This window comes from Geotrypetes seraphini, chromosome 10 (genome assembly GCF_902459505.1).
Source record: "Geotrypetes seraphini chromosome 10, aGeoSer1.1, whole genome shotgun sequence".
NCBI classification, from domain to species: domain Eukaryota; kingdom Metazoa; phylum Chordata; class Amphibia; order Gymnophiona; family Dermophiidae; genus Geotrypetes; species Geotrypetes seraphini.
In genome coordinates, this window is record NC_047093.1 from 28363633 (window position 1) to 28475244 (window position 111612).

The 111612-nt window shown below is 44.0% G+C and overlaps 3 protein-coding genes and 1 long non-coding RNA gene across 7 annotated transcripts; 3 read left to right on the top strand and 1 right to left on the bottom strand.

The window, feature by feature from the left end:
* Window positions 1–15484: 15484 nt before the first annotated feature.
* On the top strand, window positions 15485–34242 carry LOC117367907 (E3 ubiquitin/ISG15 ligase TRIM25-like). The gene is made up of 6 exons (XM_033960989.1): window positions 15485–16081; window positions 22528–22620; window positions 25167–25400; window positions 26051–26213; window positions 31924–31986; window positions 33701–34242. Exons 1-6 carry the CDS (start codon window positions 15485–15487, stop codon window positions 34240–34242), a joined length of 1692 nt encoding a protein of 563 aa, XP_033816880.1.
* Window positions 34243–39357: 5115 nt separating this feature from the next.
* On the top strand, window positions 39358–87829 carry SLC16A5 (solute carrier family 16 member 5). Of its 2 annotated transcripts, XM_033962450.1 has the most exons (5): window positions 39358–39615; window positions 64221–64448; window positions 75753–75896; window positions 78128–79033; window positions 85294–87829. In XM_033962450.1, the coding sequence occupies exons 2-5, from the start codon at window positions 64238–64240 to the stop codon at window positions 85500–85502; spliced, it is 1470 nt and encodes a 489-aa protein (XP_033818341.1). In that variant the 5' UTR covers window positions 39358–39615; window positions 64221–64237; the 3' UTR covers window positions 85503–87829. The 2 variants fall into 2 exon arrangements, with proteins under 2 accessions (XP_033818341.1, XP_033818342.1); XM_033962451.1 differs by lacking the exons at window positions 39358–39615; window positions 64221–64448 and adding an exon at window positions 69307–69367.
* Window positions 87830–95433: 7604 nt separating this feature from the next.
* On the bottom strand, window positions 95434–97999 carry LOC117368032. The gene is made up of 2 exons (XR_004540895.1): window positions 97676–97999; window positions 95434–95900 (listed from the first exon to the last, which is right to left on the bottom strand). It is a non-coding gene; the product is annotated as an uncharacterized LOC117368032 (long non-coding RNA).
* Window positions 97598–108182, top strand: ARMC7 (armadillo repeat containing 7). 3 transcript variants are annotated; one of them, XM_033961272.1, is made up of 4 exons: window positions 97598–97780; window positions 104424–104543; window positions 105433–105576; window positions 107484–108182. In XM_033961272.1, the coding sequence occupies exons 2-4, from the start codon at window positions 104453–104455 to the stop codon at window positions 107819–107821; spliced, it is 573 nt and encodes a 190-aa protein (XP_033817163.1). In that variant the 5' UTR covers window positions 97598–97780; window positions 104424–104452; the 3' UTR covers window positions 107822–108182. The 3 variants fall into 3 exon arrangements, with proteins under 3 accessions (XP_033817163.1, XP_033817162.1, XP_033817164.1); XM_033961271.1 differs by lacking the exon at window positions 97598–97780 and adding an exon at window positions 98025–98168; XM_033961273.1 differs by lacking the exon at window positions 97598–97780 and adding an exon at window positions 98025–98093.
* The last annotated feature ends 3430 nt before the right edge of the window (window positions 108183–111612 follow it).

Genomic DNA, 111612 nt, shown 5'->3' on the forward strand with positions numbered 1-111612 from the left:
GGCTCAGGTGCTACAAGTGGTTGGATTTGTTTGGTACTTTCTGAGGAGCTCGGACATTTTTTTTACATTTACAAAACTTCTTTCTTAAATTGAAATGCATAGTGTTCAAAACATGTTTCCTTTGTTTGTTCTGGACCCTTATCTTACAGATGGTTCTTCAGTTTTTCTCACAATGAAAACATTGTGGGGTGATCAGGATAGATATAGGGAGTGCTGCTTAATTTTAATAAACCTGAAATTTTCTGTATATCATGATCTCGGACAAAACTACAAGTTTCAAGTTTATTATAAATTTGATTGATCGCTTATTCAAAATTCTAAGCGATGTACACATCAATAAAAGTACAAAAATTGGGGGGGGGGGGGCAACAAAACAAATGAAGAACTAAACCTTACAAAACATATTAAAGATTAACCTTACAAACATATTTAAAACAAGAGGAAAGAATGGAAAAAGAAATACAAATTGTTGATAGTAGATAAGACAATTATGGGAACAAAACAATAGGAAGGGAGAGAGCAATGTACTACAGGGAAGTTATAGAATGGAATTGGAATGAGACTCCTAGTCAGGCTTTCTAATTATCAAATGCATCCCTAAAAAAGCTTTTTAATTTGCTCTTAAATTTATCAAAATTGTGTTCAAGCGGTGTGCCCCAGGCTTCGGTTCTTGGGCCCATCTTGTTCAATATCTTCATAAACGACCTAGAAGAAGAAACAACAAGTAATTTAATCAAGTTTGCAGACGACACAAAACTATGTAGGGCAGTTGGGTCACAAAAGGATAGAGAAGAACTCCAGAGAGATTTGAACCAGCTAGAGAAATGGGCAGAAAAGTGGCAGATGAAGTTTAATATAGAAAAATGCAAAGTGATGCACCTGGGTAAGAAAAACAAGGAACATGAATATAAAATGTTAGGTGTAACATTGGGCAAGAGCAAACAAGAAAGGGACCTAGGGGTACTGATAGACAAGACCCTGAAGCCGTCGGCTCAGTGTGCAGCGGCGGCAAAGAAAGCAAACAGGATGTTGGGCATGATAAGGGAATCACGAGTAGATCGGCGGACATCATAATGCCGCTTTATAGAGCAATGGTCAGGCCACACTTGGAATACTGTATCCAACACTGGTCTCCCTACCTAAAGAAGGATGTAATCCTGCTGGAGAGGGTGCAGAGGCGAGCCACGAAGCTAGTAAAAGATATCGAGAATTTGAGCTACAAAGAACGCCTCGGAAAACTGGGATTGTTCACCCTCGAGAAGAGAAGACTGCGAGGGGATATGATAGAGATTTTCAAAATACTAAAATGATTCGACAAAATAGAGCAAGAAACATCGTAATTCACATTGTCAAATGTGACTCAGACAAGAGGTCATGGACTGAAACTGAGGGGCAACAGGCCCAGGACAAATATCAGGAAATTCTGTTTCACACAACGAGTGGTGGACGCTTGGAATGCTCTCCCGGAGGAGGTTGTGACGCAGACCACCATTCTGGGATTCAAGGGCAAGTTGGATGCACACTTTCTTGCAAATCACATTGAGGGATACGGGTAAACAAGGTCTTCAGCAGGGAACACCTGGATTGGCCTCCGCGTGTGCGGGTTGCCGGACTAGATGGGCCTAGGGTCTGATCCGGTGAAGGCATTTCTTATGTTCTTAAATAAATAGGGAGGGAATTCCATGTTTGAGGGGCCATGACAGAAAAGATGACTTGCTGCCTTGTGCTAATAATTTTAAGTGAGGGAATAACTAGTAAATGTTGATTGTAGACCTCAGTATTCTAGTTGAGGTATAAGGAATCAGTAATTTATGAATAAAAGCCAGTTTTGTATAGCAAATATTTGAAAGTAAGCAGACAGTTTATACATTATACGGTGCATGACTGGCAGCCAATGTGCTTTCTTAAGAAGAGGAGTCACATGATCGAATTTATTAGCTTTCATTATAAGTTTAATTGAGGCATTTTGGATGATTTGTAGATGTCTGATTTCATTTTGGGTTATTCCCTTGAATAGGGCATTATTACAATAATCAATTTTTGAAATAACCAAGGAATGAATGAATATGTTAAGAGACTTACATAGAAATTTTGAAACTGAATGGATTTGAGAAACTCAAACAAATCTGTAACACTGGATGACGTAATGGATCAGTTTGATAAATTAGATTGAAAAGTAGCAAATTGCCTGGACTGGACAGTATACATCCCAGAGTGCTGACAGAATTGAAGCATGAACGTGCAGAGCTATTAGTAATTTTTCTCTAAAATCCAGCATAGTCCAGAAGACTAGAGGGTGGCCAATGTGACGCTGATTTTTAAAAAGGGTTCCAGATGGGATCTGGGAAATTATAGACTGGTGGGTCTGACATCAGTGCTAGGCAAAATGGTAGAAACTACTATAAAGAACAAAATGATGGAACATATAAATAAGCATGGATTAATGATAGAAAACCAACATGGGTTTAGTCAAGGGAAATCATGCCTCACCAATGTACTGCATTTTTTTGAAGGGGTGAATGAACATGTGGATAAAGGTGAGCCAGTTGATATTGTATACAGTAGAACACTCGATTATCCAAACTCCAATTATCCAGATTGTTTTGGGAGGTCTCAGTTTATATTTGAATTTTTCCTGAAGTACTATTCCTATCACTCTCCCTCCCACTAGTGCTTCTTCTCTGCTTCTGCCGCCATTGCCATCAGCCCAGCACCCCCAAACCAGGAGACTCCCCCATCGTCAGCATGCCCCCTGCAATAATTGGATGTTAATTTTTTCATTTGTAATTTAAAAATTATCTTCAGCCCACCCACCCCTTCCCTCTAGACAAGGAAAGGTAGCATTCTCCCTCCCAGACCCACAGAAAAGACCCCCAGGCCTACCTTGTTTCCCTGGAAGTCTCTCCAGCTATTTTTGTCGCTGATAAAACATGGGTAGGAGCAAGTAGATTGCTCTTGTCTCAGCGCTGCTGCTAGACCACCAGGGAAACAAGGTAGGGCCTTGGAGGAGGGTTGGTGCCTGTTCAGGAAGGGAGGGAGGAGGAATGCTGCCTTTCCGGGGGGTGGAGGTTGCACTGAAGGTTTTTTATTATTTGGACTATCCTCTGCCGAGGGTAGTCCAGATAATCGACGTTCCACTGTATTTGGATTTTCAAAAGGCATTTGACAAAATATCTCCATGAAACACTTCTGAGGAAATTTAGTTTAGTTTCTCTCCTCTGGACCCCCTCAAGGACATGGCAGTACTTGAGGGGGTCCAGAGGAGAGCAACTAAACTGGTAAGTGGTATGGAAAACTTTTCATATGCTGACAGATTGAAAATGCTGGGGCTGTTCTCCTTGGAAAAGCGGAGACTTAGAGGAGACATGATAGAAACCTTCAAAATCCTGAGGGGCATAGAAAAGGTGGACAGGGACAGATTCTTCAGACTGTGGGGAACCACAAGTACAAGGGGTCACTCGGAGAAATTGAGAGGGGACAGGTTTAGAACAAATGCGAGGAAGTTCTTTTTTACCCAGAGGGTGGTGGACACATAGAACACGCTTCCGGAGGTTGTGATAGGCCAGAGCACACTACAGGGTTTCAAGGAAGGTTTAGATAGGTTCCTAAAGGATGAGGGTTACAGATAGATGTAGAGGTAGGTTACAGAAATGGTCAGGAACCACTTCACAGGTCACAGACCTGATGGGCCGCCGCGGGAGCGGACCGCTGGCCGCGATGGACCTCTGGTCTGACCCAGTGGTGGCAACTTCTTATCTTAAATTAGAAAGTCATGGGATCAGAGGTAATATCCTATTATGGATTAAGAACTGGTTGAAAGAAAACAGTAGGTTTAAATGATCACTATTCTCAATGAAGAAGGGTAAATAATGGGATTCCCTAGGGGTCTGTGCTGGGACCACTGCTTTTTAACATTTATCAATGATCTAGAGATGGGAATTAGTAATGAGATAATTAAATTTGTTGATGACACAAAGCTGTTAAATTGCAAGAGGACCTTGGGAGACTGGGAGTCTAAATAGCAGATGATATTCAATGTGAGCAAGTGCAAAGTGATGCATTTGGGAAAGAGGAACCCAAACTATTGCTATGTGATGCTGGGTTCTATGTTAGGAGTCACTGCCTAGGAAAGGGATCTAGGTTGAGGATATGTTGAAACCCTCAACTCAATGTGCATAGGCAGCTAAGAAAGCAAATGGAATATTAGGAATGATCTGGAAAGGAATGGAAAACAAAAATGAAAAGGTTATAATGCCCTTGTATCATTGGTACGGTTGCACCTCAGTTCTGTTTGCCTTATCTCATAAAAGGGTGACAAAAATGATAACAGGGATACGGTAATTTAAGGACTTCATCAGGGAACACCTAGGTCTTAAACAGGGAACACCTGGATTGGCCTCCGCGTGTGCGGGTCACCGGATTAGATGGACCAGAGGTCTGATTCGGTGAAGGCATTTCTTATGTTCTTATGACTTCCCTATGAGGAAAGGCTAAAGTGGCTAGGTCTCCAGCTTGGAGAAGAGATGGCTCAGGGGGGGGGGGATAAGATAGAGGTTTATAAAATAATAAGTGGAGTAGAAAGGGTAGATGTGAAGCACTTGTTCACTCTCTCCAAAAATACTAGGACTAGGGGGCATGCGATGAAACTACTAAGTAGATTTAGAATAAACCGGAGAAAATATTTCTTCACACAACATGTAATTAAACTCTGAATTTGTTGCTGGAGAAAGTGGTGAAATCAGCGGGGTTTTAAAAAGGTTTGGATAATATCCCAGAAGTCCATAGGCCATTATAGCTTGGAGAAATCCACTGCTTATTCCTAGGATAAGCAGCATAAAATCTGTTTTACTACTTGGGCTCTAGCTAAGTTCTTGGGACCTGGGTTGGCTACTGTTAGAAACAGGATACTGGTCTTGATGGACCTTTGGTCTATCCCAGAATGGCAATTCTTATGTGAGCCAAGTATAGGACTATCAGGCCATTGTGACATCACTGATGAGGTTGGCTCTTAGGCACTGGTGGAATGAGGATTTATGACAACACAATCTCAGCTCTGGAATGTTGCTACTCTTTGGGTTTCTGCCAGGTACTTGGGACCAGGGTTGGCCACTGTTGGAAACGGGATACTGGGCTTGATGGACCTTCGGTTTGTCCCAGTATGGCAATTCTTATGTTCTTAAGTGATACAATAAAATAAGCCAGAGGCTGCTGTTATGTGCATGAAGGGGCATAACCAATATAAAGAAAGAGGATAATGCTGCTGTACAGATAATTGGTGAGACTTCAACTAGAATAACCAGTGCTGCTCTATTATGCCCTGGTGCCTTCAGCTATCTGGTCAGGTATGAGGATGGGATGGATGATCAGGTCCCCAACTTCTCAGAGCCAAACACTGCCATCATCTTTGCCATTCAGATAATGAAAAGACTTATGTGGAGTAAAATGAATACAGCTATAGGAAAACTACAGCTCCCAAATTATCTCCAGGTACTAGCTATCCATGTATCTCAGGAATTTTGCTCAATGATGCTCTTTCTAACCATGAACTTATAGACTGATATTAGTTTCGATTTCCTCCTCTGAGGTGGTATGTGTGTACATGTACAGATTTACAAGTAGAAAATAAAATATGACAATTACATTTTAATTAAGTTTTCAAAATGCAGTTTTTATTATGTTTCCTGTCAAAAGTTTTTAGAACTCTCCTTTGAGATCATTCATTAGTTGTTTATATGGTTCTCCTACAGTAGTTGTTACAACCTTAATAGCTGTGGTATTAATTGCACTGACCACTGAAGAAAGCACTAACTGGAGCAGTGGTTCAACAGGATCAGATTCCATTGTAAGCTGGGGTTTTGGTTGGGGGTTTTTTTGTAGGTGGGTAGTATTTGTTGGGGGGGGGGTTAACAGCCTCTCCAACTAATGGTGGCTTTTGGGGTTACTTCAAAATTTGGCAATGATGTAGGTGTAGAAGCTCAAGATGTTGACTTTATTATTCTAAGAAGCAAAATTGAACATGGTAAGTAAGACCTGAAATGGATTAGTAGCAAAAGTTGCAGAGCTGACTTTGGAACAGATGGAGTGTGGTGGTGGATGTGGGTTGAAAGATCAGGAAACAGACATGTCCCCAAAGCAGATGAATCTCACATGGGTAGACTGGTGGTGGTCATTTTGCTCTTTATTCATTATCACTAAGTACGTCAATGTGTTACACTCCTACCTCCTTTCTGTGCCCTATGTTATAAGAACCTAAGAATACCTGTACTGGGTCAGACCAATGGTCAATCTAGCCCAGTATCCCATCTTCACGGAGACCAATCCAAGTCACAAATACCTGGCAAAAACCCAAATGGTAGCAGTATTCCAGAGTAGCAACATTCCATGCCACTGATCCAGGGCAAGCAGTGGCTTTACCCATAACTTTCTCAATAATAGACTATGGACTTTTCCTCCAGGAAATTGTCCAAACCTTTCTTAAAACCAGCTACACTATCCACGCTCACCACAACCTCTGGCAATGCGTTCCAGAGCGAGAGGCATTTATCGATTTGAACTTTCTCTTCCTTCTAGGAAAAGAATTGAAGGAGTTAAGAATTTTAGCAGCTCCCCAACTATGGAATGTACTTCCCCTAATTTTGAGTTGTCCCAGTTCCTTCCAACTCTTCTGTAAACTTCTAAAAACTTTTTTATTCGCTAAACATTTTGAAAATTAACTCTTGTATTTCAGTTTACTTTATTTTTTTAATTTATTGTTAACCGCGTCGAGCTTCCTTTGGTTGAAAACCCGGTATATAAGGTTAAGTTTTAGTTTAGTTTAACTATTCTCTGAAAAAATATTTCCTCCTATTGGTTTTAAAAGTATTTCCCTGTAACTTCAAGTGTCCCCTAGTCTTTGTAATTTTTGACGGAGTGAAAAAATCGATCCACTTGTTGGATTTTTATATCTAGTTCCCCTGTGCAATGTCTTCAGTCCGTCCCATCCCGTCCCCCCCCCCCCCCTGCCACTTAAGAAATTCAAAGCCAGCCTTCCTATCGCTTTTGGTCTGAGCTAGCTGGAAAGTGTATTGTAAACTGCTTTCATAATCTGATTGAAGAGTGGCTCAGCAAAACAGAAATAAAAATTGTAATGGTCAACGCAGCAGCACACCCAATTAACTAGGGGGATGTAGCAAATCAGAAGCAAAGGATTTTAAATGATTTGTTTAGTTATTGCACATCAAAGGGTCCTATTCACATATGTTATGTTGCTAATATATATTTGGAAAAAAGGAAAGAAAGAACCAAGCCTCGAACTACAATCGAACACACAACAAAAAGAGGCAATGGAGATGTCAAAATCAACTGATTGTCAGGTGTCCTTTCATGAAATTAAAATATCTAAAAAACATTAGATAAAGCCCCGACAAGGATCTAAGTTTCGGCGACAACCGTCACCTTCCTCAGGGGACAATAATAAACCTTTCGGTGTCTCTACTTCACGAAAGAGGCACCAAAACACAAGCACCATATAGTTTAAATGTATCAACACCACTAATTCTTTGAATTTCTTCTAAATTGATTAGAACAGAGTTACTATAGCAGAATCAATGACAACCCATTCCTTTCATTTCTCATAAACTTGTTACAAAATTACCATTTCAAAATCAAAGTCATCCCTCATTTATTACAAGGAGGAATCCACAAATAATTGAGTTTTCAACAGTCTCTTAAAGGTTAGATGATCCTTACACAATCTCAAAGTTCCAGGAAGAGAATTCCATAGTTTCACTGCAGCTATGGAAAACAGACCCTTTTGTATAGTGAACTCTATCCTTCTTATCAGTAATCAATTTCATTCCTCTCTCAGACCTCAACCTTCTACCCGGCTGATAAAATTTCCAAAGATTTTGAAAATACAATGGAACAGACCAATATAGAACTTGGTGGACCATCGAAAGCACCTTGTAATATATCCGCTGTTGCAATGGGAGTCTTGTCAGTGAAGAACGTCTCACTACAGGCCATGTATTGATTGCATGAACATATTTCTATAGGGCAAAACTTAAATCCAGATGCAAGTGTTCTGCAGCTCCTTGGAAAAGAATGACCTGGAGCAAGGAAGTGACCATTTCCCACTGAAAGGTCAATCTGTGCAATAGCATTATTTTTGTATGGAAGGAGATAAAACACATTTTAAGTACCATGACTTGCTCTCCAGACCTGTAGTAAAGGAGAGGATTTCTCATCTCATTTTGGTTTTATCACTTTTGCTGCTTTTCAATTCAAGTGTAAAAGAACTTAAGGGCTGGTTCAACTATAGTTCATTAGACTTGTTGAGGGAGGTTGGCACAAGGGGCTGCCAGATTTCTTGATATAGAAATTTACAAAATTACACTGTTTGACCTTGTACATATGGCAGTTTAGATTTGTCCAAAATCATACCCAAATGTTTGCAAAATCTAGAAGCTTTACCAGAATATACCAGGAATGTGGCCTACTAGGCTGCACAATCTGAGAACAGAGGCGACATGCTACCAAAGAGTAAGTGCATTTGAAAACTAAATAAATAGTTGGGGAGACCATCAAGCGAGTTGATTTTTAAGAAAACACCACTTGACTGGGTTCTTGAGAGGAGCTTTACGTGAAGATTCTATTTCTTCTAGCTCAGTACACTACCTGATCTCATGGATGGCGAGAAGCATCTGACAGAAGAAATATGATCTCCTAACAAAAAGTAATTCCTACTTTGCAACCTTTGGCCTGTGAGTAGGTTTGTCCATTGGGGGGGGGGGGTTATAAAGAAGGAAAATGCAGAGTCTTAGATGGTAGGGAGCAATGTTCCCAATCCCTTGCTGCTTGATTGGAATATTATTTCTTGATATGGTACTGTGACATAAGTCATAATGTTGCCATAGAAACTGGTGGCATCATTCCTAGAGTCAATATAACTACAGGCTTCCAACTTAACCTATGAGGGGCTGTTGAAAAGTTCTCAGCCCACCCAAGAAGAGAAAGAGGTGGAGCCACAAAATTTACATGTTGTTCCACACTTTTCTTGACACTTTTCTTTTTGTTTCATATCACTGAAATGAAAAGTGTGGAATAACTTGTAGGTTTCATGGCCCTACATCATTCTCTTCTTGGCTGGATTGAGAATGTTTCAGCGTCCCCTCGTATATTCTATCCTGCAATTCATACATGACTGCACTCACTCCTAGCCTTTTGTTTCATATATGCAAAACAAATGTGAAAATTTCTATTAGTTTGGAGACCCCCAAGGAGGAGAAAAGTGGATTTTTTTTCTGTGTTCCTATCATATAGAGCAGGGCTGCCCAAGTCCGGTCCTCGAGATCTACTGGCAGGCCAGGATTTCAGGATATCCACAATGAATATGCATGAGAGAGATTTGCATATCAAGAAGGCAGTGCAGGCAAATCTCTCTCATGCATATTCATTGTGGATATCCTGAAAACCTGGCCTGTCAGTAGATCTCGAGGACCGGACTTGGGCATCCCTGATATAGAGGCTTTGATCTTAGTCTGAATTTGAATCACAGGTTACAAACAGGTCCTTCATTCAACTGCTTTTGAAAGTGGAGGTGGTATATGAATGACATCATAAATCCCTGATGACATAAGCAGACTTTTGACTTGGGTACTTTCTGGTGGGGAGTGAGTTGTCCTCTGTTAAGCCAGCTGTCCATGTTCGCAATGATATGTAATTTGTTCCAGGTTTTATAGAAGTCCAGATTTTGTTACTTAGCTGCAGTGGTGTATGACATGGAGAATCAGTGGTGAGTAATGTTAAAATTATCCTAAAAAGCACAGGGTTGTGATTGGTTGAGAATTAATTATCTTAGTATGGACAATACTCAAGGTCTTATCCCTGGCACCATCCTACTCCTAAAGCTTTTTTAAAAAATGCTTTGATTGCTTTCTTACAAAAGTGGATCCCTAGTGACAAGAGCATGGAAGTGAAGAACAGAGGTAACGTACATAGAGTGGCCATTGCATATCTTGCATGGCACTCTTCCTGCTCTAATTCCACTATCTTGGAATTCTGCGAGACCTGATGCTACTAGATCCATCCAAAAACTTAAACTATCTTTTCCCTCGTCAAAAGGTGTTATCTACACTGGAAAATGAGGGAAATCTATTTTCTTCAAAATCACTGAGCTTTGGAATAACCTTCCTACCCAGCTGCGGAATCTGGGCTCTTTCCAATTATTCCGAAACATCTGAAACTTGGCTATTTTCAAAAATGTAAATTTCACTGCTCTCTTCATATTCACTAATTCTTATTATGTATTTTTCCTTATTTTAATGTTCATGTAAACCATTCCGAGTTCTATCTTTATAGAGAGGATGCGGTATATAAGCGTGGAGGGGCATAATAAAAAAAAAAAGTCTAAGTCCCCTTTTGGCCTAAGGCCATAAACATTGAAAGTAGAAGCAGGGAATATGTCCATTCTCCAAAATAACGTCCAAAAGGAGGTTTTTTTAAAATAATGGCCTGCCTCTACGTTCAGCTGTTTAAACGCCCAGATCACCACTACGTCTACACTTAAGACATATAATAAACCAAAAAAAAAACCTAAGTCCCAAACGCCCAAAGCCAGGCCTTTTAGGCGAAGGAGGATCCAGTCCTTTGCCTAAAAGCTGGTTTCTGTAACCGGTGTCTGTCAAAAACAACACCGGTTACAGAATCCACCCCCCAGCAACGATTGTGGCAGGAGAGTTGGCTCATCTCCCCTGACACAATAGCGATACCACCAAGTGCCAACAAACGCGGCACTTGGGATCGCTATCAAGGCAGGAGAGATAGCCAATCTCTCCTGCCATGATCCACTCCCTCCCCCCCCCCCGACAAGATCGGGCAAGAGGGAGCTCAACCCCTCCTGCCCCGCTGAAACCCCCTAACCCCCACCTCCACTAAAATATGGGCAGGTGGGATCCCAGGCCCTCCTGCCCTCGATGCACCCCCCCCACACACACAATTGCCCTACTGAACTCCTGATCGGCCCGCTGAACCTCCCACCTGTCAAACTGCAAGACCTCCCCTCCGTCGATCCTGCAACACCACCCATACCCCGACACCCCCCCCCCCTTTACCTTAACACAAGTTGGATGGATGGACGGGTCTGAAGCCTGTCTGGCCAGTAGGCCCGCCATCCTCAGAATGGCGGGCCTTAGGGCCTGATTGGCCTAGGCGCCTCATAGCAACTCTATGAGGTCGGGAGCAGCGTGGGCCATTCAGCGTGGCTCTCTGCATTAAAAACCACCAGCGCGGTTTTGTAGAAGAGGGGGGTAAGGGCTCCTTTTACAAATGGGCCGGAGAGATAAATGTTCCGATGCTCATAGGAATTCTATGAGCATCTGAGCATTTATTTTGCTGACCCCCAGTAGAAAACTCTACCGCAGCTTTGCAAAAGACAGCATACATTTATTTCTGGTAAGGTAGCAGCTTCCTCAAGTATTCCTCTAAGACCACTGCCACAATGAGTAAATTAAAGTCCAACCTCAGGTTCTGTCTGTCTTCCTTGATTTGAAAATATGTTTAAAATATATTTCTCCCTCCGTATTTGTTGTGATAGGGAATTAACATTCAGATTTTTACGTCTGTACGTTGCACGTTGCAACGTGGGGGGGATCAGCTGAAATAAAGTCTGCTAAAAATTTCAAACCACGGCCATGTTAGACCACAGATCTCAGCAACTAAGTTGGTAAGCGCTTATTTTACCACTCTGGCTGCTATTTTACCATTTGGGCTGTTTTTTACGATTGTTTATTGGACATTCCTTCCATGCTGTCTTAAGGATCTTTTTTAATGGATTACTTTTGGCTTCTTTGTGGATGTAAGTACGTCCTGGCATCCGCTTCCAATATAACCCTGTTTCATCCACATTAAAAATTTGCTCTGTGAGATAATCCTCAACCTTAATTATTTTGTCTAAACTATCAACAAACTTACTAGCTCCTTCCTCATCGCTGCTTCTCCAGTCACCCGAACATTATGCAACTGGAATCTATTCTTAAACCAACCAGTACTTGCCACAAATTCTTGACTGTAGTCTTCGGCGCATTCCTTTAAAGTCCCAAACAGACTTCTAGCCTTCGACTGTACTGTAAAGAGGCTTAACAGCGTCCGCTTTTGAATCTGATCTTCCATCCAAATGTTTAACAATTTCTCCATTTCATGGATGGGTCCAGTACGTTGCTTCGTAATCACTGTTGACGACAAAGGTGCAGAACCTATCACAGCTTCATGAATTCTATTTTTGTCCTTTATAATAGTCAACATAGTGGAGTGTGATAACTTTATATCACATGTGATCGCATTCACTTTCTTTCCTCCTTCATACTGTTTTATTATCATCATCATTTTGGTGTCTAGATCTATGGCCTTTCTTTCCTTTTTGGAAGGCTGAAGAGTGAACAGAGACAATTTCCTCTTGGTAGTCATGTTAAGGGCACTAAATCGTCAAAAAAACAAGATACAAACTCACGTGGGGCAACACTTGGGAGAGCAGAAGACACGTCGTAAAGTTGAACAGTCGTAACTTGCATAGGTCGTAAGTCGACGAGTACCTGTACCATGTTTCCCTGAAAATAAGCCCTAGCATGATTTTTGGGGTAGGTCTTAATGTAAGCCCTACCCCAAAAATAAGCCCTAGTTAGTTTGCCCCTGAAGCCCCTCCCGAATGTCCCTGACACCCCCGACTCCATCCCTGGATTCACCGGCAGCAGCATTCCCCCCCCCCCGCACAGCCAAACCTTGCTGATCCTCCCACCCATCCCCCTGCACAGCATCTTTCCATCTCTCCCTCCCATCCGAACCCCGCCGACCCTCCCACCACGAGACTGACATCAGCGACGCAGCACAGGGAAGGCCCCGGCGGGAGAAGACCACGAAGCAGCTTGTTTAAAGTGCTGCCGACGCTGCTGTTTGGCAGGAGGTATGTCGGTCTTGCGGTGGGAGAGTAGGTGTGGTTCTGCGCAGGGGGATGGATGGGAGGGATAGAAAGATGCTGTGTAAGGGTTCTGCTGCACAGGGGGATGGGTGGGAGGGATAGAAAGATGCTGCAGAGGGAAGGCACAAGGGGATGGGTGAGAGGGGAGGAAAAATGCTGCACATGTAGGGGAAAGAAAGGAAAGAGGAAGAATTGGGGTGGAGGAGAGGAAGGGAGAGATGATCATTGTACATGAAAAAAAATAAGACATCCCCCCAAAATAAGCCCTAGCGCATTTTTTGGACCTAAAATTAATATGACACTGTCCTATTTTCGGGGAAACAAGGTAGTATTCAAGACGTAATCTCACCATGGAGCAAAACTGAGGCATCATGATATTCTTCATTCAATTCTCTTTTCCTTTCTTAATAATTCCTAACATTTTATTTGCTTTTTTTGGCCTGTGCCACACACAGAAAATTTCATCATATCATCCATGGTGATATCTAGGTATTTTTCTTGTGTAATCTAGCGTCATGTAGCAATGAAAAGAGATTAGGTTCTTACCTTGCTAATATCTTTAAAGATGCCTTTACCTTTAGTACCAGCTTCAGCTTCTCAAACCTCTAATTTCTGTGAAGCCCTGAAACATCAAACGCTTCTTCTGAAGCGATCCCCATCCTAATGTTTTGCCACTCCCCTTTTACTTTCCTTTTTTAATTAATTTTACTTTGATGTGTTTTAAACAACTTTTCCCTCCCCAACTTCCCTTTTTTCCATGTACGTTAATGTGAATTCGTCTAGTATTTTTAATATATGATAAAATATTGCTTTTATTTACCTTTTTTAATTGTTTTCTACAATCTTTTTATATTGTACACCGTTTAGACGGTATATCAAAAATAAAGAAACTTGAAACTTGATGCTCAAAGTTAAGATGTATTGGAAGCATCAAAGTGGTGTACAATAATTAAATTTATGGTATAGGAAAGTTAAAAACAAGTGGAAAGAAACTTTAACTAGGACTTTAGCAGAACGAGATTTAGGAGTAATCATCAGTGCAGATATAAAAACTGCCAATCAAGTGGAGAAGGCTTTATCTAAGGCAAGGCAGATATTGGGTTGTATCAATAGAAGTTTCGTCAGCCGAAAGCCTGAAGTCATAATGCCGTTGTACAGGGCCATGGTGAGACCTCATCTGGAGTACTGTGTGCAATTCTGGAGGCCACATTACAGTAAAGATGTGCGCAGAATTGAATTGGTTCAGCGGACAGCCACCAGGATGATCTCGGGGCTCAAGTGTCTCTCGTACGAAGAGAGACTGAACAAATTGCAGCTCTACACTCTCGAGGAACGTAGGGAGAGGGGAGACATGATCGAAACATTTAAGTACCTCACAGGACGTGTCGAAGTGGAAGATGATATTTTCTTTCTCAAGGGACCCTCGGCCACAAGAGGGCACCCGCTCAAGCTCAGGGGCGTAAAATTTCATGGCGACACCAGAAAGTATTTCTTCACAGAGAGAGTGGTTGATCATTGGAACAAGCTTCCAGTGCAGGTGATCGAGGCAGACAGCGTGCCAGACTTTAAGAATAAATGGGATACCCAAGTGGGATCCCTACGAGGGTCAAGATAAGGAAATTGGGTCATTAGGGCATAGACAGGGGGTGGGTAAGCAGAGTGGGCAGACTTGATGAGCTGTAGCCCTTTTCTGCCGTCATCTTCTATGTTTCTATGTAAAGGCATCTCATCTGACCAGTTTCAAGGCTGTCAGTTTTGTGATTTCTCATACTGTACAAAGGTGATTTCAACATATGAGATGATGTCACCGAAGACTGCAAAATGAACACCATGTTTCTGACCACACACACACTTCATCCCTGTGAATGCAATTTAAGACATATGCCTGGATGTCTCGTATAAGACATTGCTAACTTTAGTTAACATAGATGAGAGGAGGAGGAGGTATCTCTTTCCATTTTGATAACTGGCTTTGGTTTCTGACAACTCCTATGACGTTGTCCCAGGGCTTTTGTGGTCCAAGCAGGATAGATCTGCGAGGTTCAGACTGAGAGAGCCAAAACAGCCCTAATTTAATGAGAAACTTAGGTTTTCTGTCTCTCTCTCTCTCTTTTTTTTTTTTTTTTTTTAATATTCTTTATTCATTTTCAAAATTACATTAAGTGTTAAATATATTCATTCAGATTAACATTAACTACATCACTTACAAACAATCATCGATATATTACATAAAAACATATCCCTTCCCTTTTCCCACCCCACCCACCCTTATATTCCATTATCATATAAAACATGTAATAATAAAATTCCCCCCTCCCTACCCCTTGAATCGATAAGTATAAGGGAAACAATTTCAAATTAATCTTTACAATACTTTGTTAATGCTTTCCACACATCCTGAAACTTTCTGTCTCTTATTATTTTGCAGAATCTCCTTGAAGAAGAGATTCACCTGTTTATGGTTTGCTATGCTTGCCGATCCCAGACTTCCCAGCTCCAATACTGAGTCCTCCTCTGCTGTTCTGTCAGGCAGCCATGGGGAACATCCATTCGTATTGCCTAGAAGAGAATATCTTGTGTGCGATATGCCTGGAGGTGTTCAGGAATCCAGTCACAATAGGCTGTGGACACACATTTTGCATCGAGTGTCTTCAGGTTTACTGGGACTACCAAGCTGACTATGCGTTGACACCATGCTGCCCCCAGTGCCGCGAGCTTCATACTTCCCGGCCACGACTCTGCAAAAATACCGTCCTGGCAGACCTTGTGGAGTCTTTAATGCAGTATAAAGAGGGAACAACCGGTCTAGCAATACCAGATCTAGCAGGACCAGGTGATATACCCTGCGATGTCTGTACTTCTGACAAGCAGAAATCAGCCAAGTTTTGCCTGCAGTGTATGGCCTATTTCTGTGAGCCCCATCTCAGACCCCACTATGAGAACCCAGTGTTTAAAAGGCACAAATTACTGGAGGCAGTAAAAGATTTTCAGGTCAGCCTGTGTCGGAAGCACAACAGAATGCAGGAGCTGTTCTGCAGAAAGGATGGCCTTTGCATCTGCTATGCCTGTGCCCTGGAGGACCATCGAGACCACGAGGTTGTGCCTCTTGAAGAGGAGAGAATTCAAAAAGAGGTAACTGGCTTCTCACTTTACTAAGGGGATCATAATCAAAACTTCCCGACATCCAAAATCCCGCTGAAGTCGGCACTTGAACGTCCTAATAGACAGGTTGTCCAAGTGCCGATAATCAAAAACAATTTTCTGGACATCCAGCGGGACTTCTGTGCCACTGTGCATCCAGAGCTGAAAGGGGTGTATCAGGAAGAGTGGTCAGTGCAGTATTTGGGGGGTCTGTGAGCCGGCTTAGACTTAGACGTCCTGGAGGGATAATCGAATGTTTTACTAGACATCCTGGACGAAACATAGACGCTGTTAGACAATTTGAAAACTGGTATAAGTGCCATAAAGGTACCCAAAGTGACCATATAACCACTACAGAGACAAAGTAAAGACCTGCACCCACTCCCCCAGTGTTCACTGACCCCCCTCATACCCCCACAAAGATCAGAATAAAAAAGTACAAAACCTGTCTCCATAACAGCACCACCTGGTATGGGAAAGCCTAGTAGGCCTTCACACAGGTGTCATAAGTGCCCAGGTGGGAGGGTTAGTGAACCATAGAGAGGAGTAGCAAGTCCCATAAGCCTCTCTAACCACTACATTCATGGTGAAATGTTTGAGGCCACCAGAATCCCCCAGAACCTTACTCTACTGTCATGTAGGTGCCACCTGCAGCTATAAGGTCTATTGGGATGGTAGAGAAGTGAATATAGTGGGTTTGGGGGGGGTTGAGGGACTCACCATAACCTATAAGGGGTTAGTGGTGAGATGTACATGTGATACATTTATGTGAAATTCACACAGTGTCCGCTCAGGTGCCCCATAGCTCTGATGCTATGTAGATTACATGAATGGCCCCTCCCATGTCCAAGTGGCTTTGTTCTAGGTGCTTTGGACTTGGATGATATTTTGGTCAAAAATGGGGTTTAAATTTAGACATCCTGGATGCCGGTGGCCAGAACATCCAGATAGATGATTTTTTGAAAACAAAATGATGGTTGGATGTCTAGCGGGTCATCTTTCGAAAATGGCTATTTTTCCATTGATGACTTTGGACGTCTAGTGCTCCATGTCCAAAATCAGACCTAGGCGCACTATTGATTATGCCCCTCCACTTCTTCTAAGTACAGAACAGGAGATCAGTAGATGAAGAAGTGTTGAACCTGGGTTCGGTTCTTATGCTAGAACTCTTCAGCCAGCTACAACTGTGAGTGAAGTAGACATTTAATTCATGGCCTTTGAGTGGGAAGGAATATTACCTCTCTCACAGTGGCAACACTTTATGCTGGCTAGGAAAGTGTGTGCTAGTTTAAGCAAATAGTCCATTGACCATTAGTTGCTATTCTAGAGTGATGAATGCCCAAGGTTTATTGTTCCTGGAAGATGATCAAAAGTTGGATATATTCTAGTCGAGAACAGAATCTGTGCTGTGGCCATTTCAAATTCTACTTGAGGTCATATAGACAAAGGAGAACGGATTTTGCTTGTGATGTCTGACTTTACTTTTGCTTTTGAACTTGTGTTATCATGAACTTCTGATGGAAAAGTTTGCAAATTTGAGGGTTAAAGAGATAAGTGCTACATCATTTTTGAGTAGATGAGGTTATTTGGTGAAGGTGAATGGGAAATTTCCAGGTCTAGACTTCTTTGGGAGGTATTCCAACGGTAGCAGGTGGAGAAAAAAGCCTCGGAATAAATAATAATAATAACTTTATTTTTGTATACCGCCATACCCCGAAGAGTTCTAGGCGGTTCACATTAGTTAGACAGAGATTACAAGTGGTTACATATCAAATTGATCATAGAGTTGCAAACAGCAAGGAGAGAGTAGGTACAAGTGGTTACATATCAATTAGATCATGGAGTTGCGAACAGCAAGGAGAGAAGTAGGGGGGAGAGGAGGGAGACGGGGGGGAGTAGGTCAGAAGGCAGGGGGGAGGAGGATTGAAAAGGGGCATTAGGGGTCTTGGTCTCGGAATAGGTGAATTTTGAGTAGTTTTCTAAAGTCAAGGTAGTTGTAGGCCTTGAGGACCATTTGGGCTAGCCAGGGGTTTAGTTTGGCGGCTTGGAAGGTGTAGGTTTTGTCCAGGAATTTGAATTTGAATTTGTCCAGGAAAGTGACAGTCATAAACATAGGTAGTTTAGTGCTGTCATGAAATCAGTCATTGGCATAAAAAAAACTCCAACCTGTATGACCAAACCTTGCAGCATAGTCGAAACACTCACAACTGGGTTAAAGGCCCGGATTTACAGAACCGTACCAGATAAGTGACCTCTAGTGCAGTGGTTCCCAACTCTATCCTGGAGGACCACCTGGCCAATCAGGTTTTCAGGATAGCCCTAATGAATATGCATGAAACTCCGGAACTTGGAGGCGAGGAGGATGGCAGTTTGAGTGCAGAGCTCCTCTCCCTGGACAATCTGCCTGCTTTTAAATATCAGCAGCAGTGGGAGATCAATTGCTTTTACACCTAAGCAGCAACGGGACCAACCCACCAACCTCTGCAGTCCATTGGAGAGATCAATCTACCTGCTTTTAAATATCAGCAACAGTGGGAAATCAACTGCTTTTTACACCTCAGCAGCAGCGGAACTATCCGCAACTACCAAGAGCACACAGACCCGATCCAACCAAGAGTGTGAGCTCCACCTCCCTCTGCAGTCCACTAGAAAGATCAACTGTTTTTTACACCTAAGCAGCAACAGGACCAGCCACCACTACCGAGAGCCCTTTGCCCTGATCCAGCCAGACAAGTAAGCTCTTCCCCCAGCATTCCGTTGGAAAAATCAATATGCTTGCTTTTAAATATTATCAGAAGTAGGAGATCAACTGCTTTTACACCTAAGCAGCACCAAGACCAGCCGCCACTATCGAGAGCCTTTGTCCCAATCCAGCCAGACGTGTGTGCTCTTCACCATACAATTTGTTGGAGAGATCAATCTGCCTGCTTTTAAATATCAGCAGCATTGGGAAAACAATTGCTTTTACACCTAAGAAGCAGCGGGTACATCCACAACCACCAAGATCCCACAAACCCGATCCTGCCAGGAGCGTGAACTCCTCCCCCTGCAGTCCATTGGAGAGATCAATCTGCCTGCTTTTAAATATCAGCAGCAGTGGAGATCAACTGCTTTTACACCTAAGCAGCAACGAGACCAGCCACAACCACCGAGAGCACACAGACCCGATCCTACCAAGAGTGTGAACTCTTCCCCCCATGCAATCCGCTAAGAAGATCGACTGTCGGCTCCGGGCGGCTTTCCCGCAGAGGAGAGAATCCTGCATTCACCGTGGGCCTCATCTGGGGCAGCCTCCTTGGAGCGGCTGGGGCACGGGCAGTGTGTCTGGGAGGGAATGCATGGATGGGAGAACATCGCAGGGGAGGAGACATAGGCATCCTGGGACTGTCGGCCAGAAGAAGCCCTTTCTGGATACGTCAATCGCTCCTCCTAAACTTACTTGCTCCACTTCATCACTGACGCTGACCCATTCTGCTTCTATTCCTTTCTCTCCTCTCTTCTACCTTCCAAAGTATTTAGATCAATGCTGTCTTTTTAAAATGTTTATTTTATTTTTATTTTTCCTCTAACTCTACTTTTCACTTCACTATTACCCTCCAGGTACTTTAGTTAGATTGTGAGCCTTCGGGACAGTAAGGGAATTTTCCAAGTACCTTTCTTATTTCTAATCTTAATGTATATTTTCTGTAAACCGCTTAGAACCTAACGGATGTAGCGGTATATAAGAAATAAATTACATTACATTACATTACATTACAATTACATTACATGAAGCAGATTTGCATGCCTGTCACTTCCATTGTATGCAAATCTCTCTCATGCATATTCATTAGGGCTAGCCTGAAAACCTGACTGGCCCGGTGGTCCTCCAGGACAGGGTTGGGAACCACTGCTCTAGTGCACCTTAAACTAGGGTTACCAGACGTCCGGATTTCCTCTGACATGTTCTCCTTTTGAGGACATGTCGGGTGATCCGGAGGCTTTTTAAAACCTGGTACTTTGTCCAGGTTTTGAAAAGCTTCTTGCAATGAGCGACATCGGGACGGTATTCGCCCATGCGCAGATTCAACACAGTGACATCATGCGCATGCATATGATGTCATCGTGTCAGACCAGCGCATGCATGAATGCCGCCCGACATCGCTCGTTGCTCATGCCGGTCGAGAGGGCGGGGTGTAGGGCAGACCTGGGGGGAGCAACAGGGCAAGGCTGACTGGAACAGGGTGGGCCTGGGGGCGGGGCTATGGGTCCAGATTTTTCGCTTGGAAAATCTGGTAACCCTACTTTTAACCCAGCTGTGAGTGTTTTTCAACTATGCTGCAAGGTTTGGTCATTCAGGTTGGAGATTTTTTTATGCCAGTGACTGATTTCATGACAGCCACTATATTCTGAGGCTTTTTTCTCCACCTGCTACCGTTGCAGATAGACTGTTATTCGTTCTCTGTGGTTTCAATCCTTATCAACAATAAAGTAGAGTTAGTATTACATTTTAGATGCCACAAAGGAGTGCACAGCATCAATTCTATTACAGCTTAAAGCAGTGGTCTCAAACTCGCGGCCCAGGAGCCACATGCGGCCCACCAGGTACTATTTTGAGGCCCTCGATATGTTTATCATAATCACAAAAGTAAAATAAAACAGTTTCTTGATCATGTGTCTGTTTAGCTATAAATTATAATATTATTATTAAGACTTAGCTAAAAGGAAAGATTTATTAATTATAAAGAGTTTTTACCTCATGCAAAATTGTCATTTCTATAATAAGACATTAACTATTTTTTCTGAGCCCTCCAAGTACCTACAAATCCAAAATGTGGCCCTGCAAAGGGTTTGAGTTTGAGACCACTGGCTTAAAGGCACTGATGCAATGATCAACAGATGAGCTATTGCAAGTGCATTATGATAGCACAAGAGCATCAGTAATTTCGGTAGCCGGTATATATTATAATTGCTGCATTTCTAAGATTCTGTATACTGTAATTTCTCTATCTGCATATTGTAAATCGCTGATTGTCCAGCTCTCTTCAGTTGTAAACCGCCTAGAAGTCGCAAGATTATGGCGGTATAGAAGAATAAAGTTATTATTATTATTATTATTATTATCATGGAACAATCTGGCAGGACCATTGTGGTCACTTTCTGATAATTCAGAAATTTAAAAAGTTATTGAAAACCACCTTGTGTATGGAGGCTTTTGAGTGGGCTGTGATATTTATTATGATTACGTTATATGATTCTATTTTTTTTTTTTTTTAATTTGCATGTCATTTGATGATTATGTTTATATTTTGTAAACTGGGTAGGTTTAAGCGGGTTAGAAAAATTTAAATAAATAAATAAAATGTAAGTTCAGCCGCTCATGTCATCTCAATAGCAGGAGTAAGTGGGCACACCTAAGTGTATCATGCAACACACATAACTGATAGCGTGTCGCTAAGCAAAGCGCCCGTGACATTCCTAGGCTCCACCTACATTAACACTCCACTTGCAGTTGCATGCTATAGGGTAAATTCTATATATGTCTCCTAAAAAAATCGGTGCTGGAAAAATTGTCGCTTGGAGGACCACTAGCTAGTCGGGTTATCGGGATAGCCCTAATGAATATGCATGAGAAAGATTTGCATATAATGGAGGTGACAGGCATGCAAATCTGCCTCATGCATATTCATTAGGGCTATCCAGAAAACCCGAGGTTGAAAATGCTAGAATTTATGTGCACCACTTTATAGAATACGCTTAGAAAGTTGTGAAAGCAAATTATAATTAGTGCCAATGTATTGTCAATAATTGATTGTTAGTTGGCAATTATCAACACTGATTGATTTGTTAGCCAATTAAGATGCAGTATATAGAATCGGGGAGGTATATGATTTGGGTGCACTGTTTATAGAATAACGTCTGGCTGTAACTTCAAACATTGACACCTTTCACACGTGCAACTGCTAGTGGGTTCATAGACAAAATCGCGCAAGACAACGGCGCGCAGACAACTGAGCGCAAGGTTGATGGCACGTCGAAGAAAAGCACTATTTTAAAGGGTTCCGAAGGGGGGTGTTGGTGGGGAACCCCCCTATTTTACTTAACAGACATCGCGCTGGCTTTGTGGGGGGTTTGGGGGGTTGTAACCCCCCTCATTATACTTGAAACCGAACTTTTTGCCAGCGCAATGTCTGTTAAGTAAAGTGGGGGGGTTCCTCCCCCACACCCCTTTCGGAGTCCTTTAAAATAGTGCTTTTCTTTGGCGCACCGTCAACCTTGCGCTCAGTTGTCGGCACACCATTGTCTCGCACGATTTAGTCCCGTCACCCTGCTAGTGTTCTTTAAATGTACCTGCGTTACTGGTGCCCTTCACCACCCTGCCAGGATGCAGAAATAACTCGATGCAGCCAAACTCTCTATTCATGTTAAAGGCCCTGTGGTCACTTTCTCTTTGCAAGGCGGAGGTCAGAAGGTTGCAAGCAAGCGTTCAGAACCAGCTCATGCTAATATCAGACGAACAGGACATCAGACACAGCATGGCCAGCATCAAGGTAAAGCCCTCTACGTATAGATGGTAGGACAGTTGGCTATAGCAGCGTCACCTCATACTGAGATTTTTCTTCACAGATGAGCTGGGAGATTTCCCTGCTTCTTTTTATTTTAAGGTCCTCAAGCTTGATTGCTGCCTAATTTTCCTGATCATTTATCAAACTGTAGGTGGTCTCTACAAACCCCTCTATATAATAACCTCCTGCCTCTATTATCCTTGCCTCCCCATGCTAATATTCAACCCCAAAGTCTCTAACATTTCTGTACCAACATCCATCCCCAGGAGATCCATGGTATTTTAATTGTCCTATAATAACTCTACCAGTATCTTGCCCAGGGAAATCACTGCTCTGACACCATGTGTGTTCACCCGTAGGCAGCCCTTCAGGTGCTCCTATCTTCCTTATGCCAATGTCCAGATACGGAGCGATGTTGCTTGTATCAAATTTTATTTTATTCTTATTTATTTATATTCTGCACTATTCTAATCTAATCTAATCTTCCGTTTGTGAGTCGCACATACCTATACAGGCTCAATGCGACAGATCAAAGAGGAAGGGGAAGGGCATGGAGAAGTGATGGGGTATTTTGAGGATGGCAGGTTTAGTAGTAGAAGTAAGAAGAGGGACCTAGAAGTAGGGGGTGTTATATATACACTAAGACAGTTAATTGTCAAAGAGGTGAGTCTTCAGGATTTTTCTGAATGTGGTGTAGTTTGTCTCTTTCCTGATAGTGTCTGGTAGGTCTATTCTCACAATAGATTCTAGGCAGATAGCAATAATTAAAAAATAAAAAAAAGGTTTTAACAATTTTCTAAAGATATATTAAAAAGAAACGTTTTTTCTTAGTGCAGTTGGAAGATCAATCCAAAGCTTTGTTCCTATAAACTCAAAAGATTTGTTCATCAAAGATTTCAAACGACCCTATGAACTTATAGAATAGCCAAGTCTCACTGACTATTTATACCAGGAGATGGCAGTATTAGCTCCAACGCTCATAATGGGGGGTAAACCTTCTGGTCCCTATCCCTGCAACAATTTATATATAAGTATAACCAATTTAAAATTTACTCAATCTTCAACCTATGTAATTGTTTCAGAAGAGTAGCCCAGTCATTGTTTTTCCTCTAAAAATTAAACGCAGGGCCATATTTTGAAGTAATTAGAGCCTGTATTTTTTTAATTCTGTGTAACACCACAGTATAAAGAATTAGGTAATACAACTGAGACAGTACGATATAGCTCTTACCACCATTTGAAAACTCAATGTCAAACCACAAACCAAAATAATTCCCAGAACCGTAGATTTTTCGTCTAGTGTAAGAATTTCTCCAGTACTCAGTACTATTTTCTGACCAATAAACCCATCTGGTTTACCAAAACAAACTACTTTAATTTTTTGTTTATTGGCTGCCCAATTATCCACTAATGTACCCCCCTCCCTTTTACTAAACCGCTATAGCGGTTATTAGCACAGGGAGCCGCGCTGAATGCTCCACGCTGCTCCTGACGCTCATAGGAACTCTTTGAGCGTTGGGAGCATCGCAGAGCATTCAGCATGGCTCCCTTCGCTAATAACTGCCATTGCGGTTTAGCAAAAAGGGGAGGATAATTAATTACCTTTTGAACAAATCTTAAAGCTTCCTCCATTCTTCATATGTTTCCCCACACTGAGGATAATTCTATGAAACCGATGTTCACTTTATGTGTATACAATAAGGGCCTCTTCTATCAAACTGCGCTAGCAGTTTGTAGCGTGGTGAGCCATGCTGAATGGCCCGCGCTGCTCCCGATGCTCATAGAGTTCCTAGATAGAAGAGGCCCTAAGTTACATGTATATTTCCGGTATGTAGGCACAAGCACTTATACTTTCTCTATGGCTGCTGTAAGTGGTCATGCCTAAATTCAACATATGAATCTGTCCTACATAGCACCCTCCAGGCACCTAAATATGGGCATTCAGTAATAGAACTGCCCTCCACGTGACACGTTTCCTACAGAGACCTTAAATCTACCTACGCTGCTGGGTTTGGAAAATATTTATAGACAATACATGAACAGCCTTCAGAGTCTTGATGCTCGACTCTTGGGAGAAATGGGGCTGATATTCTTCCTATCTATGACAGACTTTTGTAATATGTGTTAACATGAGAACACAGTAGATGATGACGAAAAAAAAGGACCAACGGATCCACACAGTCTTCCCAGTGACTCAGAGGGGAACCAGGCTGGTGTGAGCAACAGGCAGAAGAAGTTGCTCATGCTAGCAAAGATCTACAGAGGTACAGGGGGGGAGGGGACGGCACCCCCACTGACACGGCGGTCTGCACCCCCCACCCCCCTTACTATGCCACAGATGCACATTATAATCTAGCTGGCAGTACGCTTAGATGTGTGAGATCTTAGAGAAGCCTCACAGGAGTCTCCCCAGTGTGTAGATCTATAGGCAGCTGAAAATGCCTGTAAGCTAGGTCCTCAGGCTCATCTTTGTGTTGTTACTCACTTGTTATATAGCTCAGTCCCTGCACTGTGTCCTTCTTCCTGTCCAGAGGCTGGTGCACAATGTTAAAAATGAGGTCAGATGCAGTTTTGAGGAGCTGATGCAAGATCTGGTTCAGCTGCAGGAGAAGGTGATGGACTTCCTGGAGCATGAAGAGTGGGCCGCCGTTGCCAGGTTGGGAGACTGCTGTCAGCAGAGAGAGTTCAAGATAATCGAGCTCCAGCAGAGGCATATGCAGCTCAACAGCTGCATAGGGGAAAGCAGTGATCTGCGATTCCTGCAGGTACAGTGTATGTATCTTTATTATTGATAGCTTAGTGGGGGTCCTATCCTGGCCATGACATAACGGGCCACACCCAGTTGTGGAACAGAGAGAAGTTCTGCTGTTTTCTTGCTGGGATGAATTACATGCTGACCTTGCCTGTCTTCAAATTTATTCACCTTTGTCCCAGTAATCCCCTTCTCATCCTAGATCAGTAGTTCCCAACCCTGTCCTGGAGGACCCCCAGGCCAATCGGGTTTTCAGGCTAGCCCTAATGAATATGCATGAGAGAGATTTGCATATAATGGAAGTTACAGGCAAGCAAATTTGTTCCATGTATATTCATTAGGGCTAGCCTGAAAACCCGATTGGCCTGGGGGTCCTCCAGGACAGGGTTGGGAACCACTGCCCTAGATCCTCAAAGGCTGCCAACAAGTCAGGTAGTTTGTAGGATGTCCATAATGAATGTACATGAGATAGCTTTGCGTACAATAGAGATAATAGGTATTCAAATCTCTCTCATGCACATGCATTAGGGATAACCTGAAAACCTGACCAGTTGGTATCCCTTGAGGACTGAAAGTCAAGGCCGAGGTCACGGATATATGTCCAGAGTTCAGATAACTCCTGGAGTTATTACAATGACTCTAACAAGATATCTTTTCCCACAGGATTTCCAAGCCCTGAAGAGACAAGTGCTCTCTGCCCAGCCCTTGGTCAGCCTGAGGTGCGATGAAAGCGCAAGTTTTATTGGTTTCAGTGAGACGCTGACAGTTATGAAGTCACAGATCGCGAGGACAAGCAACTTCTATTCCAAGGAGCTTCTGAAGGAAGGCAAGTGCAAAACTGGTGCTTTGCCCAAAAGAGAAAACTGCTAGTTTCTATACAGTGTTCACACTCAGAGATACAGTCCGGGGAGGCATTTAAGGAAGGGTCTGAAAAGCAATAGAGAAATTAAATGCGTCTAGCAGGACCTGTGGCCTAGTTAGGGGGAGAGTGTCAGCCCACCCCAGGCATCCTCCTCTCTGCCCCCCCCCTCACTACCGCACGTGCACCCCCCTTAACTTCCCTCTACCTCTAACGTTCACGGCGCGAGCAGCAATCCGAACCAGCCACTTGCGCCAGCTTCGGCTCTTCCTCTGACATCACTTCCTGGACATGTGCCTAGGAAGTGGGGTTGATGCCGGCGCTGCGAATGTTAACGAGGTACGAAGGAAGGGAAAGAGCACGCAGGCGTGGCAGGAGAGTGCGGGGATGGAGCAGGCAGGGGGGGGCAGAGAAGAGAGCAGGGGAGGGGCACCACCAGGCGCCTCTCACCCTCGTTACGCCACTGAGCAGGGCCTTGAATTTATTTTCAGAACATTTACGTCTAAGATAAGAGGAAGACAATCACTCCAAAGCGTGAGGTTCTCTAACGGTACCTAAACAAATGCGATGAAAAGTGGGAATAGTCAAAAAGTGCTGAGTGAATGAATGGAGTGATCTCTAGGAGGGGGGGGATAAGTTGTGACTAAAGAGGTGAAAAAGGAAGGGAGCCCAGAAGACTGGATGTGGTGAGTGCCCTTTTACGAATGCTTAGCGTGTAGACATTTTGGGCCTGATTCTGTAAACAGCGCCTAAACGGGCAGCCACCTACACAAACAGCGCCAGCCACATGTTAGTCACATGTAGGTGCCGTTTAAAGAATCGCAGCTAACTCTATGAGAGTCGGGAGCAGCGCAGAGCATTCAGCGCGCCAGCCGTTGCTTAAAACCACTTTCGCGGTTTTGTAAAAGAAGGAGGGGGGGGGGTCGTCGGTGACTGAGTCATAGCCCGTTTGAAGCGACATTCCTTTCCTAACTCTGGGCTTCCTGACATTGAAGCAGAAAGAAAAAAGTACTTTTAGCTATCAACCACACCAATATACGAGGTACTTCTGAATATTTTAAGTCACAACTTGTAAATATTTTATCAATGACTACTGTTGGTTTACTGCTCTAAGAACATAAGAATTGCCACTGCTGGGTCAGGCCAGTGGTCCATCGTGCCCAGCAGCCCGCTCCCGCGGCGGCCCTTAGGTCAAAGACCAGTGCCCTAACTGAGTCTAGCCTTACCTGCGTACGCTCTGGTTCAGTAGGAACTTGTCTAACTTTGTCTTGAATCCCTGTGGAGTGTTTTCCCCTATAACAGCTTCCGGAAGAGCGTTCCAGTTTTCTACCACTCTCTGGGTGAAGAAGAACTTCCTTAAGTTTGTACGGAATCTATCCCCTTCTAACTTTAGAGAGTGCCCTCTCGTTCTCTCTACCTCTCTAAGACTTTATCTGCTTTGTTGAAGAATGTAGTTCTTTTCCATACCCCATCTAATATAATAAAATGCTAGGCCGCGCATGCGCACTCAAAAGTCGTGTTCCCTGATCCGTCGCGGACATGAGAGTGCGCATGCGCGGCCCCGGCTGCGGCGGCGGCTTTCAAATTTAAAAAAAAAGTTACACAGCTGCGGCGGCCTTCCTCGCCCCCGGCTCTCACTGTGCATGGTACCGGCTCCTCTCTCAAACTGCACCAGGATCAAGAGAGGAGCTGCGGCGGCGGCTTTCAAATTAAAAAAAAAAGTTACCGCAGCGGCACGAGTGCGCATGCACGCTAGACAAGCTTCCCTGCTCTCCACCTCACAATACGAAAGTTTCTTTAGATGCTGACGATCGCCTCCACAAGCCTGCTCCCAGCCAGCCGACGATCGCCTCCACAAGCCGGGACTGGGGCACAAAGAGAGCCTCCTTCCCCCCCCCCCCCGGAACGAACCGAAAAACTGACCCCGCCGCCCGGGATCTGAGTCCTTTGCCACCCCCCCCCCCTTTCCCTTCCCGCGGGCCCGACTGGCGATTTAAGCAGCGTGTGCAGCAGTCTTCACACGCTGCTTCGGGCCCTTCTATTGCCCTGATTTGCTCTGCCGCATCTCTGATGATGTCATCAGGGACGTGCCAGAGTAAATCAGGGCAGTAGAAGGACCCGAAGCAGCGTGTGAAGACTGCTGCACACGCTGCTGGAATCACCAGCTTTGTAGTCGGGACCGCAGGAAGGGAAAGGGGGGTAGAGGAAATGCTAATGCTGCTGCACAGGGCACCCGTTAATGTAATGGGCTTGCTTTCGGGAGGGGGTAGAGAGACAGAAGGGGGCCACGGAGAGACAGTCAGGCATGGAACAACAGATAAATACAGGTAGGCAGGGGGCCAGGGAGAAAGACAGAGAGACATACAGAAAGAAAGACAGGGGGCCAGGAAGAGAGACAGACATAAAGAAAGACAGACAGGGGGCCAGAGAGACAACAGATAAATACAGGTAGGCAGGGGGGGGCCAGGGAGAAAGACAGAGAGACATACAGAAAGAAAGACAGGGTGCCAGGGAGACAGATATAATAAACACAGACAGACAGCAGAGAAAGAGAGAAAGAAACCTCCCCCCCCCCAGACAAACACTAGCCAAGGATGGAGAGAGAGAGAGAAAGAATGACAGACAGGGGGCCAGAGAGAGAGACAGACAGAAAGAAAGACAGACAGACAGACATCTATTCTAGCACTCGTTAATTTAACGGGCTTAAAGACTAGTGTACTATATTATACTTATTTGTAAACCGCTCAGGTAGTTCACTCACGAGCAATGTTTCAAATCTATTTTATTGATTAAGCAAGACAGTACAATCTGCACAAGCAAAAACAGTAAAGCAAAGGCAGCATTTGAAAATAATACAACCATTGTGGAATGATAATCATGTTATAAAGGGCAATACGCCCCCGAAGAGACAGAGGAAAGGACACACCCAAGCGAAGCTCCGTAGATTGTAATAAGGGGTCCAAATTAACGCTTTGCAAAGTACAATAGTTAGATCTGTAGGTAAACAAATCCCCAGATATTTAAGCTTGTGATCTGCCCATTTAAGCGGGAAACGCTCAATATGTTATTAAAATAAATAACATAAACTTGAATAGCGGTCTTTTGCACATGCTAAGCCCATTTCTAGCATGACCATGAATTAGGGCTTTTTTGCTAACTGTTGCATTTCTAGCTCTGCGCTAACGTTAGCGTTAGAGCACGACCATTTTAAAAAAGTGTAGGAGGCGGTGAGGTGCACTAACAGCTCCCGCATTATGGATTTAAAAAAATGTCAGCATGCTAGCTGACCAAGTTTCAAGTTTTATGAAAAAAAATTTTTATACCGCTCAATCAAACTTCTAAGCGGTGTACAAATAAGTACTAATGAGGCACAGACTGATTAGCAGATCCGTGCCCAACCACCACTCCAACACCCCCCTCCCTCAAAAATACAGAAAAATAAGTACCGCATGCTTAGCATGTGCAGATGGCTTTCGTGAGTCCTGCGTTAAGCCATTTTTGCGGCATTAGGCGTGCATTAACTCAGTTTGGTGAAAAGGGCCCCTTAGTCCAGTCATTGCAATGAGAGTCCATGGCCGAGGACTCATTCAGAACACTGCAATCATAGGCCTTAAATCTGACCATTGCACAATGAATGGGACCTGTCGGTGGCATAGCAGGGGTGAGTGGCGGCCCTATCCCTCCCTCTTCCCCATGCGCACCCCTTTCCCGTATCTTTTGTATCTTTGGTGCGAGCAGCCACGAAGTTTATGTATTTATTTATTTAAAACTAGTCTTATAGCCCGTTACATTAACGGGTGCTAGAATATGTGTGTGTGTGTCTGTATTTCTTTCTTTCTCTCTCTCCTTAGCCTGTTTCTGTATTTCTGTATTTCTTTCTTTCTGTCTTTCATTTTCCTCCCAAACCTGAAACATCTGTATCCTGCTACCTGTCACCTTTGTTTTTTTCTCTCTCTCTCTCTGCATGCAGTTCTTGGCCATTTTTCATTTGCGGGCTTGGCTTTTCCCTGTCCATCATTATACCCCCTTCCCTTCCAAAATCTTATTTTGCAGAGCCAATAGGCAGTCCTACCTTCCAGGGTCACTTCTTTTAACAATGTTCTGCCGGTGGAGCACAAACCACTTCAAAGGGAAGTCACAGAGACCTGGAAGAAAAATCCACCTCTTCACTTCTTTTCCTTTCCTGCTCAGGGGGATAAGACATTCTCTCATTGGCTCTGTAGGAGCTTGCGCACTCCCCCCCCCCCCTTCTCCGCATGGCAAGGTGTTAGGTTCCTGTCAGGACAGACTTGGCAGAGGAGCTCCACCACTTTCGCCCAGACCGGCTGCGAGCCTCAGCCGCCTGCGAGCGCTGGCGCGATTTCTTTCAAACCGTGAATGTGGGGCTGAAGTTAAATTTTCCGAGTCGCGAGTGTGGGGCCGAAGTTTAATTTTGAATGTGCCATGGCGGCTCCCCTCACCGGCCAACCCTAGCGGAAACAGGAAGTCGTGAGAGAGGGCGGGCCGCAGTGGACAGAAGACGGCAAAGCCAGCGTTAGCGAGGTGCAGCGCTTTTCTCAATTTAAACGCAGGTGAGCCAGTGAGAAGGAGGAGGCTTTGGCGGTGGTGGTTTTGGCGGTGAGTGTGGGTGGGAGGGGGGAGTCGCCGGCTGTGCTGTGCTTTCGCGATTTCTCTGGCCGCCGCATACGCACTCTGACCACAGACCTACGGATCAGGGATCACAGATCACTCAGGTCTGAGTGCGCATGCGCGGCTAGCTTTTTATTATATAGGATTATTTGTAGCCCGCCTATCTACAAATCTAGGTGGGGCACAATGTAAACATACAAAATCAACAAATGACAAACAACCAAACGTAATAGCAATACAGTAAACCCCCGCGAATTTGTGGTATTTTCCAACCGCCTCTTCCTGGTACTAAAGTCATGGTTGCACCAATCAGGAGCTGCTTTGACACGCTATCTGGCGTGTCAAAGCAGCTTCTGATTGGTGTAGCCTGACTTTAATACCAGGAAGAGGCTGTCGGAAAATACTGCAAATGATTTTCAGCACCTGCCGTGCCCCAGCTGCCCTCTCCTGCCTTTGATCAACTCCTAAACCGCATTTGCGGTTTTTCAAAATTCACAGGACAGACAAGGAAAAATGCTTAAGTGCCTGAATAAATTAATGTAAAACCATTCTGAGCTCCCCTGGGAGAAGGGTATAGTAAATTGAATAAATAGTGTGAAAAGCTTCAGCCTCTGATAACCAGAGCTGGTATTGTGACATCATAATGCCTCATTCTAGCAATACCTAAGAGCCAGCCTCATCAGCGATGTCACAGTGGCTTCATTGTTCTATACTTGGCTCACTTCTGGTATTGTATTGGAGAAGAGTCTGGCGCAGTGATTAAAGCTACAGCCTCAGCACCCTTGTGACCCTGGGCAAATCACTCAATTCTCCATTGCTGCAGGTACATTAGATAGATTGTGAGCCCCCTAGGACAGATAGGGAAAACCACTTAGATAACCTTGATAGGTGGTATATAAACACCTAATAAACTTGAAACTTGTATCAATATTCCTTTCTTTGAAATACTCATCACGTCTGATCAGATGTACTGAGCATTTCTCACCTAGATGTCTTTTCATACATCTGATCCTTCATTTTATAACTGTATCTCACTGTATTTTTTTAGGACTCGTTCTCAGAGCACACGAGATGTTGCCACCAGGATTGGCAAGGGAAATGCTCCTGCAATGTAAGCATGGCTTTTGCTCATTTATTTCTTATTAGGGCTTGCACATGTCTTGCGGAAGGCCAGCCTGAAGCACAGAGTGAGTACTGGAGACTAAATCCCTCCCGCAGGCTCAAAGACTCTCCCATTTATGTCAGCCTACATCTGGAACCTGACTTCCATTTGGTAAGCCACCTTCTCTGGAGCAGTAAGAGGTGCCAGCTTGCAGTGATAATTCTCAGGAGGAGAAAAAAAAGGAACTGGGTCAAGGCAGGTTCCGCCTTGCACTTGTGCCGCACTGGAGAAAGGTGCACAAGAAAATTAAAAGATTCCAGGCCAGTTATGATAGGTTCCAGAACAGTGACAGTCAGTGACCTGGCATGACCTAGATGGGAGTGGCTCCAGCTGATGTTTCTGAATCTCCCAGTGGCCAATTATGGTGCAGCTAACCTTCGTGAATATGCCCTAACCTGTCATTTTATTCCATCTGTGAAGAGACAGGTACAAAGTCATCATCAGAATTAAACCAAACAGAAATGAATACTGACCCTATTTATAAGATTTTTCCTATAGCCAAAGACTGGATATTGACTTTTTGAGAATAGAGCCCTAGGAACATTCTTGATTTAATCAATTTGAAGCATTGGGAATTAAGAGAGAATTTTAGGCACCGGGACAAAGCCTGCCCTTATTTTTAACCTGTGAGCTTTGTACCAGTTTTCAAAGCAGAAGTATCACATTCTTTTCACTTTGAAACTTGTTGCAGGTAAAAAGTCACTTGCTACATTTATTTTTCCCCCCTCAGGTGCATTTTTATAGGAAAGGTACACACCTAGATGTGAAAATACCATCTACCCACATCAAAGAACACACAAAGATTTGAAAATACCCTGTACACACATAATTTTCTCATCTAAACTAAATATGCTTCCAGAAATGCTTTCTCTCAGGGTGGAGAACAGTCCAACCACTGTGGGACAGCCAGGGCTGATTTTCTGGCAGGTTAAGCTTGTCGGCCCAAACTCAAACTGGTGCCTTTTTCCCACCAGATACAGGTTGTACCTCTCAAACTGGTACACCCTAGAGAATGACACGGTGACAAAATTCATCACCGTTCCCGTCCCCGCGGTAAACCATTTTCATGTCATTCTTTAAGGAGAGAGGGAAGAATCAGAGTATGAATGGCCACAACCACTGACCCGCAAGCTTTGCTTTGAAGAATGCTGGTGTAGAAGGACTGAGGTTGAAACAGACACTACAGAATGACAGTCTCTGGTATCCAGAGCAGATATTGTGATGTCATAATGCCTCATTATTTCCCACGGTTATCCGCGGGGACGGGAACGGTGATGAATTTTGTCACCGTGTCATTCTCTAGTACACCCCCTCCCCTGCAGCCTTTTAGTTGCTCTGAGGTAGGATGATTTTCACAGTGAAAGAACAAAGTTAATATGTTTTTTGTCAGCATAAAACCCTTGAAAATGCTTACCTGGTGCACTCAGAGAAAGAAGTGCTTGAACAGTTTTGTTTTTTCTTTTGGGGTGGAGGGGGGGGTTTATCCAGCACAATATGGTGCAATAAGATAAGAAGGAAATCTCACGGTGCAAGTGTGAGATAAGAACACCTTTCGTGTTCTGTACTTGCAGCACTGTGTACATGTTATTATAGATTTTTATTATGAGATAGAGCTGCGTAACTTCAATATGGTTTAATTGAGATCCCTTATCGCTCTCTACAGGGTACGTTAATCTTTGCTTTGATGGAAGAAGTGCCAGCGGGGAGCTGCTGCTATGCCAAGAGAACAACTGCGTGGTTAACATGGGCATCCTGCTGGAATCCAGCTCCTCACCCCCTCTCGAGGGTTTCAACTACTGGCCACAGGTCCTGTGCATCCAGGGCCTTTGCCAGGGAAGATTCTACTGGGAGGTGGAAGTCACCGACTCTTGGCTCTGCCTGGGGCTCACTTACCGCTATCCACCTACGGTGACATGCCACAACATTTCGTACCTCATCGGGAGGAACAGCCACTCCTGGTGTCTGGAATGGGACTCATTGCAGTTCTCTGTCTGGCATAACAACATCCAGACCTACCTGAAGGGCGAATATTACAGGATCATTGGGGTTTACGTAGATACCGAAGCAGGCTACCTCACTTTTTACGGCGTCGGCGATACAGTGAATATCATTTTTCACTTCCTCACCCGATTCAAGCAACCACTGTATCCAGCCTTCATGGTAAGTGCTGAAGCATCCGTTACATTAAGTCAGCTACCAACATAAAAGTCCGCCATCGATACGCACTACCGTGGGCTGCAAGAGAGGATGTATGAATCCATCTTTATCACCAATAAAGATCCTCTTCTGTAGTCACTGTCGTGTTTCCATTATCAGTAACAGATTGCAAACTTCCTGTTAGGTCTGGATTCACAACTGCACGTTATGAAGTCAAAGGGGAATCCTTAGTCAAAGCAAACATCTGGATCGTTTTCCAGTTTTCAAAACTTATATCGAAGGAAACAGCTTAGATATCAATCATACACTGAAAACAATTTTCACTATATGAAAAAGATAACTATAATTGGTATGTATAAAAAAGATTTGCCAAATAGGCTGCTATTCCGGTAGAGAACAACTGGTCAGTACTAGAGTTCTGCACGGGAATGGGGATTGCGGGAATCCTGCGGGTCCCGCAGGGGTCCCGCGGGAATCCCCCCTAACCCACGGGAATCCCCCCTAACCCACGGGACTCCCACGGGGACCCCCCTCTGGCCCACGGGACTCCCATGGGGATGGAAGACTTTGGAAGCAGGGTTCGTCCATATAATATAATGGACACGTCAGCCTTAGCAAAAGAGGGGGGTTTATAAGTTAATTACCTGAACAGAAAACAAAAAAAGGGTTCCACCAAAGAGATTCCACAAGGAAAACAGCAGCGCAAACACAAAAGAAACTGTGGAATTGATGATCCTGTCAGAAGTAATTGCTGCTTTTTATGGGGACAGGCGGGGATGGAGGTAATTCCTTGCGGGGATGGGTGGGGATGGAGTGTATCCTGATGGGGACTGGTGAGGACGGAGAGGATCCTGGTGGGGACGGGCGGGGATGGGTGGGATTTCTGCCTCCGCGCAACTCTCTAGTCAGTACTGGCTTAACCATTAGGCAAGATTAGGCAGTTACCTAACGTACTAGCTTTGGGGGGGGGGGGGCAGCAGGAAGCAGCTGAAATCAATGCAATACACTAGTTAATGACAATCACAACTATCATTACTTGTATCTATAGGAAGATTTGCAGTTTTCAAATAGGGATTTATGTAGGAAAATTCCTACTTTATGACATACAATTATGTACTTTTACATGGTTCTGGGAGGGATGGTGCTGATATCATTACAGTTGTTGAATTTTATTATGACGGAGAGCTAAAAGCCTATACAAGTTAATGGGGAAGAGAGGGGGGGTCCAGTGGTAAAGTCCATTAGTTAGTGTTCAGTAGACTTGAACACAAACTAGTGGTAACTCAGGTTCATAGAGGGAAGGTTCATAGACTATTATTAAGATAGACCTCGGGAAAGCTACTGCTTTTCCAAGTAGCATAAAAACTGTCTATTTTAGGATCCTGCCAGCTACTTGTGACCTAGATTTAGAGAATGACACGGGGATAAATTTTTCCCCATCCTCATGGGAACTCATTTTCCCATCCCGGCAAGTTCTTTTACTGTCCCTGCCCCATTCCTGCAAGCTCTGTCCTCATCTGCACAAGCCTCAGACACTTTAGAATCCTAAGTAGCAACATTGTAGAGCTCAGTTTGTGATGTCATAATGCCTCATTCCACCAATGCCTAAGCTCCATCCTCATTTGCACAAGCTTCAAACACTTTAAAATCATAAGTAGCAACATTCTAGAGCTCAGATTGTGATGTCATAATGCCTCATTCCACCAATGCCTAAGCTCCATCCTAATTTGCACAAGCTTCAAACACTTTAAAATCATAAGTGTTTGAGGCTTGTGCAGTTAAGGCAGAGCTTACAGGAATGGGGCAGGAACAGGGACAGCAACAAAACTCGCAGAGATGGGAAATTGAGTTCTTGCAGGGACAGGGACAAATTTGTCCCCGTGTCATTCTCTACACTGCACCACTCTAGAAATCATAATGTAGTAAAAATGAGCCAAGTAAAGGACAGTCAAGCCATTGTGACATCACTGATAAGGTTGGCTCTTATTGGTGGAATGAGGCATTATGACATCACAATACCAGCTCTGGTTATCAGAGGCTGAAACTTTTCACACTATTTATTTATTCAATTTTCTACACTGTTCTCCCTAGATTAGCCACTTATGCAAATAGGAAACTGGGCTAGATGGACCTTTAGTTTTACCTAGTATGGCAGTTCTTATGTTCTCCCCTACATTTCTCTGCTCCCTCCACCTGTGCCATCCTCTCCAAACCTTCCAGAACTTCCTCTGCCATTATTATAGACATCACTACAGCCCAAACTCGGGGTTGTTGTTTTTTTGCTGATTCCTGCCCCAAAGGCTTTTCTGCAATTTGTTCCTTCTTGCCCGCAAACAGTGCAATCTACTAGCTCTCGCACAGAATAGCGGAAGCAACTGCTCCGTGGCATCTTTGTTCACAGGCCCGATTTCTTTCACTTCACTTCCTGTTTAACAAAATCAGGCCTGTAAAGCGATAAGCCACAGAGCACCCTGCTTCTGCTGTTCTGTGCACGAGCTGATAATTTGGGCTGTCAGCGGATGGGAAGGGGGAAATTGCAGAAAAGCCTCAAACAGTGCTCAGAGGTTAAACTACAGTGCAACCCCTCAGATCCCACAACTGGCACTGTTCAGGTTTGGCAGGGTGCACGTGCATTGCTGGCTTGAAAGAGTAAGGGATACAGAAGGGGTAGATAGGAAAGGTGGAGGACAGAAAGAAGGAAGGTGAAAGAGAAAGATCAGGAGTAAGGAAGAGGAGTCCTGTAATGTATAAAAATGTTATTTTGGCCTGCTTTCCCTAGTACCTGGGTTGCCTCCCCTCTGCCCCCTCAAATTCTTTTGTCTAGAGACGCCACTGGCCATTGTAGTCATCGATCTGCTCTCTTTCACCCAATCATATTGCTCAATGTTGCCATTAAGATGGTCACCTTCTAAAAATTGTTCTGTGGGGCATTTCAGAATTTTGGATACAGGAAAATAACGTTGAGCTCACGCAAGTGAAGGCATGGACAGAAATGAATCTGAGACACTTCTAAAAGAGAAATTTCTCTGATGCAGCAGTAGAGAAACTGGTGCCTTCCTTGGGTTATATGTGAGATAAGCACCCTGTTATTATTTGGGAAAAGAAGGGAAGGGGTAAAATGCAGACCTCATGGACCTTATGGACCTCGTGGATCTAAAACTGCATGTCCTTAAAAATCTGAGGTCTGTGCCACTTGTAGTTTCTGGCTCTGACAGACCTCTATGACATTTTAGCTCTGACGGATCCTAATGCTTTTCTCTCCCTATGCTAAGACTAGTGGCAAAACTTTTGAACTGAGGTCTGTGCCACTTTTAGTCTCAGCATAGGGAGGGAAAAGCATTAGGATCCGTCAGCGACTAAAAATGGCATAGAGGTCTGTCAGAGCCAAAGACTAAAAGTGGCGCGGACCTCAGATTTTTAAGGATGTGCATTGTGCAGTTCAGATCCATGAGGTCCGCGAGGTCAGATGCACTGCAGACCTTTGCACACATTTTTTTAACCCCCCCCAATCCCCGTTATTTGCCATCCAGTGTCATTGTGGGGGCTTTCAGGATCAGTGCGGAGGGAGAGATCTGGAGGAAGGGACGATCGGGCTAATTAGCAAAAGCCACGGTGCGCCTCCTCCCTCCTTAGCCATTAGGGAAGGCAGAGCCGGGGGCCTGAGCTACAGGGAAAGCGGTGGAAAAAGGGTCTGGGTAAAACAATCTAAAAGGCGGGCTTGTCAATGCACGGACCTCAGATTTTTAAGGACGTGCGGTTTTAGATCTGCGAGGTCCGCGTTTTACCCCTTCCCGGAAAAGAAGATTAACTTATAGTAAAGCTTTTGTGTAGACTGCGCGATTTCCTGAAATTGGTGAATGGGTTCAATTGAAATGGGGGCTGGATTTATGCAAATTGTGGCTCCTAAGACGTAGAATTTAAGAACTCCCACCCCCCAATTAAGTAGGAAGGTCATTTTAAGTTTAATAATTTTCAGTGATAGAGAGGGACAGTTAGGGAAAAATGCTCGAGTACCTGAACAATTTGTAATCCGCATAGAATTGTAGGATTATATTTATTTAAAAAAAGGTACATTAGATAGACTGTGAGCCGGCTGGGACAAATAGGTAAAATGCTTGAACACCTGATCAGTGGCATAGCAAGGGTGAGAGGCGCCCTGGGTGTTGGCGCTCCTCTCCTGCCCTCTTCCCCATCCCTCCCCCTCCCCCCCCCCCCGCCACACATGCGCTCACCCCTTCTCATTCCCAGAACCTTTATAACTTCTTTGACGCAAACAGCATGTCGGTGTCGGCTCGCCTTCTGACACCGTGTCCTAGGCGCAGGACCCCGAAGTAATGTCAGAGAGCGTGCGCCGACGCCAACGCGGGCAGCAATGTCGCCCGCACCAGAGAAGTAAAAAAAGGTATGGGGGAAAGCAAGGGGCACGCAGCAGGGGGAGGAGGAGGGGCAGAGAGGAGGAAGGATGCCAGCACCCCTATGTATGGCCGTTTGGTGGAGGATGGGCAGGGGAGGGCTTCAATGGCTGGGAGGGTGTAGATGGGCTGGAGTAAGTCTTAACAGAGATTTCGGCAGTTGGAACCCAAGCACAGTACCGGGTAAAGCTTTGGATTCTCGCCCAGAAATAGCTAAGAAGAAAAAAAAAAAAAAAAATTTAAATTGAATCAGGTTAGGCAGACTGGATGGACCATTCGGGTCTTTATCTGCCGTCATCTACTATGTTACTATGTTAAGTCGGCGCCCGGGGCAGACCACCACCCCACTTTCTGCTTAATACACCGTGTCCAAGCAGTATATCAAATCCCACTCCCAAACCTAAAGCCCTAAACTGGCAGCTTGTCTGGCATACACATAAATTGTAAATCTGGCCCCGAACTGAGAGAGGTTTATTAGTCCTGTGGTTATATAAGTCCCAGCTCACAGTTTTACCACATGGCAGTAGTGTAGAGGTATGAAAAGTTTCTGAGGTCTTTTTCTTTCAGTGTGCGAGTCTGCTGTTTTATGGCAAACGGCTATGTTTGATTCATTTGTGATTTAAAAAAAAAAAGCCCTAAAAAAAATGCAAGCGAGCTCTCCCCACCACAACTCTTGTGTGCTGGCTTCAGGGAGTGGTGTTCTTGGCTGCTGTCCCATCTCCTCCCTCCTAGCAGGAAGGCTCCTGCTACTTTGAGAAGAAGGGAAAACAAAAATGCTCATAACGCCGAAGACATCCTGCATTCGGTCCATTCGCGGTCTGAGAGCAGAGATGCAGCTGGACTGGCCTCTGTGAGAGTGGGGAGGGGGGGAGCTGCATTCTGCCGTCCGGCTGAAACTGACAGAGGAAGCACGGAGAATGCGAGAGAGGGGAGAGGAAGAGGACGGGTGAAGTAAACGCGCAAAGCTCCTTCTCGCGCTTCTGCAGAGAGGCGCTGAAAGATAAGCCAGGTGCGCTGGTGCCGAGATGTGGGGAAGGGGCTGTCTCGTTTCTACTTGGGGGAAGCCTCACTGTCCTTTTAGCTTATATAATCCTTGCCTCCGCCTCCTGCTACATTTTCAGAAACTCTTTTAACAAGTTCTGTCCAGTGGATCCCTCTGTAGGATGCCCAGGGTAAAGGAAACAGAAGAGGAGAGATGGTAGAGAAGCAAGAACGAGGAAGAGAGAAGAACAAGCAGAGAAGAGAGGGGAAGAGCGAGAGAGAGAAGAAAATGTTTGTTTCTGTGTAGTTAGCAGAAATCTGAGCTCCCTTAGCAAGACTTGAAGCTAGGATTAACCTGTTTGGCATTATTCGCTACGTATTTAGCTGCTTGGCACCGAATGCTTTTGTTCTGCTGTTTTCACCCCGGCTTAGCCACACAGTTATGGATTAGTAACACCAGAATGTTCCAGTCCAGATCAAGTTACTCACCTCTGTCCCCTGTAAGCTTTGTGACTCTGGTGTTCTCAATAGGAAAATTACCACCGCAAATCCCAATATGTTTTGAGTGGCAATCAGTGAAACCATTATATTTGGTTTCAGAAGTTGGTAAAAACTTGGTAATTGTTTTATACTGTAGGTTTTTTTTTTTACTTTTTGGGGGAAAAAATATCAATCAAACCTTGAACACAAATAGTAACAGTCATCTGAGGTTCACAGGGAGCCCACTAGGGACAAAATACCTGTACAAGGTGCCGCTGGAAAATTTGCAGCCCAACCAAAAAGAGAATGATGTGGAGCCCTGAAACTTACAAGTTATTCTGCACTTTTCATGACACTTTTCATTTTCTTTCATATCATTGAAACGAAAAGTGCGGAATAACTTGTAAGTTTCCTGGCTCCACATCATTCTCTTCTTGGTTGGGCTGAGAACTCTTCAGCAGCCCCTCATATTGTGATGTCATAATGCCTCATTCCACCAATGCCTAAGAGCCAACCTTATCAGTGATGTCACAATGGCTAGGTTTCCCTATACATGTGCCCATGTACTAACTAGATGCATTAGCCTCATTGAAATGAAAAGTGTCAGGAACAGTGTGGAATAACATGTAAGTTTCATGGCTCCATGTCATTCTTTTCTTGGTTGGGCTGAAAACTTTTCAGCGGCCCGTTGTATAATATGTAGACTGCTTTGACTGTACCACAGAAAGGTATGATCTATTTACCATTTCCACTACAGTGAAGCAGATAGAACAGTAATCCTCTCCAGCCCTCCCCGCACAGGATTCTGCCATGCAATTGCCATACAGAGTCAGACCAATGGTCTATCCAGCACAGGTATCCTTTTTCCAACAGTAGCCAATGCAGGTCACAAGTATCTTGTAAAAATCCCAAAACAGTAAAACCAGATTTTATGCTGCTTATCCTAGAAATAAGCAGAGGATTTTCCCGAGTCCATCTTAATAATGGCTTATGGGCTTGTTATTTTAGTTTGTGATATGCTGATCTGGAGAGATAAGGTTAGACGTTATAAAACTGACATCTTAGAGACCAGAAGATTATTTTTATGCAAGGAATATACAGAAAAATGGTCATGTATCTAGAGATCTTTTTAGAATTGTGATATCTCTTTTTCATGATCTGTTTGTTACAACTCTAGCGCAATATTATTATCGGAAACTTTTTTAGAGCTCAGTTTCAGCAGCTGTCTAATTCTGATTTTATTTCTGAAATATTTGTTAATGACATTCTAGGGGTCCATTCCTGAGATAGATTCCCCCTTTCTAAGTCTGAAGAGCTTCTAAAATTAATTGCTAAGTTTGGTAAGGGTCATTGTGGAAATAGTATTATGGTTGGCTTCCTTATCCCCAGCAGCGGCAAATCTTATGTTCTTATCCATCCTGATGTCAGCATGTCATTTATAGCAAAAAATTACCAAATCTATTGTGCTAACTCAATTGCAGGATTATATGAACGCACATAACATTTTAAACCCTTGACATGAGGCCAACGTCCTTCAGTTGCAAAGCCTCTTACCATTCTAACACGTCCTCCTGATCTTTTCATTTATACTGCCATCCTAAAACTCCAGAATGAGAGGGCATAGGATGAAGTTAAGAGGTGATAGGCTCAGGTGTAATCTAAGGAAATACCTTTTTACAGAAAGGGTGGTAGGTGTGTGGAATAGTCTCTTGGTAGCAGTGGTGGAGACAAAGACTATGGACCTCTTTTACTAAGGTGTGCTAACCGATTAACGTGTGCATGTTAGTCTATGGACGCTTTAGCATTTAGCACGCGCTAATCCGTTAGCGCACCTTAGTAAAACAGGGGGTAGGTCTGAATTTAAGAAATCACGGGACAGGCATGTGGTATCTCTTAGGGGGAGGAGGAGATAGTAGATGCTGTGGCTGGGCAGACTGGATGGACCATTTGGCCTCTATCTGCCATCATGTTCCTATAACCATAAAGCTCTATGACCTCACAATACAGGTGTAAAGAGCCTTAGCCAATAGGGAGAGGAGGATAGTGGATGCTGTGGATGGGCCATTTGCCCTTTATCTGCCATCATGTTACTATGTTTCTATACTTCTACAAAAAAAAAAAAGAGAATTTACTAATTTAAATTATTGTAAAAAATCTATATCATAGATCTTAAAAATAATAGTGCTCAGTAAAAGCCAATGTGAACTATATAATACGTGAGCGCAGGGTTCTATTAGTTCATCAAGCTTAGGTCATCATTGCACTCCTCCCTCCCTCCCAATTAATAAAGCAGGTAAAAACCAGCAATAAATAAAAGTAGAGGAGAACTTATCTCCAATAGAATAGTTGTATCCTCCTGGGCTCAGCTGCAAATCCAATTATTGGATGAATGAACTTAGAAACGAATGGACTTGAATATTTATTGGGATTTTTTATTTTTGTTTTTGATTTGATGGGGAGCACTGTGCACTTTTGGATTTGCAGCTGGGCCCAGGAGGATACAACTATTCTATTGGAGATAAATTCTCCTCTACTTTTATTTATTGCTGGTTTTTACCTGCTTTATTTATTGGTAGGGAGGAGTGCAATGATGACCTAGGCTTGATGAACTAATAGAACCCTGCGCTCACGTATTATATAGTTCACATTGGCTTTTACTGAGCACTATTATTTATAAGATCTATGATATAGATTTTTTACAATAATTTAAATTAGTAAATTCTCTTTTTTTGTAGAAGCATTAACCTGTTAGTAGAGAATTAAATATATATTTTTACTAGTCTTTAAGCCCGTTACATTAACAGGTGCTAGAATATATGTTTGTCTGTCTTTCTTTATTTCTGTCTCTCTCTGCCGCTGTCTTTCTTTCTTTCTGTCTCTCTCCCTGCCCCTGTCTCTTTCTTCTTTTCTTTCTGTCTCCCTCCCTCCCACTCACTATCTGTCTTTCTTTCTATCTGTCTCTCTCCCTGCCCCCTATGCAGCAGCATTTATCTCCCTCCCTTCCATTTCCCTGTGCTGCAGCATTTCCCTCCCACCCTACTTCCCTGTGCAGCATTTTCCTCCCTCCCCCTCCCCCCCCCCCACTTCCCTGTGGTCTCTCTGTCTGTGTTTGTTTTGGTGTTTGTCTCTTTGCCTGCTGTATGTGTGTTTGTTTTTTTTCTGTGTGTGTTAGCCCATTACATTAACGGGTGCTAGAGTAGATGTCTGTCTATCTGGTTATTTTTTTTTATTTGTCTCTCTCTCCTTGGACGCTGTCTGTCATTCTTTCTGTCTGTGTTTCTCCCTGGCTCCCTGTCTGTCTATCATTATTTCTAACTCTATCCTCTTCCCTCACATGTGCCCTTTTTTCTTTCTTCTCCCCACTTCTTACCAACGTCTGCTTCCCCGTCCCTCAGACTTCCATTCAGCAGCTGTCCCTCCTCTCCCCCACACTTCCATTCAGTGTCTGTCTCCCTCTCTCTAACCCTTTTATCTACTGTTCACCCTTTGTCTTGCCCCTTCCATTCACTGCCCTCTCTTCTCTTTCCATCCAGTGTCCGCCCTCTCTCTCTCTCTGTTCCAGATGGCCTTTCTTTCCCCCTTCCTTTTCCCTTGATCTGGCATACCTTCCTCCTTACCTCCATGCCCTACCATTCTCTCCCCCTCTGATCCCTTTCCTCCTTGAACTTCATCGGGCAGCAGCAGCAGCATTCACAATTAATTGTTGTTGCCGGCTTCAGGTCTTCCTCTCTGGCGGGTCCTGTCTTCATGAAAACAGGAAGTAGGCAGGACCCGCCAGAGAGGAAGGGCTGAAGCCAGCAACAGCAGTGAATTTTAAACGCTGCTGCTGCCTGAAGAAGCCACGCCTTAGAGCCTTCTAGCATAGGGATACCGCTGGACCACCAGGTTTAAAAAAAAAACTAAACTTACCAACGATGGTGGCAGTGCTGGGGGGAGGGGTTGGAGGGTTTTAAAAGGTACAGCGGCGGCAGTGCTGGGGGGGTATGAAAAGCCATCGGCCATGAAGTATGCCACCTGCATACTTCACGTCCGACAGCTTTTCAGGACTTTAAAAACTTACCAACAATGGCGGCAGTGCTAGGGGGTGGTGGTGGAGGGTTTTAAAAGGTACAGCGGCGGCGGTACTGGGGGGGTTTGAAAAGCCATCGGCCGTGAAGTATGCCGCCTGCATACTTCACGGCCGACGGCTTTTCCGGACTTTAAAAAAGTTAGCAATGATGGCGGAAGTGCTGGGTAGGGTTTGAAAAGGTTCAGCGGCGGCAGACGCCGCGGCTCCTCTGTCGATCCCTGCCTGGTACCGATTTAATTTTGAATTTGTCACGGCGGCTCCCCTCACCATCGCCGCCTTCCTCGGAATCCTTCCAACAGCGCAAGGTGGAGAGCAGGGAGGCTAGTATGGCGCGCATGCGCACTCTTGTGGCCACATCCCGACAGATCAGATCTTAGGGAACACAGCGAGAGTGCGCATGCACGCGTAGCATTTTATTATTATAGATACCCCCATCTATAGTGAAACTATGTTTCTATAACCATAAAGTTCTATGACATCACAATGCAGATGTAAAGAGTCTTGGCCTATAGGGAGAGGAGGAGATAGTGGATGCTGCAGATGGATAGACTGGATGGGCCATTTGGCCTTTATCTGCTGTCATGTTTCTAAGGGCTCCTTTTACAAAGGCGCGCTAGTGGTTTTAGCGCACGCTTAGCACGCACTAGCCGCTACCGCCTCCTTTTAAGCAGGCGGTAATTTTTTGGCACTAATCCTGCGCATGTGCTAAAAACGCTAGCGCACCTTTGTAAAAGTGTCTATGTTTCAAGAAAACTTGCAGTACAGAGTCTTGTTCCTCAACCCTTGTTTCTGAACTTCACTTCTTTTGGACCAAGGATGTGCTCTCAAGATGCAGTTAGATCTGTCCTCCATATTGAATATAGTAGATCATGATGTATCCTGGGGATTGTATAGACTTGGATGTCAATATTTATTTATTTAATTAATTCGTTTTCTATCCCGGTGTCCCCAAAGAGCTCAGAACGGGTTACATGATAAACATACATAATGTCAGTACAAGATTACAATACAAGCTTTTATCCTAACTTGGCACATACTAGGGGTCTGATAGTAATATACATAATATACAGTTTACTGGTTACGATTTGCCATAGTTATCCTGCAGTACAAGATTTATCCTAATTTGACACATATGGACAGTTTACAAGTTAGATTTGCCATAGTTTCTGTGCAAGATGTAAGATTTCCTTACATGACACATTCTGGTTCTGGTACCAATATACATTTCTTTGTAGTCCATGGGTCAAGGGCAGGAGGTTAAGTGAATTGGTATGTTTTTATTGCTTTTCTAAAGTTGAGGAGTCCTTCAAGGGATCTGATCTGTGGTGGCAGTCGATTCCAGTGGCTTGGTATGAAGTGGGAGTAGGACCATCATTTGGCAGTTTGCAGTTGAAGGGCGTTTTGAAGCATATTGCATCCTGGGAGCGGAGGGACCGGTTCGGTACTTATGGAGGAAGCTTAGCCACCACGTAGCCCGATGCTAGCATCAGGCTCTTGAAGACATAACGTTTGGCTACACTAGAACCTGGGAGACAGGGTCACGGGCACTGATGGTTTTTAGAAGCCTGATAACCACGTTTTGAACATGCTGGAAAACATAAGAACATAAGAATTGCCACAAAAATTATAAAAAAAAAAAAAAAAGAATTGCCACTGCTGGGTCAGACCAGTGGTCCATCGTGCCCAGCTGTCCGCTCACGCGGCGGCTCTTAGGCCAAAGAACAGTGCCCTAACAGAGACTAGCCTTACCTGCGTATGTTCTGGTTCAGCAGGAACTTGTCTAACTTTGTCTTGAATCCCTGGATGGTGTTTTCCCCTATAACAGCCTCCGGAAGAGCATTCCAGTTTTCCACCACTCTCTGGGTGAAGAACTTCCTTAAGTTTGAATGGAATCTATCCCCTTTTAACTTTAGAGAGTGCCCTCTCATTCACCCTACTAAGTCTATTCAGTATCTTGAATGTTTCAATTATGTCCCCCCCCCCCCGTCTCCTCTTTTCAAGGGAGAAGAGGCCCAGTTTCTCTAATCTCTCGCTGTACGGCAACTCCTCTAGCCCCTTAACTATTTTAGTAGCTCTTCTCTGGACCCTTTTGAGTAGTACTGTGTCTTTTTTCATGTACGGCAACCAGTGCTGGACGCAGTATTCCAGGTAAGGGCGTACCATGGCCTGGTACAGTGGCATGATAACCTTCTCCGATCTATTCGTGATCCCCTTCTTAATCATTCCCAGCATTCTGTTTGCCCTTTTCACTGCCACTGCGAATTGCACAGACGGCTTCATTGACTTGTTGACCAGTACTCCCAAGTCTTTTTCCTGGGGGGTCTCTCCAAGTACTGCACCGGACATCCTGTATTCGTATATAAGATTTTTATTACCGACATGCATCACCTTACACTTATCCATGTTAAACCTCATTTGCCATGTTGCAGCCCATTTCTCGAGCGTGTTTATGTCACGTTGCAGGTCTTCGCAATCCTCCTGTGTCTTCACTACTCTGAATAACTTCGTATCATCTGCAAATTTAATCACCTCACTCGTCATACCAATTTCCAGGTCCAAGCACCGAACTCTGCGGCACTCCACTCATGACGCTTTTCCAGTCTGAATATTGTCCATTTACCCCCACTCTCTGTTTTCTATCCGCCAGCCAGTTTTTAATCCACGTGAGTATTTCATCTTCAATTCCATGGCTCGCAATTTTTTGAAGTAGTCGTTCATGCGGAACCTTGTCAAACGCCTTCTGAAAATCCAGATATAAATGTCGACCGGGTCACTCTTGTCTATCTGCCTGTTTACTCCCTCGAAGAAGTGCAGCAAGTTCATCAAGCAAGATCTTCCTTTGCTGAAGCCATGCTGGCTGGTCCTCATCAGATCGTGTCCATCAAGGTGATCAACGATGCGGTTCTTTATCAGCACCTCACTGGTCTGTAGTTTCCCGGATCTCCCCTCAAACCTTTCTTGAAGATCGGTGTAACATTCGCCACTTTCCAGTCTTCTGGAATCCTTCCCAATTTGATCAACAGATTGGCTATTAGTTGAAACAGTTCAGCTATAGCCCCTTTCAGTTCTTTGATTACCCTCGGATGGATGCCATCTGGTCCCGGGGTTTTAACGTTTTTAAGCCTATCAATAAGTCTGCATACCTTTTCTGGACTGACCGTCAACCCTGTCAGTTTCCCGTCTTCATTTCCTGCGTATAGCCTGTCAGCTTCCGGTATGTTGTGTATGTCCTCTTCGGTAAATACAGACGCAAAAAATGTGTTCAGTTTGCAGCGATGGCTTTGTCCTCCTTTAGCACTCCCTTTATTCCATGGTCATCCAACGGCCCCACCGCTTCCTTCGCGGGTCTTTCCTCTTAATATATCAAAAGAATGACTTGAAGTTTTTTGCCTCCTTGGCTATTTTTTCCTTGTAGCCTCTTTTGGCCCCTCTTACCGCCTTATGGCACCTGCTTTGATGTTGTTTGTGCTTTTCCAGTTTTTGTCCGTTTTGACCTTTTCCATTCCTTAAACAAAGACTTCTTGTCTGTGATTGCTTTTTTCACTGCTACAGTGAGCCATGCCGGTTCCTTGTTCTTTTTCCTCTTGGATTCCTTGATGATACGTGGTATATATAGATTTTGCTCCTCGGTGACTGTGTCCTTAAAAAGGGACCATGCTTGCTCTAGCGTTTTTACAGTGCTTATCTTCTTCCCCACCATGAGTCTCATCCCTTCGTAATTCCCTTTTCGGAAGTTCAGTGCCGTGGCCATCATTCTGGATCGATGTTTTGACCCTGTGTCCAGGTTGAAGCGGATCATATTGTGATCACTGCTTCGCAGCATCCCTTCTACTTCTACACCTTGCGTCGGTCCTCTTAGTCCATTTAGAATTAAATCCAGAATTGCATTTCCTCTAGTATTTTCCTTGACAAGTTGTTCCAGGAAGCAATCGCCTACAGCATCCAGGAACTTTGTCTCCCTATCACAGCCGGAGGTGCCTAGGTTCCAGTCTATCCCCGGATAATTGAAGTCACCCATGATAACTGTGTTGCCTCCCTTACAGTTGCGTTTAATCTCGTCCATCATTTCTCCATCAATTTCTTCGGACTGCCCTAGGGGTCGATAGTAGATGCCGATCTTCGTTTCCGTTCCATTTGTTCCTGGAATTATGACCCATAGAGACTCTACCTTATTTTTTGTATCCAGCGTGTTCTCTCTGATAGACTCAATTCCCTCTTTGACGTATAGGGCAATACCCCCACCTTTTTGACCCACTCTGTCTCTGCGGTATAGCTTGTATCCTGGTAGCACAGTGACCCAGACATTTTCCTCATTCCACCATGTTTCCGTGATGCCGATGATGTCGAAGTTATATTTTTGTGCCATAGCTTCCAATTCCCCCATCTTAGAAGGTTTGGATAGGTACCTAGAGGACAAAGGGATTGAGGGGTACAGATAGGCGTAGAGGTAGGTTATAAGGATAGGATTAGAGGATTAGAGGTAAGTTACAAAATTAGTCTGGGACCACTGTTCAGGTGATAGGCCTGATGGGCCGCCGCGTGGGCGGACCGCTGGGCAGGATGGACCTCTGGTCTGTCCCAGTGGAGGCACCTTCTTATGTTCTTATGTATTCCTTAGGCTCCTTGCATTCGTGTACATACACTTGAGTTTGCAGCCTGTTACTTTCTTGCATTTCCTTCCCTCTTGTGTCCCTTTCAATCTGTCAGGATTTCTGTCTTGCCTATGATCCGGTGAGTCTTTCCCACTATCTTCCTGCACGGTATCCTCTGGGTATACCAGTTCCCGAACCATCAACTCTTGGTCGACTGTTGGCTTTCCCCTTCTTCCTAGCTTAAAAACTTCTCAATTTCTCTCTTGTAAGCAGCCTCGTTCCGTCGCCACTGAGGTGGAGTCCATCCTTCCTGAATAGCTTGCTCTTCCCCCAGAACGTCGTCCAGTTGCACATAAAGTGGAATCCTTCTTCCTCACACCAGTGCCTCATCCACGTGGTGACTGCTTGCAGCTCTGTCTGCCTCTTCTCGTCGGCCCTGGGTACCGGCAGGATCTCCGAGAACGCTACCCTTAGCGTTCTGGTCTTCAGCTTCCCTCCTAGCATCCAGAACTGGTCTTTCAGTCCTTCCCTGCTGTAGTTCCTATTGCTCACGTTGTTTGTCCCCACGTGGACCACCACCACCGTATCTTCCTCTTCCTCTTCCACGCTGTCGATGATCCTGTCGATGCGGCTCACTATATCTTCTCCCTTGGCATCCGGTAGGCAGGTCACCAGCCGCTCCTGTCTTCCTCCCGCTATGTGGCTGTTGACTTGTCTGATGATGGAGTCCCCCATGACGATTGCTGTCCTCTCTATGTTCTCTTGCCTCTCTAGCCGCAGGTCCGTGTCCCTGGTGTATGGCCATCTCTCTAGCCGTAGGTCTGTGTCCTCTGTACACTTCCATCTTCCCTCATCCTGGCGTTTGACTTGCACCGGACTCATCTTCCTTGTGGTTGTCCTCCAGGTGATCCTCATACATTTGTCGCCGTGAGACCGTTGAATAGTGCATTGCAGGAATTCATGCGGGAGAGTACTAAGGCATAAAGTAATTGGGCAAAGCCAGACTCTGAAAAGTAGTTCCTTATTTTTTGGAGTTGTCGCAGGTAGTAATGGTGCCATCACGTCATTGACACACGATCGGCGGCCGCTCTTACAGGAGCTGTCGCCACCAGCACCATATACAGAATCCAGGCCTTGATGCCTTTTAAATAGCAGATGGTAAGTGCTCCCACATTAACTACTCACAAGCAATGTGCTAATGTTCATGTTACATTAAGCCACAATATATTAGAATCCAGCTGAAAATTTTTATGTTTTTTTAGATCTTCGGGCTCTCAAATGCCTTTGTAGGTTAGGCAAAAAATCATATAGACCCCAATCGTCACAGGATCAATTTTCTATTATTTTTTTTTTTCAATCTGCCATCTGCTTATACCACAACCTCTGGCAAGGTGTTCCAGAGCTTAACTCATGCATATTCATTGGGAAAATTATGAAAACTTGGGTCACTGCCCTTGAAGACCGAGGGGGCCTACCCCTGCACCAGGCAACTCCTCTGTTCTTCTTTTCAAGGTTTATTAAATATTTGATAAATCGCTATATCTTTATACAAAGCGATGTACATTAAAATACAATTAATTAAGATAAAAACATACAATAAATATATAAACATTAGATATTAGACAAGACAGACAACAATTGGGAGGAAAGGGAGGTTAAAGTTACATATCTTATAATAAGAAACACATTTAAGGGTAAAACATTGAGGAGGTAGTAAAATTCTTGAAACAAAAAAAATTTTTATTAAAAAAACAAAATTTTTATGTATTAAAAATCTTTTTAAAAAGAAATGTTTTCAAAGATTTCTTAAAAGAGGGAATGTCTTTTTCATTTTTTATATATTGGGGCAATGAATTCCACCATTGGGGGCCCACGACCGAAAACATGTCTAATCTACGGGTGCCTATAATTTTTAAAGATGGAATAACTAATAAGTTTTGTTAATAAAACTATTTCTAAATAAACTCTTCACTGTATCCGATTGTCTAGTAAAACACAGGTGTGGCAGGTTGGAGTTGTACTGGAGGGATGGCTATGCCGAGGTAAAAAAAAAAACGTCACCTGTATGCTTACATCTGTTAATCCTTCACTGCACAAAGCACCAGCTTTGAAAGAGATGAAACTTAATTTGTGCGTGACCTCTCTCGCATACGTTAATTTTTTTTTTATTTGGTAACCTGTTTATGATCTCTTTAAGTCCAATATAAATCATTTCAGAAATAAAAAAACAAAATTAAAATTAAACATTAACCATGTTGTACAATAGTAATATGAAGATTTTCATTTTGCTGATTTCCAGAGGAGGCTCTTGTACATTTGCTGTGGGCGAAAGGCAGCTATTATTCAATGAAAAAGCTGTATATTTTGCCAGCAATTGTTAATTGCCCCTCGGTGGTAAAACTAAAGCAATTCACATTTTATTATATGCAGATACTTTCTCTATCCCTAGTGGGCTCACAATCTAAACCCCTCCTTTACTAAACCGCGCTAGCGTTTTAAGCGGTGACCTACATTTCAGCCACCTATCTTGGCTGAATAGGCCCGATTCTGTAACCGGTGCCCTCAAATGATTGACAGGCGATCTGACTTGGGCACCGATTACAGAATCAGGCCCAGCTGAGCTTCGGGGAGCTCTGCCGGCTCAGCTGATTGGGGATAAATTCACCTGCCACAATTGGCTTATGACTGCTTTTTCTAGCGGCAAAGATATGCAGCTGATATGTAGGCTCGGGCCTTCTAGGTCTACATTTCAGCCGCCTATCGTGACTGAATAGGCGCGATTCAGTCACCGGTGCCCTCGAATGATTGACGGGCGATCGGTGGCCGCTTTTAAGGCAGCCACCAACTTGGGCGCCGGTTAGAGAATCCGGGCCTTAATGCTTAATGCCCTTTAGTAAAAGGCCTCTTAACCAGATAATGTGTGTTAACATTCCATAAATTAAACAAGCTCCATTTTTTTTTACAATTAAACTTACTAATTAGGTCCTTAACTTAAATTAATGTAACATAGAAACAATGCGGCAGATAATGGCCAAATAGCCCATTTGCAGCATCCACTGTCTCCCTATTGGCTAAGACTTTTTAGACCTGCATTGTGAGGTCACAAAACTTTATGGTTATAGAAACATAGAAACTGATGGCAGATAAAGGCCCAATGGCCCATCTAGTCTGCCCATCTGCAGTAACATTATCTCCTCCTCTTCCTATAGGCTAAGGCTCTGTGCATCTACATTGTGAGGTCATAGAGCTGCCCATCCGCAGTAACATCTTTTTCTCTCTCTGAGAGATCCCACATGTCTATCCCAGGCCCTCTTGAATTCAGACACAGTCTCTGTTTCCACCACCTCTTCCATAGAAACAGTACTTGAGGACTGGGGACAGGAAAATAACCAAATGTATCTGACTATAACTCCCTTGAATTACCATTCCAATAGGCATGAGTTAAAACCAAATAAAACTCTACAGCACACTGTAGCAATAATGACGTGTTATAACTTGTTTAAAATAAAGGGTGCATGACATATTTACAGCTTGCTGTATGCCAGGTAACCCTAGAGAAGTACAAAGAGAAGTACATTACCTCCTGTAACTTTGCAAATTACATAGAAATCAGAAATGCACAGTTTCTAAATATCATAGAGAGAATGAAAGATGTCCTGCATAATAATGAGCAGGAAAGCAGTCTCTAAGCCACTAAGAAAGAGGAGAAACAGCAGCTATAATTGCAACATATATTCACGGGGGGGGGGGACTGGCAGAGGAGGGAGTGGGCATCCCTCCTACCAAATAAAGAGGAGAAACAGCAGCTATAATTGCAACATATATTCACGGGGGTAGGGGGGACTGGCAGAGGAGGGAGTGGGCATCCCTCCTGCCAATCATCTATTTAAAGGTGGGGGGAGGTCTGGATGGCTGAGGCAGGAGGAAGCGGGCTTCCCATCTGCTTTTTTTTTTTAGTTTGGGAGATGTGGGCATGACATCTGTGCTCATTTTAAAAAAAAGAAAAAAAGCGGCTATTCAGCGCTTTTTTAACGCTACTGGCATCTCCAGACCTGTGGGAGATTTTGGAGTATTAAAAATTAGCGCTTCATTTTGGGAATCATGTGGGCATCAGTCGGTATGCTCATTTTAATATTGATGAGCTCATTGTAATATATTTACATACAATTATTGGAGGCTGCTACAAACCACAGAAGAGACTGCGATTTGCTGATTTGGGCATCGACAGATGCAATACATCGTCACTAAACCAGTTAAAACTGATTTAGCGATGATTGTTAAAGGCACGGTGAGTTTTGAGCATATAGGCCTTAGTAAGCATAAATTAGCCTGACTTTTCTTTACAATCAAGCTATAGAACTGTTCAAGGGTTACAGACTCTTTTGTTATCCAGTACAAACCATTTACATCAAGCACTAGATAAAGGTCCTGATTCCTTGGTGTTGTGATACCATAGCCTGTGACCTTCGCTGCTTAAAAGACACGAGTGCGAAGCATCATTTTGGTCTAATTTGGTTCTTGTAACATAGTAACATAGTAGATGACGGCAGATAAAGACCCGAATGGTCCATCCAATCTGCCCAACCTGATTCAATTTAATTTTTTTTTTTTTCTTCTTCTTAGCTATTTCTGGGCAAGGATCCAAAGCTCTGCCCGGTACTGTGCTTAGGTTCCAACTACTGAAGTCTCTGTCAAAGCTCACTCCAGCCCATCTACACCCTCCCAGCCATTGAAGCCCTCCCCAGCCCATCCTCCACCAAACGGCCATATACAGACACAGGCCGTGCAAGTCTGCCCAGTACTGGCCTTAGTTCTTCAATATTTACTATTATTTTCTGATTCTAGATCCTCTGTGTTCATCCCACACTTTTTTTTAACTCCGTCACTGTTTTCCTCTCTTGTCTCCGAGAGTACAGTCTCTGTACAGCTGGGTGAAAAATGTTCCTTTTCTTTTTCTCTGCAGAGTCCCTCCAGGTTCCACTTATTTTTTAATATTGATATGTAGCCCTCATGTGAAGTTCTTCAGATTTTCAACTGCATTATCATTCCTGTGCGGACGATATACAAGGCTAATTTCTAATTAGGAGAAAGCAGTTAACACTTTTAATTATTATTAAGTGGCAGTAAGGGAGTGGATGGGGGCTAACAAGTTAATATTACACCTGTAAAAAAATGAATATTCTGGGACATTATGGCCAGAATGAGGACCCCTTTTCCAAAGCCGCAGTAGCCCTTCTCCCACAGAAAATGCACAAAAGCCCATTCAATTCCTGTGACCTTCAGTGCATCTGCAGCAAGAGAATCGCTACCGTGGCTTTGGAAAATGTCCTAAATCATTTAACATTGTCTGTGGACCAGACTTTCAGACAACTTATGTGGTTATCTGTATAGGCTTTTCCTGGAAGTATTTGGTATTTTCAGCTTTCTAGTGATTTGAGTTGCGCTCAAGTCTGGCCAGCAGCGGGCTCCGTTCCCCCATGCTGGATTTGGCCACTCTCTTGGTCTCTCACCGCGTACAGGACACAGACCATACAAGTCTGACCAGCATCAGACTCCGTTCCCCCATGCTGGATTTGTCCACTCTCTTCTTGGTCTCTTGCCATGTGCAAGATTTGGCAACAAAGAACTATATCAGGTTCAATAGGAAGCAGCCTTTAGGTTACTGCAAATAGCTTTCTGCTTCCCTTTTAACTGGGACCCAGTCGATTTCTGATACCTTGAGACATGGCCTAATTGATGCTATCTGGTTAAACTACAACCATGCCTCTGGTCTGCCTCCAATTCTGGTTTTTTGTTGGGGTTTTTTTAAATTAAATTTCATGTAGCCAACAAACTTATTAGACCACATTTAGGGCCCCTGTTATCAAGCTGCGCTAAAAGTTTATAGCACGAGCTGACGCAGTAAATGCGCTAAAAACCCCTAGCTCAGCTTGATTAAGGGGGGAGGGGAGTTAAATTGCTTAGCAAAGAGATATTTTGTAACCTCTTTATAGCGCTGCTTTCGTCTGGTAGCGCTATAGAAATAATTAATAGTAGTTAAGTAGTGGTAATTCTGGGCTAGCTTAATCATTAGACAAACTAAGCAGTTGCCTAGGGCAACAGCTTCAAGGGGGTAGCAAAGAGATACTGCAGTTGAACAATAAACCCTGGCATGCCATGCAAACTCAAAGAATTACTAGCGTCTCATTTTATCTGCAGGGAGACTGGACAGATTTTAAAGGGCTCATTCACCTGGAAGTATTCATTTATGCATATACTCACAACACTAACCCCCCTCGTCTATTAAACTGCGCTAGCAGTTTTTGGTGGGGGGAGCCCCGCTGAATGGCCCGCGCTGCTCCCGATGCTCATTGAGTTCCTATGAGCGTCGGGAGCAGCGCAAGCCATTCAGCACGGCTCCCCGCACTAGAAGCTGCTATCGCAGTTGCGAACAAGAGGGGGCAAGTTTTTATGAGGAGGACATTCTTGGAATGATCACGATTGTCGATTCAATTATTTGAAAACCTCAGGGGAGGGGGTGGGGCTTAAGACATGAAAGTTAATTGAAAAAAAATGAATTTTTCAAAATGCTGGGATAGTAAGAAATCGCATTCTCTCAGAGTATGATGAATAAACAGGCCAAAATTTTTTTTTTTACAGCAGAAACTAAGTAAAATCAGGCATCATTCTATAAAGCCTTCCATTCTGAGGCATTATATCCAGGACAGCCATCCAACTCACCCCTCCTTTTCCCTATCCCGACAGTGTGCTAATTTATAGCCGTTCATTGGTGATAATAAGGAATAGTAACAAACTAAAGATCTGAATGGTTCATCCAGACTGCGCATTAGTTACACACATTATAAATTCATGATTAAATTAAATTGTCTTTATTCTTTGATATTTCTGGGCTGCCATTGAAGCTCACTCCAGCCTATCCATACCATCATGTCAAATAAGACAAGCTCAGCGGCCATAACTCACTCACGGAACACAATCTGCTCTGTGTCCTGCTGCCTTTCAGGTACTTTCAAAGATACCACTGGCAATAGACTGAGCTGGATCCATTTAACCTCCGTGTAGTTTCTGAAAATGAATCAGCACTTTTATATGTGTTCATGCTGACTCTTGCTTAAGCAGTCCTGTTGACATTTCATCCACTGTGTTTCTGCGTAAATATCACCGGCTTGCCCTAGCCACAGGTGCTGCTTTGCTGAACGGAAAAGTGAGTTTTACCCTTGACCTTCTTTTTAGTTCTTTGGCTTGTCAAAGTTAGTAAAGTTGTGTTGACCGACGTGGGGAATAAGGCCCGAGATTGCAGTCAGGAGTAGATGGAAGAGATGTGTTCTCTGATAAGAGAGGAGCCTCAGAAATAAAGGTTAAAAAATAACAAGAACCAAAACTACAGTATATAATAAACTGATATAAACTTAAACCAGCCCCACACAACTTATAGAATATTGTCAATTAGGTGTAGAACGGGTACAAGTGGATCGATTTTACACTCCGTCAAAAATTGCAAAGACTAGGGGGACACACGATGAAACTGCAGGGAAATACTTTTAAAACCAATAGGAGGGAATATTTTTTCATTCAGAGAATAGAGCTCTGGAACACGTTGCCAGAAGTTGTGGTAAAAGCGGATAGCGTAGCTGGTTTTAAAAAAGGTTTAGACAAATTCCTGGAGGAAAAGTCCATAGTCTGTTATTAAGACATGGAGGAAGCCTCTGCTTTCCCTGAATCGGTAGCATGGAATATTGCTACTCTTTGGATTTTGGACAGGTCCTAGGGACCTGGATTGTCCACTGTGAGAATGGGCTACTTGGCTTGATGGACCATTGGTCTGACCCAGTATGGCTATTCTTATGTTCTTAGGTGAGCCAAGTATAGGACAATTAAGTCATTGTAGCATCACAAATGAGGTTGGCTGTGAGGCACTGTGGAATGAGGTATTATGACATCACAATCTCAGCTCTGGAATGTTGCTCTGATTGGGATTCCAGAATCTTACTATTCTTTGAGATGCTGGAATGTTGCCACTCTTTGGGTTTTGGCCAAGTACTAGTGATCTAGATTGGCCACCGTAAGAACGGGCTATTGGGCTTGATGGACCATTGATCTGACCTAGTAAGGCTATTCTTATGTTCTTAGGAATTATCTTGAAAGGAATGGAAAACAAAACTGAAAATGTTCTAACGCCTTTGTATTGCTCCATGGTACGGATGCACCTCCAATACTGTGAGAATTCTGGTCGTTGTATCTCAAAAAAAATATAACAGAATTGGAAAAGATACAGAGAAAGGCGACAAAAATGATAAAAGGGATGGGGCGACTTCCCTAAGAGGAAAGGTAAAAGCCCTTCAGTTTGGAGAAGAGACAGCTCAGGGGTCATCTAACAGAAGTCTATTCTGAGTTGAGTGGAAGGGGTGGATGTGAGTCGCTTGTTCACTCTTTCCAAAAATACCAGGACTAGGAAACATGCAGTGAAGCTGCTAAGTAGCAGATTTAAAACAAACCGGAAAAAAAATATTTCTTCACACAACATGTAATTAAACTCTGGAATTCATTGCCAGAGAATGTGGTAAAAGCAGTTAACAGGATTTAAAAACAGGTTTGGATAATTTCCTAAAGCAAAAGTCCATAAGCCATTATTAAGATGGCTTGGGGAAATCCACTGCTTATGCCTAGGATAAACATCATAAAATCTGTTTTACTCCTTGGAATCTTGCCAGGAATTTTGCCAGGTGACCTGGGTTGGCTAATGTTAGAAAAAGGATACAGGGTTTGATAGACAGTCAGTCTGTCCCAGTATGGCAACTCTTATATTCTTAATTTTTAGCCATAACTGGTGTTAATTGTTACCCGTATAACTTCCCAAAGATGGAATTCTCTAAACACTGTATGCAAAATCCACGGTGCCTAATTGGAAGGAGGTGTGGACCTGGGTGTAGGGTTGCCAGATTTTCCAATCGGAAAATCCGGACCTCTAGACCCGCCCCCCAGGCCCGCCCTGTAATGCTCTAATCCCGCCCCCCAGTCCTTCCCTAGCCCCGTCCCCTGCTCTTGTCAGGCATGGAGGAAGGCCGCACGTGCCACGTGATGATGGCGTGTACGCGTGATGTCTGCACATGCACGGACTTCCTCCCTGCCTGACGCGATTTGAGAAGGCTTTTCAAAACACAGCCAAAGTGCTGGGTTTTGAAAAGCCGTCCAGAGGGGCATGTCTAGCACTTATGCACACAGGTTATAAAATACTAGCACTGTCATTGAGTTAGCGTAAGTTCTCACACCTAACATTAGATGCATAACTGGAGACTTACACTAATATTCTATAGCAATTGCCTATATAAAATTTGTGTTTAGCATGCATCACTCCACTGCCTAACTTTAAAGAATTACCCCCTTCTTGACTAGCTTTCAGGATCTAACACCTCCTTTCCTTTCTTCCAAAGTGAGCAAAATGTGATAATGCTAGCAAATATAAGTGTATCATGAAATGCAGTCCTGGCAGGAAACAGAGATCCACACAGTGGTTCCCGGGGAGATTGGTGGCTGTCCACATTCCTGGCTTGAACAGGCTGGAATTTTAACTCCTCTGCATTCTAGATTCCAGTGTCTCTGCCTATTGCCAAACACCAGTCTGTTCTAATTTTTTGCCCACATGAAACATTTTCCTCATACATACACGCACCTTCCCTTTGTGAAATGATTAAAGTCCCACCCAAACCCCAGACCCCAGCCAAATCACACTCAAACCATACCTCCTGGAAATCTCTACAATCCAAGGACCCCTGCTCCCGCCCAGGCAAACCTTCAGCCATGCAGCCAACTCACTGGCAGCTCAAGGCCCTACTGAGAGAGGTGGTGGAGAAGAAAACGATGATGGAGTTCAAAGAAGCGTGGGATGAACACAGAGGATCTAGAATCAGAAAATAATATTAAATATTGAACTACGGCCAGTACTGGGCAGACTTGCACGGTCTGTATATGGCCATTTGGGGGAGGATGGGCTGGAGAGGGCTTCAATGGCTTGGAGGGTGTGGATGGGCTGGAGTAGGTTTTGACAGAGATTTCGGCAGTTGACACCCAAGCACAGTACCGGGTAGAGCTTTGGATTCTTGCCCAGAAATAGCTAAGGAGAAAAAATTTAAAAAATTTAAATTGAATCAGGTTGGGCAGACTGGATGGACCATTCAGGTCTTTATCTGCCTTCATCTACTATGTTACTATGTTACCTCTCTGTAATCCAGCATCTCCCCCTTCTTTATCCTACCCCACCAGATAATCAGCTTCTCCTCTTCCCTTCTCTAATACTCCCCCAGGAGTCCAGCATCTCCCCTTCCTTTTCATATCCCACCAGATGTTCAACTTCTCCAGTCCCTAACACTGCCCCCACGAGTCCAGCATTCTTTCTTCTAATCTAATCTAATCTAATCTAATCCTTGGTCTTATATACCCGGTCATTCCCTTAAAGGACTCAAACTGGTTAACAAAACACAATTTTAAAGAGATTGATAAACAGTAGATATCAATGTACAATTATCAGCTAAAGAATTCTACCAGTTATCTGTAAGATATTTTGTACACAGATAAGTTTTTAAGGTTTTTCTAAGACAAGTCAATGAAGAGAGAGTTCTAATGTCTGAAGGAAGGTCATTCCAGATTTTCACCATAGTAAATGCCAAAGAATGTGAAAGTTGACCTAAAATTTGAATCCCCTTAATAGATGGAAGTAGTAATTTATACTTATCTATATACCTCATAGACTGAATACGATATGAATTAAAAGAGAAAGGAAATAATGGGGAAAAAAATCCCATATAAACTCCGCTCAGAAATTTCTCTCCCTCATTTTAAAAATAACTTTACAACTTTTCTATTCCAAGATGCTTTTAACACCTAACTGCCCTTATTAGGGCAAAAAATTTTAATTTCTAATTTTAATTATCCTTATTTTTAAAATCCCCTTCCCATCTACCTACCTTTTATGTTAACTTTACTTGATTATTGTAGCTCCTCCCTCATTCCTTTTGTGCCTGTTTGTTTATACCTTGTCTATTATTTGTCTTGTGACTCATCACGAGCTCTACCTATGTAAGTTTGTATCTTTGGTACCATATTAGCACTTATTTGTACACCACTTAGAGGTTTGATTGAGTGGTATAAAAATTTTTTTTAATAAACTTGAAACTTAAAAATAACACCCTCAGTTTCCAGCTTTGATCCTTCCATATTCCCATAAGTGTCCAGCATCTCTCCTTCTATATCCTCCAAGCATCCAGCATTGCCACATCCTTTCTCTCCCTTCCCTCTACCCTTCAGATATGTAGCAGCTTCCCTCTTCCACTCCTTTCAGGTGGTGCGTTCACTGCTGCTTTTAATGTTGCCATTGCTGTCTTCCACCAGGCCAACCCTAAAACAAAGCAAGGATGGATCATTGGGGCCTTTTTAGAAGGGGTGGGGCATGGCAGGCCTTGAGTGTGCATGTCCCCTGAAGGCCTCTCACCAGCCACTTTTGCTTTGTTTAAGGGGCAGACCTGGCCTGGTGAAGGGCATAGGTGGTGGTACTGCCTTCAGAAATGGGACTGGCCTTGACTTTTTCCCCCTTCTGGCACAGAGCTCCAATTCTCATTAGTCTTTTCAACCCCAATTCCCCTCCCCACCCTCACATAGAATTGTTCTCTCCAAAACAGCCCAAGGATACTTCAGAGGCTGCTACTACGGTAAGTATGGCAGTTGGCTGCAAGTGAGTGCAAGGACTAACAAAATCCATGTCTCAGAGGCCACATTCTGGCCTCTTGGCTTATTGGTTCTTGCAAAAATTGCACTGGCTACCGGTACCCTACAGGGTCACATTTAAAGCTCTATCTTTGATTTTCAAGGCCCTCATTAAAAATATGTCTCCTCTAAGGTCTTCTCAAGGAGCATCACTACATGTACCCTCATCAAAAGATATTGTAAAAACCCCTAGTGATGATGTAATGCAATTACATTTCAATGTAATTATTACAATTAAATGCATGAAATTTTATAGTCGCAGTCAGATGTTTCAATAGGTTTCCCCTTCAATTTGCACCAACACAGAGGTTAAACATTTAAATATTTGTATTTATCTGTTTCAACAAAAAAAATAGTAACAACTGAGGGTGCATGAAAACTGAATAAGTATACGTCCAACAATTGTTGTTACCAGATGTTGTTTAAACAAGGTAAATTAAATTTAAATATAAATGAATAGCAAATCTAATTTACCATTCACGTGTGATCAAATTTACATTGATTTTACCATTATGGTTAGTGATGATCACAATCAAACCTCAAACAAACATATCGTGCCTTTCAACTTAATATCAACTTTGTTCCAGGATATCTAGAATCATAGGTAAGATCGGGTTTCTTCAGCCGCTGAGCGGCACCAAGCAGGAGCAAGCTTTGGCGCTCCTGTTTGATGCTGAGCAGCTTCTTGACTGGTTTAGCAGTGGGACAGGAGCACAGAAAGCTCACTCCTACACCTCTGGACCACCAGGGATCGGCAGAGGAGGTACGAGGACAGGGCAGGGAGGGGGATAGGGTGCAGAGTCTGGGAGGGAGTGGGTCTTGGTGCAAAGTCTGACTGTGGGGAGGGAGAGGGAGGGAGGCAGGCGGGCGGTCTGGGTGCAGAGCCTGACAGAAGGGAAGGAAAGAAGGGGGCTGGGAGCTGAGCCTGACGGGTTGGGAGGGAACGGGGATGAGTGCAGAGCCTAACAGGGATGGAGGGAAGAGGGCTGGGTGCATAGCCTGACAGGGGTTGGGAGGGAAGGGGACTGGATGCAGTGCCTGATAGGGGAGGGAAGGAAGAGGGATGGGTGCAGTGCCTGAGAGGGGAGGGAGGGAAGAGGGTTGGGTGCAGTGCTTGACAGGGGAGGTAGGGAAGGGGGCTGGGTGCAGAATCTGACAGGGCAGGGCACTTGAATATTAAGCTGCCTGACTTATGTCAACCATTTTTCCTCCTTTGTGGGGGGAAATGGGGGTCTCGGCTTATATTTGAGTATATACAGTATGTGTGCTGTGAGAAGGCTAAAGCCACTGACCTGCCTTGACCTCCACAGCACCAGGCTGAGCGATCCCTGAAGTGGCCCAGTTAGGATTAGTGACAAAAATAAACAAATGGATCCAAAATCCACTTTACTCTATGTCATGGATTTATTTCACTCCAATAGCGCATAAAGGCAAACAAAATAGTTCATTCCTGTGCACTTGTACTGCTCAAATTCAGTTCCAAAACTTTTGTGCTTCGTGTTCAAACTTAATCAGTCCAAAAATCAAAATGCTTAACTGCCAGTATGAGTAGCATCTTCCACTTGCTGCTTGTGCTGTCCTCGGATCCCTTCTGATGTCACTTCCTGGCTTGGGATCAAACGCAATTGCAAAGTCTAGCAAATCTCCCTGCCGGCAGTTTTACTGCCAGTCAATAAACTGAACTTTCATATTGGGTCTCCTGAAGCAGATTCTGAAACGGGGCCACGTTGAGATCCCCCGAACTTCTCAACTTTCTTAGATTTGTGTTTGTGCCTAGAGACTTTTGCAATTAAAAAGTAAAAAATAAAAAAAAATAAAAATGTAATAATTTCATTCATCATCAAAAGACCAGCCTCAGAGATTGTGAGAAAACATATGCTATGACTGGATGGTGAGCTCCACCAAAGGGGGCTAACACTAGATCTTGACTTCTCTGAGCGAATGGGAGTATCATTTATCAATGACTGAGTCTGTTGATATGTCGACATGAGTGAGTTTATTGTTTGAATCATATACCTTTCTCATCTGCTTTTCTTCTGAGCTATAGTACCCTACTTTACCACAGTTGATTGGATTTGCATCCATCTTTGGCATTAACTTAACATTCAATTTTTCCATTTTTCTGCTTTCTTCTCAAAATCTACTTTTCCATGTCTTACCTTTCTTTCCCATCTCTCTCTCCCTCCCTCCTTCTTTCCTTTCCTCTGGTCTGGCATCTGTCTCCTTCCCTCCCCACCCCCATGCCCTGGCATCTCTCCCTCCCCCTCAATGGTCTCGTATATCCTTTCCTTCTTTCCTTTCCCTCCCTCCCATGGACTTGGCGTCTCTCGTTCCTCTCCACTTCCTTGTCTTCCTTCTCCCTCCTTCCCTCTCTCTCCCCAATTGGGTGCAGCAACATTTTCCTTCCCCCTTCCCTCCCCCTTTCCCTGTGCAGCAGCAGCATTCACAACTCACTGCTCTTGCTTGCTTTGGGTCTTCCTCACTGCCGGGTCCCACCTACTTTCTGTGTCCATGGAGGAAGGCCCGAAGCAAGCAAGAGCAGCGAGTTGTAGGTCTCTCTATTCTGTGCCTCCCCCGGCGAGTGTTTAGTTTCTGGCCGGCTCCCTTCCTGCAGTCATTTTTCCATTCAGAGCCGCAGGCAGCAGCTCCTCGTGCGATCCGTGCCTGCGTCGGAAGCCTTCTCTCTGATGTCATGGAGGCTTCCCACGCAGGTGCAGATTGCTTAAGGAGCCACCGCCTGTGGCTTTGAACAGAAATAAAAATGACTGCAGCAAAGGAGCTGGCCAGAAACACTCGATCATCGCATACAGACTGCGGGCTGCAAAATAGTACCTGGCAGGCCGCATGTGGCCCATGGGCCGTGAGTTTCAGACCGCTGGCTTAGAGGGAATAGTGACTCATTGGGCTTTAGTCTAAATCACAGCTCCCTTCCAGCTTTGACCCACAGAAAACGAGAGAGGCAGGAAGAAATCGGGAGAGAATAGGCAGGTATCGTAATCATCAGAAGACCATAACACTGGCTGCCTGAGGTCCTATAATCACACAGCTCTCACACAGACACAGTACTAATAATAAAAATATGAACAATACAGTCTCATTGACAATACTACAGCTTTGTTATGACAAACGTTGAGTTCTGTGACAGGTAAAGTACAAGATCTCATATGGAGGATAAGACCAATTTCTTATAAGCACAATCAGTTACTATAGAGCTTATAAACAGAGGCCGTCTAAACCTGTATTATTGCACCTGACCAGCCCATGTTCCCTTTCTAGGGCACAGAGCGGCAAGAGTTCACCGCCTGGATCCAGATGCTCCCCATGCTGGAAGCAGGTGAAAGGGGAAGCAGGTGTATAAGGAGAAGGTGCTACGCTGGGTACTAAATAATTCCACTCCGTATATTTAATAGGTCAAATCTCCACCCTGGTCACATAAAAGGTTGATTTGCAAGGGCAGGGACACACAGTAGCTACAACTACCTTGACAAGTCATTAGAACTCTGTGCAAACGGAGTGCGGCAGCCAGTCTGAGCCTACCTGGTTGGAGAGACAGGGAGAGCTGGGAAACACCCTTAGTCCCTGATAGTGAAAGTACAAGTTTAACTTTCAGGGTCATTAGCACCAACTGCTCTTTCTGGCAAGAGGAACTGATTGATTACTCTGGCCTCTGATTCATCCCAGTTCTGCTTTTCATGCTGACTAATTTAACTCTTCCTCCGTTCCTTTGCCTGACAGAAGGCGACTGAGGAAACATGTCTCTAAAAGACCGAGGCAAGTCGGAAGTTCCAGAAGGAAGATGGGCTTGGGTTGTCCTTCTGGCTGTCGTGGTGTCTCAGGGGCTCAGTCTGGGCTTTCCCTCCTGCGTGGGAATCTTTTATTCAGACATACAGCATGCGTTCCAGGCCACCAACAGCGAAACCTCCTGGTTCCCCTCTATCGTGACAGCTGTGTTGCATGCAGGTGGTAAGTAGAAACCAAGGAATGACCCTCCACCTCTGCTTTTTTGTTCTGTATAATTCTTTTCATTAGGTTTCCATCCTCCACCTGTAGAAATAAGAATCATAGAAACATAGTAAATGATGGCAGATAAAGACCTGAGTGGTCCATCCAGTCTGCCCATTAGTTATACCCATTGAAAATACATGATTAATTTAACTTGTCTCTTCTTTGGTATTTCTGGGTCATAGACTATAAAGTCCACCTGGTATGGTCCTAATTTCCAAATGCTGAAGTGGCCATCCAAGCTCACTCCAGCCTATCCAACCATCCTGTTTGCAGGATATCTACCATAAAGTTTGGCCACTAACATCCTCATGTTTAAGGTGACCATACGTCCCGTTTTGAACGGGACGGTCCCGTTTTCAGACCTCCTGTCCCGTTGTCCCCACAGACAGCTTCGGAACGCCGAAATGTCCCGTTTTCAGGGACAGCATCCCGAAGCTGTGCTCGGGGACAATGGGACAGGCGATCACTTCCTGTCCCTCCCTGCCGCAAAAAAAAAAAAAAATAGCCTCCCCATCTTTCCCCCTGTCTGCTGCTCTTACTGCCCTGCTGCTACAGCTACTAAACCCGACAGGAAGTCTTCTTTCCGACGTCAGAATTGACATCAGAAAGAAGATTTTCTGTTGGGTTTAGCAGCAGTAGTGGCAGGGCAGTAAGAGCAGCAGACAGGGGGAAAGATGGGGAGGCTTTTTTTTTTTTTGTGGCAGGGAGGGAAGGAGATAGGTAGGTAGGCAGGCAAGCAGGCTGGCTTTGGCCAGGGAGGGAGGGAGAGTGGTAGATAGGCAGGCAGCCTGGCTTTGGCCAAGGAGGGAGGGAGAGAGGTAGACAGGCAGGCAGGCTGGCTTGGGGGGTGGGGATGGGACAAAGTGTGGAAGGCAGTGAGAGGGACATAGGAAGGAGGCACTAAGGGCACTAAAGACATGGGAAGGAGGCACTGGGGGCACTAAAGACATGGGAAGGGGCACTAAGGACTTGGGAAGGAGGCACTCGGGGCACTAAAGACATGGGAAGGAGGCACTGGGGGCACTAAAGACATGGGAAGGGGCACTAAGGACACAGGATGGAGGCACTAATGACACAGGATGGAGGCACTGGGGGCACTAAGGACATGGGAAGGAGGCTCTGGGGGCACTAAGGACATGGGAGGGAAGGAGGGAGGGAATAGAAAGGGACAATTGTTGGGCCTGAGTGCAGAAAGAAAGAAACAAAAGAAAGGATACACAGACAGAAGGAAACACAACCTGAGACTTATGAAATCACAAGACAACAAAGGTAGGAAAAATGATTTATTTTTAATTTAGTGATCAAAACGTGTCAGTTTTGAGAATTTATATCTGCTGTCTATATTTTGCACTATATTTGTCTATTTTTCTTTAGTTACTGAGGTGACATTGCATATTTGAAAGTCATTTGCCTTGACATCTTTGAAACCCCCCCAAATATAAATGATAATTAACATTTTCTCTGCGTATAGTATGCTTTGTAGTTTTTTAAAATTTTATGGTTACCATTATGAATTAATAAGATATGTGTACATGAAAAATGAATGGAAGAAATTGGGGGTGGGATTGGGGCGGGGCTGGGGTGGGATTGGGGGTGGGACTGACAATTAATAGATGTCCCCTTTTGATGAAAAAAATAAATGGTCACGTTACTCATGTTCCAAGTTAGTGGAGTTCCCATTGATGCCCTCCCTAGCCCATCCTACACCAAATCACCACATATGGGACACAGACCGTACAAGGTATAACCACCACACCAAATTGTTGGTTCTACCTTTTTTATTGGACTTACATAGGTATCATTGACAAGTTTTTGAAAATTACCCTCTCTTCTTGAGGTCTGGAGAAACAAGGTAGTTATACTTGATTAAACAGTACAAATTCATCTAGGTTTTAGGTCAGTGGTCTCTAACCTTTTTCTATGTAATTTTTGTACTTAAAGTATATTAATTAGAACTATCTAATTCCAAACAGCAGACTTTTTATTTTACTCAGTATAATGAGCCAAAATCAGTAAATCATACAGCCACTATACTCCTCATTCCTTTTCCTTATATCCCTTGGATCTCAGCGATGTGCCACTGCCGCAATCAAAAATTTCATTGCCGCTATGAGGGGAGTACATCAAATCTTCACCGATCCATCAAATTTTGTAAATATTCATGCGTAATTCCCATGGTCTGAATATTGGCCCTAATGTGTCTATTGAGATTTTTTTCTGTCAATATCAAAGTGTTTTGGAGTCTGTTTATCCTTCCACCACCTTTTACTGAGCAGTGCTAATGTGCCAACAACCTAAAAACTAGATGAATTTACTTTATTTAAACCCAATATAACTTTATTATTTTTTCTCTGACCTGGTGAAGGGAGGGTAACTCTCAAAATCTTGTCAGAGATAGAATAAATTAGTCCAATAAAAAGGTATCACTTGCAACTTCGATATGTGGACAGAAGAATCAACTGGAGACAAAGCAACCAGCAAGACGTCCAGAAAGTCAGTTTCAAAAATGCCTACTTGGATTTTTTGACTAGTAAGATGTCCAAATGCTGGTTCATGCCATCTTTTGGACGTCTATCTGTTCTCTTAGGCTTCTGTGGCTGGCATCACGATTGTTGTACTTTTTCAGGTCTCTCCACATTTGGGTAGGTAGAATTGATGTTTTGACCATCATGATGGCTGAAACGTTGCATCTACCTACCCGGACAACGGCAACAATCACATAGCTTATCCATTTAGAGTTCATATTTCGCAAGAGCTGGTGCCATCTTCAATGTCAGTTCCACATCCTAGAAATAAAATTATTCTGTCTGGCAAATTAATTGGCCTGACACTTGACGTACTTGCTACTCAATTCTATCCATACAAATGCTGAAAATCAAGGGCAGAGTGAGTTGTACATTCACCACCTGCTGGCAAACATTTTAGCTCAATCGAATACTGGGCCACAAGTGTCTAAATTTGATGGTTCTTTATATTCTGAGTCTTAAGCGAAATGACCCACCTGCCTCCTCATCCCCTGCTGGTCTTAATCATTATTGGTCTAGTTCCCTTTCCAGAAAGACTGCTATTGCTAGGACTATCAGACTGAAAACCATAAGCACTGCCCATCATCCTGGTACAACATAGATGCATTAGTTTATGGCTGGCACTCTCTGTGTGGTTATACTTGATTTTGTGCTAGTCTTCTTTAACTACAAAGGCTGGGATATGGTTGTCACCAGTGGCGTAGTAAGAGTAGGAGGCGCCCGGGGCAGTGGTGCGCCTCTGCACCCTCTGCACCCCCCACTCCTTCCGTGCCCCCCCACTCCATACTCACGCTCTCCCAACCCCCCCCCCCCCCCGCACCTCTAAATCTTCACCAACGTGAGTGGCTTTTGCGGCATACTCCTCACGCCAGTGTTGGATTTTCCTCTGATGTCACTTCCTGGCCCTGTGACCCGGAAGTGATCCAGAGGGGAACCAAGCTGGCACAAGCAACAGGCAGAAATTGCTCACACTAGCGAAGATATACAGAGGTATGGGGGGGGGGGAAGGATGGCATGAGCATGGCGTGGCAGAGAGATGCTGGTGTCCCCACTGACATAGCACCCAGGGTGGTCCTCACGCCCTTACTATGCAACTGGCTGTTACCCAGCAGAGCAAACAAACAAAATAACAGATACGATACAACACTTTTCGACAAACATGTACTGTCTATAGAACCCATGTGGATTCAGGCTTCTGTGTTTTCTGATTCGTGATTGTGGGTTGATTTTTTTTTTTTTTTTATATTATTTAAGTTCAGCTTACTCTGGGATGTGTTTAGGGAAATGATTGCAGTTCTGATTGCTTCAAAGGGGCATTGTTATGAACAATATCCCATTTCAGTTTGATTTAATAGTTATTTCTTGATACTCTGCTAGCAGATTGATATAAATTTGGCAGAGAGGGTAGCAGGAATCCATCCAGCCCATTCACTTTCCCTTCTTTCTACAATGCCACACACCTTCTTTCACCTCCAGCTTTAGCCTTGCTGTCACACTGCTGTCCCATAAATCCAGGAGCCACTCCTCTGTATTCCCTTCTGTGGGAAACCCTCACTGCGCCCGTTATATACAACCAAGGGTCCCTCTCACTTGTGCTGCAGTAATGGAGGGAAAGGTGCATCACACTTGGCGCGGTCTCTTATCCACTCTGCAATGACCTCGTCTGGTTCTCATTTCATGTACAGTATATCTGTCTATAAAGAGGAAACAGCATTAATTTAAAAGAAGCAATAATAATGTGCCAGAATTCTTGGCAAAAAAACCTACTGAGGAATTTGATTTAATTTATTTGATATACTGGTTTACACAAGGAAGTATTAAAGTGATTTACAATAAAACCAATATGTACTGTGATAAACAGTTTACAATAAATTAATTTTAAATAGATAAAAATATTTAAATTATAAATTTTTTTCAGATATATTAGTGAAAGGAAGAAGATAAAAAATGAATTGCGAGACTAAAAGATGATATGTATTGATATGTGGAGAGTGATGAGGATAAAGCAAAATGCTAAACAAATACTTCTGTTCTCTGTTCACGGAAGAAGATCCTGAAGAAGGACCGAGATTGTCTGGTAAAGTTACACACGAGATTGGAGTAGATACCGTGCCGTTCACGGAAGAAAGTGTTTATGAACAACTTGAAATATTGATGGTGGACAAAGCAATGGGACCGGACAGGATCCATCCCAGGATATTGAGGGAGCTCAGAGAGGTTCTGTCAGGGCCTATTAAAAATTTGTTCAACAAATCTTTGGAGACGGAAGTGGTTCCTGAGGATTGGAGAAGAGCAGATGTGGTCCCTACTCACAAAAGTGGTCGCAGAGATGAAGCGGGAAACTACAGGCCGGTAAGCCTCACTTCGGTTATACTGGAAAAATAATGGAAACATTGCTGAATGAAAGGATAATGAAATTCCTAGAATCTAATGGGTTATAGGATACAAGGCAATGTGGTTTTACTAAAGGTAAATCATGCCAAACAAATCTGATTGAATTTTATGATTGGGTGACCAGAAAATTGGATCAAGGGCATATGCTAGATGTAATTTACTTAGATTTCAGCAATGCCTTTGACATGGTTCCGTATAGAAGGCCCTTGAATAAACTTGACGGGCTGATGTTAGGACCCAAAGTGGTGAACTGGATTAGAAATTGGTTGACGAACAGACGCCAGAGGATGGTGGTTAATGCAATTCGCTCAGAGGAAGGAAAGATGAGTAGTGGAGTCCTTCAAGGATCGGTGCTAGGGCCTATCCTGTTCAATATGTTTGTGAGCAACATTGCCGAAGGGTTAGAAGGAAAGGTTTGCCTTTTTGAGGATGATACCAAGATTTGTAACAGAGTTGACCCCAAAGAGGGAGTGGAAAACATGAAAAAGGATCTGCAAAAGTTAGAGAAATGGTTTAATATCTGGCAACTAAAATTTAATGCAAAGAAGTGCAGAGGAATGCATTTGGGGATTAGAAATCGGAAGGAGCCTTATGTGCTGGGAGGTGAGTGGCTGATATGCATGGATGGGAAGAGGGATCTTGGGGTGATAGTGTCTGAAGATCTAAATGCAAAGAAACAGTGTGACAAGGCGGTGGCTTCTGCCAGAAGGATGCTAGGCTGTATAGAGAGAGGCATAAGAAGACTCGGTCCAGAGAAAGGCAACGAAAATGGTAGGAGGTTTGCATGAAAAGATGTATGAGGAGAGACTGGAAGCCCTAGAGAAAAGGAGGGACAGGAAAGATATGATTCAGACATTCAAATACTTGAAAGGAATTAATGTAGAACAAAATCTATTCCAGAGAAAGGAAAATGGTAAAACCAGAGGGCATAATTTGAGGTTGAGGGGTGGTAGATTCAAGAGTAATGTTAGGAATTTCTTCTTTACGGAGAGGGTGGTTGATGCGTGGAATGCGCTCCCGAGGTAGGTGGTGGAGAAAAAATGGTGACAGAGTTCTAACAAGCGTGAGATGAACACAGAGGATCTCTAATCAGAAAATAATGGATATACATTGAAGGAACTAAGGCCAGTACTGGGCAGGCTTGCATGGCCTGTGTCGCATATATGGACATTCTGTTGAGGACGAGCTGAGGAGGGCTACGATGGCTGGGATGGTTAAGATGGGCTGAAGTGAGCTTTGATGGAGACTCCAGTAGATGGAACCTAAGCACACTACCGGGCAGGGCTCTGAGTTTCTGGTCCAGAAATATCTAAGAAAAAGGACCGTTTAAACTAAATAATTATGGTTGGGCAGACTGGATAGACCACTCGGGACTTTATCTGCCGTCATTTACTATGTTACTGTGTTTTTATCCTTTCCTCATAGGGAAGTCATCCCATTCCCTTTATCATTGTGGTCACCCTTCTCTGTACATTTTCTAATTCCGCTATCTCTTTTTTTTTTTTTTTTTTTGAGATGCATTGATCAGAATTGTACACAATATTCCAGGTACGATTGCCTTATGGAGTGATTCAAAGACATTAAACTATGTTTTATTCTTTAATCCTCTCTTTTAGATGAAGGTCAAATAGTTGAGAACAGTATTATTGGTAGAAACCATCTTCCTGCTTGGATTTTGCAATCAAGTCTCTCCCTTCCTTTCCTGGCTCTCTGCCCTTGCTGATTTAATATTTTCTCCATTAGGCCTTTGTTTGCCTTGACCTTGTCCTTAAATTCTGGCACAAAAAGAAGAACCTATGAAAGAGAGAGAATGTTAAACACCAGGCAAAAGGGAAGCAAAACTCCACCGAATAGGAAACAGCCTAGCATTCTTCTGGCAGCAGCCACCGCCTTGTCACACTGTTTCTTTGCATTTAGATCTTTAGGGCTTTGTCTGTGGTCAATACTCAGTCCTATGCTTTCACATTACACCACTTCACTGGCATAAAAATACTGAACCTGAAATGAGGTGATCAAGAATCAAGTAACTTTTACAAAACATTGATTCCTTATTGAGGTCCAATGACCAATATTTATTAGTCATCCCCTCACTTAAAATTATTCATACACGACGGCACTTCCATCTTTTCCGTTACAGCTCCTCAAACATGGAATTCCCTCCCTATTTACTTAAGAGAGAAAAAAATTTGGATAAATTTAAGAGCAAACTTAAAAGCTTTCTTCTTAAAGACGCATTTAATGACTAAAAGGACTGACTAGGAGTTTCATTTTATTTTCATAACTTCTTTGAGATTCTTTGTTCTCTCCCTTCCTATTGTTTTCAACCATAAGTGTCTTTTCTTCTATTAACCAAATTGTATTTCTTTCCCCATCCTTTCCTCACGTTTTATTTTGTTAGTAAAGTTAGTCTTCAATATGTTTTGTAAGGTTCCGTTTTTTGTTAAGTTTTGATGTCCCCCCAATTTTGTAATTTTATTGATTTGTTCATCGCTTAGAATTTTGAATAAGTGATTAATCAAATTTTATAATAAACTTGAAACTTGTAAAAGCGGGCAATATTTTCATTTAGAGCTGCTAGATGGTGTGGCTTTGTCCAAGGGCCTCCAACGTGCCAGCCTCAGGGCCTCATGTGGCCCCAAAAGTCCTCCATTGCAGCCCTCAAACAGCTGACTAAAATAGGGTTACCAGATTTTACTTGCGTAAAATCCGGACCTATACCTGTAGACCTGCCCCAGACCTGCCCAGTTCCACCAGTCCCCACCACGTTATGCCCATGCCACGCCTCAGCCTCACTCCCTATGCCCCCTCAGCCTGTTCTCTTCAGTCGGGAGAACATTTGCACATGCACGAATGCCCCCTCCTGACACAATCTGAAGAGGAAGCTTTTCAAAACCCAGACAAAGTGCTGGGTTTTGAAAAGCTGTCTGAACGCCCAGACATGCCCTCTAAAAAAAGGACATGTCTGGGTAAATCCTAGGACATTTGGTAACCCTAGGCTTATGGTTACCAGATTTTCCTTTCGGAAAATCTGGACCCCCTAGCCCCACCCTCAGACCTCTAGTTCCGCCCATGCATGCCCTAATCCCGCCCCCAAGCCCGCCCTAGCCCCGCTCCCTGCTGCCTGCTCTTGTTGGGTATACGCGGACGCTATGTGATGATGTCACACACACGCGATCGTGTGCATGATGTCATCACATGACGGCCATGCATGCTCGGACGTCCTCCCTGCCCGACACAGCTTTTCAAAACTCGGACAAAATGCCGGGTTTTGAAAAGCTGTCCGGGGAAATCCGTACGTCTGATAACCCTAGGCCAAAATGCTCTTCTTTATTTAAATGCATTAATTTCAATCTTGTCCACTTGATATAGTAACTGCAAATGATCCCTTACGTGTGTCACTCAAGTGTCTCATTTATGGCTGCTGTTGACAATCCAAAGTAAAGTGAGTTTTTAAAATATGTTCTTGACGTGTTGTGCAATCAATGTTAACATTAGTTTTTAAAGTTTAATACCCTGTCTGAACAAGCAGGTCAAGGCGGTAAACAAAGTTAAGAACATAAGAAGTTGCCTCCGCTGGGTCAGACCAGAGGTCCATCCCGCCCAGCGGTCCACTCCTGTGGCGGCCCATCAGGCCTATCACCTGTGCAGTGGTCCCTGACTATTCCTATAACCTACCTCTACTCCTATCTGTACCCCTCAATTCCCTTATCTTCTAGGAACCTATCCAAACCTTCTTTGAAGCCCTGAAACGTGCTCTGGCCTATCACAGCCTCCGGAAGCGCGTTCCATATGTCCACCACCCTCTGGGTAAAAAAAGAACTCCTAGTACTATGTGTAAGCCTGAAATCTTTTGGTGGCCTTCAGAGCTTTCATGTATTCACATGAAAAACTGCTCTTCTCCATCTCCCATAAACAAGGCAATGCTAAGAGTTTCACACCAGTTACGCATCTAATTCATTACATATGTGTGCACATACACGGTAAACAGCAAAATTCTGCATAAGCATGTCTGGTTCATAGACAACGGCGCGAAAGACAAAAGTGCGCGACGACAATTGAGCGCAGCGCGCGCCGCCGCGCCACTGTAAATTACAGTTTTTAGGGGCTCCGAATGGGGGGGGTTTGTTGGGGAACCCCCCAGTTTACTTAATAGACATCGCGCCGGCATTACGGGGGGTTTGGGGGGTTGTAACCCTCCACATTTTACTGTAAACTGAACTTTTTCCCTAAAAACAGGGAAAAAGTGAAGTTTTCAGTAAAATGTGGGGGGTTACAACCAGTGTTCCCTCTAAGCTGCGCTGGCGTGCGCTGGCGCACAAAATATTGCCTCGCAGCGCACAATGTCACGTCACAGCGCACGGCGTACGGAGATGGCAGGCCGCGGCGAGAGGAGAATCGGACGAGTTGGCGCTGGCGCCCGATATTTTTAGCGCACGGGGAAAAAATTTTGCTCACACCACCCGCCCGCTTAGAGGGAGCACTGGTTACAACCCCCCACATCCCCCACAACGCCCCCACAACGCGGCGCGATGTCTATTAAATAAAGTGGGGGGGTTCCCCCCACGCCCCCCCGTCGGAGCGCTAAAAACTGTAATTTAGAGCGGCGCGGCAGCGCACGCTGCGCTCAATTGTCTGGGCACGCCTTTGTCCCGGTGCGCTTTTGACCTGACACCAGCATGTCTATATGGGGCAGGGCTAGGAACCACACTTTCGCACACACTTTTGCCAGCTTTATGGCTTCTGTAAGTGCTTGTACCTCACTTACAGAAATGTATTTTCACTGTTATCTAGCATTCTATAAAGGAATAGTATGTGGTATAGAGCAGTGTTCTTCAACCACCGGTCCATGGACCAGTGCCGGTCCACAAAAATTTCCTGCCGGTCCACAGGGCCAGCACGTGCATCAGGCCCAAAACATTGTTCTTCAACCGCCGGTCCACGGTGCGATCAATGTGGCGTTATCTTCGAGCCAGCTCCCTCTTCCTAACTGATTCAGTGGACAAAGCCACGGACAGTGGCTCCTACAGGCATCCTGCACCTGAACCAGAAGCCTTCTCTCTGACGTTGCAACGTCAGAGGGAAGGCTTCTAGATGAGGCACGGGACATGCAAGGCGCAATTAGTACTATTATGGGGTGGGGTCTGGGGTGGAGATTGGGTAGAGATAGGCGGGGTCTGGCCCACGATTTAGCCCAGTGTTCTTCAACTGCCGGTCCACAGACCCGATGCCGGTCCACAGAATAATTTTTTTATTTCTGCCGGTCCATAGGTATAAAAAGGTTGAAAAACACTGGTATAGAGGATGTGGTAACAGTGGTTAAATAAATGGGTTTAAAAAAAGGTTTGGGCAAGTTCCTGGAGGAAAAGTCAATAATCTGCTTTTGAGACAGACATGGGGGAAGTCACTTTTTGCTACTATTTAGGATTCCGGAATCTTACTATTCTTTGGTATTCTATTTGGAATGTTGCTACTATTTGGGATTCCGGTATGTCCATCATCTGTTGTATGCCAGCCACATTGACTGTACTGTTTTAATTTTGGTTGTCAAATAGACTTTTCATTTAGAACATCAGTTTCATATTCTGCTTTGTTTTCGACTTTCCTTTTTTCTTGTGGAACCAAGTGGGTTTCCCTTTTTTTATTGTTGGTTCTGCTACTATCTAAGGTTCTAGAACGTTGCTACTTTTTAAGGTTTTGCCAGGTACTTGTGACTTGGATTGGCCACTGTGGAAACAGGATACTGGCCTAGATGGACCACTGGTCTGACCCAGTATGGCTATTCTTATGTTCATATGTAAGATAGGCGTTCCTGTACCTTTATTGAACAGGCGGTTCATAGTCAGTCGCGCGCGAGACACCAGCACGCCAACAATGGAGGACAGACAATTCAGTGCAAGACACCAGCGCGCCGCGGGAAAACTTAGTTTTAAAGAGCTACGAAGTGGGGTGTGAGTGGGGAACTCTCCCACTTTACTGCATATTGTTCGCGCTGCTGTTGGGGGGGGGGGAGTTTGGGGGGTTGGAACCCTCCATTATAGAGAAAACAGAACTTTTTCTGATTTTTTTCAGGAAATGTTCCGTTTTCTCTATAATGTGGGGGTTGCACCCCCACACTCCCCCCCCCAACGGCAGCGCAAACAGTATGCAGTAAAGTGGGAGGGTTCCCCCCACACACCCCGTCGGAGCTCTTTAAAACTAAGTTTTCCCGTGGTGCGCTTGGGTCTTGCGCCGAATTGTCGGCGCGCTGGTGTCTGGCGCGCGATTGTCCCTCCTCCGAACAGGCTCCTACCAAGCGAAAGCAGAGAACAGTTAAAACTAAAGTTCCCACTTTGCTGTGTTGCAGGGCCTTTCTGTAGCATCTTGGTGGAGCGTTATGGCTGCCGCTTCACGGTCATTTTAGGAGGCTTCCTCAGCGGAGTGGGGATGCTGGCCAGCTCCTTTTCCCAATCCATTGGTCAGCTCTACCTGACTGGAGGCTTTATTGCAGGTAAGTGCCACCGGCTACCAATTTCACATTCACTGACTGGACTGAAATTTACAGGAATGTATTTTGCAAAAGAAAAAGGATTATGGTTTGGCATTTTTGTTATAGTTTATGGCATATTCCATTAGCTGGGGGTAGGAGGAGAGGCACGGGAGAAGCTACAGTCAACACAGAGCTGGGATTCTCAATCCAGTCCAGGGGACACACTTAGCCACTCAGGTTTTCAGGCTATTGATCATGAATAAGCATGAGACAAAACTGCACGCTCTGCCTCCATTGTATGCAAATCTATCGCATGCATATGCATTGTGGGTATCTTGAAAACCTGACTGCTTAGGTATGTCCCGAAGACTGGGTTGAGAACCATTGACCTAGAGTGATGACAGATTCCACTCCCTCCGCTGGCGTAGCAAGGGTAAAAGGCGCCTGGGATGGGGGCGCCCCTCCCCCACCCCCACTGCCAAGCATGTGCATCACTTCCCTTCCCCCATACCTCTGTAATGTTCCTGGCGCGAGCAGCAACCCCCAACCTGCTGTCACGCCTGCGTGAGCTCTCCCTCTGATGTCATTTCCTAGGCGCGGGTCCAGGAAGTGACATCAGAAGAAGAGCCGACGCAGGCACAATATCAGGTTGGGGGGTTGGTGCTCATACTAGGAACGTTGCAGAGGTACAGGGGGCAGGGAATCAGTGGGGGGAGGGCACAGAGAGGAGGACAGGTGCCATGCCTCTACTAAGATGGCACCCAGGGCGGACCGCCCCTCTGCCCCTCCCTCCCCCATTACTACGCCACTGACTCCCTCCAATGATGGCTCTTTGTCGTTTTGCCCAAGTGGCAGGATGCTGGAGGAACAAACAGCAAGATATTACTGGTCAGCTGCTATTCCCACCCCTAGGGAAAATGAAAGGGCCAAATTTCCAAGTTTATTTACATTTTAATATGCCGACCATCATCATGTATCTGGCCGGTTTACAAAGCTAAAGACGTTAAAATAAATTTAAGAATGGGGGTAAAAAGAAAAGGTTGAACATAAAATAGACCAATACGTTGACATACGCAATTTTGAAGGAGAGGGGGGAAAGGAAAGTTTATAATTACATTATTAAATAAAATCAAAATAAGTGAAGGGAAGGGGGGGAGGAAGAGACATCGGGAAGGGGGGTCGCTTCTTAAAAGCGGTTCTTTTTGTATACTGAAGTGCTGTTGGATAGGGGTATTGTCATACGCTATGGCATGCGTCTTGGAATAAGAAAGTTTTTAGTTTAGTTTTGAATATATCAAGATAATTTTCTTGACGAAGGTGAGATGGCATGGCATCCCAAAGGGTTGGGGCTGTAACAGAGAAATTAGTGTTTCTAGTGTAATAAAGTTCCTTCAAATTACAGCCCAATAAAAATGATTTATTGGGAGGAGATGTTAACTTTGGAAAAATTATTGCCAGGAATTTTTTAATTGTAAGGGAAGAACGAACGACTTTAAAACAGTCCGAAAAGAAATCAAAACCCCGCTCTTCAAAAAATTTATACAGCTCTCCTAACCCCTCCCCTTATCCCCCCTCCCCCCCAAAAAAGTCTGTTCCTATTCTGCTATTTCTTCATCTCAAAAGACTCAACCATGTAAACAACTCCTTAAAATTGCAAACCACCTGGAAATGTAACCAACTCCCTGAATTTAATTCCCCTGGAAATGTCCAGTTAGTCTCTTTTGTAATCCGCCTAGAACTGCAAGGTACGGGCGGAATAGAAGTCATTAATGTAATGTAAGAACATTTTAGTCTCCCACTGAGATCACTGATTCAGGAGACATTTTTAGGAAGAAAGCAGAAAAGATTTAGGGCTCCTTTCACTAAGCTGCGGTAGTGTTTTTAGCTCGTGCTGATGATTATCGCGTACTAACCCCCGCGCTACACGGAGAAACTAACGCCAGCTTTATGGAGGTGTTAGCGCCTAGCGCGTGTGACATTGTAGCCGTGCGCTAAGTACGCGCTAAAACCGCTAGCGCAGCTTAGTAAAAGGAACCCTTAATTTTGCAATCAAACAAAAGATGCTCGCCCTCCTAACAGCCCTCCAAAGTAAAGAAAAAAGTGAACGTGGTGAGCAATGAACCATTAATCCTTTCCACTTCTTTATTTGGAAATACGTGTTGTGGGGGAGGTTCCTCCATTTAAAATAGGGTTAAAACAGCTCACGAGCAGTACACCTTTCTTTGACCTGCTCTTGTGTCTCTTTCTTGAAGGACTTGGGTTGTGTTTCACGTTCCAGGCCGGAGTGACCGTGCTGGGGTACTACTTCATCCGCCGCAGGACCCTCGCCAATGCCTTGGCCGCTACTGGAGCCTCAGTTGGCATGGCTATCTGGCCATTGTTCTCCCAGTACCTGCTGGGCATAATGGGCTGGAGAGGCTCATTCCTTATCTTTGGAGGCGTGCTGTTGAACTGTTGTGTCTGTGGAGCTGTAATGAGGCCTGTCCGGGCCCACCCAGCACTACAATCCCCTAAAGAGGATTGTGGGCAGCTTGAATATGATCAGCAACCAGACAGCGTTGAGCTCATCGGTCACAAGGGGCCTGAGAAGCCACCTCTTTTCAATGGAACCAGCAGTGTGGACCATGACAAGAGCCAACTCCAGAGTAAGACATCTTCCTGTATGATGGCTATGAAGAAGTACATGGCTTTTGACCTTTTCTGCCAGAATAAACGCTATCAGATCTTCACGGTGGGTGTGGCCTGGTTGGTGATGGGCTTCGTATTGCCACTGTTCTATTTGGTGCCCTATGCTACCAATCATAAAACTGAAGAGAACAAAGCTGCCTTCCTGCTAGCACTTATTGGTTTCATCAACATCTTCATACGTCCCATAGCTGGGGTGGTATCAGGGATGCGTTTCTTCAAGGAGAAATTGATCTATGTGTTTAGTATATCTGTACTAGTCAATGCCGCAAGCAACTTCATTTCTGCTGTGTCAGCAAGTTACTCCATACTGCTTGTGTACGTCGCGGTGTACAGCGTGTCCATGAGTTTCATAGGGGCACTGATCTTCCAGGTACTGATGGATATTGTGGGAATGAAGCGTTTCCCTAGTGCCTTTGGACTTTTCACTATCCTGGAAAGCATCACCATCCTCACTGGACCTCCACTAGCAGGTGAGTTGAAAAAAAAAAGAGCTGAAAATGGCACAAAGCACCATTAGAACCAACTTGTTAAATGTACAGTTCAGTGCCATATCCAAAGCTTGGAAATGAGACTTTTCTCGAGATAGATAGATATACTGGACTAAGTATATAGCCCTTGATGGAGGCTGCCCCGTCTTTGTTGGTTGGTGTGAGCAGACTGAACAGTCAACTCCCATCTCACATCTGTCCCCAAGCACCTTTATTCTTCCATCCTGCTACTAATAGGCTCTGTTGGAACAAACACACAACACGGTTAAGCACACTTCATTCATACGCTGTCATCTCCAGGTCCTCCCTGGACTGCACGGTTTTCTGGTCCTTCATTGGCTCACCTGGCAGCATCCCGTGCCATTACCGGTCTCTCCGCCGGTCGCCACTGATCCCACCAGGCCCTCTGCTAGTTGCTCACCCAGGTCTATCAGGCTGCTTCCCTGTGCTCCTCTGGTAACTTCCGGTGCCATTATTGGTCTTTCTGTCGGTCACCACCAGCCCCTCCCCGGTACCTCCACCAGTTGCTTGCCAGACCCCCTCAGCCTTTGACTTTGACTCTTCTGTCTCTCCTTGTGGTGTCACCACTGGTCCCTATGCTCCCTGGCTTCTTGGGTCCCCACAGGAACTGGATACCTCTTCACCGGTCATCAAGCCTGAGCCCCTCCCCCGACTCTACTGAGCCCTCCGGCTACTCATTCTTCCAGGCCCTGTTCCGTCACTCAATCGTCTTATCCTGGATACACACACTGAGGACTCGCCCTGTCCTTCAGTCGTCTTCTCCCAGATGCATGCACTGAGGACTTCTTCCCAGCCAGTCTCTCTCTGAGGGCTCTTCTTGAGGACTTAATTCCTGTTCCTCAGCTTCTCTCTGTGAGGACGGCCCCATCACTCACTCCCCTGATCACTCACATATCCACCCAACCCCCTGCTTGTTGTCAAGTCTGGGGTACCCTATTGGTCACCCCAAGCTCTACCGGACAGGTTGGTCTATCAGGTTTACCGAGGATTAGGCCAGAGGCCAGCATTCCTCCCCTTGAGGGTCATCTGGCTCCTGAAGGAGCTTCTGATTGTCCCAGCTTTTTGCTCTGGAAGTGTCCTTTTCAGCACCAGCCAGCCTTTTCAGCTCCCAGCAGCCTTTGCAGGATATTATAGATATTAACTCCTTCTTTCTATTGCTCAGGCTCCCTCTGTTGGTCAGTGACAAGAACTCCACTCTGTCACACTTGGGCTGAGAACTTTTCAGCGAGCCCTCATATATATATGAAGTCCCTGAAAAGTTCTCAGCCCAACCAACAAAGTTGGGGCAGTCTTCATTGAGATCTATACACTTAGTCTAGCAATTTTCCACTTTTTTGTTCTGCATTTTTCCAAAAGCTACCTCATTTTATGAGCTCTACTTTCATTAATATATGCATATTAACATAGTAAATGACAGCAGATAAAGACCCGAACGGTCCATCCAGTCTGCCCTATAATTATGTGCTTTACAATTTCATGATTACATTAAAATGTCTTTTTTCTTTGTAATTTCTGGTCCATAGACCTTAGAAGTCTACCTGGTACTGTCCGTAGGTTCCAACTACTGGAGTTGCTGTCAAAACTCACTCCAGTCTATCCAAACCATCTCATTTTCAGGATTCAGACTGTGAAAGTCTGACAATTCATATTTTAAATAGAGATCCTCTGTGTTCGTCCCATGCTTTTTGAATTCTGTTACCATTTTCCTCTCCACATTCTTCCACCCTCGGAAGAACATTCTAGGCACCCACCACCCTCTCCACATAAAAGAATTTCCTAACATTACTCTTAAGTCTACCACCACCCCTAAACCTCAATTTATGCCCTCTAGTTTTACCAACTTCCCTTCTCTGTAAAAGATTTGGTTCTATATTAATACCTTTCAAATATTTAAATGTAACATATCACCCTTGTCTATCCTCTCCTCCAGAGTATACATGTTGAGGTCTTCTAGTCTCTTCTCATACTTCTTTTGGTACAAACCCCCTACCATTTTCGACACTTTCTTCTGGACCGCTTCAAGTCTTCTTATATCCTTGGCCAGATAAGGCCTTCAAAACTGAGCACAATACTCCAAGTGGGGCCTCACCAACAATCTGTACAGAGGCATCAACACCTCCTTTCTTCTGCTCGTTACTCCTCTCTCTATACATCCTAGCATCCTTCTGGCTACAGCCACCATCTTGTCACACTGTTTCATCACCTTCAGATCCTCAGACACTATCACCCCAAGGTCCCTCTCCCCATCCGTGCCTATCGCCTCCTGGCACATTCATCTCCTTCGAATTTCAACTCCTCAAATGCATCACTCTGGATGTCTTTGTACTGAATTTTAGTTGCCAGGCATTAGACCATTCTTCCAACTTTTCATGTTTTCCACTCCCTCTGGGGTGTCCACTCTGGTACAAATCTTGGTATAAACTGACATTTAAACGTTTATCTTGCATAAACGACTTTGTCCTCATTTTACAAATCTGGGATATACATGTATCAAACCCAAGTGCATAAAAAATGGCATGGGGCATGGAAAATCCATCAACGTTTATGCCCCATTTCAGAAGGTGAACTAAACCTATAAGCCCTAAAAGGTCAACGCTAGGAATTTCACCTGCTACCAAGCCTATTTAGGATTTGGTAAACAGCTACTATGGAGCAGCACTCCACTAGAAGGATTGGTAGGGTTGCCCCCTTAATCTCCCAATGACTTTTGTCCCGTCCCCCTCCCCCAAATGCCAAACTGGCAAGGGAAACCAGTCACTCTGACAGCATCAGGATAATAACTGTTTATGTTTCTAAGGTTGCAAAGATAACCAATTATGTTCTGACTTTCAACTAGTCAATATTATTATTTATTTGACACACACACAACTTTTACTAAACTGTAGCACCGTTTATAGCGTCGGCTGCGGCGGTAACAGCTCTAACATTAATAGGAATTCTTTGAGTGTTGGAGCTGTTACTGCCATGGCTGGCGCTAAAAACCGCGTTACAGTTTAGTAAAAGGGGGGGATTCGTTATTTTATATACTGCCTAGTAATTGTCTAAGCGGTTTACACTCAGGCATTATTATATCCATTTTTTTTTTTTTTTTCTAAAATGGATGTTTATATTGCGCGTTTCGCTCTGCTAGACAGTTCAAGTGGTGTAGAAAGTTGGGAGCGAATAAATAAATAATATAAATGTCCATTTCTCCTGTATTTTAGAAGAGGCTCTACGTTGGCACATTCTGTACTAAAATACTGGTGAAACCTGAGTCACCCAGACCTGCATGTCTCAACTCCTACTTCTATGACCTATCTAAAATAATAAAGCCAGCCAGCTGTACCCTCAATGTGTCCACAAAGTTTATCTTTTTTTTATTTTGTACTGGGTAGAACAATTTTAGGATTTAATTGTTGAGGTTTATTATGCATTTGACCTAGCCATGGGGAGAACATTTGAATAGCATATTGGGTTAGATGAATGGTCCATCTAGCCAGTATCCTGTTTCCAACAGTGACTGATCCAGGTCACGAGCACCTGGCAAAATCTCAAATTGTAGCAACATTCCATGCTACCAATCCCAGGGCTAAAGGGCCTCATACAGGGCCAAGTTAGCCTACATTTGGCTTCCACAAGGTCTGGACACCCACAATATAAAAGAGACAAAATATGTACATACAGTCTAATGGACTGAAATAGAATTATGTCTGTCAGGTCATGTGATGCTTTATTCACCAATAGGTTTAGCTAACTTGTGTTTGACAATAGTAATAATTGTAGACAATATTATTGCCATAACATGCAAGCAGCTTCCCTTTCCCTGTACTTCTGTAATGTTCTTAGTGCGAGCAGCAACCCCCAACCTGCTGTCGTGTCAGCGTTAGCTCTTCCTCTGACATCACTTCCTGGATCTGCACCAGGAACATTGCAGAGGTATGGAGGAAGGGAAGCGGCGCGCGGGTGGCACAAGGAAGCGGGGAAGGAGCGTGTGGAGGTGGGGGGGTGGAGAAGAGGGCAGAGGAGGGGCACCACCGCCCCGGGCACCTCTCACCCTCATTATGTCACTAGGTGCTGGTTCTGAGAATTATATAGCAAAGGAGTGGTATATGTGTTAGTTGCTGGTCCTTGGAATGATATGAAGGGAGCATTTGTCCTTAGAGTGAAGTGAGTAGGACACGTGTCAGATGCTGAGAGTGATATAAGACCACAGTAGATGTTTAAGTTGCTTTCTTCACATTAGGACAGTGAGCTCCTGAGAGAAAGGCACGTCCTGTAGGAAGTCAGCCAGTGCAGATGTCTCTCCTCCTCTCCCCTGCACCTCCTGGATCCCTCCATCAAAGTGGGTCACAGCCAGATGGGCCTCCGAGCACTTCCGGGTGCCTTCTGGCTGGGGCACTGAATTTAGTGCGCCGCCGGCCAAAAAGTTTGCGAGACACTGCATTAGGAGATACTGGGTGTAACGCTGGATCAATGCTTAACCATGAAAGACCAGGTGGACTCCATAATCAGAAAGGGTTTTTTCACTCTCTGGAAACTTAGATCTATCAAATCATATTTCGATACGTCAGCATTCAGAATCCTAGTGCAATCCCTCGTACTAAGTCAACTTGACTATTGCAACATCGCCTATTTAGCACTCTCCCAAAAGAATATGAGATGTCTTCAAATAATGCAAAATGCAGCAGTCAGACTTATCTTCGGGCTGAAGAAATTCGATCACGTGACACCTTATTACTGGCAGTTGCACTGGCTGCCAACAGAAGCACGCATAAAGTTTAAATTCACCTGCCTCTGCTTCAAAGTACTATACGGGCTAGCCCCCAAATACATAACAGACCTTTTCTCCTTTTCCACCAACAGACGCAAGAGAAGCACACATTCAAACTTCGTTTCCCCTCCAGTTAGAGGTTGCAAACTGAAAAAACACCATGAATACCTTCTCTCACACCAAGCAGCCATATGGGGTAAAGACCTAGATCAATTGCTTTCACCAACTACTTATGAGGAATTCAGGAAGCGCCTAAAAACATACCTGTTCCTGAAATATCTAGACAACTGACCCGCTCCTCTCTCTCTCCACAATAAAGGTCCTCCCAATCTCTTATCCATTCCCTCTCTCCCCTCATAAGTCCGCATAGAACTTCACGGTTCTGCGATTTATATAAACTGTTATTATTATCATATTGTAATTTTTCACTGTATTTTTTGTAATACGTGACCTTTTCCTAACAGGTCCTCTCAGAAATTTCTTAGCAAACTGTATAACCTATATTCGCGCTCAGCAAACTGTATATTTACATTTTCGCTTTCTTAAAATCTCTGCACTCTGTATTTCCTCTGATCATCCGCATATTGCAACTCGCTGAATGTTCAGCTACCTTGATTGTAAACCGCCTAGAAGTCGCAAGATTGTGGCGGTATAGAAGAATAAAGTTATTATTATTATTAGGAGAACAAATCAAAGTTTCAAGTTTCAGGTTTATTAAAAGTTTGTTGTACATGCAATGTCAAGTACTTCAATGCCTATAACAATTTAAAATCGGGAAACAAAAATAAAACAATTTTATACAAATAAACGTGTGATGTATACATACAAATAATTATCGATACAAAAGGAAAGATACATTTAGGGAAAAACCATTTGGAGGGTAATGAAGAATAATTTTTTTAATGTGGCTAAGCCTAAAGGAGAGGGTAGGGGAGATTGTGACCTATACATAAGGTCTAATTAAGATTAGGTATTTGAGCATAAGGATTCATAATAGATGAATTATTCTATCTATGTCTCAAATGCGTCTTTAAACAAGTGACATTTTAATGAACTTTTAAATTTTTTCTAATGAAGCTTCACCACGTAAGTACGTAAATTGGTAAACTGTACATATATGCATTTGAACATATATATAACCCAGAGCACAACAAATATGAGTGCTAATTAAATGGGCTATTATAGGGGAAAATACCCTCCAGGGATTCAAGACAAAGTTAGACAAGTTCCTGCTGAACCAGAACGTTCGCAGGTAAGGCTAGTCTCAGTTAGGGCACTGGTCTTTGACCTAAGTGCTGCCACGGGACTGCTGGGCACAATGGACCACTGGTCTGACCCAGCAGCGTCTATTCTTATATCTTTGTCTGCTGTCATCTCCAATATTACTCTTATCTTTGTTGGGCATAGGACTAATTGTATTTTCCAAGCAATGTTCTGGATTTATTTTTAACTTGATTTTGTCTATTTTCAGGGCTCCTGGTGGACCTCACTAATGAGTACAGTTATATTTTCTATGCCTGTGCTGTCAACGGGATCGCAGCTGGGCTGTTCATATGTCTCTCATCTTATGCTCTGGACAGGAAAGAGGTCAAAATGAAAGCAACAAAGGGACTGCCTCTTAAAGCAATTTACATGGAAGTCCCAGTTAAATCAGAACATACCAGTGGAACTGCTCCATAAATCATTGAATAATAGACATCTGACAAGAACAGAATATTGTGGCCACAGCTGGTGGCAGCTGGGAAATTAAGTGCTTGGTTTAGAGATTACTGTAATGCTTTCTTCAAGTCCACCATCGCTGTAGGTCCACAGTGCTAGTGGCACTATCCCCCAAGTGCTGGGGACTTCTCCAGGGGCAGAACCTTCTCAGTGTTGGGCGCTTCTCCATCAGCAGAGCCTCTCTGTAGTGCTGGGGGCTTCTCCACTGGCAGTGCCTGCTCTGTGCGATTAGACTCCTCCAAAGCGGTGTGGGCTATCCACTTTGACTGAGATTTCCCAAGACCCCAGAAATGCGAGCAGTGCTTCCCGAAAGGAAACAATTAAACAATTTCAGTAAATTTTTCTTGCCGTCTCAGAGCCCAGGAGTAAAGGCAAACAAGACACGATGCTGTCTTTACTTTTTAATCGCTTTCTGCTGCACATTTTTAGACTTTTGCTATTTATCTTTTGGTGGTGGTGTGTTTTGAAAGGAGGGAGCCGCTCCTAAACCATGGATTGAAGGACTTCATTAAGAGGACATGCTGCCATAACTTCCTAAATTCTGAGCATTATTTTGCCACTGTAGCTGAAAAGAGTGTTACAGTATTTTATTTTGCAAAGTGCCAATTTGCAGAATTGCAAAGCTTTGTTTTGACATGGTTTCGGATCACTGATTGAACCATGACAACGAAAAGTGTGGAATATTCAAGTGTGGAACTCTGGACTGCCATGAAGCTCCTTTTCCTGCAGATGAAAACTCCAAAGGAAATCCATGAATGTATGATGCAAATATTAAGTGACAAATTCTGTAAATCGGCTTTCCAGCCATCTCGATGAAACTTGTTAAGATTATTTCTGTAACCATTTGTACCCTGTAATCACTGACCATTCAGTGACTTCTTACCTAATTTTCTCCCTGTAATTCACTGATTGTACAGCCCTCTTCACTGTGAACCGCCTAGAAGTCGCAAGATTATGGCGGTATAGAAAAAAATAAAGTTAATAGTTAGTTAAATATCCATCACACTCCAAAGTAAAGATGAGGTGTGCAAACGTTCAGCGTGGAGATTCTGAAACCAAAGATGCAGCAAGGTCTGGGTGTCAAGTCTGGAAATTGTTGATCAAGTCCATGACCTGATTTTGGCAGATCTGTGAATATTGACTAAAACAATTGCTAAGACAGCACAGATAATCCAGGAAATATGTTGGGTGTATAATGCATGAGCGTCTGGGTATGCAGAAGCTGTCAGCCAAGTGGGTGCCCAAATGTTTAAATGCTGCAAAAAACATCAAGTAGACACTTCCAATTTGATTTAGCATTTTCAGCAAGCTGGTGCCAACTTTTTGGAATGACTAGTTACTGTTGATGAAACCATAGGTGTCAGCACTGTGGATGCCCGAGCACCCCCAATATTTTTGGGGCCTCACATGACTAGGGCCTATGTGTGGTCCAGGCATCTCTTCCCCTTCTGTTCCTCTTCCTCCCTTTCCCTCACCTTCCTGGTCTCTTTTCTGTCTTCTTTTTCAGAGGGGCTCGGCACCCATTTTCACAAGCTGCCGATGCTGGGACCCCTGTCATGATCCACCCAGGCATAAACAGGAAGTTGTCGGGGGGGGGGGGGGATCGTGGCAGAGGGAAAGCTTCGGAGCAGCACCAGCTGCTTGTAAGAATGGCTGCCATGCTGGGACCCCTCCAAAAAAGAAGATTGAAAGGAGACCGGGAAGGTGAGGGGAAAGGAGGGAGTGGGACAGAAGGGGAAGAGATGCCCAGACCGTGGGGTCCCCTGGAGCTCTTTAAGTTAGCCCAGGAATGGGAGCAGAGGGGGTGAGACCACGGCGAAATATAGACAGGGGGACGGGAAGGAGAGAGAGATGCCAGACCATGGGAAAGGAGAGAGATGTCAGGCTATGGAAAACACAAGAGAAAGATGTCAAACTACGGGAGAGGGAGAGGGAAAGGGAGGAGATGGTACACAAGGATGGAGGGGAAGGGGCGAGAGAGGGAAGAGATGGTGCACAGGGATAGAGGGGAAGGGGAGAGAGAGGGAGGAGATGGTGCACAGAGAGGAAAGGGGCACGAGAAGAAATACTTCTTATGGATGGGAATAGGGGAGAAGAAAAAGGGAGGAGATGGTACACATGGATAGATAGAAAGGGAAGGCATGGGAAAGTAGATCAATTCTGAGAAGAAAGTTGAATGTTAAAAGCTAATGCCAAAGATGGATTTAGGGCAGAAAGAGAAGAAGGAAAGAAAAACAGCAAATGGATAAGGCAGCCCTTGAAACACAGTTAAGAGCACAGACAGAAGGAAATTCAACCAGAGACTGGGAACAGATGATTAGAAAAATAAAATCACCAGACAACAAAGGTAGGGAATATGATTTTATTTTCAGTTAGTGATTGAAATATGTCAGTTTTGAGAATTTATATCTGCTATCTATATTTTGCACTGTTCATGAAGAAATTAATTTATTTTTATTTCTCGGATGTTGTACATAATAGAGTCTGGCATCTTAGGGTTTTGTTTGTGTATATTAGTACTTTTAGTTTGTAGTCTTGTATTTGCAAAGAACATAAGAACATAAGAAGTTGCCTCCGCTGAGGCAGACCAGAGGTCCATCTCGCCCATCAGGCCCACTGCCTGAACAGTGGTCTCTGACTAATTTTATAATTTACCTCTAATCCTGTCCCTATAACCTTACCTCTATTCCTATCTGTACCCCTCAATCCCTTTGTCCTCCAGGTACCTGTCCAGACCTTCTTTGAAGTCCTGTAACGTGCTTCTGCTTATCACATCCTCCGGTAGCGCGTTCCATGTATCCACCACCCTCTGGGTGAAAAAGAACTTCCTGGCGTTTGTTCTAAACCTTTCCCCTTTCAATTTCTGGTAGAAATGAATGTTGAGAAGCATACAGAGTGCTTTGTGTAGTTTAATTTTGGGGTTAACCATTATGTATTGTTAATAAGATTTTATTGTGTGTATATATGAAAAATGAATGGAAAAATGACATTACAATTAGTATCATTATGGAGGCAGGGGCGGGGCAGAGCTTGGGCAGGGTCTGGGGTGGGTCTATTGAGCACCCCCAATCATTTTGAAAAGTTGACTCCTATGGCTGAAACATGGTTAAGCCACTACAATTCTGAGACAAAACAGCAGTCTGTGCAATGGCAGCACTCATGTTCTCCAAGGCCAAGGAAATTCAAGACCCAAAAGTCAGCAGGAAAGGCATTGGCCACAGTGTTTTGGGATCAGGAAGGTTTGTAATGACTATCTTCCAAGGGGCCATACAATGCAGAATACTACTATACTATAATTTGCTGTGCCGATTAAAGGAGGCATTGAAAGAAAAAAGAGAGGGAAGCTGAAGAAAGGAGTTCTCTTTTTGCAAAACAATGCACCTGCTCACAAGACTGGCAAAACGATGGATGTTTGATGCAGTCGGGATTTCAGTGCATAGACCATCCACCCTACTCACCAGATCTTGCTCTATTTTCTGTTTCCAAATCTAAAGAAGAGTTTGAAAGGGTGACAATTTTTGAGTGATTCAGAGGCGATTGCAGTAATGGAGTAGTATTTCAATAACCAGATATCGGAGTATTTTTTGGAAGGGTTACAGAAACTTCAGACATTATGTGCCACGTGTATTGAACTTAGAGGTGAATATGTGGAAAAACTTTTATGTTTCATCAGTGTGTCGTCCCCCCCCACCCACTCCTTCCCACCCCCACACTTGCACTTTCTCTTCCCCCATACCTCTTAACCTTTGTCAGGGTGAGTGGCTTCTGCAAGCATGCTCCCCACGCCAGTATTGGATTTCCCTCTGATGTCATTTCCTGACCCTGTGACCCAGAAGTGATTCAAAGGGGAACCAGGCTGGCACAAACAACAAGCAGAAGTTGCTCACGCTAGCACAGATAGTACGGAAGTACAGGATGGGGGGGAGGAATGGTGTGAGGGCGGCGTGGTGTGGGAGGGCGGTGCAGAGAGGTGCCAGTACCCCCACCGACTTGGCGCCCAGGGCAGTCCACACCCCCCTTACTACGCCACTGCATTTCATGGCTCATCATTCCCTTCTTGGTTGGGCTGAGAACTTTTCAGCATCCTCTCATAACTGACATGAAGATGGATTTTTTTATAATCACTACAGAAGAGCAAAGATGTACAGTAACTATGTTATTGAAAAATGGTGCTTTCCTCTACCTCTGGGATCAGCACTCCCTCTAGTGGCAATGAGCTATACACTACCTATCTCCCTCTAGTAAAGCACCTTGTCCATTTTTGGCTTAAATAATTCAGGTATACCAATCCAAAGAGCTTATAAACTAAGTGGATATTTTGGGCATTTGGAATTAAAATGACTTGCTCGAGATCACAAGGAGCATCCGTGGAAGATATGGAAGTGGAGTTGAACCCTGGCTTTGATGGGTCTCAGATCATTTTCTTCCCACTGTTTCCCGATACCCTGCACATGTGTTTATCCAGTAGGTCAGGTCAGTGGTGTAATTACCATATAAAATGCAGGAAATCTTTGTCCTGCAATGCATTTATGTTTATAAATTGTATTTATATTGTTTTTGATATAGAATTGTTAAAGCCAGCTTTCATTACAAAAATTTTTTTTGATACAAACTGCTTTTTCCATAACAGTAAGCACTCTAGTTTATTTCAGAAATTTTAAATGATTAGGTTTTCTGCAGACCAAGCCATTGGAGTTAAGCTACCAACATCAACCTGATGATTTTCAATATAAATCAGGCCATTAAAAACTGCCTCCTCAATATACTTCTCCTAGTACTCTTCGCTATGACCAGTCTGGTCTCTAGAATAAACTCTGTTATTGTCTACTGTAACCTATTTGTTGTCATGGCTAGTCTGTTTTCAAACGAATGTGAATGTCTACTTGTAACCCGTTCTGAGCTTCTGGGAGAACGGGATAGAAATCGAAATAAATAAATAAATGTACTCTATGCTGATATTATTGTTATGGACAGTCTGCCTGGGTTATTTCTATGCACGTTTGCAACCTCAGGAAACTGTTACATAACATGTACCCAAAATTGAGGTTTATGTGTTTTCAATAAAAAGTATTTGTCAATTTTGTATGGAAAACCGCCATGTTCAGACCTTCCCATGGAGTGGTCATGGCAGTACTTAAGTCAAAATATCCATAGTTTGCTTCCTTGTGATTAAAGTGTGTTGGACACTTCCTCTTCTCTGAATGTACAGAAAAAAATGCGAGAACATAAATGCAAAGAGAATTATTTAAATACACACACACACACCAACAAAAGCATCTATGTGCACTTTTGCACTATGTGTACATATGCACTTGTTTTGCTGTAAGAGAAATGCTGCTATGACTTTGATCTAACTGTATAAAATAAGGTACTTTTTTTAAATGCAGGGGATAGAGAATCACACTTGGTTTGTAATTTTTCCAGTATCTACCGGGTGTATTGTTCGAGGAATAATGGGTTTTGATGATGAGGCCCTATTGTATTTTAGCCACTCTGCGATCATAGTATAATAAAGAAAACTGATTGAAAAACTTACCTGATTGCAAGAACTGTCTTTTTGGTTAAGTAATGTAACAGCAGGAAAAAGTTCACACAAAAGCACAATACCTTGTTTCACAATGCAAATCCATTTATCTGCATTTTCACGGCAGTAGAGCTAGGTCAGAGGAGGCAACAAAACGTGCAGGTTTGCATTTTCAAAAACAGAACTCAAAGGAAAAGAAGGTGCAAATCTCTGCAAATATGTTTCCCTTGGGCAATTTTCACACAAAAAAGAGGAAAAAACAAAAACTGCAGTGGTCATAAAACAGTTTGTATCCAAAAGGGTTAATGAACCCGGACCCAAAACAAAAATGAGGTCGAAAAGGATGTCTGACTTTGACATTTCCAGCAAAACATCCAAATATTAAGGTGGATAAGTGTCCATTTTTGAAAAAGCTGGACGTCTAAAAATTTTTTTTTTCAAAAAACATCTACTTGGACATCTTGACCGCCAGGACATACAACCTTATGACACCTAACTTTAGTCCCCATTTTCAAAACATTCAAATCTAGACCAAATGGACATGGGAAGGGCCAGCATTGTAATAGACATGCCAATAAAGCAGTGGGGCAACTTACAGAGAGTGTCATGTGTACATCTCATGATAACCCCCTTATAATTTATGATAAGCCCTCCAAAAACTCCCTCAAAAACTACTATACCTACCTGTCTACCACCCCATTAGCCCTTATGGCTGCAAGTGGCACCTATATAGCAATATAGTAGGATTTTGGTGGGCTCATGCTTTCCACAATAAATGTATTGATTTAGAGTGGCTTATGGACCTGGCTCCTCCTCTCTATGGCTCAATAGCCCATCCACCAGGCTACTTAAGACCCCTCTGTGATGCTGTACTAACCTTTCCCATACCAGATGCTGCTGTTCTAAAGACAGGTATGTACTGCTTCATTCATATTTTTGTGGGGTGGGAAGGGGTTAGTGTCCACTGGGGAGTGTGGGGGGGTCATCACTTAATCCTTCCAGGGGGTCATATGGTCAGTTTGGGTACTTTTTTGCCAGACGCTTTGAAAACAGGTCTAGCTCAGAACATCTAAGTTCCGTCCGAGGACATTTTGGGAAAGATTTGATTATAGGTGCAGGACGTCCTCATAGTCCTTTCAGGGTGTCTTTGAGTGTTCCAAAACAGTGTAAACATCTCAAAACCTTTTTCAAAGTGACTTTTGTTTTAGCTTTTCAAAAGGTGAAGAATATCCTTCCCTACAGGAGCCCCTCCAGATAGCTTGATGGACCACTGGTCTGACCCAGTAAGACTATTCTTATGTTCTTATCTCTCTATTATCTCTACTGCTTCAGTATTATTTTTGCAGGCCTATGGTGCGTTTCTAGGGAGAGAGGTACCAGTTCAGGGGTAGGGAACTCCGGTCCTCGAAAGCCGTTTTCCAGTCGGGTTTTCAGGATTTCCCCAATGAATATGCATAAGATCTATTTGCATGCAGTGCTTTTAATGCATATTCATTGGGGAAATCCTGAAAACCCGACTGGAATACGGCTCTCGAGGACCGGAGTTCCCTACCCCTGCATTAGTTTCTCTGGATCCTAAAACATCCTTGTACCTAGTGCAGGGGTAGGCAATTCCAGTCCTCGAGAGCTGGAGCCAGGTCAGGTTTTCAGGATATCCACAATAAATATACATGAGATAGATTTGCATCTCAAGCAGGCAGTGCATGCAGATCCATCTTATACATATTAATTGTGGATATCCTGAAAACCTGACCTGGCTCCAGCTCTCGAGGACCGGAATTGCCTACCCCTGACCTAGTAGAACAGAAAGAATTCTTGTAATTGCAACTTAAAGGTCTCACGGAACCAAATCAGAGCCCTGGTTGCAGCTGAACAGGAAATCCAAAGAAGGAAGAAACTTCTGTGTCAAAAGCAAAACAAAACTCACAAAACTGTTTCATTCTTCTTATGTTTATTATCTGGAAACTGAATCTGATTGGCTATGTCAGTGGTTCCCAACCCTGTCCTGGAGGACCACCAGGCCAAATCGGGTTTTCAGGCTAGCCCTAATGAATATGCATGGAGCAGATTTGCATGCCTGTCACTTCCATTATATGCAAATCTCTCTCATGCATATTCATTAGGGCTAGCCTGAAAACCCGATTTGGCCTGGTGGTCCTTCGGGACAGGGTTGGGAACCACTGGGCTATGTCAAACAGTATGGGGGTCCATATTCAAAGCAATTTAATTGGCCCAATATGGCCACTGGCCAGTTAAATTGCTTGTTCAAGGCTAACCGCTCATATTCAGCAGCACTAAGGCCCAAATTCTGTAACCTATTTCGGAGGCGCCAACTAGATAGGCGCCTATCTAGATTGATTAACAAGCTCAATTAAGCTTTTTAATCAGCAATAATTGAAACTTAGGCGCCTATCAAGAAAGAGCGATTCTGCAACAAGGTGCCTCTAAAAATTTAGGCGGCCTTCAAAAAGGTAGGCGCTATGCACGTTAGGCGTGGGCGTGGCTACATGAGGCATCTTGTTGCAGAATCGCTACTCTTAAGCGTGCTTAAGCGCTCATATAGATGCCTTTTAGTTGTGCCTAGAACTGGCCTATTTATTGAGCGCTTCCAACATAGGTGCCGCTCAGCGTGATTCATTAAACAGCACCTCATTTTACTTGAATCGCGCTGAACAGTGCCTACTTCAGCGCCTAACGTTTGGGCGCTTCTTATAGAATTTGCCCTTTAATCTATATTTATTTATATTTATAGTTTGGGGGCTGGGAGGGGGGGTGTCTATGTATGAATGATATGGCATATGCTTTCTTGGTAAATGGTGTTACTTTTTTATTCATTATGGCCCGGATTCTGTAGCCGGCGCTGTCGTCAGTGGCCGCCTTAAAAGCAGCTGCCAATCGCATGTCAAAAGCAGGCAACAGAAATGTAGACCAGGGTTTTCCAGCGCCTACCTTTGATGTGAATAGCACCGCCGTAGGCGCTTTAGGTTGCCTAACGCTACTTCCAGCATTAGCCACGCCCACAGTGATGTTAGGCAGCCTAAAGCACCTTCTGAGACGCATTTCCAGCACCAATTTTTTTAGGCGCCTTGAAATAGAGAATGACACGGGGACAAATTTTTCCCCCTCCCCCAAGTTCTTTTCCTGACCCTGCCCCATTCCTGCAAGCTCCGTCCTCATCTGCACAAGCCTCAAACAGTTTAAAACATAAGTGTTTGAGGCTTGTGCGGTTAAGGTAGAGCTTACAGGAATGGGACAGAGACAAAACTCAAGGGGAGGGGACATTGAGTTCCTGTTGGGACAGGGACAAATTTGTCCCTGTGCCATTCTCTACCTTGAAACTCAATTAAAAGCGTTGTTTAAATAGCATTTTTTTTTTTTTTTACTGAGCTTGGGTGCCAGTTAAAGAATCTGGGCCTATATATATTTATTATTATTATTATTGTACACTGCCAATATCTTAACATGCTAAGCAGTTATCAAATCCCTCAATAAATAACTGACTATTTGGGGGGTAAAGTCAGCATTTGGCCATTTAAATTTCTGTATTCAGTGGTTAACTGGCTAAGGTAAAAGGACTGCATAAAAATCAGTTCCATTATTATGCAGTTCACCATAGCCAGTTAAGTACTGAATATCAGCTGTTTTCACTGGCTCCGTAAACCTAGAAATAGAGAATGACACGGGGACAAATTTTCCCCTGTCCCCACAGGAACTCATTTTCCTGTACCATCCCGACGAGTTCTTTTCCTGTCCCTGCCACATTCCTGCAAGCTCTGTCCTCATCTGCACAAGCCTCAAACACTTCAAAATCATAAGTAGCAACATTTTAGAGCTCAGATTGTGATGTCATAATGCCTCATTCCAACAATGACTAAGCTCCATCCTGATCTGCACAAGCCTCAAACACTTTAGAATCATAAGTAGCAACATTCTAGAGCTCAGATTGTGATGTCATAATGCCTCATTCCATCAATGCCTAAGCTCTGTCTTCATCTGCACAAGTCTCAAACCCTTTACAATCATAAGTGTTGGAGGCTTTTGCGGTTATGGCAGAGCTTACAGAAACGGGACAGGGACAGCAACAAAACTCGTGGGGACGGGATGGGGAAATTGAGTTCCTGCAGGGACAGAAAAAAGTTGAACCTGTGTCATTCTCTACCTGGAAATTCAATGCCGTAGCCTGGGCATGACCCAACACTGAATTTCCAGGGTAATGCCGGTGAATATGTGGCCCTCCGTCTTTCCAGGGTAATGCCGGTGAATATGGGGCCCTCTGTCTTTTAAATGTAACATGATTCGCAGGCGACCCAGTTCAGATTATGAATACAAGAGCTCCCTCAACATCACAGTAATCACGTAAAACCATGCTTCAGGAAAACAAATTCCCTTCTAATGCATACCTATCCTATACAACTAGACTTTGATTCTTCTAAAAGGGTATTCAGATAAATCACATAAAGAACATAAACATCCCTTTCCCATATTATAAATGCATGATACAGTCACAGGATTCAGTTAAATCTTTCAACTACTCAACTATGTGGAAAAATTCAGTGTTCTTTGTATCCAGCCATCAGTAGGAGCAAGATTATCTTCTTAGGATCATGGCACAGTCAGGCTCCGGATCCTCAAATAACATTCACCCAATTGGCCACTGTTGGATTCAATTGATTTTATGATGTTCTTATTTTTGCATGTCTTCAGTAGAATTTAAGTGGATATTTTTCCTTTCAGCCAGCAGTTTCTGACGTCTCTCCATGATTTCCTGTCGCTTTTTTTCATACTTCTCGTGCTCCTTTGCACGAATCTCCTCCACATCTGGAAAAAATTTATGCCTATCATAGGCAAAAAAAAAAGAAGCCACCAAAACAGAAATTAATGTATGGCTAAGTCCTGTCTCCACCCCCCTTAACTCCCTCTTCCTGTGCTCAAGTCCTAAAATAACTTTACCGCCTACTCTCCATCACCTCCAGTTTCTCCCATACATCCAAATTAACTCAGCCAGCCCCCCTCATACTTCCTTTTCAGGCTTTTCCTTTTCTAGATTCCTCTCCCAATAAATTTGCATATGGTTGTTTTTTTTAACTCACCAGACCATCTATGGTATTTGTCTGAATTTAAACAGAGTTCATTAGCTAGCTGACTAAGATACCATACACTAGTGAAGCTATTAGATTTACCCAGGGCAGGATTAACCAATAGGCCGAGTAGGCACATGCCTAGGGCCTGAAATGGTCAGGGGGACCCGATGAAGGAGGGCATCAACATTGTTTTTTCCAAACGGTGACGATGTTTTTTTGCCTCCAGCATCGATTGGCACCGCGCCCCCCCCCCCCAATCGACGGAAAGTAAGACAAGCAAGCAACGTGGGTAAGAAAGGCAACGGGAACTGTAATTGTGCAAGCGGTGCTGCTTGCCCAAAGCTTCCCAATGACGCAGCTTGTTTCCGCCTGGGCGCATGGTGGGATGGGGCGGGACAGGGGGCCCAGTGTACTTGTGTGCCTAGGGGCCCTTGACAAATTAATCCTGCCCTGGGTTTACCAGCTCCTTTATAACTTATACAACTCCTAGTATGGCACATTTTGTACTTAGTCCTAGAGAAATCTATTAAAGCTCATAAGGATGCAATAAATCTATATGACAACTCCCTTATATCAAAATAACACACTTATCAGACATTTTGTACTTTGGCCAGTCTCAGATGCCTCATTTTCTTTTAAGCCTTAAATTCTAATCTGTAATGAGGTTCTCCTTCCTCAGCTTTAACAGAATATAAACCATTAAGGATTTTTTTCTACAGATCTCAAAACTTGATTATTGCAACACCTTCCTTGGGTTTCCTTTCATTACCTTCTGCTCTTTCAGTGAAAATAGTTGATAAGTGCTCATCAACATAACTATATTTCTCCATTTTTGGCAGCACATTAGTTAGTGGGTTTAAATTTAAGATTCTGGCCTTAATTCATCCAGCACTACACATGATCAGCAGTCATTTATCAGACTGCCTCATCCCCTATCTCTCCCTGAGCAGAACCTTAGTTTTTCTGCTACCTGGCAAGCCACTTTTTGTTGTGTTAGTTCTCTTCCTTCTTATTTACAACAGGAAACCTGGTTTTTCAAATAGGCTTTCTCACAGTTCACTAAGGGACTTTTCTCTGGATGCCTGTGGTTGGAGTGTGTGTTTGCTGAAGCCTATTCCCCGTTTTTATGTTTATTATATGGTATGGCAGGCTATTTTAGACCGTTTGTATTATGTTACTCTAAACCACCTTGATAAGCTTTTCCAGAACGGTGTTTAAGCAAATTCTTTACCAATAATAATTCCAATACTGATGTCCAATTAATGTGTTTCTACAAGATTACTCTGGAAGGGGGGTGGTGTTGAGATGGCCATGGTTGGTAATTTTCAAAATCGAGGGGGTGGAGAGTTCAAAAGCTGAATGCATCATAAATACCCTTGCACCTGACCTGGGGAGGTTCCCCCAGCCTAGCACTGATGCATATCAAACAGTGGTCAGTAAGGCAAGAGGGCACACAGACTTTTAACAGTGGCTCTGCTAATTAGCCACGCATGACTATTTTGCACGCTTATATCCGCTCCCCCTCGGACCTGTTCACGAAGGCGATTGCAAATCCAACGAAGAGTGAGCCGAAGAGAAAGGGCTTGCTGAACCGCTTCCTTGCAGATATCTTTGCCCTCATCATTTCAGTTCTGGTAACACCGTGGGCCGAATAAACCCCGCTACAGCCCCGGACTTTTTAACTTTCGAGATCAAGCAAAGAAGCAACTCGCGCTGCGGGAAAGGCCGCGCTTCGGGCTCCGGACTCCAGACTTCCCCGCCCCCTCTGACGTGCATTCTCCGGCAGCGCCCCGCCCCCTCTGACGTAACGTTCCCTTCATCCGCGGTTCGCGTCCTGTGGCATCTCGTCGCTGACGCGATTCTCAGCAGGTCAGGGCGCGGAGGGAAGTTGCGTCAGAAGGGGGGCGGAGCGGTGGAGGCAAACTGTGTGTCTCGTGGCGTTTGAAAGTAGGACTGAGCGCGGGGAAGCTGAGGGGGGAGGTGCTGGCCTGTGAACGGCGAGGAAAGGGAGGGGAATGTGAGGTGAGGGCAGTCAAATTGATGTGGTTTAATATCTTTGCTTAAGGAAAAAAAATTTTTTGGAATAAAACCTCTTTAAAAATGTTTATAAGTTACGTCTTCACTAGTTTGGGTTGAATATATCCCGCTTTCGATTTTAAATGTTTTTGAACATGATGGATTCGGGCATAGGCTATTATTAGCAAGGCCTTGCTTCCCCTTCTAGTCATCCTTAACAGGGTTCAAGTGATTTGCTCATAAGAGTAGCTGTACTGAGTCTCGCGCAGTGGCGTAGTAAGGGAAGATGGCGCCTGGACCAGCAAACAGGAAGTTACGTCAGAGGGAGGGCTCGAGGCTGGAACGAGCAGCGTAGAGGAATTGAAGGATTTAAGACAGGGGTCTCAAAGTCCCTCCTTGAGGGCCGCAATCCAGTCAGGTTTTCAGGATTTCCCCAATGAATATGCATTGAAAGCAGTGCATGCACATAAATCTCATGCATATTAGTTGGGGAAATCCTGAAAACCAGACTGGATTGGGGTCCTCAAGGAGGGACTTTGAGACCCCTGATTTAAGAGGTACCAAGGAGGGGGAGGGGTGGTGCAGTTAAGAGGAACACCCACCCCCCTTTCGGGATCCCTGCACTGCTGCTGGATGGTGTTCTTGCTAAGATAGCTGCCTCACCCCTCTTGCCGTGTTACTGATCAAACTCATGGTCCATCTAGCTCAGTATTCTGCTTCCAGTAGTGGCTAGACCAGGTTGCAGCTGCCTGGCAGAATCCCAAATAGTAGCAAGGTCCCATGCTACCTAACCAAGGGACAAGCAGTGGCTTTCCCCATGTCAGTCTCATTAGCAGGCTATGAACCTCCAGGAGCTTTCCAAACTTTTTTTTTAAAAAATCAGATATGGTAACCAATGTTACACGTTCCAGAATTTAACTATTCTTTGAGGGGAAAACTATTTCCTATTCATTTTAAAATTACTACTCTATAACTTCATGGAGTGTTCCTAACAATTGATTCATGTTTACACATTCTATTCCATTCAAGATTTTATATATTAGCAGAGTTCCATTCCCTTATTTTGAGCACCCTTCTTTGAACATTTTTTTTTTCTTATTCTGCAGTACTCGAGATGAAGTTACACTATGGAATAATAGAGACATTATATTCTTCATCTTATTTTCTATCCCTTTCCTAATAATTTCTAGCATTGTGTTTGCTTTTTTTAAAAAAAATTTTGGCTGCCACCACACTCTTAAGCAAAAAGTTTAAATGTATTTCTTTAGCATCTCTCCAGACCAGTACAGTTCATTGATGGGTAATAGCTCACCATGACCAGCAGATGGGAGACCGAGACCAAACTTTTGGCTGTAATACTAATAGCTGTGCTTTCCCGTATATAACCAGTCTGTTCTCAGTTTCAGTAGGTGGTAGGTGAGCTGTGCCAGTCTTCCCTTAATTAAAGCTGTTGGAATTTGTGTAGTGCTCCTTGTCTTCATCTGTTGCCGGACTGAGCTTGGGAGGACCCTATTGGGGGTCTGTCTGACCTTGGGGGTGTCACACTCAATAGGTCATAAGTTGAGTCCCTCCCCCCCACCACCACTTTCTTCCACCTCCCCAAAATTTTGTACAGGTGCCTCGGCTGTAAGCCTTGCTACCAATACCTGCAAGTCATATGGCTTAGAGAGCCAGTGGAGTCTGATCTGAATAATAATAAAAAAATCCTGAGGCAGTACTGGTCTGAAGGGAGCCTTCAGTTTTCTGTAATTGAGTTTTTATTGTTAATCGGCACTTTTCTTACAGCTAGGTTGCGTATTGCACAATGAGCACTTTTTAAAGGGAAAAAGTGTTCATTGTGCTCCAAACACGAGGTTGATGTGGCCGACCTGTTCTTGCGGTATGCTGGCCACCATCAAGGGGAATCCTCGTTGACTTCGGGTGCCGGAGTCCAGGGATCTCCTTCCCAAGTGCCTTGCATACCAGCAGCTGACAGCGGGGAAGCCTGGTCTTCCATCCCTGCCCACACAGGGATTCCCTTAGCCACTGATGGTCAGGGAAATAAAGTTTCCCTTACTGCCGATGCTGTTGGGGACTCTCTTTCTATTGCTGCCGGCTCGCCTGCTTTAGCGGTTGGGACAGTTCAGGTTTCTCAGCTGCTACAGGCCTTGGGCATGTTTTTGGTGGGCATGATCCAATTTTGGTGGGAAGCACCTCCATTTTGTCTTCTGTATTGGAGAAACAGGGGCAAGTTTCTGTTGGGACCTCTGCTTTGGCAGTGAGTCCCATAGGGCGCCGGGGGTTTTTCCCCCTCCCGATTTTGTTTTCGCCTTGTGTAAGGCTTATCTTCAGACGGCTGGGGGTCCTGCTTCCGCCCTGGGGGTCTCAGTGGTGGGGGTTCCCTCCGTGTCCACTCCAGTTCGGCCCCCCTCAGTGCTGGTTTTGTCCCTGTCTCCTCTCTCTCATCTAAGCGGCCGAGGGTCTCTTGGGATGATTTTTTATATAGAGGAGCAGTTTTTTTGATGCTGCTGGCAGAGGTTTTTCAGTTCTGTCAGCTAGCGAGGATGCTAGCTCGCTAGCTCGGTGGTGCACATTTTTCAGCAGGAAGAGCTCCAGGAGCTTATCCTTCAGGTCTCCTCGGTGTTGCATTTCGAGGATGACGCAAAAGCCCCCACATGTGATGGACCCTCTGCTTCTGAGGATCTGCTCAGCATCCCGCTCTTTTCCTATGCATCAGGATATTGTGCTTGCGCAGTGGAAAGCGCCAGAGGCGCCTTTTCATTTTGTGCGCTCCATGGTTCACTTGTATCCATTCCAGAGGGGGATAGGGATTCCTTGAAGTCGCCGATGGAGGACACAGTGGTTTCGGCCATTGTGAAATGGCATATGGTGCCCATTGAGAGCAGCTCAGCCTTGCGGGTCTCTGAGGAGCGTAGGTTGGAGTCCCTCCTTAAGCAGAATTTTGATGTCACTTCCCTAGCGGTCCAGGTGGCGATGTGTGGTGGTCTGGTGGCTGAGCGTGTCCTTGACGGTGTGTCTGATGACTGGTCCTTGGTGGAACAGGAAGTAGCTAAAATTGAGATGGGTGCTTCTTATCTCTCTGATGCCATGTATGACTTGTAACGGGCATCGGCTGAGTCCATGGTTCTCTGGGTGGCCGCTTGTCTTACCTTGTGGCTCCGGGCTTGGTCAGCAGATGTGGCATCTAAGGCTAAGCTGATGAAATTTCTCTTTCGGGGTTCCTTTTGTTTGGTGAGGATTTGGACAAGTTGGTTCAGACCTTAATGGACTCTAAAATGCCCCATCTTCCTGAAGACAATGCCCGCACACCTGCGCAGGGTGGCATTGCTCAGGGCCATTTGCGTGATTTCCGCAGATACCGTCCTGGTCAAGGGGCTGCTTATTTTCCAGCATCGGGCTCCCTGGGGCCGTTTCTTTCAGTGCATGCAGACCTTTGTGGGGGGAGTGATTCCTCCGCTGGTTCCCCCACCGCCTATTCCGCCCAATGATTCCTTGCTGGCGCTTCCCTAGCTTATCCTATATCTGAGGGGTCAAATGCAGTTATTAGATGGGTGTACAGAGTGCTCTGGGATAGGATGGGAAGCTAAACTCAAGGCAAGTTGTTTATACAGTTAAACAAGGTATAAGGAAGTGATTTAGTTAGTATGTAAGACAAGTTAGTCTTGATGCAGAGCAAGAGTATAGTCAATCACCCTTTCTTGTACAGTCCCGCTCTATTCTTGGACAAGTGGGTTATGCATCTACTATCGCTAGACAGCTTGTAGGTAGCATCATTTACATAGTATTTTCAGTCCCTTCTCTCCTACTTCAGGACTGCCCTCAGGACTTCAGTTGCATTAAACTCGGTGTCCCGGCCGGAAGGCACCCAGAAGTGTGTGGACGTTGACGCGATGACATCATGTGCATGCACAACATCATCACGTTGACGTATGCATGGAGGCCCATCTGGCCACGACCTGCTTTGGTTAGGGGATCCTTGAGGGGAGGAACAGGAAGAGGAAGAGAGTCATCCACACCAGCTGACTGCCTACAGGATGTGTCTCTTGCAGCCAAACAGAGGTTTAGCGGTTCCCGGCGCCAATCCACAGGGAGCCATCCTTCTGCAACCGCCTAAGAAAAAGTTCTGCACCAGGCCTCTGACTGCTCCTCCAGCAATCGGGGGCAGCTCTCGACTTTTCTGGCAGGATGGAGGGCTATTACCTCGGATTGATCTTGGAGGTTCTTGGATAGCTACAAGCTTGAGTTTCATCAGCCCCTGGCAGAGTTTTTTTCTGGACTCCCTGGTGGGAAGGCCAGAAAAGATGACTCAGGTGGAAGCCACTGTCCAGAGGCTGCTGGACATTGAAGCCATATAGCCCATTTCAGAGCGAGACTCGGGCTCCATATTTTATAACAGCATTACCAGTATGCAACACTGCCCTTCGGGCTGGCGATAGTGCCCAAGACCTTCCCTAGGAGTTCTGGTCCAACTGTATCTAGAAGACTTATTGATCAGGGCCCCGTCAAAGTCTGAGGGACATCAGGTGATTTGCTAAGTCCAGCTGCTTCAGTGCCTAGGCTGGATCAACTTCTGAAAGAGTTGCCTCAAGCCAAAGCAGGACTTGGAATGCTTAGAAGTTCACTTCCACATGGGTCAGGTGATCCTGCCCGCATCACGCCAGTTCCATCAGTTAACCAGGAATTTTCTGGTCACTCTGGTCCCGACTGCCTGCCAGTATCTTCAAGTCCTGGGGTCTATGGTGGTAATGATCGATGTGGTTCCTTGAGCCAGAGCCCACCTGCGACTGCTGCAGGACATGTGGGACTTGTATGCCCAACTCCCCAGGATGGCAGAGACTCAGCATAGTCTAGCCTGATGGTTGCATCCCATTTCCCTGTCCAGGGAGCTTCCCCTCCAGATATCAGAGTGGGCGATTCTGACAAAAAATGCCAGTCTCTTTGGATGGGGTGCTGTTTGTCTCTAGACAGTCTAGTTTAGGGCCGGTGGTCCTCTCCAAGAAGAAGTGGCCTGTAGCGTCAGGTGGCTAGCTCTTCTCCACTTCAGGTGTCTTCCCTGGAAGTGGGCTATGCGTGTCTTTTTGGATAATGCCACAGTGGTGGCTTACAGCAGTTGCCAGGGGGCACCAGGAACGCCTCTCTGAGCATGGAGGCCCAGCTTCTCTTTCAGTAGGTGGAAAGCCACCTTGTGGCACTTAAAGCGCATGTGGCCACGGTGAACAACGTCCAGGTGGATTATCTTAGTTGCCAGACTCTGAACCCCGGGAACGCTCCCTGTCCCAGAGAGCGTTTGACTGTATAGTGGAGCGCTGGTTTAGTCCCACATTCAGCCTCATGGCATCAATAGCCAACAAGAAGGCAGATCAGTTCTTCAGCTGCCATCACGAAACCAGCAGCAAAGGCTTGGATGCGCTGGTCCAGCCTTGGCTGCTGGAGGGTCTTCTTTATGTTTTTGCTCCGTGGTCCATGATGGCAGTCTGCTGAGACGGATCACGGCTCACAGGGGTCAGGTGATTCTTGTAATGCCTGACTGGCCGGGGTATGCCTACCTGTTTCATCTGCACCTAGATCAGGGCCTCAGAATTCCTTGTCATCCATGTCTTCTCATGCAGGGCCCGACTGTGCTTCGGGATCCGGACCACTTTGGTTGTACGGCCTAGCTATTGACCTTAGTCCAAAGGGGCTATTCTACAGCCATGATTGCTGTTATTCTTTGCAGCAAGAAATTAACTATGGCGACTTATGCAAAAACTTGGAGATGTTATCAGGCGTTGTATGTCCAGAAAAACGAAGATCCATCTGTACCATTGGTGCCTTAAATGCATGGAGATATCTCTCCTACAATTTAAAGCCCACCCAAAAGCATTTTTTTAATGAGAAGATATATGGGGACCTGATTATAGTCCTAACGTTGCTGGTTCCTGCTCAATGGCATACACTCACTATTCTCTTTAGCATTTTTTTTTTTTTACTCCAGATATGTAACTATTTTTTCCTCTTTCTCTATTTAATGATATAGTTATTTGTTTTTATAAACTGCTTAGCTTATGATATGTTTGTTTGTGTTTTGTGATATGTGGTATATCAAGAATAAAGGGATACTTGAGTTAGTATTTGAGCATTGTTGTTTACTGCAATTGCTTTATAGTTAAGTGATCGGTTATGTACTGTAATTACTCTGAGAAATCAGCCTGTACGGAGTGGTTTTAGGAATGACACGTTTAGCTTGAATCTGCTACTTTTTATTTTTCTCCCTTCTACTAGAGAATATTGTGATTCCAGACGTTTGGAGCATGTTTCAGAAAAAGCAGGAGTGTCTGGATTCTGGGCGCTTTGAATACTTGCAGGCACTGGTTACCGAGTTTCAGGACACAGACAATCAAGGTGAGCCAGTTCAAGCTCTGAGAGAAATCTTGAATTGGATACATTAAGGGGAGAAGTTATGAATGTAGGTTGTTAAGATTTGTTATTGTATTGTTAACCTGTTATTAGTAATAAATGTGACCTCTGTGGTAAAATAGCACAAGTTGGTGGTTAAATAACATGTCTTAAAGGCCATTGATAACTTCTTCCCTAAGTTGGAAACATCTTCAGATGCTTGGCTCATTCCCTGCAGTAGGCACTGAGCAACAAAGCCAAGATATTACAGGGCAATGCTGTGGGTTAGGAGAGGGACATAAGACACTGGTGAGTAAGGCTGTTTTCTAATCATAGATCTTCTCATTAGCAGCCATAAAAACTGTTGCATTGTTGGTGACAGCAGTATGGCATCCTGGGTGGCTGTCTTGTTGTCCACCTCTTCTGATGACTGAGTACAGCTTTCATTGAAAGGTTTGGACAATTTCTTGGAGGAAAAGTCCATAGTATGTTATTAAGACATGGGAAAGCCTCTGCTCGCCCTGGATCGGTGGCATGAAATGTTGCTACTCGTGGGGTTTTGGCCAGGTACTAGTGACCTGGTGAAAATGGGCTACTGGGCTTGATGGACCATGGGTCTGACCCAGTAAGGCTATTCTTATGTTCTTATCGTAATGGCTGATTGCAAAGCTTCCTGCATCTGCTGGGGATTTGAGTTCTAATTCTTAAGCAAAGAAAATCCTCTGGATGAAAATGTCACCCACGTCTCTAAGGGGCCCTTTTACTAAAGCTTATAGTATGCTAAATGCTAAGAAGTTTCACTGCATTTAGTGCACACTGATTGTTAGAGACCCTTTTACGTGCTGTGTCGTCTTTTTTTTTTTTTTTTTCTCTGAGTTTGGTTCTCCCTTTGCAGAAGCCAAGGAACAAGTCCTAGCAAATCTGGCCAATTTTTCCTACGATCCTAAGAACTATGAGTATCTTCGTCAACTTCAAGTCATCGATCTGTTCTTGGACATGCTGACTGAGAACAACGAGAACTTTGTGGAATTTGGCATTGGTAAGAGCAGACCCTATGAAACTTTAACAAGTAGCAAGTCTTTGATCTTAGTATCATTTTACTACTACCCGTACTAATGGCCTTTTTGTAGGGATGGAACACAGGATACGCGTCTGACAGAATGGCGTCTCTACACCTTTTAAGCCCAATCAGAAGTTTAAAAAATACTACTATTACTGTAGAAAAAATGAGGTTAAGTGAAATAAAAACATAAGTGGAGTCAATTGTGATTAAAATGACACTGAAGTTCACAGAAGAAATTAAACATGTCACACTGGGTCAGTCAGACTAAAGATCCAGCAAGCTCCAACATTGCAATCTGATAGTGACCATTTCCAAGTATGGAAGTCCTGATACAGTCATGTACACCGCTGGTTTTCAACCTAGTACTCAAGTCGGGCTTTCAGGATATTCACAACGAATATGCATGAGATATTTACATGCAATGGAGGAAGTGCATGCTAATGCATCTCATGCATATTTATTATGGATATCCTGAAAACCTTGACTGGCCAGGTGGGGCCTGGATTGAAAATCACTAACCTAGACAGTCGACTTATTTCACTGTCTAATATGCAGCTGAAGAGGAAACAAACAAATAGGAAAACTTTTTTTTTCACTCGGTGCATAGGTAGACCCTGGAACGATATAAAACCCAGCTAAGATGGACTTTAGGAAATCCACTGCTTATTCCTAGGATAAGCAGCATAAAATTTGTTTTACTCTTCGGGATTTGCAAGGTACTTGTGACTTGAGTTGGCCACTGTTGGAGGCAAAATACTGGACTTGATGGACTTTTGGTCTGTCCCAGTATGGCAGCTCTTATGTTTTTATGTAAGTTTTAAATGTTTTGACACATTCCTATGGGAAAAGTTCATAAGCCATTATAAAGATAGACTTAGGATTTGGTGACGTATGTCTCTGCCAAATGTTACACAGTGGTTGAATTTGCTGTATGCCACAATAGTAATGGAACACCATAAGGTAGGATGGACTGATTCACTGTACTAGACCAGATTTCAGAGTATGGTAACCTGTATGGCTGGCTGTGTCCCATCGTGCACACAGCTCATCTAATTAATTATAGAGGATAATGGTCTGTGCATATTGGCCTTAATTCCAAAATCTGGTGTAAGGAGCACTACTAGTTTCTGGTTGACTTATTTCATTAGGAAGGGAATGAGAGGGAGTGTTTAAAAACCAGAAAACATTTTTTTTAAGAGTACTTTGTTATTCATTTGTATATTGAGAAATGGTTTCACTGAGTTATTTTCTGAATACATGTTACTGATTCCTAGACTTGAAAAAAGCCTCTGCTTATCCCTCAGGGTAAATAGCCTGGAATCTTGTTACCTTTTGCAGTCCTGCCAGGTACTTATAACCTGGATTGGCCACTGTTGGAAACAGGATACTGGGATCAATGGATCTTTGGTCTTACTCTCTAGGGCAATTTTTCTGTTCTTAAAGGGTGTTACAACATTGCTGGTCAGTGGAAGTATGCAGCTGGAACAGATGTGAACTAAGATGAAATAGAACTGATTTTGTCTGTAATGAAGCATGCACAGAGAGTGGGAAGGATCCAGAAACTGTATGATTTACTTCTGTTATTGGTGATCATTACAGTCTAAGTGACAAAATTTCATCAGGTGTTTTCTCTTGAATGAAATGCACACAAATGCTGCAGCAAGACAGAGGAGGGAGCCGGCAAGACAGTAAACACCCGGGGGCAGCAAAGGAAAACATTGCATCACCCTCGACCGGGGCCACACAAAATACTTCACAGGGCCGCATTTGGCCCTCGGGCCGCAGGTTGGACACCCCTTATTTTAAAGGCATTCTAAATAAATAAGCTCCTTTTTCCATCCCCATTTTACTTCTTGCTAACAGCATCTCTTTGTGTGTTCCAGGTGGTCTATGCAACCTCTGCTTGGATAAAGTCAACAAAGCCTATATTCTGCAAGCCAGTGGCATTCAGCCAGTAATAAACTGTCTATCAAGCCCAAATGAGGAGACGGTTGTGTCAGCAGTTACTGCACTGATGTACCTGTGCACACCTTCCACCCACCAAGAGATCACAGCACTGCCTGTGGTGGAGTGCATGCTGCGCTTCTCAGCCTCAGCCAACCGTAGGCTAAGTAACTTAGCTAACATCTTCTTAGAGGATTACTGCACACCTGCACAGGTGGCAGAGGCCAGAAACCTCAGCAAGCACACAGCCTTAGGGATCCCACTACCAAAGGACTGAATGAGACTGAAGTCAGAGGGATCTAGAGATCAGGATCAGGTCAAACTGCTCTGACAGGATCCCAGGAGAGTCATTGCAGCCACAGGGCCCTGGAGACGAAGGTCCCACAATAGACTATTTTCTACAGGGTCCCAGACTGATGTGTAGGGCCCTGAAGATCACAACGCCTCAAGACAGAGTTGGTGTGCAGCCACAGTGTTCCCTGGAAGTCTAGTTGTCTATATAATGGCATAGTATGACATTGCAGTCATACTTCTCTGGAGATCCAGAGAAGTACACTCTGAATTGCTGATTATTCTTGTATTTTTGCCATTTACCAAATAATCAGAATAAAAAGGTCTGTGGGTCTTCTTGTATAGTCCACCTCTAGTCGATTAATCAGGTATTTAGTGTGGACCACTGTTATGCTTAAAAAAGCACTACCTTGTTCAAGAAAAGGGCATCGACTCTTTTTCCCTCTTCGGGAAGCATTGTGATGCCTGTTCGGAAGAATCAATGTTTGCAGAACCCTGATAGTAAAAGTAGAAACAAAGTAAATGATGGCAGATAAGGACCATAAGGCTTCTCTAATCCTGTCTGCTGGTGCGGTGCCATAGACACCAGTTGTTCTCCATCTAGGGGTACCTGTGTGCACTTATCCAAGATTTCTCTAACTCGATTACCATTCCTGCCTCCCCTTGGAAGCCATTACACTTACTGTAGCTTCCTTTCCAAGAAGAGAGATTTTCTGATGTTTCTCCCTCCATATATTAACAACTTTTTCTAGAGCATTCCTTCTGCTGAAAGTTTCTCTCTTCTGCATTATTTATATTTTTGAGGTATCTGGATGGCTTTAGCTACCACTTAACCAAATGATATGATAGCCTTTTGTCAGACACAATGATCCCCAAGGACACTCTTTTTGTCAGTGTAGTTGAATATCTTTTTCTTCCGGCCCTCCTCCAAGTTATGCACTGTCCCCTAGGATTTTTGCAGCCCAAACACATGATCCATCATGGGGTGCCCAAAATACTAAGAATTACAGAAGATACTTTTCACAAACCTGGTTTAAGTAGATAGACTAGCAATTAACAACTAGCATCAGTGTCAAACCAGTGCTGAAACACTGCAGGTATAGGACCACAGAGAAAAATGTATTTTCCTTTTATAGCTTTTTTTTAACTTTGTAGCTAGTTTTAATTCCATAAAAGTCTTTTCTATATTCTCTGACTTCATCCAATAATGCTGTTCTCTATCATTGTACAGAATTTGATGTTTGCAGTGATCACTTCTTTAGCCTGTTCTGGTTTTGTGCTTGACAAGCCCTTCTTGCATGTGTCCTCCGCTAGTATTGCTTTCCAGTCATCAGGCCATGACTAGAGTCTTCTTCATGGAGGCTGGAGCACCATATGCTTGTTATGACAACAGTTAAGCAGTGTGCTCCCAGTTTGGGCAGCTCTCGAGCCCTGAGAAGAAAACAATAAGCAACAGGTTTTCTTTTGGAGCTCTTACCACAACTAGAATTCCAGTGCAATAAGAATGGTATCCTGAACCTTAGGTTACTCTATCCTCGCAAGCGTACTGCAGAAAGATGTCAATCACAGCTTTTGAAACATCCTTCTTGCAGGAATCTGCTGCCCCTTCAGTTTTTCTTTTTGCAAATGAGTATGAAAGGTGTTTTCTGATCTGCTCAGTTTATTTCTTTATTTTGCCATAGTTTTGTGGTTTTTCTGTTCTAGTTAATAATTGAATTTTCATCTAGAATCCTTGGTTTTATTTTAGATTCTTCTTTATCTTTAAATAATCAAATTAACAATTTATCTAAAAAGTGCTATTTTAGTTTACGGATGTTGAGGAGAGTTTGAGGTGTTTTTTTTCATCAAAATCATTTTACAGTTTTGGTTCAAGCAATTATTTTTGCACATCTGGATTATGCAAATTCCCTGTATATCAGATTAACCAAATTTAATCTGAAGAGACTACAACTTATTCAGAACACTGCGGCCAAATTAATTTTTGGAAGACATAAATATGATCATGCCTCTCTATTATTGAGGTTACTTCATTGGCTTCCCTTTACTGAATTCAATTTAAGTGTGCCAATGTAAGTTTTAAAATTTTACATGGAATTTTTTTGCCTTTATTAACTCTTTGGTTTCACACTACCAGGAATACACATACATTTAAATTGCTCTTCCCTTCTGTTAAAAGGATTAAAACCCTAGGTAAATTTTCACATTCCTTATCCTATTCCTTGGTAAAAGTTTGGAACGATCTTCCCTCGATTATCAGAACGTCATTATCTCTGTCACTTTTTAGGAAAAATCTGAAAACTTATCTCTTTCAGAGATTCTTAACTGAGAACTGATCTAATTTATTGAAAATTTTTCTATTACCTTCATTATTGTTTTATATTATTATATTTTTTTAAAATCTTTAACTGGCTTGAGTCCTTGCTGGAATGATCCGGTATATAAGATGGAAATTAGATTAGATTAGAAAATTAGTTGTCCTTTTTTGTGAAATCAGCAATCTCTTTTGATAAGGGTCTACTCTGCCTGCATGGAGAAGAGTAGACTATAAATCTGCAGCTGGCAGGTATATCCTTCGGGGACCTGTCACCCAGCCTGCTGAAAATTAGTGGAGCTCAGGGTCTGTTTGTATGGTGTTGACTTGGTCAGAGGCTGGAGCACAGACTGTTTAAGCGCTAACAGCATGCTTTTGGGGTGCTCACGGTATTGGCTGTGTTTCTTCTTCCTCCCCCCCTTTTTTTGTGAGAGGTCTGGGGAGGGGTTAAGGGTTGGTCTGTTAAGGTTGGACCAGCAACCTAAAGATCCCAGTGAAGTAGCTGAGTCTCCTAGAACAGCTACACCTGCGAGCTGAAGCAGACAGCCTGTGGGAAAAATCAGGAAGAGGAGGGGGGGGGAGATGTCTTCAAAAGCAGGGTTTTGTTTTGTTTTAACTTTCTGCAGGTAGGGCCTTGGTCCCTCTCCCCTAAAACCCTGTTTTATTGAGGTGATTTTAAGCTGTTTTCTAGCACTAAAATTAACCAGCGGCAGCTATCTTGAATTTCCCTAATTTTTTTTCTAAGTTCTCAAACTTCTCCAAATCACCTCTTTTTGCTTCCAAAGTGCCAAAGATGGAGTCCTCTGACTAATACCCCTATATAATACCTTATTTGCAAAGGATGAGCAGCGGAAGAGTTCCCTTTTGCCATGTCGAGCAAAGTGGGGAAGTGGGAGCTTTAATTCTAGCTCCCATGCAGCCTCTGGGGCATGGCATACTGCTTTTGAGCCTCTTAGCAAAGTAAAAATTTCCCCAGGAGCCCTGGAACAGCAGCATGGTGCACCAAATTGGCACAGAGACTCTGCAGCCAAAGACGCATCTCCTTCCTTCTAAAGGGGAAGGAGAGTTGTCTACTACAGTCTTTACGCCAAAGTTCATTAATCTGCTTGCCCAAAATACACAATTTAGGTTCACTGTAGAGCGATCCTTGGTGCATACCTTTTACTCTAGAGCTCTTGCATGCTTTGGCATGCACTGAAGGGGGCAGCAGACTCGGAGCAGGAGGAGGTTTTAAAAGCTTTGATTGACATCTTTCTGCAGTACGCTCATGAGAATGGACAGAATACCCTAAGGTTCAGCATACCATTATTATCTCCTGGAAAATATATTATCAATGCAAGAACATAATCCTTTTTTTGTGATTATAAATCTGCAATTCAGGCCGTTAATGCTGTCTTTGTCATCAATGAGCAGGTCAGTAGCCACCAGTGTCTTATCTCAAGTCGGAATGATTTTTTTTAACAAAC

What these genes read in the sequence shown, in the direction of transcription:
- LOC117367907 (XM_033960989.1), top strand. Translation starts at nt 15,485, where the DNA reads ATGGGGAACATCCATTCGTATTGCCTAGAAGAGAATATCTTGTGTGCG. An exon ending in ACAGCATGGCCAGCATCAAG is followed by an intron (nt 22,621 to 25,166) that starts GTAAAGCCCTCT and finishes CTTCCTGTCCAG; the next exon opens with AGGCTGGTGCACAATGTTAA. An exon ending in AAGGGAAATGCTCCTGCAAT is followed by an intron (nt 31,987 to 33,700) that starts GTAAGCATGGCT and finishes CGCTCTCTACAG; the next exon opens with GGTACGTTAATCTTTGCTTT.
- SLC16A5 (XM_033962450.1), top strand. Translation starts at nt 64,238, where the DNA reads ATGTCTCTAAAAGACCGAGGCAAGTCGGAAGTTCCAGAAGGAAGATGG. An exon ending in GACTGGAGGCTTTATTGCAG is followed by an intron (nt 75,897 to 78,127) that starts GTAAGTGCCACC and finishes TCTTTCTTGAAG; the next exon opens with GACTTGGGTTGTGTTTCACG. An exon ending in CACTGGACCTCCACTAGCAG is followed by an intron (nt 79,034 to 85,293) that starts GTGAGTTGAAAA and finishes GTCTATTTTCAG; the next exon opens with GGCTCCTGGTGGACCTCACT.
- ARMC7 (XM_033961272.1), top strand. Translation starts at nt 104,453, where the DNA reads ATGTTTCAGAAAAAGCAGGAGTGTCTGGATTCTGGGCGCTTTGAATAC. An exon ending in TCAGGACACAGACAATCAAG is followed by an intron (nt 104,544 to 105,432) that starts GTGAGCCAGTTC and finishes CTCCCTTTGCAG; the next exon opens with AAGCCAAGGAACAAGTCCTA. An exon ending in CTTTGTGGAATTTGGCATTG is followed by an intron (nt 105,577 to 107,483) that starts GTAAGAGCAGAC and finishes TGTGTGTTCCAG; the next exon opens with GTGGTCTATGCAACCTCTGC.